Source organism: Ranitomeya imitator, chromosome 5 (assembly GCF_032444005.1).
Source record: "Ranitomeya imitator isolate aRanImi1 chromosome 5, aRanImi1.pri, whole genome shotgun sequence".
Lineage (NCBI taxonomy): Eukaryota > Metazoa > Chordata > Amphibia > Anura > Dendrobatidae > Ranitomeya > Ranitomeya imitator.
In genome coordinates this window covers 136,705,672-136,849,850 of record NC_091286.1, presented here as the reverse complement: position 1 = coordinate 136,849,850, position 144,179 = coordinate 136,705,672, and the positions used below count along the sequence as shown (strand labels likewise).

At 45.2% G+C, this 144,179-nt stretch overlaps 1 protein-coding gene across 1 annotated transcript; it reads right to left on the bottom strand.

Annotated features, from left to right (window-relative positions):
• Positions 1–24,421: 24,421 nt before the first annotated feature.
• Positions 24,422–135,020, bottom strand: MYCT1 (MYC target 1). The gene is made up of 2 exons (XM_069769178.1): positions 134,816–135,020; positions 24,422–26,426 (listed from the first exon to the last, which is right to left on the bottom strand). The coding sequence occupies exons 1-2, from the start codon at positions 134,904–134,906 to the stop codon at positions 25,897–25,899; spliced, it is 621 nt and encodes a 206-aa protein (XP_069625279.1). The 5' UTR covers positions 134,907–135,020; the 3' UTR covers positions 24,422–25,896.
• Between the last annotated feature and the right edge of the window lie 9,159 nt (positions 135,021–144,179).

Genomic DNA, 144,179 nt, shown 5'->3' with positions numbered 1-144,179 from the left:
TAAAAGAGGTCTGGATACACATGATGAGAGCATTATACTGCCTCTGTACAAATCCCTAGTTAGACCGCACATGGAGTACTGTGTCCAGTTTTGGGCACCGGTGCTCAGGAAGGATATAATGGAACTAGAGAGAGTACAAAGGAGGGCAACAAAATTAATAAAGGGGATGGGAGAACTACAATACCCAGATAGATTAGCGAAATTAGGATTATTTAGTCTAGAAAAAAGACGACTGAGGGGCGATCTAATAACCATGTATAAGTATATAAGGGGACAATACAAATATCTCGCTGAGGATCTGTTTATACCAAGGAAGGTGACGGGCACAAGGGGGCATTCTTTGCGTCTGGAGGAGAGAAGGTTTTTCCACCAACATAGAAGAGGATTCTTTACTGTTAGGGCAGTGAGAATCTGGAATTGCTTGCCTGAGGAGGTGGTGATGGCGAACTCAGTCGAGGGGTTCAAGAGAGGCCTGGATGTCTTCCTGGAGCAGAACAATATTGTATCATACAATTATTAGGTTCTGTAGAAGGACGTAGATCTGGGTATTTATTATGATGGAATATAGGCTGAACTGGATGGACAAATGTCTTTTTTCGGCCTTACTAACTATGTTACTATGTTACTATGTTACTATGTGGTCTGGTCATGGTGTGGTGGTATTAAGTCACAGGTTTGGCATGTGGGGGTGACACCATTAGGCCCAGTTTAAGTTCTACAAAACAGGAAAACCATTTTTGGTAACCTTTGTGTGTATTGGTATTGAGCCGGGGGGGGGGTGGATTCTGGCGCCACTCACAGGAAGGATTTGGATTGGTTATGAGGACCGCTGATATGACCTTTTCATTGGAACTTTGTATCCATGGTTATGAGTATTCCGGAACCTAATTGGTTGGACGGAATATAAACATTGCAGTATTGTTATATGATTTATGTTTTGTGTTTTGTTTTTCTTTGTTTATATACTGCGGACATTGTTTACATCCATTTTAACGTATTTGGTGTGGTCTGATTGATGTTATTTGTTATGTTCGTATATGTAATTAGTGGCTGGTTGGTGATTGGTGCCCTGCGTGGTATCCACACCATTTGAGCCGGCACATTGCACTCATTTGTATGCTTGACAAAGACCAGGATACTGGTCGAAACGTTGCTTCTACATGGATCAATAAAGATTTCGTTTTGATACTACAACACCCGATTGGAGCGCTGTTCATCTTTTCTCGGTGGACATTACAAAGTCTCACCCTTCCGCTGACTAGTCGGGATAATGGCAGCTGTTACTTCAGAGCTACCAGGGTTGACTACCACACCTGTGGCATGCACACAGAGACGAGGTAATGATAAGCATAGGAAGATGATAGTCCATTCAGGTACAAGGCCAGTTGACCGGAAGGTAACAACCTGGCTTCATCTTCCAGGATCGATTACCCCACCTGTGGCACACACACAGAGAGGAGATAACAACAAGCTTAGGAAGAAGACAGTCCATTGAGGTACAAGGCCAGTTGACCCAAGGGTCACAACCTGGCTTCTCTGAATATCTTCATGGAGCTATGCGACTGGGGGATCCCAATCCTAGCTTTCTCCATATGTATCCATGGTTCAGAGATGGTCAATGGAGCAGATCTGTATTCTTCCAACAGGGGACAAGGTCACCTAGGTTGATTTCTGTAGAATGATAGATCCATGTCCCTCGTGATGAAGCCATGATGTATTGGCCGCAGTCCTGTAGGGTCCCCTGGTTGTTTGGATGTCTTGGCAGAATCTCTGGTTGTCTCTCTATCTGTCTCTCTATACAGAGGCATGTAACCTATTTTTATACTTAAAAAGTGTCCTTCATTAAGTATTCACATGAAGGGTAAAAATAGAGATGAGATCAAGTGGCATTACTTGATTATTTAATCTATTTGCAGTTTTTCCTCCTCTGTTTTTGAAGTCACCAAACTATTTGACCTACACAATGCATAATTAGCATATCAGTAAATATTACTAATCATCAAGGATAAGAGCACAATATGTTATATGAAATGTCAATATTACAGGCTTACACAAGCAAAAGTCTGTTTTCTTGACCAACAAATACATTCAAAAGTCAACATACAAATAATGGTCTATTCTTTCTGGCTTGCTAATAATAGTTGTCTGGTTAATTAAGATACAATGCAGCATCTTCACATTCGGCCTCAAATAGTATTAGGGAAACAACATAATTGAGCCATGCCGGGCAACCTGTAAACCCAGCGTGAAGCACAACAGAGGGCAATGGACCTAGGTGAGGGAAGCAGAGCATGCACTGCCTTCGTAGCTCTGGTCTTTCAGTCTTGTGGCATAATATGGCACCTGCACACACAACGTTGTCATCATAGTGGTGGAGCACTTGCATTCTATGGTCCATAGACAGATTCACCATGTTCTATTAGGGAATGACGTAAGCGATGCACATGCAGTACAAATAAGATACTATAGCCAATCAGCATGACCACCTGACTGTCACACCCTCCTTCTATTCATTCTATTCATACTATCGGTTCAGTGATGATCGCTAAACTGAAATTTTACCCCTCTCTAACACGCCCCCTGACAAAGAAGGTCAAAATCTGCTTTGGGGTGGCAGGGACACATGGAAGCCATTATATTGCATAAGAAAAAATATAGAAAAAAAGTCAGCTCACCCATCTATCGGTCCCAGTATCCAAGCACGGAAGCTGATGTGTAGCAGGAACAAGTGAATCATGAAGATATAATCCAGCTCAGAAAGGTACGTTAAAAAAAATTGTATTTTTTTTAAATCTTTATTAGAAAAATATCTTTCGTAAAACTGGTTACATATCTTAAAAATCACAACCTCCGCGTGGTAATGTAATGTTGGCAGACGCGTTTCGAACAACAGTTCTTAGTCTTTGCATGCATGCAAAGACTAAGAACTGTTGTTAGAAAGGAGTCTGCCCACATTACATTCCCATATGGAGGTTACGATTTTTTAAGATATGTAACTTTTTCTGAAAAATATTTTTCTAATAAAAAAATTTCCAAAATGCTATTTTTTTTAAAAGGGAACCTGTCACCACTTTTTTACTATCAGCTAAAAATATCATTGAATTGCTTGTCAGGTATGCATTCCACATCTACATTTGAAACCCCCCGACACCCCATGCATCACCCATAAAAACCTTTTTTTTTTTTTTTTTTTAAACATAAATTTTTATTTATTTACAAATTGTGTCGAGCATTACATCTTATTGACATTAAATTCTTAATAATTAACACAACGTTATGGGGATTTTTGAAGGGAAGAGGATAGGGGAAATGGTGAAATTACAATAACTATCCAATCACATTCTCTATATGCGAATCTGCAAAGTTATTTAAGAACGGTATTTAAACGGAAAGATAACCAATTGTTCCATTTTTTATGAAATTGTGCTACATTATTATTAGATGTAGCGATTATTTTTTCCGATAGGCAATTTTCATTGTAAAAACCTTTTTAATCTGTCCCGCGCTGTATGTTAATCTGTTCAGTCCGGTCCGATGGGTGTTGCCTCTGTTCCCTCACTCCACCCCTCCTTGGCTTGCTGTATGTATTCTTGGCAGAGCGTGCACAGACTTTGAGCATGCGCATTGCAATGTGACCGTGCGAATGCGCAGTATGCTTGCCCAAAGGCGGGCAAAGCCGAAAAGCAGTACGGCGCAGTACTGGCGCATGCGCCATGCTGCTTTTCGGCTTTGCCTGCAATTAGGCAACCATGCTGCATACGCGCAAGGTCCCATTGCAATGTTCACGCGCAAAGTTTGTACGCGCTCTGCGAGATTCACGGCGAAGAATGCGTACAGCATACAATCGTATGTTGGACTAGTGATATACTCTTATTGTACTATATTAAGCACCATCTTTTTTCCTAGGTTGTTGCAATTACTTTGCATGTCCTGGACTAACCTTTGCATTATGTGCAGCTGTAACATCTGTGTCTGTTTCTGCTTCAGCTTCTAGGCTGCACCACATCATTGTTGCGGGTGATGCTTGATAGCCTCAATCCTATTTTATTCCTGGGACTGGTTCTGAACAGTTCTGAAGCTATGGGGTTAATCTTGTTGATTTGGTTTCTGTCTGCTGTCAGCCAGGGCTGGTTTTAGACAAAGTGGGGACCCTGGGCAAAAGTTTAAAGTGGACCCCAAATGCTAATATATTGCACCATCACACAGAAACATTTCGGTTGTATTTTCAAGCGCTGAGTTCCGGCTGTTAAAAAAGCAGGACAATATTGCAGTCGTTCATTGTTTCCGGGCCTCTTTATGCCGACTGAGGAACAATAATGGGGACAGAACAATCACTAATAGATCAATCTGTCCACATACAGTATCATGTTATCAGCAGCATATCTGCAATTTTCACCAGGCGATGTGCTTCTGATAATGATTTTTGTTCAAGCATAAACAACCCAATTGCTTGATGAATGGGCAGCATTTTGCTTGTTTAGTATCATACACCCCATAATTCTCCACATAGTAAAATGCACCCCATAGTCCCCCATATTGTATGATGCACACCCCATAGTCCTCCATATAGTATAATGCACACTGCATAGTCCTCCATATAGTATAATACAATACCAATAGTCCTCCATATAGTATAATACACTCCCCATAGTCCTCCTTATAGTATAATAAACTTCCCATAGTCCTCCATATAGTATAATACACTCACCATAGTTCTCTATATAGTATAATACACTCCCTATAGTTCTCCATAAAGTATAATACAGTCTCCATAGTCCTCCATATAGTATAATAAGCTTCCCATAGTCCTCCATATAGTCTAATATACTCCCCATAGTTCTCTATATAGTATAATACACTCCCCATAGTCCTCCATAAAGTATCATACACTCCCATAATTTCCATACAGTATAGTGCACTCCCCATAGTCCTCCATATAGTATAATGCACAGTCCATATCCTCCCTATAGTATAATGCACTCCCTGTAGTCCTCAACATAGTATAATGCATCCCATAGTCCTCCAAATTGTATAATGCACCCCCATAGTCCTCCATATAGTACAATTCACTCTCCATCGTATAATACACCCCATAGTCCTTCATATGGTATAATGCATTCCTCATAGTCATTGACACAGCATAATGCAACCTTCATAAAGTATAATGCACCCCATAGTCATCGAGAGAGTAAAAGTCAGCACCCCATAGAATAAAATGCAGCTCCCTCATAGGGTATAATGCTGTCCTTCATAAAGCCTAATGAAGCCCCCACAGAGTACAATACAGCCTCCTCATAGAGTACAATGCAGCCCTCTCATAGAGTTTAATGCAGCCCCCTCATAGTGTATAATGCAGCCCCCATAGAGTATAATGCAGCTCTCCATAGAGTATAATGCTGCCCCCTCATAGAGTATAATGCAGCCCCCTCATAGTGTATAATGCCGCCCCCATAGAGTATAATGCAGCTCTCCATAGAGTATAATGCTGCCCCCTCAGAGTATAATGCAGCCCCAAATAGAGTATAATGCAGCCCCCTCATAGAGTATAATACAACCCCCTCATAGAGTATAAAGCAGTATCCCCATAAAATATAAAAAATATAATGTAGACCCCCTTATAGGGTATAATGCAGCCCCCCTCAAAGAGTATCATGCAGCCCCCCATAGAATATAATGCAGCCTCCCATAGAGTATCATGCAGCCCCCTCATAGAGTATAATGCATCCCCCTGCAGAAAATAATGCAGCCACCCCAGAAGAGTATATTGCAGCCATCCCATAGAGTATAATGCCGCACCCTCATAGAGTATAATGCAGCCCCCCATAGTGAATAATGCAGCCCCAAAGTCCTATATATATAGTCCTATATATATATATATATATATATATACGTACAGTTTTCAACTGTTAAGACATCTATGATACTGATGTAGTTGAATGCGGGGTTAAGAAGCCGGAACTGACACTATGAGAGGCATGATACTAGCCGACCCTGCTGTCAGCATTGGACAGGCTATACCATATAAACCCCTGAGAACCAGCTCCCACTGCCAGTCAATGGTTCAGACCTCTGTGCTGTACTTCTGTATTTATAGGGATTAAGAGGTAATGGGGCTCCTCTTGAATCTGCCAGAGTGGCTTGTGCCAAGTCTGTTTGAGGTAGCCTTTTTGAGTCGGTGGCCTTAGGCAAACATTACTGCAGAAGTTATTTATAATGTTAGTCAAATTTAAAGATTTTATATTTTTTGCAAGTATGAAGTAAAAAAATTGGGGGGTATTACATACTCTTTTTGTCTGAGCTTTTCCTTATGCCCTTTGATAGTAGGTGTTATTGACTCTTCTTAGTGACTCTAGTGCTCTTCAGATTATATGAATCACTCTATTCTACATGCGTGAGCTGGAAGCCTATTTTACCTTGTAAGTCTATGGAGCCACGTTGTGACACTTCCTAGGTTTACATGTAAAAGACACTTTCATATAAAAGGCAGTGTGAGCTTTAGAGTCTGACGAGTGGTGATTCAGAATAGGACCAGAACGGTGCTGCATACTGGAAAAGATGTGTGGTAGATGAAACATATTAACACAATGACACCATACTACATGCAATATACATAAACACAGATTTAAGGAAAAAGTTTATGGGAGTTCTTCTTTAAATAAAATATCACTATTCCACTTTACAACACAACTTTCTGCATAGATATAAGGAGCAAAGTTACTGCCCTATAGAGTTCTTATTGATTTGACTCCTTCAACCATGCTCTTTTTCAGCCCTCAATAACAAAGGATTGAAACTACAAGCCCGTCACAAGAAGATGTCACAACTTAGGCCTCTTGGGCTAGCAAAAACCTACTTAAATTGGTATGCTCCTTAGCTGAAATCTTTCACAGCTTCAGCAGTTTCCCAGAAATTACTGATCCTAGGCTGACAATACATTCAGCTCATACCATTTCAGTGGCCACCCACATACAAAACTTGCTCTTCAGAACCTGAACACACATTAATATATCATTATGTATTATTATTGTAAGATCAGGAGTGTTTGAAATGCACTGAACATAATGTCCCCAAATCATGTGTTCAATACATTTGTCGAAGTAAAGATAAAAAGGCAAACCCCTTTCAATATCAAATTGCTGAACATTTTAGACAACATCCAGGTTCTAGCAAACACACATATACACAGTACCTTAAACTCAAATAAATTATGTACATGCAGCGCCCCAGAGTCCTGGTCGTTGCAGTAATGTCGCTCTGCTGCTAAGGGGAGTGATGTTATGTCTGATTGCACTAAAGGAGTTCACCTGACCAGGTATCACAGTCACACATTACACTTCACACTCCGGCCACTAGGGGGAGCAAAAGGCACTATGTATTAGGCCACTCCTCACATTGGTAAAGCTAGGAAGTTAGCTCAGAACGCAGCCTGGGAGAGTTCCAGGGAGGACCTGTCAGGGGTAGGATCCTGGCAGGTACCTAGCAGAAAGGACAGAACGTTACGGAGCCGCGCCTGCACTATCTTGCGGCAGCATCCTAAGGAAGGACATGAAGCGAAGGATATTGTGGAGAAGTGAGAAAAAAAATCGCAGCACAAGGAGATATCCAGTAGGAGTCATGCCCCGAGATCGGCAACATCCTACTGAGGCGCGTAGCCGGTGGCCAGAACGCCGAGGAAGTGACAGACTCCAAGCATTACTTCGAACAGCGGCAGGGCAGTTGATTTTAGGTTGGCTGTCTACCTTACATCACCTAAGAAGACATAGGGGGCAAAGTTGGAGAGGGGCGTCTCTAGGGTCCCAGAATAGCTCCGAGCCTTCCCGTCAAACGGGTGCATCCTATCCACACAAAAACTTGGGGGACGGAGAGAAAGAGAAAGAACAGATACGACAGTTGCTGGGGCTATCCCGAATGCTCAGCAGGGAAGAACTACAATACACAGGCGCTAGTTGGTTGGCTCTGATTTCCACCTGCAAAGGGAACTCTGGATGTGCCTTCGGACCGGACGGACTCAGCCAGCCCAGTTAGCAGAGCTCTGGATTGCGGATCCCGAAGCCTTCAGTAAAAGGTAAAGAGACTGCAACCCTGTGTCCTCGTTATTAACTGCGCCCTGGGGATATCCTTTGGCTGTGGGAAGGTACACCATCTAGCTGCCATTCCATCACCTCAGTGGACCCCCTTAGCAGCGTCGGTCATCCTGACCGAATACCACAGGTGGCGTCACGAATCCTTGACAAACTACATCACCCTTTCATTGGACACCCCTTAGCAGGGTCACGGACCGGGTCCAGCCACCGTGACAACCCCAGCATCGAGACAGAGCGGACCGGTACAGAGTACACCGTGGCCCTGTGTCTGGGGGCGCTCCATACACAACTGCTAACAGTGCTGGAAAGTAGACATGCAGAGGGGTTTAAACGCACCTTTAAACACTGTGTTAGCAAAGATAATAAGCCGAGATGGGTGAACCTGAAGAGTAAAGTTTGGGATATGTACCGAACACCTAGTCTTCGTGCATGGACCCCAAACACGGACTTCTCCAGGAAGTCTGTGTTAGTGTTTGGGTTCGACACCCCAAACAACGGTTTCCCATGCTGTCATCTGCATCACACTACAAGAAACACAGGTGGCTCTGATCGGTGGTAAGATCATTACCGCTGGTAAGAGAGCTGTGATTCCCACACTAAAAAGGTTAACGCTGGTCACAGGGGTTGGCTGATAAAAGAGTACTACTATCATCAGCTGGCGCCTGTGTGCTATAAGTAAATTTTATTTTTCTAAACGATATAGGATCTCTTCTATTTTTGATAACCAGCACAGTCAAAACTGACCGCTGCAGGCTGTCCCCCTCAGCTGTCAGCTTTATCATGGCTGGTTATCAAGAATAGAGGAATCCAACGCAGCTTTTTTTTAAATTATTTAAATAAATAATTTTAAAAAATGGAGTGAAGTCTCCCCATTTTTGACAACCAGCCAAGCTGAAGCAAACACCTTGTGGTTGGTATTCTCAGATTGGTAAGGGGCCATCGATATTGCCTCCCCAGCCTAAAAATAGCAGCTTGCAGCTGACTCAGAAAAGTCACACCAATTATGGCATTTGTTCTGGCTCTTGCCATTTGCCCTGTTGGGGTTGCAAGTGGATTAATGGATGTTGATGTCAGCTGTAGAAATGGGCAGAACCCTGGATATTCGAGTCTTGCAGGTTCGACCAACAGTTAAAAAAAGTTTGGGCTCAGGTACCAGAAGAGTACCCGATCCCATTCCTCATACACTTGAATGGGGGGCCCAAACATTCAGTGTTTGCCACGATGTCATGTGCATGACAGCGTGGCAAACAATACCTTTGATCGACGTTAAAATCATTGCCGTCAGTCACAGAGGTCTGGTTCATACATTGTTATATGACAGTGTGAGCCAGCAGCTATGACCAGAAGTAAAAAGTTTACCTCCGGTCACTGGTGTTGGGTGATGGGACTACTAATCCCATAAGCTTATACCTGCTGCCGCTAATAACAGCAAGAGCAGGCGCAGCTAATGGGAGCATTCATCAGCCGGCACCTGAGCTCTAAATAAATAGTAAAAATAAAACAGAAATAATTAAAGAAAAGAAAACTGCTTGGGTTCCCTTGTATTTTTAATAACCAGTCAGGCAAAACCAACAGTTGTGTGCTACAACCCTCAGATGTCAGCATTAGCAAGACTGTTTATCAAGAATAGAGGGGACCCCACACCTTTTTTTATTTAAATAAACAATTTAAAAAATGGTATGGGGTCCTCCCGAATTTTTTATAACCAGCCAAGCTAAAAAGCTAAAGCAGACAGCTTGAGGCTGGTATTCCAAGGCCGATAAGAGGCCATAGAAATTGGTCCCCCTAGCCTAAAAATCGCAGCCTGCAGCTGCCCTAGAAAAGGCTATTAAATGCGCCAATTCTAGCGCTTTGCCCTACTCTTTCCACTTCCCCATGGCTATGGCAATTCATGTTCATGTTTGTGCAGCTGTTGTCACCTTTGTACTGTCCGGTGACTTTAAGCCCATGACTTAGTAATATAGAGATGTCTATAAGACACCTCTCCATTATTAGTCCTATAGTTATATTGTAAATAAATGCACAGCCAGAATAAGGTCCTGTATTTGAAATGAAAAACACCTTTACTTTTTATTTAAAAGTAACAAACACAGTTATACTCACCTAACCTCTATTCCACTGAAGCCCTCGTCTCCTGTAAAAAACATATAATAATAAACAGCAAAAATATTTACCTAACACCAATTCCACTGAAACCAACATCTCCTGTAAGAAAACAAAGATAAAAATACACCATATCCTCAACTCTCCGTTGTTCTGTCTCACACTGCAATTCATATTTGGGAATACATAGTTGCGACCATTCAAGCTAAGAACCACTGGGGAATGTGCTGCTGCAAACTCAGATCAGTTACTAGCGCTGGCATCATCAAGGTAACCACAGGTCACTGAGGCTGCATTCCAACCGGGCCAATGAACTGCGGCACCTCGGTGAGATCACTGCTCGCACAGCGACAAAAAGTCTCACATTGCAGCTGTGAGTTCTTCACAGTTCACCAGGATATATTTCTCATAGTGAACTCAGTGCTGCACCATGAGACTTTTTCTCACTGTGCCAGCAGTGATCTCACCATCACCGAGGTCACTGAATTTCATCGGCCCAGCTGGGAATGCAGCCTCAGTGACCTGTGGTAACTTCGATGACATCACCACTAGTCATAGAGGCTGAGCTTGCAGCAATTCATTCCCCAGTAGTTCTCAGCCGGGATTGTTGCATCTTGGTACCATCTAGGTTGAAAACTGTGCATCACAAGGCATGGATTATGGAATGGGAAGGAATGACAGACAGGTGAGGGATATGGTTGATTTTTACTTACATTTTTTAACAGGAGACCATGGTTATCCCCTTAATGACCGCCAATATGCCTTTTAATGGCAGCAGTTAAGAACCTTACTCCCCAGCACCGTTAAAAAGAAATAAGTGTATAGCATCCCCCAGAGTCAGAAAATCTCCAGGACCTTGGCTATTGGGTCACTTTGGGGTATTTTCGGTTATATTGAGCCCCCAAGTCACTTCAAATGTGAGGTAGTCTCTAAAAAAGTGGTTTTGTCAATTTTGTTGTAAAAAGGAGAAATTGCTGGTCAACTTTTAACTCTTATAACGTCATAACAAAAAAATTATGCTTCCAAAATTGTGCTGATGCAAAGAAGACAAGTGGTAAATTTTATTTATTATCTATTTTTTTGTGACATGACTCTTTTATTTAAGGGAACAAAAATTAAAAGTTTTAAAATTACAAAATATTAAAAAAAATTGTCAAATTTTTGTTTTTTTCATAAATATATGCAAGTCTTATCGAAAAATTTTTACCCATTACATGAAGTACCATATGTCATAAAAAACATCACAATCAGTTGAATCAGTTGAAGGGCTCTAGAGCTATAACCTCATAAAGTGACAGTTTTCAGAATTGTAAAAATTGGCTTAGTCACTAAGGGGTTAAATGGAACGGGCGTTAGATGAGTATGAGAAGAAAAAGGATGAATTGTTCCAGCTCCTTAAAATTGAAAAAACTTTATTGGTCTATTTAAAAATTCAATCACATTGCTGGTAATCCTTGTATAAATAAATACAAGCACATAAGAAAAAGAAATCAGCGACACGTTTCAATCTCCAAGAGATCTTTGTCACAGCTGTGAGAAATTTCTCACAGTGAACTGTGGTGAACTCTCTGAGCTCAGCGCTGCACCATGAGACTTTTTGTCACTGTACAAGTGGTGATCTCACTGAGATCAGCTTATTTCAGGGACCCAGCTGGGAATGCAGTCTCAGTGACCTGCGATAACCTCAATGACAACACCGCTAGTCACTGACACTGTGCTCACAGCAGCTCATTCCTCAGTGATTCTCAGCCTGGACAATCGCATCTTGGCACCATCCAGGTTGAAAACTACTTTTCACAAACATGGATTATGGCGTGGGACAGAACAACGGACAGATGAGAGATATGGTTGTTTTTTCTTTTGTTTTATTACAGGAGACAAGGCCTTCAGTGGAATGGGTGTTCGTTGAGTATAATAGTATATGTTATTTTTTTAAATAAAGTAAAAGTGTGTTTTTTTATTTCAATAAAAGACTTTATACTGGTTGTATTTTTATTTAAAATATACGTAACTATAGGATTAGTAATGTATAGGTGTCTTATAGACACCTTTCCATTACTAATCTGTGGGATTGATGTCACCTGAAAATTCAAAGGTGACATCAACCCCACAAACATGAACCCCATTTGCGACAGCAAGGGGGAAGAGCAGAGCAAAGCACCAGAATTGGCGCATCAAATAGATGCACCTTTTCTGGATGGCTGTGGGCTATTTTTAGGCTGGGAGCCAATATCCATAGCCACTTACCATCCTGAGAATGCCAGCTCCCAGCTGTCTGCTTCAGCTTTGCTGGTTGTTAAAAATGGGGGGCCCCACTCTGTTTTTTAATTAATTATTTAAATAATAAAAAAAATGGTGATCCCTCAATTCTTGACAACTAACCTTGCTAACGCTGACAGCTGAAGGTTGCAGCCCCCAATTGTCAGTTTTGCCTGGCTAGTTATCCAAAATACCGGAGAACCCAAGCCAATTCTTGTTTTAAATTATTCATTTAGAGCTCAGGCATCGGCTGATGAATACTCCCATCAGCCAAGCCTACTCTTGCAGTTATTAGCTTGAACAGGCATAGGCCGATGGGAGTAGTAGTCCCATCAGCCGACAACATGTCACCGGAGGCAAACTTTTTATCCCCGGTCACAGGTTCTGGCTTACGCTGTCATCTGACAGCAAGGGATGAGCAGCTTTCTCACCGAAGGTAATGATTTCCTGGTGAAGTTCGTGTTCGTGGTCCGTGCCCAAACAGTAGGTGTTCGGTACGGACCCCGAACGTTACTGTTCAGGTTCATCAATCTCTAGTCAGCTGTTTTACAGCCTCTGACATCAAGCCAAAGGTTAGGAATGGAGAGGCGTTTATAAGACACTTGCAAGGAAGGTAAGGATCCAGCTTCAGCCCATAAAACCCAAAAAGTTTTATTGTTTCTTTGTAAAACATAGCAAGCCTTATTGCATACACCTTAGCATAGGTGTCAATTGGGGATAAGGGGTGTGAGGAAAATGTGTCCGACACAGCCAGAGTAAAATGGTTTCTTTGAAAGAAAGACACTGACACCTTTATTTGAAATAAAAAGCACAGTTATGCTCGCCTTTACGCCTAATCCATTTAAGACCATATCACCTGTAAAAAAAATGAAAATAATAAACATCCATAATAGTCACCTTCATGCCTAATCCACCGATTCCCATGTCCCCTGGAAAAGAAGAAAAATAATAAACTACCGTATCCCTCATCTATCCTTTCTATACTGTCACAATAATCAGGATGATTTGGATAGCTGTCAAATGAGTGATACCATCGATCTCTGTGACAGCCAGCTCACACTGAGACAGGAGCACAATCTCTCCTGCAGTGTCTTGCACTAAAGGCCCCTTCACATTTAGCGACGCTGCAGCGATACCGACAACGATCCGAATCGCTGCAGCGTCGCTGTTTGGTCGCTGGAGAGCTGTCACACAGACCGCTCTCCAGCGACCAACGATGCCGGTAACCAGGGTAAACATCGGGTAACTAAGCGCAGGGCCGCGCTTAGTAACCCGATGTTTACCCTGGTTACCATGCTAAAAGTAAAAAAAAACAAACAGTACATACTTACCTTCCGCTGTCTGTCCTCCAGCGCTGCGCTCTGCTTCTCTGCTCTCCTCCTGTACTGTCTGGGAGCCGGAAAGCAGAGCGGTGACGTCACCGCTCTGCTTTCCGGCTCACAGCCAGTACAGGAGGAGAGCAGAGCGCAGCGCTGGAGGACAGACGGCTGTAGGTAAGTATGTACTGTTTGTTTTTTTTTACTTTTAGCATGGTAACCAGGGTAAACATCGGGTTACTAAGCGTGGCCCTGCGCTTAGTTACCCGATGTTTACCCTGGTTACCAGTGAAGACATCGCTGGATCGGTGTCACACACGCCGATCCAGCGATGTCTCCAGGGAGTCCAGCGACGAAATAAAGTTCTTGACTTTCTTCAGCGACCAACGATCTCCCAGCAGGGGCCTGATCGTTGGTCGCTGTCACACATAACGATTTCATTAACGATATCGTTGCTACGTCACAAATAGCAACGATATCGTTAACAATATCGTTATGTGTGAAGGTACCTTAAGCTTATGTGAGAAAGTTCTCCAGAGTTCAAAGCTGATGAACCCTGGTGACCTCACCTACAGCACCGCCGATCAGAGCCCTTGTTTCATGTGCTGTCAAGCAGCTGACAGCGTGGCAAACAACGGATGTTCGTGTCCCCCATTTGGTCCGGGTTCGGGTACTGTTCTAGCACCAGAATCAAACTTTTTTTAAGATGTTCGGCCAAACCCATTGGACCTCAACATCCATGGGTTCAAACATCACTAATTTACTAGTAATGAGCAAAAAAAGGCAATTTGTTTCTGGCATCCTTAAGTGTTCAAAGGGTGGTCCCTAATGCTGAAGTGCTCTCTCCTGCAAACACTCCACAACTCCACCCATTTGCTCATAGCAATTGACTGTAGAGTTCTCCTTTAGATACTTCAACTTTCACTTGAAGTGCAGGGGGTTTGTCGATTCCTAAAGAAAATAGAACTAAGGGCACTTTCATTTCAGGGACTGCCTTCCAGGCCCGTTCAAAAGTGGTGCACACCAGACTAAAACTTCATTTTCTCATTAATGCGGCTCCTAAAACATTACAACAAGATATGTTCAAACACATCCACATCTCTATAATGTAGCACTATAAGTAATTTTTCAGGGTAAAAACTGCCGACAGACTGCCCTTAAAACAGGTATTCTTCATCTAGTATAGACCCTTTAAAAAGAATTGAGGATGCACACAAATTTCTAATAAAAAAGTGTTAATGCTGTTCATAACATCTTAGACTTTAACATGTTTTCTGCTATTTTATTATATTTGTTGTAAAGGGTTCTCCCCCAAAAAATGATATGCAAATTTACTCCATTTCCATTGTCTACTGGATGATACATAATGTAACAATATGGACCTAGGTCTATTGTTATCAAAAGTGCAAATTTGTAACTTTGTCCATTTTTATTTACATTAGAGAAGTAATTAGTCTTTTGATCTTATAATAATATCTCCAAGATATTCCAAAGCTATTTAATAGATAGAGGCCAAACTGTAGAGACCAGTGCCAATCCAAAGAACATAAAAGTTAAGTCTATTTTGGCTTAAGTACTGTATATAGAGTGATCCTCTGAGAGGAAAAACATAGGAAAGCTGGGAGTTATCCTACCTCTGTGGTTGCATCAATATCTCATAGTGTTATAACATCACTTTTAATGGTGGTAAAATCTATTACATTTAATATTTTAAAAGTAACTAATTGTAAAAGGCATTTTATTTCATTTGATTAATTGAAGTTTTCTGCAATTTTATTACAAATTTGAAAAATAATTACAACACTGCATACAATATTTACACTGCTAGTCTGAAAATTGTAACTAGCATTTTGCAAGACATCATGAAAGACATATTTGAATGTTACAATTGCACATTGTACTTCATAAAAGTAAGAGAAATACATTGCATATAATTGCTATATAAGGGAAAAAATTAAAGAGTATACAAAAGGCTTGACAATTGACATGCATGATGTTTTTTATGAATGAAAAGTTAAATACAATGGTTAATATTGTACTTCAAAGTTTAAGATGCCAAATATATAATATCCACGCTAAGAGCTGTCTGTATACATAGCGTTAGTGTGCCATGCGGATAAGCACTGCAAGGCAAAACTGCCCAAGGTTTAACCATTAATTTTTGTGGTCTCGCAAAGTGTGTTTTGTGTGCAAGGTTTGTACTGGTGAAGCACAATGAAACCATCATTCATTTTATAGGGCATAGGTGTTGTACATCTTTTCCATTTTAAACTGTTGGAGATTACTGTATGCAAAGAAAATTTTAGACATGTCTATGGTGGATTAATCCTGTCATTCGACCAAATTCCAGTGGCTTTGCACGAACCTGTTCATGGTACCAATTGTTTTGGTAGTTATTAAATCACTTGGTGCAGGTTAACAAAAAGGTAGCATCATATTTTTGAGTCAGATGGCATAAGAAGGGAACTGTCATGCAGCTGCAGTGCAATACAGCACAACCCTCAGCAGGGGAAGTTTAATAGGGACGCGAGACTGCACACACTGAGCAGCTGGGCAGATGCCACCTAGTGGCAAGAGAGAAGTCAGAAAAAGCTGAGTCAGGGCACAAGATAACACGTCAGTACAAAAAGGATTAAAACAGAAAGGATAGTCAGGACGTAGCAAGATATCAATAAACCAGGGCGAGCAAAATACGGTACAATAGGGACAAATCAAGACCGAGTCAATAGCCAAGCCAGGAGATCAGAATCAGAGAATAAATGAGAACAGACAAACGCAGGGAAAGGGTAGACAGAGGGGGATAACAGACACAGGACAAGTCAGGGTTCACAGCAGGACAAACCAAGGGTTTCCAGAGTCAGGTTCACAAGCCGAAGACAGAACTATAACTGACACTGCCAGCAAGATTCATGGGAGCTAAATAGCAAACCCGAAGCCAGAATGAGGAAGAGCAAAGTTAACCCTTGATATGATCCGTCCAAAAAAGGGCAGACACTAATAAACCCTGCAACGGATCATGACAGGAACATTACGTTTTGAATTGATGAACTAATGTAACCCAATGAAGTTTAAATGAAAACATAACCTCTTAAATGGATGATCCAAAGTAATACAAAAGGTATTTTCAAATCTGTGATATGAAAACAAAAAGAATTTGGACATACAAACATTTCTAGGGAAAAAAATGGAAATATGGATATCTAAGGTATATTTAATAAGTAATATAATGGCTCCTAGACATGAGGAAAACAATGTAATACAATATTACAGATAAGGCATTTACTATGCAATAAAAATAGTAACAAGAAAAAAGCTCACACAGGCAGCTACAAGCAATATATTGGTGATTCAGTGTCCATGTACATAGTAGATATACACTGCACAATTTATAAAGTGACTCAAATATTGACCCAACATTTAAGTTTAAAGTGACCCATTTCTTGAATATCAGTATTTTGTTTATTTCGTTTTTTCTTTTCATTAAACTATCAGAGCCCAAGTCATCATTTGCATTTTTTGTCACTTTTCTTTTTTGACTAGTGGTATTTGTTGACATTTTTACGCCCATAAATGGTTTTTGTTAATTATGAATTTTGTGCAAAATAAAACATTCATTAATTTGGAGCAAAATAAAAATAAAAAAAAAAGCTCTAAACTTTTACTTTTAAATGTTTTTTGCTCTTTTCATCGAGTAAATATTTGCATGATTGGTTAAAATATCGCATGCATCTTTATCCTTTTCAAAAAATATTCCGATATTAAAAAAAACTTGCGCAAATGCATTAATCTGGTTCTTTGTGTAATGTACTGTGTGAGTTCTTGTTCTTTGTTTGAGCATATCTTTAAAGTATAAAGGTACCTTCACACATAACGAGATCGTTAACGATATCGTTGCAACATCACGCTTTTTGTGACGTAGCAGCGATCCTGCTAACGATCTCGTTATGTGTGACACCGACCAACGATCAGGCCCCTGCTGGGAGATCGTTGGTCGCTGGGGAATGATCAGGACCTTTTTTTGGTCGCTGATCACCCGCTGTCATCGCTGGATCGGCGTGTGTGACGCCGATCCAGCGATGTGTTCACTTGTAACCAGGGTAAATATTGGGTTACTAAGCGCAGGGCCGCGCTTCGTAACCCGATATTTACCCTGGTTACCATTGTAAAAGTAAAAAAAAAAAAACAGTACATACTCACATTCCGATGTCTGTCACGTCCCCAGCCGTCAGCTTCCCTGCACTGACTGTCAGCGCCGGCCGTAAAGCAGAGCACAGCGGTGACGTCACCGCTGTGCTCTGCTTTATGGCCGGCACTGACACAGTCAGTGCGGTAAACTGACGGTGGGAGACGTGACAGACATCGGAATTTGAGTATGTAGTTTTTTTTTTTTAACTTTTACAATGGTAACCAGGGTAAATATCGGGTTACTAAGCGCGGCCCTGCACTTAGTAACCCGATGTTTTCCCTGGTTACCCGGGGACTTCGGCATCGTTGAAGACAGTTTCAACTATGCCAAATTCGTTCCCCGGATCGTTGGTCGCTGGAGAGAGCTGTCTGTGTGACAGCTCCCCAGCGACCACACAACGACTTACCAACGATCACTGCCAGGTCGTATCGCTGGTCGTGATCGTTGGTAAGTCGTTTAGTGTAACGGTACCTTTAGCAAACCTTTAAAAGGATTAAGATACAATTAAGCCACTTACAGAGAACCTGTCAGAGGATTCATGCTGCCCAAATCTCAAGCACATGAATCACAGCCTGACTGCAGGTATGCTATTATCTAAAATGCTATAGCGTTCAGAGAAAATATACTTTGAAGATCTAGTTGGAGCACAGACTGGTCCAGCTCTTCCTATTCTGACTCATGGATATGTAGAACGTAGTGGTGCCTGGATAGACCCTTCTTTTTAGGCGCTTCCGTATTCACCTGTACTCACGTTCATACCGATTAATCAGACAGCTTAACTCAGCCACGATCTCATGTAAGAAGACTCCAGGAAAAGAGAGTTGCTTTAACTGAAATTCTTGTATTATGATGAAAGTAGCCGGTAAAAAGGAATATTCAACAGAGGACATGTAGTAGGATGCATACAGATGGAGGAATGATGACAAAATGGAGAATAAGGGCGTGAACAAACATACATCACAAGACTACAGTGAGAGAGTTGGGACAAAATACAGGGAAAGGCAAACTTCTGCCTAGAAAGAAGGAACGAACACAAGCAATGCAAATATTAAATGATTTCTTAAGTCGTGAGACATGACACTCCCCGTCTGAAGTCCTTGGATTTCACGATGTCCGTAATTCTTCGAAGTCGTTCGAAGCTGAAAAAGAAAAACAAGAAAAACATGCATGCAATAATAAACATCAAAGATTTTAAAGTCCAAACTCGTTGTGTCGACCCGTAGATCACACCGAAAGATAAGTCCAAATATATTAAACCCATCTTCAGATTGGGGAAGCCGCAAACATGCCAACTCTTCCACCAACCCAGAATCCAATGGGAATGTTAACAGTTCAATCCAATGGAAAATGTCAATATTCAATAAACTGGGAGACGAGGAGGAATGCTCCCCGCCGTGAGCAACGTCCAGGAGCATGTTCAGTTCATGTGATGTCCTCCTTTCGTAGAAGCAGCACGAGTTCAGTGACCGGGCGGAAGAAGGTTCGGGTAGAGCCCCCTTTTGTCACCTTAACTTCTACCTTACGAGTCTTTCCGTTCTCACTGGGTAGGACCTTGGCGATAAGTCCCATTGGCCAGTCATTACGATGAGCCTCTTTGTCCTTTAAGAGAACAAGGTCTCCTTCTTGGAGATTGGGACTGGGTGTCTGCCATTTGTGATGGTTTTGAAGCAAGTGCAAATATTCGGTCTTCCAGCGATGCCAAAACACGTTAGCCAGATGTTGTACTTGCCTCCACTGACGTTTGTAAATGTCCTTGTTATCGAAATTCCCAGGCGGAACTGTAGCAGCTCCAGTCTTCTGTGTAAGAAGTGTAGCCGGAGTAAGGATCGTTGGAGCATCGGGGTTGGATGATACTGGAACCAAAGGTCTAGCATTTATTATGGCCGACACTTCTGCGAGGAAAGTGACCAGAACTTCATGAGTAAGGGGAAGTTTATGGTCCAGCAACATGGAGTCGATGATCCTTCGTGCAACACCAATCATGCGTTCCCAAGATCCGCCCATGTGTGAAGAGTGTGGAGGGTTGAATACCCAAGTGCATCCATTGTCGGACAAGAATTTGTCAAACTGCAGTTCCTTGCAGGCTCCTACAAAGTTTGTGCCACAGTCGGACCGGAGTTGCTTGGCAGGTCCCCGGATGGAAAAGAATCTTCTTAGGGCATTGATGAAGCTGGAGGTATCCATAGATTCAATTACCTCGATGTGATCTGCCCGGATACTGAGACAGGTGAATAGGACAGCCCACCGCTTACTGTTCGCGGCTCCTCCACGGGTTTTCCTGGTAACAACCGACCATGGCCCGAAGACGTCTACACCAACATATGAGAACGGTTGATCCGTGCTCAGTCGATCTGCTGGGAGGTTCGCTATTTGTTGTTGTTGGTGTTTTCCTCGTAACCTTCGACACTTGACACATCTATGGAGAACCTTGGAGACGCACCTTTTCATTCCCATGATCCACAAGCCAGCAGACCTGATGGCACCTTCAGTAAGATGTCTGCCTTGGTGCTGTACTCGTTCGTGATAGTGCCGAATCAACAGAGTAGTGACGTGATGTCGACCTGGAATGATGATAGGGTTCTGCTCCTTATCGAATAGGTCTGATTTACTTAAACGTCCACCCACTCTTAGAAACTTGAGATGATCGACTACTGGGTTCAAGTCGAGTAGGGTGCTGTTTTTGGACACACTGACTCCCTTGGTAATACTGCCAATCTCATGTGAATATTCTTCTTGTTGCACACACCTGATGATGACTTGTTCAGCATGATCTCTGTCAAAGATGTTCTGCATAAAGTCAATGAAATGCTTCTCCATCTCTAGTTTCCTCTTTAGGGTACGCTTTAAGGATGAGAACCTTGCAGTTGCTTGCTGCAGGTTGTTCGGCAACCTCACTCTTGGGAAACGAAAGGGTAAAGGAGCTACCCAACTGTTGGAGTCATCTTGAGCAAATTCTTTATCCATAACCTTTATGAATTCTTTATCTTCCCTTGTGGGTGCCAACTTGTTGTCACTACTTGTAGAGTCGAACACTGATGACCCGAGGTTTTCATCCCAGGGCTGGTGCGTGTTCATGTTGTTGAAGGATTCCTGTTGCCACTTGGTGTTGCTCACTTTCTCTTTCACCCAGTAGTGATGTGGGCATGGTTGGAAATGGGTGCTGCGACCATTTGACAAGATGTGTGTTTTGTAAGAGGAGATGTTGTTAGGTCTCTTCATCTTATGTATGCAAACATTGCCTACGATTACCCAGCCTAGATCTAAGCATTGGGCAAATGGTGCATCGTGTGGTCCGTTAATTTGCTGACGTACCTTGTGCAGCCGGAGAATGTCTCTGCCCAGCAGAATCAGGATATCTGCTTTGTTGTTGAGGGCTGGTATCTTGTTTGCTATCCTCTTGAGATGTTGATGATGAAGAGCAGCCTCTGGCGTTGGGATCTCTTCTCGATTGGATGGAATCTGGTTGCACTCGACCAGTGTAGGTAACGGTATCTCGACGGTGTTCTCGAGAGATGTCGCTGTAAGGCCACTGGCCCTTCTCCCAGAAACCTCTGTAACACCACTGCAGGTACCTAAGGTGTAAGGGTAAGCATTTCCCTTTAAGTTAAACATATCAAAGAGTTCTGACCTTGCAAGTGATCGGTTGCTCTGATCATCCAGAAGGACATACACCTTCACGGCTTTCTCTGGGTGACCGTTGGGATACACGTTCACCAGGCAAATCTTCGCACAGGACTTGTCCCAGAGGTCTTCTCCGCAGACTTCTGTGCATGAAGAAGATATTGTGGTATGGCTTGCAGTTTGAGCTGCGTCCTCCCCGCCATGGCTCGTGGTGGGGGAAGGAGTAAGTGTAGAGTCAGGATGGAATGGGTGGAGTGCTTGTACGTGGTCCTCACTGTCACACTCCATGCACTTAATTGTAGTTTTACAGTCTTTAGCAAGATGTTCAGTAGAAGCACAACATCTGTAGCATACCCCGAACTTCTTTAGAAGCTCCTTGCGTTCTTGGAGCGGTTTCTTCCTGAAGCCGATGCACTTTTTTAAGATGTGGCTTCTTGTGGATGGGACATTCACGATTTGGGTTCTCTATCTTTTCACCCTTGTTGCTCTTGCCTGGGGCTGATGTTGGTGAGAGAAGAATATCCGTCTTCTTCACTGACACTGGACCCCTGCGGTTTCTGTCATTCGAGCGTGCGCTGACGTACTTAGAAGGAGGTGAAGCTGGGCCACTGGATTCTTCGTAGGAAAAGCTTGGGTCGTTCTTACGTTCTGCCACGTCTTTTATAAACTCACAGAAGTAGGAGAATGGAGGAAATGACACTTGATGGTCTTTCTTGTATTTTGACCCTAGTGTAGTCCACTTTTCTTGTACATTGTACGGTAGCTTGGAGATAATGGGATTTACTCCACGAGCAGTGTCCAGGTAGCTGAGGCCAGGTAGGTGGGTGTCTGCCTTGGCCAGCTGGAGCTCTAACAGCAAGTCACTGAGCTCTAGGAACTTTGAACTGTCTTTGCTTGATATCTTTGGAAAACTCTGTAATCGCTTGAACAGTGCATCCTCTATGGCTTCTGGACTGCCAAAGTTTTTCTCTAGTCTTTCCCATGCAGCCATGAGACCAGCCATTGGATTACTGATATGTACAGACCTGAGTCTCTTGACACGCTCTGTGGATTGTGGTCCTAGCCATCTGATTAGCAGGTCCAGCTCTTCGGTAGCAGTGATGCCGAGGTCACTAGTTACCGTTCTAAAGGCATTTTTCCAACCTCTGTAATTTTCAGGTTGGTCGTCAAACCTTGTGAGACTGGTTTTAGTAAGTTCGCGGCGAATCATGTACCTTGCGAAGTCGGACATGTCTGTTCTTTCTGACTTAGGATGCACAAATGTAGGCTGAGCAGTGTTGTACATAGGGGTGGAGACGTCCTGGCCTTGAAACGTGGGTAAGTATGGAGTGGCATATGCATTTAGTCCAGCAACCAGTTTGGTGGGTATAGTCTCTGCTACATGCGGAGCTGGCACTGCGCGGTTGTCGAGAGTATAATGACCTGCCGGCATATTGGGTTGCGTGTAGATAATAGCCTGTGGAGTTTGGTGAGATGCGGGGTCTTGGCGCATACTGGAATACGAAGGAAGTTCAAGTTTGGGAGCATTGTACTGACCTTGAATGCAGGGTTCTGTAAGTGGATCGGCATCCTGGTGCCCTAGAGAAGCATGAACGCCACCAGGAGTGTTAGTAATGATCTGCGGTTCGCCATTTTGGCTTAGCACGTAGTCTCTTGTGCGTTCAATAGGGTCTTCTGCCTCCACTTCACACAAACTGATGCTGTCTCTTTGACTCCCACTGATAGCTCGCTCCAGGATCCTTAACTCTGCCATGGCTGTCGCGTGCTCGCATTCCTTCTCCAGAGCTTCCTTGCGTGCTGCATCCGCATCCATTTCTGCTCTCTTTTGTGCTGCGGCTGCATCCATTTCTGCTCTCCTTTGTGCTGTGGCTGCATCCATTTCTGCTCTCTTTTGTGCTGTGGCTGCATCCATTTCTGCTCTCCTTTGCGCAAAGGCAGCTTGTATCTTAGACGTTTCAGCCTTAGCACGTGCTCTTATAAGCTGCTCGCTGAGAGTGGAATATTTTGATGAACTTGACCTAGATGAGCGTTTTGAGTGCTTGGACAATTTGGATGAGCGAGTTGATGCATCTGGTGTCCGTGCAATTTAAGCCTCTAACTTGGTTTTAATGTCACGTACGGTGCAGTCTCTTTCAGAATTAAGCTGCTGGAAACTTTGCAATTCGATTAAAGTCTCTGGCAGATTCAGTTTTTTCAGGAGAATAATGTATTGGTCGGTCTTCTCCATATACATTTGGTATGCTGTGCATAATTGTTCTAGGACTCCCTCAAGTGGTAACTCATGAGAAGCAGGCCTTGATACAGTGTCTATGTGATTCAGCACTTTCTCCCACAGTGAAGACACATCACTATATACGACACATTTTGCAGTCTCTAAATTCTCCATGACTTTCCATGTAGGTTTGACTGTACGTTTTCCCCTTTCACTAGCTGGTGGATGGGGATCTGGGTCTCTTTCCTGTGTTTGTAAGTCTGGTAGGGACATTGTATTCCTTGCTTCAGACATGATTTGATTGCAGGCAGGAAGAGTGGAGGATGAGGGTTATACTTCTCCCTGTTTATCTGCAGTGTGTGCTTCTATGCACGCTGGGGTCTGGCTGGGAACTGGGTTACTATCTATCTGGGAAATGTCCTTTTCCACTGAGGTTCAGCACAGACCTTGAGTTACTGTCTCCGAAGGCAGGCTATTCCTTTTTACTATTCTGACTCATGGATATGTAGAACGTAGTGGTGCCTGGATAGACCCTTCTTTTTAGGCGCTTCCGTATTCACCTGTACTCACGTTCATACCGATTAATCAGACAGCTTAACTCAGCCACGATCTCATGTAAGAAGACTCCAGGAAAAGAGAGTTGCTTTAACTGAAATTCTTGTATTATGATGAAAGTAGCAGGTAAAAAGGAATATTCAACAGAGGACATGTAGTAGGATGCATACAGATGGAGGAATGATAACAAAATGGAGAATAAGGGCGTGAACAAACATACATCACAAGACTACAGTGAGAGAGTTGGGACAAAATACAGGGAAAGGCAAACTTCTGCCTACAAAGAAGGAACGAACACAAGCAATGCAAATATTAAATGATTTCTCAAGTCGTGAGACATGACACTTCCTAGCGCTGCTGCAGGTGATTACCAGATCTCTTCCTTATGTGTACATAAGGAGAGACCTGTCAATCATCTCTAGTAGTGCTGGGAAAAGCCATCACGGGATGGAGCTGGAGTAGTATGGTCTTTGCCTATGGTCCCAGCCAGATCAACTAAGTAAATTTTCCCTGAAACGCTGGATCATTTCCGAAAATTCCATACCTAGCTACAATTGTGTGGCTAAGCTGAGATTCATGCTGTAGTCATTAAATCAAAATCACCAGCATTACAAATTAAATTTAAAATAGATATATTTTTATGTGTAAGTGGTTGAATTTAAATACCACACACCCAGTGAGTGTAAAATGGATCACAATTACGCCGCAATTATTTTTTAATTCATCACATGACTCTGATCAAGCAAAGTCCCATTGTGCAGTACACAGGGTTTTTTATATGTTATCTAATAAAACAATAGTCAAGTTCCCTTATTAAATTCAAATGACTACAATGTGGGGCTCTTATAATGAATGTCAGCCATTATTATACCATAATAAGTGGATGTTAAGAGCTGGATAATATAAGTATAATCAATGCCCTCACAAATAAAGGTTGTATTGTGGTCAGACAACCCATTGTGTTCTCTTTTTTGAAATAGGCAAACAGTTGCAGTAGAATTTCAATAATGGGTGGATGCTATATACTCCATAGAGCTCAATAAAAGGACATACATAGGATTTGTTACAGGAGTATTGTGTCTACACTCTGTATGTTCTAGCATGCACTGGATGCTGCATAAGCAGCGTTGTTAATTTTCTAATTCATGGATATGATGCTGTCAGCATTCCACATGTGAACTCTCGGCTCTCCGTGCATCCGTGCACTGCATTTGTGTTCTGAGTGCAGAGGTCCTCACTTAAACACCAAGACTGCCATCAAGATTACTGACTGCCCCTCATTTATTCTATCCCTGGACTGTACAAAGGGACTCTCGGCCCTGACATACGTTTCGATGGGTTCTTGGCTTTATCTAAGATCCAAGAAATTCGTGCTGCCTGTGGATTGGGACGAATGATTTGCCTGACAATAGAGATGACCAGATCATTTAAAATTCAAATTGCTGGATCACCCATCCTTCTACAAAATATTTTAGAGGCCACAGTATATAAACAAATCTTTTAAAGTTTTAGTGACACCTTAAGGGATTAATTTACTGTTATTGTTTAAGCCAACAATTTTCAAGGGTCCGGAAATGCTTTAATGATGCTTTCATAGGCTGGAGGTGGTGTGTGAGTTGACTGACCAAGACGTAAGCTGTTACTAGACCAATGGAAGTCAGGACGGCTAAAGTTGTTAGTAGTGTTAATTGTTGGTGATGTGCTGTTGGCACGAGGTAGAGTAACAAGTTGACTATCAGCTTCAACAGCAAGAGGAGGAGATTGTAAAAATGGATGAAAGGTGGATGCTCTGAAGCTAGGTTTTCTTGCAAATGGATCCGGCTGTTCTTGTGAAGTTTGCCGTTGAAAAGTTAGGCTGGCTAGGCTGAGATTGCTCCGACGTTCACAGCTACTGTTGCGATAAAATCCAGATCTATTCAGCGCATGATTTTGAGAGGAAGTTCTAGGACGCCGACTTGATAAGCTGGTCATTCTTGGGGAAATAGCTGCACTGGCACGACGGCGGGACAAGCAAGTGAGTAGAATCCATATTATACCTCCAATTATCAATCCAATCGCAATGGAGACTGTAAAGGATAGTATTACTCCACCTGCAAAATATAAAATAATATTATTCCCAACTAAATGCAAGTAATATAAAGGAAAATAAGTTATTATCCTATTTCCTTGTTTAGTTATTTAGACGATTTGAAGATATTGTCAGGTGACCTGTCGGCAGAATATGATCAAGAGGAAAATGCAGAGTTCAGTTATATAAACAATTTAATGATTTGACCTAAATAAATATATAATCATTTTAAATGTTGACATATAGAAAAAAAAATGGATCCAGTTGGATGAACATGTAGGTGGGCTGGACTGCTGGAGTAAATTAATTCTTCAGAAATGATGATGAGTAGGGTTGAGCGACCTTTACTTTTATAGGATCGGGTTGGGTTTCACGAAACCCGACTTTTTCAAAAGTCGGGTCGAGTGAAATCGGCCGATCCTATAAAAAAGTCGGGGTCGGGGTCGGCCGAAACTCGAAACCCAATGCAGTGCATTGGGTTTCCAATGGTTCCCAGGGTCTGAAGGAGCATAAACTCTCCTTCAGGCCCTGGGATCCATATTTAAGTGTAAAATAGAGAATTAAAATAAAAAATATCGCTATACTTACCCTCTGACGCGCCCTGCTACTAACCGGGAACCTTCCTTCCTTCGAATCAGCCCTTCCAGGACCTTGCGGTGACGTCGCGGTGACGTCGCGGCTTGTGATTGGTCGCACGGCCGCCCATGTGACCGCTCGCGCGACCAATCACAAGCCGCGACGTCACCGAAGGTCCTGGAAGGGCTGATTCGAAGGAAGGAAGGCTGCCGGAAAGAAGCAGGGCGCGTCCGAGGGTGAGTATATACCTAATATATGCTTTTTTTTAGTTGATAGATCGGGCGATTCTGAACGCGGCGATACCAAATATGTGTATGTTTGATTTTTTTTTATTGTTTTATTTAGGATGGGGCGAAAGGGGGGTGATTTAAACTTTTATATTTTTTATATTTTTTTCATATTTTTAATAACATTTTTTTTACTTGTGCCATGCTTCAATAGCCTCCATGGGAGGCTAGAAGCTGGCACCACTTGATCGGCTCAGCTACATAACAGCGATCATCAGATCGCTGCTATGTAGCTGAAATGCAGGTGTGCTGTGAGCGCCGACCACAGCAGGCCTGCATCAGTAACGATAGAGGTCTCAAGGACCTCTATGGTTACCTTCCTGATGCATCGCCGACCCCCGATCATGTGACGGGGGTCGGCGATGACGTCATTTCCGGCCGCCCGGCCGGATGCGGTAGTTAAAGGGACACTGTCACCTGAATTTGGAGGGAACAATCTTCAGCCATGGAGGCGGGGTTTTTGGGTGTTTGATTCACCCTTTCCTTACCCGCTGGCTGCATGCTGGCTACAATATTGGATTGAAGTTCATTCTCTGTCCTCCGTAGTACATGCCTGCACAGTGCAAACTTGCCTTGCGCAGGCGTGTACTATGGAGGACAGAGAATGAACTTCAATCCAATATTGCAGCCAGCATGCAGCCAGCGGATAAGGAAAGGGTGAATGAAACACCCAAAAACCCCGCCTCCATGGCTGAAGATTGTTCCCTCCAAATTCAGGTGACAGTGTCCCTTTAAATGCCGCTGTCTGTGTTTGACAGCGGCATTAAACAGGTTAATAGCGGCGGGTGAATAGCGATTTCACCCGCCGCTATTGCGCGCACATGTCAGCTGTACAAAACAGCTGACATGTCGCGACTTTGATGCGAGCTCACCGCCGGAGCCCACATCAAAGGGGGATTCACGGCATGCGCATGTCGTGAAAGGGTTAATTTTAACCCCTTCCCGACCTGTGACACAGCGTATGCGTCATGAAAGCCGGTGCCAATCCGACCTGTGACGCATATGCTGTGTCACAGAAAGATCGCGTCCCTGCAGATTGGGTGAAAGGGTTACTCCCATTTCACCCGATCTGCAGGGACAGGGGGAGTGGTAGTTTAGCCCAGGGGGGGTGGCTTCACCCCCCCCACCCGTGGCTACGATCGCTTTGATTGGCTGTTGAAAGTGAAACTGCCAATCAGAGCGATTTGTAATATTTCACCTAAAAAAACTGGTGAAATATTACAATCCAGCCATGGCCGATGCTGAAATATCATCGGCCATGGCTGGAAACACTGACACTGATGTGCCCCCACCGATCGCCCCCCCAGCCCTCCGATCTGTGGTCCGCTCCCCTCCGTCCTGTGCTCCGCTCCCCCGTCCTCCTGTCCGCTCCCCCCGTGCTCCAATCCCACCCCCCGTGCTCCAATCCAACCCCCCGCACTCCGATCCACGCCCCTGCACTCCGATCCACCCCTCCGCACTCCGATCCACCCCCCGCACTGCGATCCACCCCCCGTGCTCCAATCCACCCCCCCCGTGCTCCAATCCACCCCCCCGTGTTCCGATCCACCTCCCCATGCTCCGATCCACCCCCCCTGTGTTCCCCCCCACCCCATCATACTTACCGAGCCTCCGGGGGTCCGTCCGTCTTCTTTCCTGGGACCCGCCATCTTCCAATATGGCGGGCGCATGCGCAGTGCACCAGCCGAATCTGCCGGCCGGATTCGTTCCAATGTGAATTTTGATCACTGTGATAAAACCTCACAGTGATCAAAATAAAAAAAATACTAAATGACCCCCCCCCCCTTTGTCACCCCCATAGGTAGGGACAATAATAAAATAAATATTTTTTTTTTTTCCACTAAGGTTGGGATTAGAACTAGGGTTAGGGTTAGGGTTAGGGTATGTGCACACGTATTCTGGTCCTCTGCGGATTTCTCCGCAGCGGATTTGATAAATCCGCAGTGCTAAACCGCTGCGGATTTATCGCGGATTTACCACGGTTTTTCTGCGCATTTCACGGCGGTTTTATAACTGCGGTTTTCTATTGGAGCAGTTGTAAAACCGCTGCGGAATCCACAGAAAGAAGTGACATGCTGCGGAATGTAAACCCCTGCGTTTCCGTGCAGTTTTTCTGCAGCATGTGTAAAGTGATTTTTGTTTCCCATAGGTTTACATTGAACTGTAAACTCATGGGAAACTGCTGCGGATCCGCAGCATTTTCCGCAGTGTGTGCACATACCTTTAGAATTAGGCTATGTGCACACGGTGCGGATTTGGCTGCGGATCCACAGCGGATTGGCTGCTGTGGATTCGCAGCAGAGTTCCATCAGGTTTACAGTACCAAGTAAACCTATGGAAAACCAAATCCGCTGTGCTCATGGTGCGGAAAATACAGCGCGGAAACGCTGCGTTGTATTTTCCGCAGCATGTCAATTCTTTGTGCGGATTCCACAGCGTTTTACACCTCTTCCTCAATAAGAATCCGCAGGTGAAATCCGCACAAAAAACACTGGAAATCCGCGGTAAATCCACAGGTAAAACGCAGTGCCTTTTACCCACGGATTTTTCAAAAATGGTGCGGAAAAATCTCACACGAATCCGCAACGTGGGCACATAGCCTTAGGGTTAGGGTTGGAATTAGGGTTGTGGTTAGGGTTGTGATTAGGGTTATGGCTACAGTTGGGATTAGGGTTAGGGGTGTGTTGGGGTTAGTGTTGGAGGTAGAATTGACTGGTTTCCACTGTTTAGGCACATCAGAGGTCTCCAAACGCAACATGGCGCCACCATTGATTCCAGCCAATCTTGTATTCAAAAAGTGAAATGTTGCTCCCTCACTTCCGAGCCCCGACGTGTGCCCAAACAGTGGTTTACCCCCACATATGGGGTATCAGTGTACTCAGGACAAACTGCGCAACAATTATTGGGGTCCAATTTCTCCTGTTACCCTTGTGAAAATAAAAAATTGCTTGCTAAAACATCATTTTTGAGGAAAGAAAAATGATTTTTTATTTTCACGGCTCTGCGTTGTAAATGTCTGTGAAGCACTTGGGGGTTCAAAGTACTCACCACATATCTAGATAAGTTCCTTGGGGGGTCTAGTTTCCAAAATGGGGTCACTTGTGGGGGGTTTCTACTGTTTAGGCACACCAGGGGCTCTGCAAACGCAACGTGACGCCCGCAGACCATTCCATCAAAGTCTGCATTTCAAAAGTCACTACATCCCTTCTGAGCCCCGACGTGTGCCCAAACAGTGGTTTACCCCCACACATGGGGTATCAGTGTACTCAGGAGAAACTGGACAAGAACTTTTGGGGTCCAATTTCTCCTGTAACCCTTGGGAAAATAAAAAATTCTGGGCTAAAATATTATTTTTGAGGAAAGAAAACGTATTCATTATTTTCACGGCTCTGCGTTATAAACTTCTGTGAAGCACTTGGGGGTTCAAAGTGCTCACCACACATCTACATAAGTTCCTTTCGGGGTCCAGTTTCTAAAATGGGGTCACTTGTGGGGGGTTTCTACTGTTTAGCCACATAAGGGTCTCTGCAAACACAACATGACGCCCACAGAGCATTCCATCAAAGTCTGCATTTCAAAACGTCACTACTTCACTTCCAAGCCCCGGCATGTGCCCAAACAGTGGCTTACCCCCACATATGGGGTATAACCGTACTCAGAAGAAACTGGACAACAAATATTGGGGTCAAATTTCTCCTGTTACCCTTGGGAAAATTAAAAAATTCTGGGATAAAAAATTATTTTTGAGGAAAGAAAACGTATTTATTATTTTCACTGCTCTGCGTTATAAACTTCTGTGAAGCACTTGGGGGTTCAAAGTGCTCACCACACATCTAGATAAGTTCCTTTGGGGGTCTAGTTTCCAAAATGGGGTCACTTGTGGGGAGTTTCTACTGTTTAGGCACATCAGGGGCTCTGCAAACGCAATGATGCCCGCAGAGCATTCCATGAAAGTCTGCATTTCAAAACATCACTACTTCCCTTCCAAACCCCGACGTGTGCCCAAACAGTGGTTTACCCCCACATATGGGGTATCAGCTTACTCAGGAGAAACTGGACAACAACTTTTGGGGTCAAATTTCTCCTGTTACCCGTGGGAAAATAAAAAATTGCGGGCTAAAAAAATCATTTTTGAGAAAAGAATTTTTTTTTTTTTCATGGTTCTGCGTTATAAACTTCTGTGAAGCACTTGGGGGTTCAAAGTGATAACCACACATCTAGATTAGTTCCTTTGGGGTCTAGTTTCCAAAATGGGGTCACTTGTGGGGGATCTGCAATGTTTAGGCACACAGGGGCTCTCCAAACGCGACATGGTGTCCGCTAATGATTGGAGCTAATTTTCCATTTAAAAAGCCAAATGGCGTGCCTTCCCTTCCGAGCCCTGCCGTGCGCACAAACAGTGGTTTACCCCCACATATGGGGTATCACCATACTCAGGACAAACTGGACAACAACATTTGGGGTACAATTTCTCCTAATACCCTTGGCAAAATAGGAAATTCCAGGCTAAATAATTTTTGAGGAAAGAAAAATTATTTTTTATTTTCATGGCTCTGCGTTATAAACTTCTGTGAAGCACCTTGGGGTTTAAAGTGCTCAATATGCATCTAGATAAGTTCCTTGGGGGGTCTAGTTTCTAAAATGGGGTCACTTGTGGGGGAGCTCCAATGTTTAGGCACACAGGGGCTCTCCAAACGCGACATGGTATCCGCAAACAATTGGAGCTAATTTTCCATTCAAAAAGTCAAATGGCGCGCCTTCCCTTCCGAGCCCTGCCGTGTGCCCATTAATGTGCATAATGCATAACACAGTGCGGGGATTCCAAAGGTGGCTGGCCGCAATGCCCGCGCACCGATTTTGAAATGTAACTAAAAGAGCCACCATGTTAGAATGCAGCATTACTGATGCGCAAGGAGTTTTTTTTAGTTTATAACGGCTGGAGGGGGTGACAGTGGCCCTTTAAGCATTTGAATAATTTTAAAAGGTATAAAGTATGTGAAATTCATAAGAATGGCAGACTTCAAGCTGCAGAATGCCATGACGTGGAAAGGAAAATAAGGGAAGTTAGCTGATGTTAAATTGCTGAACACTAATACATGGTATAAAGTAGCAGCAGAGCTTACATCGTGTAGGTGGTACAGAAGGATATGTGAGCAAACCAGGAAATGATTTTTATGTGTATAAGACAGGAGATATTAGACATGTGCAGCCTGCTCTCAACAGAATCCATGGTATAGGGAGTTTTTTGTGCAGTATGTGGCACACCCCATCCCTCCCTAAAGGGAGAGGGCATCATTGTTCCAACCATGCCCTCTCAGACTGCACAGGGGGAGGAATTCTCTTCTCTATCCTCCTCTTTCTCTATCACTCCTTCTCTCTCACTCTCCTTTCCTCTCCTCTTTCTCCACACTTTTTTCTTCTCTCTCTCTCTCTCTCTCTCTATCTCTCCTCCACACCTCCTTTCTCCACACCTCTTTCCTCCTTCTTCACTCTCTCTCCTTTCCTCTCCTCCTTCTCCACATCTCTTTCCTCCTCCTCCTTCTTCTTCTCCACACCTTTTTCCTCCTTCTTCACTCACCCTTTTTCTTGCCTCCTTCTCTCTTCCTTCTTTACTCCCCCACCACACCTATCTCCTCCTGCTCTTCCTTCTCCACATCCATCTCCACACCTCTCTTCTCCTCCTCTTCTGCCTCCTCCACACCTCCCATCTTCTCCTCCTTCTGTTCCTTTTTCTCATTCCTCACCTCCTCCTATACACCTTTCATCAACTCCTCCTTCTTCTTCTTCTTCATCTCCTCCTTCTCCTGCCTACTGCGCACCTTACACCTCTCTTCCTCCTTCCCTGACCAATATTTCTCCTCCTGTTTCACACTCTTCTTCTTCTTCTTTGTTGCCGGCTGGGCCAACGCCCAATTCAAACAATGTGGTGTCTCTGTATCCAGTGCTTACAGCACAAGGCACCCCTTCTATGTCCCTGGCACAGTCCAGCCATTGCCAGTTATGATATCGGGGGAAGAAGGTGAAAATCCCCCTACACACAATGCAGTAGGCAACTGTTGTGAATTCTGTGGCCAAGCTCCCTCCTGTGGTCGTGAGTGGTACTTCGGCTGGTTCTGTCTATGAGCTTCCTTTGGTGGATGAGAGTGGTACTGCGGCTTCTGAGTTTCCTTCCTCAGGTGATGAGGTTAAGTCGTTAGGTGCTGCTCTATTTAACTCCACCTAGTGCTTTGATCCTGGCCTCCAGTCAATGTTCTAGTATTGGTCTTGCTTCCTCCTGGATCGTTCCTGTGGCCTGTCTATCCTGCATAAGCTAAGTTTTGCTTGTGTTATTTTTGTTTGCTATTTTTTTCTGTCCAGCTTGCTATATTGGTTTTTCTTGCTTGCTGGAAGCTCTGGGACGCAGAGGGAGCACCTCCGTACCGTTAGTCGGTGCGGAGGGTCTTTTTGCCCCCTCTGCGTGGTTGTTTGTAGGGTTTTGTGTTGACCGCAAAGCAATCTTTCCTATCTTCGGTCTGTTCAGTAAGTTGGGCCTCACTTTGCTAAATCTATTTCATCTCTGCGTTTGTATTTTCATCTCAACTCACAGTCATTATATGTGGGGGGCTGCCTTTTCCTTTGGGGTATTTCTCTGAGGCAAGGTAGGCTTATTTTTCTTTCTTAGGGCTAGCTAGTTTCTGAGGCTGTGCTCGAGGCGCATAGGTCTGGTCAGGAGCGCTCCACGGCTACCTTTAGTGTGGTTGGATAGGATTAGGGATTGCAGTCAGCAGAGTTCCCACGTCTCAGAGCTCGTCCTATGTTTTTGGTAATTGTCAGGTCACTTTGTGTGCTCTGAACTTCAAGGTCCATTGTGGTTCTGAATTACCTGTTCATAACAGTACTGGAGGCCCAAAGTACTAATGCTTCTCAATAGAGGGAAAAGAGAAGTTCTGAGACCATTTTTTTTTCTTTGCACTGTGTTCTGTCTTTCTTTTCCCCTTTACATCAGGGTGGTTCAAAACACAGGTGTGGACATGGACATTCAGGGTATGTTCTCTTTGATGGATAATCTCGCTATAAATGTACAGAATATTCAAGATTTAGTGGTTCAGAATCCTATGTTAGAACCTAAAATTCCTATTCCTGAGTTATTTTCTGGAGTTTTTGAATTTTAAAAATAATTGTAAACTATTTCTGGCTTTGAAACCCCGCTCCTCTGGTGACCCAGTTCAACAAGTTAAGATCATTATTTCTTTATTACGTGGCGACCCTCAAGACTGGGCATTTTCCCTTGCGCCAGGAGATCCTGCATTATGTAATATTGATGCATTTTTTCTGGCGCTCGGATTGCTGTACGATGAACCTAATTCAGTGGATCAGGCAGAGAAAAATTTGCTGGCTCTGTGTCAGGGTCAGGATGAGATAGAGATTTATTGTCAGAAGTTTAGAAAGTGGTCCGTGCTCACTCAATGGAATGAATGTGCGCTGGCAGCTATTTTCAGAAAGGGTCTCTCTGAAGCCCTTAAGGATGTCATGGTGGGATTTCCTATGCCTGCTGGTCTGAATGAGTCTATGTCTTTGGCCATTCAGATCGGTCGACGCTTGCGTGAGCGTAAATCTGTGCACCATTTGGTGGTATTATCTGAGCATAAACCTGAGCCTATGCAGTGTGATAGGACTTTGACCAGAGCTGAAAGGCAAGAACACAGACGTCAGAATGGGCTGTGTTTCTACTGTGGGGATTCCACTCATGCTATCTCCGATTGTCCTAAGCGCACTAAGCGGTTCGCTAGGTCTGCCACCATTGGTACGGTACAGTCGAAATTTTTTTTGTCCGTTACTTTGATCTGCTCTTTGTCTTCCTATTCTGTCATGGCATTTGTGGATTCAGGGGCTGCCCTGAATTTGATGGACTTGGAGTTTGCTAGGCGCTGTGGGTTTGTCTTGGAGCCCTTGCAGTGTCCTATTCCATTGAGAGGAATTGATGCTACGCCTTTGGCCAAGAATAAGCCTCAGTATTGGACCCAGCTGACCATGTGCATGGCTCCTGCGCACCAGGAGGATATTCGCTTTCTGGTGTTGCATAATCTGCATGATGTGGTCGTGTTGGGGTTGCCATGGCTACAAGTCCATAACCCAGTATTAGATTGGAAATCAATGTCTGTGTCCAGCTGGGGTTGTCAGGGGGTACATGGTGATGTTCCATTTCTGTCTATCTCATCATCCACCCCTTCTGAGGTCCCAGAGTTCTTGTCTGATTACCGGGATGTATTCGATGAGCCCAAGTCCAATGCCCTACCTCCGCATAGGGATTGTGATTGTGCTATCGATTTGATTCCTGGTAGTAAGTTACCTAAGGGTCGACTGTTTAATTTATCTGTACCTGAGCACGCCGCTATGCGGAGTTACGTGAAGGAGTCTTTGGAGAAGGGTCATATTCGCCCGTCATCGACGCCATTGGGAGCGGGGTTCTTTTTTGTGGCCAAGAAGGATGGTTCGCTGAGACCTTGTATTGATTACCACCTTCTAAATAAAATTACGGTCAAATTTCAGTACCCCTTGCCGCTGCTGTCTGATTTGTTTGCTCGGATTAAGGGGGCTAGTTGGTTGACCAAGATAGATCTTCGTGGTGCATATAATCTTGTGCGTATTAAACGGGGCGATGAATGGAAAACAGCATTTAATACGCCTGAAGGCTATTTTGAGTACCTGGTTATGCCATTCAGGCTTTCTAATGCTCCATTAGTGTTTCAGTCCTTTATGCATGACATCTTCCGAGAGTACCTGGATAAATTCCTGATTGTATACTTGGATGATATTTTGGTCTTCTTGGATGATTGGGAGTCTCATGTGAAGCAGGTCAGAATGGTGTTCCAGGTCCTGCGTGCTAATTCTTTGTTTGTGAAGGGGTCAAAGTGTCTCTTTGGTGTTCAGAAGGTTTCATTTTTGGGGTTCATTTTTTCTCCTTCTACTATCGAGATGGACCCTGTTAAAGTTCAGGCCATTTATGATTGGACTCAGCCAACATCTCTGAAGAGTCTGCAGAAGTTCCTGGGCTTTGCTAATTTTTATCGTCGCTTCATCAATAATTTTTCTAGTATTGCTAAACCATTGACTGATTTAACCAAGAAGGGTGCTAATGTGGTCAATTGGTCTTCTGCTGCTGTGGAAGCTTTTCAGGAGTTGAAGCGTCGTTTTTCTTCTGCCCCTGTGTTGTGCCAACCAGATGTTTCGCTTCCGTTCCAGGTCGAGGTTGATGCTTCTGAAATTGGAGCAGGGGCTGTTTTGTCGGAGAGAAGTTCTGATTGCTCGGTGATGAAACCGTGCGCCTTCTTTTCCAGGAAGTTTTCGCCTGCTGAGCGAAATTATGATGTTGGCAATCGAGAGTTGCTAGCCATGAAGTGGGCATTCGAGGAGTGGCGTCATTGGCTTGAAGGAGCTAAGCATCGCGTGGTGGTCTTGACTGATCACAAGAACTTGACTTATCTCGAGTCTGCCAAACGGTTGAATCCTAGACAGGCTCGTTGGTCGCTGTTTTTCTCCCGTTTTGACTTTGTGGTTTCGTACCTTCCGGGCTCAAAAAATGTGAAGGCGGATGCCCTGTCTAGGAGTTTTGTGCCCGATTCTCCGGGTTTGCCTGAGCCGGCGGGTATTCTCAAAGAGGGGGTGGTTTTGTCTGCCATCTCCCCTGATTTGCGGCGGGTGCTGCAAAAATTTCAGGCTAATAGACCTGACCGTTGCCCAGCGGAGAAACTGTTTGTCCCTGATAGGTGGACGAATAAAGTTATCTCTGAGGTTCATTGTTCGGTGTTGGCTGGTCATCCTGGAATCTTTGGTACCAGAGATTTGGTGGCTAGATCCTTTTGGTGGCCGTCTCTGTCGCGGGATGTGCGTTCTTTTGTGCAGTCCTGTGGGATTTGTGCTCGGGCTAAGCCCTGCTGTTCTCGTGCCAGTGGGTTGCTTTTGCCCTTGCCAGTCCCGAAGAGGCCTTGGACACATATCTCTATGGATTTTATTTCTGATCTCCCCGTCTCTCAAAGAATGTCGGTCATTTGGGTGGTTTGTGATCGCTTCTCTAAGATGGTCCATTTGGTGTCCTTGTCTAAATTGCCTTCCTCCTCTGATTTGGTGCCATTGTTTTTCCAACATGTGGTTCGTTTACATGGCATTCCAGAGAACATCGTTTCTGACAGAGGTTCCCAGTTTGTTTCGAGGTTTTGGCGAGCCTTTTGTGCTAGGATGGGCATTGATTTGTCTTTTTCCTCGGCTTTCCATCCTCAGACAAATGGCCAGACTGAACGAACCAATCAGACCTTGGAAACATATCTGAGATGTTTTGTTTCTGCTGATCAGGATGATTGGGTGTCCTTTTTGCTTTTGGCTGAGTTCGCCCTTAATAATCGGGCCAGCTCGGCTACTTTGGTTTCGCCGTTTTTCTGCAATTCTGGGTTCCACCCTCGTTTCTCTTCAGGGCAGGTTGAGTCTTCGGACTGTCCTGGTGTGGATACTGTGGTGGGTAGGTTGCAGCAGATTTGGACTCATGTAGTGGACAATTTGACTTTGTCCCAGGAGAAGGCTCAACGTTTCGCTAACCGCAGGCGCTGTGTGGGTCCCCGACTTCGTGTTGGGGATTTGGTTTGGTTGTCATCTCGTTATATTCCTATGAAGGTTTCCTCTCCTAAGTTTAAGCCTCGTTACATTGGTCCATATAGGATTTCTGAGGTTCTTAATCCTGTGTCTTTTCGTTTGACTCTTCCAGCTTCTTTTTCCATCCATAACGTGTTCCATAGGTCATTGTTGCGGAGATACGTGGCACCTGTGGTTCCATCTATTGATCCTCCTGCTCCGGTTTTGGTTGAAGGGGAGTTGGAGTATATAGTGGAGAAGATTTTGGATTCTCGTGTTTCGAGACGGAAACTCCAGTATCTGGTTAAGTGGAAAGGTTATGGTCAGGAAGATAATTCCTGGGTCTTTGCCTCTGATGTCCATGCTGCCGATCTGGTTCGTGCCTTTCATGTGGCTCATCTTGGTCGGCCTGGGGGCTCTGGTGAGGGTTCGGTGACCCCTCCTCAAGGGGGGGTACTGTTGTGAATTCTGTGGCCAAGCTCCCTCCTGTGGTCGTGAGTGGTACTTCGGCTGGTTCTGTCTATGAGCTTCCTTTGGTGGATGAGAGTGGTACTGCGGCTTCTGAGTTTCCTTCCTCAGGTGATGAGGTTAAGTCGTTAGGTGCTGCTCTATTTAACTCCACCTAGTGCTTTGATCCTGGCCTCCAGTCAATGTTCTAGTATTGGTCTTGCTTCCTCCTGGATCGTTCCTGTGGCCTGTCTGTCCTGCATAAGCTAAGTTTTGCTTGTGTTATTTTTGTTTGCTATTTTTTTCTGTCCAGCTTGCTATATTGGTTTTTCTTGCTTGCTGGAAGCTCTGGGACGCAGAGGGAGCACCTCCGTACCGTTAGTCGGTGCGGAGGGTCTTTTTGCCCCCTCTGTGTGGTTGTTTGTAGGGTTTTGTGTTGACCGCAAAGCAATCTTTCCTATCTTCGGTCTGTTCAGTAAGTTGGGCCTCACTTTGCTAAATCTATTTCATCTCTGCGTTTGTATTTTCATCTCAACTCACAGTCATTATATGTGGGGGGCTGCCTTTTCCTTTGGGGTATTTCTCTGAGGCAATGTAGGCTTATTTTTCTTTCTTAGGGCTAGCTAGTTTCTCAGGCTGTGCTCGAGGCGCATAGGTCTGGTCAGGAGCGCTCCACGGCTACCTTTAGTGTGGTTGGATAGGATTAGGGATTGCGGTCAGCAGAGTTCCCACGTCTCAGAGCTCGTCCTATGTTTTTGGTAATTGTCAGGTCACTTTGTGTGCTCTGAACTTCAAGGTCCATTGTGGTTCTGAATTACCTGTTCATAACAGGCAACCCCCAGACACATCAGGCAGCAGACAGCTCAGCCCTAGGTGCAGAGGGGGAAGGACTGACATCACCATCTGCTGATAATGTACAACTTCAGCACCAGTCAGAGCTGCCTACATTCACACCAACATAGAACTATAAGCCTATGCTTCAGCAAGGGGGAGACATCCTCACACAAAAAGGCAATTTCTAAGTCCCAAATCAGCCAGTGTATGACCCCAGCACACGCTACCAAAGGTATTCCTCTGATGAAGATGAGAAGGGAACATCATACATGCTGCCCAGTACTAGGAAAATAAACCCACAGGCACCAAGAATGCAGGGGCAGATAGAGGCACTACCATTACACTATGTGCACTTCACCCCAAGTCAGGTGACTAGTAGTGTTGAGCATTCCAGTACCGCAAGTATCGGGTATCGGCCGATATTTGCGGTATCGGAATTCCGATACCGAATTCCGATATTTCCCGCGTATCGGATACCGGAATCGGAAGTTCCCAGAATTCAAAACTGCACGCAGCAGCCAATGAGGAATGAATGGAAGTGTGGGCACATCCTGTTTAGCATGGTGGGCATGTAACTACTGGCAAGGCTGTGATTGGCTGCTGAAATGATGTCACGATGCACTATAAAAAACGCTGCCACCATTTTGCGCTCACTCTGCTGTGATTTCAGTTAGGGACAGGACGCTGTGTTCTAACTGAGGGCCAGTTGAGATAGCGAATTGCTTCATTGCGCTTTTCCCAGGCTAATTTAGCAAACGCTGTGTGTACACCTTGCTCTTGCCTTGCAGCGCTGTTTTAACAGCGTTCTGCAAGGTCTCTCTGTGTGTGTGTGTGTGCAGCTCACTCTGTAGTCTGTGTGCAGCCACAGCCGGTTGTATTCAGCTCAGGGTGCGTCACTGCCTCATACCGTTAAATAACTTTTCCTTTTTTGCAAATAGTGCAGCCTGCTGCAAATTTTTTCTAAAATTTCCTATTAGTGTCTTTCCACCCGTCTCCAGCTAAATTGTGGAAAAACACTACATAGGATAACCTAGAGGAGGGTTTTTGGGCCTTGCAGCGCCGTTTATGGCTGTCTGCACGGTCTCCGTGTGAGCGCAGCTCGCCCTGTAGTCTGTGTGCAGCCACAGCCGGTTGTATTCAGCTCAGGGTGCGTCACTGCCTCATACCGTAAAATAACTTGTCCTTTTTTGCAAATAGTGCAGCCTGCTGCAAATTTTTTCTAAAATTTCCTATTAGTGTCTTTCCACCCGTCTCCAGCTAAATTGTGGAAAAACACTACATAGGATAACCTAGACGAGTGTTTTTGGCCTTGCAGCGCCGTTTACGGCTGTCTGCACGGTCCCCGTGTGAGTTAAACTCGCTCTGTAGCCCGATCTGCAGAAAAAAAAAGTAAAGTTCACCAAACACCACTTAACACTTGTGTAGGCCACATTTTATCAATAATAAAGTCTAGTCCACACTTTACAAAATTAGTGTTTCTTACACCTGTTAGGAGGAGCATTTCAGGAATAAGCACACTAAGGCCTTAGTACTTTTCTGCTTATCTTTATCTGTCAACCAAGATGAAGAGGGCAGGGAGTAAGGCACGTGGGCGCGGAGCAGGGAGAGGACGTGGTGATTCTGTGCCTGCTGCGGGCACCGGTGACTCATCATCACTCAGTTTCAGCAGGGAACAGTCCTTCATGCGCAGCTTTGTCGGAGAGCGCCGTGCACCGCTGCTGCGTGAAGATCAAATTGAAGCCGTTGTTGGATGGATGGCAGCTAACGCATCGGCATTGACTTCAATTAGTGCCACATCCTCTCAGGCACAGACCACTGAAGAGCAGCCATCTGTCTCTTCACCACTTGCCAAATTGGCCAGGCAGTCAGAGAGCCCAGGACAGGAGCCGTCTCTACTTCTGTTTTCTGAATCTCTTGGCTTGGAAACAGGGGGCCAGCCAAGCAGCATTGGAGAAATGGAAGAAGAGGCAGTGTGCAGTTATGCCCAACAGCTTTGTCTCTCTGACTCTGAAGAGGCGGGTGGGCCAGTGCCTCTGGTGACCACAGCACAGTACGCATCTGATGATGAAACTCAGGTGCCGCTTTCTGGTGCGTACTGTGCTGCCGAGACTACCCAGGAGGAGCAGTTGGTGGCAGAGGGTAGTGGAGATGATGAGGTCCTTGACCCATCGTGGCGTGAGGAACAGGAAGGTAGTGGGAGCAGCTCTGAGGAAGAGATTCCCCTAGCGGGCTAAATCGGTAGTACAGGCATGGGAGAAAAGGTGGGCATTCTCGGCCAACCACCCCCAAGCACAGGCTCTGAATGCAGGCATTGCCAAACTTCTGTCACTGGAAATGCTCTCATTCAGGCTGGTGGAGACTGACAGCTTCCGTTACTTGATGGCATTGGCAGTCCCACAGTACAAGGTGCCCAGCCGCTTTTACTTCAGCAGGCAAGCTGTCCCTGCCCTGCACAAGCATGTGAAGGGACACATAAAACACGCGCTACTGAACGCCGTCAGTAGCAAGGTCCACCTCACCACCGATGCGTGGACCAGTAAACATGGACAGGGGCGATACCTTTCCCTCACTGCCCATTGGGTTAATGTTGTTGAGCCAGGTACAGATCGTGCGAGTGGCGCAGGACGTGTCCTGCCCACTCCAAGGATTGCAGGAATCCAGTCTGTACGCATTGACTCCTCCTCATACGCAAGTTCCTCAGAATCATCGCTGCAGGAGCCATCACAGTCCATCTCCACATGGACCCGTGAACGTTTACCTGTTACGACCGACATGAGCACAGCCATGGCCAAACGTCAACAGGCCGTCTTGAAACTAGTTTCTTTGGAGAATCGAAGCCACACAGCGCAGGAGCTCTGGAATGCCATCAAGCAGGAGAGCGATGTGTGGTTTGTGCCAGCGAATCTCCAGCCAGGCATGGTAGTGTGTGACAATGGCCGAAATCTGGTGGCAGCTTTGGCCATTGGCAGCCTCACTCACATCCCATGTCTGGCACATGTGCTCAATTTGGTTGTGCAGAGTTTTCTGAGGGACTATCAGGATCTTGATGCACTGCTGCACAAGGTCCGCCTAGAGTGTGCTCACTTGCAGCGTTCCAGCTTGGCAAGATCCCGCATTGCTGCTCTGCAGCGCCGATTCCGCCTTCCGGAACACCGCATCATATGTGACCTACCTACCAGGTGGAATTCCACGATACATATGTTGGAGCGGTTATGTGAGCAGCAGCAAGCAGTAATGGAGTACCAGCTGCATCAGGCACAAAGAAGTCGCAGTCAGCGCCGATCAGACTTCACAACCACAGAGTGGGCCACTATGACATTACAGCGCGGGCTCCGTGACAGAATCAAACAACGTTGAGAAGGTGGCGCACGGCACCAAGGGGGTTGGAATGACGGCTGTGCTGTGTCACATTGCAAAGGAAAGTCCCACCTCCGGGACGGTTTAACGGTGTGAGGGGACACATTATATGAGTGTGTACTTCAGCGTTTGCAAGGAGCATAATTTAAAGAGCCACCATTTTCCATGTGCAGTATTACTGCTGTACAAGATGGCTCTTTCAGCAACAAATGCCTGGGGGGGGGTTAAAGGTTCCCATTCAACTTGCTCCACTGCAGGCTTCGGCTTACACTCTGCTCCTACTGCAGAACCTGGGCTCTAACACCGCCAGTTTTTGCCCGGAAGTGCTAGCTGCACAGAGAAAAACACCCGCCAATGTGTCAGTGGGGTTCAGCAACGCCAGCTGTTCCTCTGCTGTGTAGCCGGCAATGTGTCCAGCACAAGCCACGCTGGCACAATAACAGACATTTTCCTGCCTCCAGTGCAGGCTTCGGCCTACACTTTGCTCCTCTTTGATTCCCTGGGTTTCAACACTGTCAGTTGTCACCTGGAAGTGTTGTCTACACAGAAAAAACACTCGCTGATGTGTCAGTGGGGTTCCGCAACGCCAGCTGTTCCCCTGCTGTGTAGCCAGCAACGTGTCCTGCAAACGCCACGCAGACACAACAGACCTAAAGCTGCCACCAGTGCAGGCTTCGGCCTACACTCTGCTCCTCTCCTCCTCCTGCTGACACTGGGCTCTAACACCACCAGTTTTTGCCCAGAAGTGCTAGCTGCACAGAGAAAAACACCCGCCAATGTGTCAGTGGGGTTCAGCAACGCCAGCTGTTCCCCTGCTGTGTAGCGGGCAACGTGTCCTGCAAACGCCATGCAGGCACCTGAACTGAAATTAAAGGGAACCTGCCCCTCCCCCCCAGGTGTTTCTATGTATAACAGCCACCTTGTACAGCAGTAATGCTGCATTTGTACAAGGTGGCTAACTTTTTCTCCTTGCCCACGTGGAACGCAACACTTACAAAATGTGTCTCATTACAGACCATTACATTGTCCCTGAGGTGTGACTTTCCTTTTTAATGACACGCAGCACCCCCCTTGGTAGCGCTGCCCGTCTTCTGACATCATTGGTTGGCTGGCTGTGCCTGTGCGTCCGCCCTGCCCGACACAACGACCCTCGTTGTCTGATATATTTTGACTGCGATGGTGTGATTGATGGGCATGTGCAGTGCATATGTTCGCCTGACTTGACTCATCTCCTTCCGACTTCTTCAGACTGTGCGGCCTCATGGCCGCGGCATGCGATAAGGGATCAGCGGAGGCCGCCCAGTCTGAAGCAGGTGTAAAGACATGTGTGAGCGGCGAACATATTTACTGCATAAGGCCATGAATCCCAGCCCCGCAGTGTGAGTTTTTTAAAAGACACTGTGGGTCTGGGATTCCTGGGCATCACTATCCGCAACGGTCAACATGAAATGAGGTCAGAAGATGGGCAGCGCTAACAGGGCATTGCCAAGGGATAACACAAGAGCGCAGACTCCTGTACAGCAAATAACGACGCTTATGAGTCTGTGCCCACCACCTAGGTGTAAACTTTGACACCTCTGCTGCGTCTCCTTAAAAAGGCAAGTCAGTCACGCCTCCAATACAGTTTGACTGTATAATGGGCAAAATTGTGTACGTGTTTCATTCAGCGTGTGCAAATAGAAAAATTCATAGAGCAACCTTTGACTTGTGCAGCATTAATGCTGCACAAAGTGTGGCTCTTGTACTTTGCAACACCTGAGGGGGAGTTAAAGGTTACCTTTGAAATTGGTTCTACTAGGCTTAGGCCTACACTCTGCTCCTCCTGCAGACCATGGGCTCTAACTACGCCAGTTGGGGCCCGGAAGTGCTGGCTACACAGAGAAAAACACCCGCCATTGTGTCAGTGGGGTTTAGCAACGCCAGCTGTTCCCCTGCTGTGTAGCCGGCATTGTGTCCAGCACAAGCCACGCTGGCACAACAGACCAAAAGCTGCCACCAGTGCAGGCTTCAGCCTACACTCTGGTCCTCTTTGATGCCCTGGGTTTCAACACTGTCAGTTGTCACCTGGAAGTGTTGTCTACACAGAAAAAACACTCGCTGATGTGTCAGTGGGGTGCTGCAACGCCAGCTGTTCCCCTGCTGTGTAGTCGGCAACGTGTCCAGCACAAGCCACGCTGGCACAACAGAACAAAAGCTGCCACCAGTGTAGGCTTCGGCCTACACTCTGCTCCTCTCCCCCTCCTGCTGACCCTGGGCTCTAACACCACCAGTTTTTGCCCGGAAGTGCTATCTGCACAGAGAAAAACACCCGCCAATGTGTCAGTGGGGTTCAGCAACGCCAGCTGTTCCCCTGCTGTGTAGCCGGCAACGTGTCCTGCAAATGCCATGCAGGCACCTGAACTGAAATTAAAGGGAACCTGCCCCCCCCAGGTGTTTCTATGTATAACAGCCACCTTGTACAGCAGTAATGCTGCATTTGTACAAGGTGGCTAACTTTTTCTCCTTGCCCACGTGGAACGCAACGCTTACAAAATGTGTCTCATTACAGACCATTACATTGTCCCTGAGGTGTGACTTTCCTTTTTAATGACACGCAGCACCCCCCTTGGTAGCGCTGCCCGTCTTCTGACATCATTGGTTGGCTGGCTGTGCCTGTGCGTCCGCCCTGCCCGACACAACATCCCTCGTTGTCTGATATATTTTGACTGCGATGGTGTGATTGATGGGCATGTGCAGTGCATATGTTCGCCTGTCTTCACTCATCTCCTTCCGCCTTCTTCAGACTGTGCGGCCTCATGGCCGCGGCATGCGATAAGGGATCAGCGGAGGCCGCCCAGTCTGAAGCAGGTGTAAGGACATGAGTGAGCGGCAAACATATTTACTGCGCAAGGCCATGAATCCCAGCTCTGCAGTGTGACTTTATGAAAAGACACTGCGGGTCTGGGATTCATGGCCATCGCTAACCGCACTGGCCAACATGAAATGAGGTGAGAAGACAGGCAGCGCTCACAGCGCATGGCCAAGGGATAACAAGAGCGCAGACTCCTGTACAGCAAATAACAACGCTCAGGAGGCTGCGCCCAGCACCAAGGCATTATTTTGGACACCTGTGCTGCGTCTCCTTAAAAAGACAAGTCACGCCTCCAATACAGTTTTACTGTATAATGGGCAAAATTGTGTACGTCTTTCATTCAGCGTGTGCAATGAGCAAAATTTAAAGAGCAACCTTTCACTTGTGGTGCATTACTGCTGCACAAGGTGTGGCTCTTCTACATTGTAACACCTGAGGGTGGGTTAAAGGTTACCTTTGAAATTGGTTCAATTAGGCTTCGGCCTACACTCTGCTCCTCTCCTCCTCCTGCTGACCCTGGGCTCTAACACCGCCAGTTTTTGCCCGGAAGTGCTAGCTGCACAGAGAAAAACACCAGCCAATGTGTTAGTGGGGTTCAGCAACGCCAGCTGTTCCCCTGCTGTGTAGTCGGCAACGTGTCCAGCACAAGCCACGCTGGCACAACAGAACAAAAGCTGCCACCAGTGCAGGCTTCGGCCTACACTCTGCTCCTCTCCTCCTCCTGCTGACCCTGGGCTCTAACACCGCCAGTTTTTGCCCGGAAGTGCTAGTTGCACAGAGAAAAACACCAGCCAATGTGTTAGTGGGGTTCAGCACCGCCAGCTGTTCCCCTGCTCTGTAGTCGGCAACGTGTCCAGCACAAGCCACGCTGACACAACAGAACAAAAGCTGCCACCAGTGCAGGCTTCGGCCTACACTCTGCTCCTCTCCTCCTCCTGCTGACCCTGGGCTCTAACACCGCCAGTTTTTGCCCGGACGTGATAGCTCCACAGAGAAAAACACCAGCCAATATGTTAGTGGGGTTCAGCACCGCCAGCTGTTCCCCTGCTGTGTAGCAGGCAACGTGTCCTGCAAACGCCACGCAGGCACCTGAACTGAAATTAAAGGGACCCTGCCCCCCCCCCAGGTGTTTCTATGTATAACAGCCACCTTGTACAGCAGTAATGCTGCATTTGTACAAGGTGGCTGACTTTTTCTCCTTGCCCACGTCGAACTCAACAAACACGAGACCATTACAGTGTCCCTGAGGTGTGATTTTCCTTTTTAATGACACGCAGCACCCCCATTGGTAACGCTGGCCGTCTTCTGACATCGTTGGTTGGCTGCCTGTGCCTGTGCGTCCGCCCTGCCCGACACAACGCCCCTCGTTGTCTTACTTATTTTGACTGCGAGGGTGTGATTGATGGGCACGAGCAGTGCATATCTTCACCTGTCTGCACTCCCCTCCTTCCGCCTTCTTCAGACTGTGCGGCCTCATGGCCGTGGCATGCGATAATGGATCAGCTGAGGCCGCCCAGTCTGAAGCACGTGTAAGGACATGAGTGTGCGGCAAACATATTTACTTCGCAAGGCCATGAATCCCAGCCCTGCAGTGTGACTTTATGAAAAGACACTGTGGGTCTGGGATTCCTGGCCATCGTTAACCGCACCGGCCGACATGAAATGAGGTGAGAAGACAGGCAGCGCTCACAGCGCATGGCCAATGGATAAAAAGAGTGCAGACTCCTGTACAGCACATAACAACGCTCAGGAGGCTGCGCCCAGCATGAAGTCGTCATTTTGGACACCTGTGCTGCGTCTCCTTAAGAAGACAAGTCACGCCTCCAATACAGTTTTACTGTATAATGGACAAAATTGTGTACATCTTTCATTCAGCGTGTGTAATGAGCAAAATTTAAAGAGCAACCTTTCACTTGTGGAGCATTACTGCTGCACAAGGTGTGGCTCTTTTACATTTTAACACCTGAGGGAGGGTTAAAGGTTACCTTTGAAATTGGTTCTACTAGGCTTTAGCTTACACTCTGCTCCTCCTGCAGACCCTGGGCTCTAACACCGCCAGTTGGTGCCTGGAAGTGCAGGCTGCACAGAGAAAAACACCCGCCATTGTGTCAGTAGGGTTCAGCAACGCCAGCTATTCCCCCGCTGTGTAGCCGGCAACGTGTCCTGCAAACGCAACGCAGACACAAAGCTGCCTCCAGTGCTGGCTTCAGCCTACACTCTGCTCCCCCTGCTTACCCTTTGCTCCAACACTGCTAGTTGGGGCTCTAGGAAGACAATCTTGAATAGGCAACGCATCCGGGTTCCAGCACCGTCAGCTGGTTCTCGGCAGTGTCTTTGTCACGGGTACTCCCTCGTGCCCAAACTGGGTCCAGCACCGTTAGCTGGTTCCGGGTAGTGTCAAGGTCACTTAGACGCCTATACGTTGCCCCGTCATGTTGCGATCGTGTTAGCCAACTCCATGGTGCCTCCAGTTTAGGAGCTTCCTATGTGGGCTGCGGGAATTGGCAATCAAGGCTGGTTCTGTAGTGCCAGTAGGCCAAGCTCCCTCTGTAGGACTGTTGGTGTTCGGTAACTGCGGCAGCCTCGCGGCCTAGCTGTACTCTCCTCTTCTGTGGACCTTCTGGTCCACATCCTGGTTCCAGCACCGTCAGCTAGTTCCGGGCCGAGCCTTTGGCTTAGGTGCCTCCTTCTGGGTATCCGAGTTCCGCCAACGCCAGGCGGTCCTTGGTAGTGCTTTTAAGCGCGGGTACCTACAGCTTTGTAACCGGGTTCCAGCACCGTCAGCTGGTCCTCGGTCATGTCATTGGCTCTTGCACACTTGGGCAACGCATCCGGGTTCCAGTACCGTCAGCTGGTTCTCGGCAGTGTCTTTGTCACAGGTACTCCCTCGTGCCCAGCCTGGGTCCAGCACCGTCAGCTGGTTCCGGGTAGTGTCAAGATCACTTAGACGCCTATACGTTGCCCCGTCGTGTTGCAGTCGGGATAGCCAACTCCATGGTGCCTCCAGTTTAGGAGCTTCCTATGTGGGCTGCGGGAATTGGCAATCAAGGCTGGTTCTGTAGTGCCAGTAGGTCAAGCTCCCCCTGTAGGACTGTTGGTGTTCGGTAACTGCGGCAGCCTCGCGGCCTAGCTGTTCTCTCCTCTCCTGTGGACCTTCTGGTCCACATCCTGGTTCCAGCACCGTCAGCTGGTTCCGGGCAGAGCTTTTGGCTTAGGTGCCTCCTTCTGGGTATCCGAGTTCCGTCAATGCCAGGCGGTCCTTGGTAGTGCTTTTAAGCGCGGATACCTACAGCTTTGTAACCGGATTCCAGCACCGTCAGCTGGTCCTCGGTGCCATTGGCTCTTGCACACTTGGCAACGCATCCGGGTTCCAGTACCGTCAGCTGGTTCTCGGCAGTGTCTTTGTCACGGGTACTCCCTCGTGCCCAGCCTGGGTCCAGCACCGTCAGCTGGTTCCGGGTAGTGTCAAGGTCACTTAGACGCCTATACGTTGCCCCGTCGTGTTGCGGTCGGGTTAGCCAACTCCATGGTGCCTCCATTTTAGGAGCTTCCTATGTGGGCTGTGGGAATTGGCAATTAAGGCTGGTTCTGTAGTGCCAGTAGGCCAAGCTCCCCCTGTAGGACTGTTGGTGTTCGGTAACTGCGGCACCCTCGCGGCCTAGCTGTTCTCTCCTCTCCTGTGGACCTTCTGGTCCACATCCTGGTTCCAGCACCGTCAGCTGGTTCCGGGCAGAGCCTTTGGCTTAGGTGCCTCCTTCAAGGTATCTGAGTTCCGCCAACGCCAGGCGGTCCTTGGTAGTGCTTTTAAGCGCGGGTACCCACAGCTTTGTAACCGGGTTCCAGCTCCGTCAGCTGGTCCTCGGTCGTGCCATTGGCTCTTGCACACTTGGGCAACGCTTCCGGGTTCCAGCACCGTCAGCTGGTTCTCTGCAGTGTTTTTATCACGGGTACTCCCTCGTGCCCAGCCTAGGTCCAGCACCGTCAGCTGGTTCCGGGTAGTGTCAAGGTCACTTAGACGCCTATGCGTTGCCCCGTCGTGTTGCGGTCGGGTTAGCCAACTCCATGGTGCCTCCAGTTTAGGAGCTTCCTATGTGGGCTGCGGGAATTGGCAATCAAGGCTGGTTCTGTAGTGCCAGTAGGCCAAGCTCCCCCTGTAGGACTGTTGGTGTTCGGTAATTGCGGCAGCCTCGCGGCCTAGCTGTTCTCTCTTCTCCTGTGGACCTTCTGGTCCACATCCTGGATCCAGCACCGTCAGCTGGTTCCGGGAAGAGCCTTTGGCTTAGGTGCCTCCTTCTGGGTATCCGAGTTCCGCCAACGCCAGGCGGTCCTTGGTAGTGCTTTTAAGCGCGGGTACCTACAGCTTTGTAACCGGGTTCCAGCACAGTCAGCTGGTCCTCGGTCGTGCCATTGGCTCTTGCACACCTGGGCAACGCATCCGGGTTCCAGCACCGTCAGCTGGTTCTCGGTGGTGTCTTTGTCACGGGAACTCCCTCGTGCCCAGCCTGGGTCCAGCACAGTCAGCTGGTTCTGCGTAGTGTCAAGGTCACTTAGACGCCTATGCGTTGCCCCGTCGTGTTGCGGTCGGGTTAGCCAACTCCATGGTGCCTCCAGTTTAGGAGCTTCCTATGTGGGCTGCGGGAATTGGCAATCAAGGCTGGTTCTGTAGTGCCAGTAGGCCAAGCTCCCCCTGTAGGACTGTTGGTGTTCGGTAACTGCGGCAGCCTCGCGGCCTAGCTGTTCTCTCCTCTCCTGTGGACCTTCTGGTCCACATCCTGGTTCCAGCACCTTCAGCTGGATCCGGGCAGAGCCTTTGGCTTAGGTGCCTCCTTCTGGGTATCCGAGTTCCGCCAACGCCAGGTGGTCCTTGGTAGTGCTTTTAAGCGCGGGTACCTACAGCTTTGTAACCGGGTTCCAGCACCGTCAGCTGGTCCTCGGTCATGCCATTGGCTCTTGCACACTTGGGTAAGACATCCGGGTTCCAGCACCGTCAGCTGGTTCTCGGCAGTGTCTTTGTCACGGGTACTCCCTCATGCCCAGCCTGGGTCCAGCACCGTCAGCTGGTTCCAGGTAGTGTCAAGGTCACTTAGACACCTATGCGTTGCCCCGTCGTGTTGCGGTCGGGTTAGCCAACTCCATGGTGCCTTCAGTTTAGGAGCTTCCTATGTGGGCTGCGGGAATTGGCAATCAAGGCTGGTTCTGTAGTGCAAGTAGGCCAAGCTCCCCCTGTAGGACTGTTGGTGTTCGGTAACTGCGGCAGCCTCGCGGCCTAGCTATTCTCTCCTCTCCTGTGGACCTTCTGGTCCACATCCTGGTTCCAGCACCGTCAGCTGGTTCCGGGCAGAGCCTTTGGCTTAGGTGCCTCCTTCTGGGTATCCGAGTTCCGCCAACGCCAGGCGGTCCTTGGTAGTGCTTTTAAGCGCGGGTACCTACAGCTTTGTAACCGGGTTCCAGCACCGTCAGCTGGTCCTCGGTCATGTCATTGGCTCTTGCACACTTGGGCAACGCATCCGGGTTCCAGTACCGTCAGCTGGTTCTCGGCAGTGTCTTTGTCACGGGTACTCCCTCATGCCCAGCCTGGGTCCAGCAACGTCAGCTGGTTCCGGGTAGTGTCAAGGTCACTTAGACGCCTATGCGTTGCCCCGTCGTGTTGTGGTCGGGTTAGCCAACTCCATGGTGCCTCCAGTTTAGGAGCTTCCTATGTGGGCTGCGGGAATTGGCAATCAAGGCTGGTTCTGTAGTGCCAGTAGGCCAAGCTCCCCCTGTAGGACTGTTGGTGTTCGGTAACTGCGGAAGCCTCGCGGCCTAGCTGTTCTCTCCTCTCCTGTGGACCTTCTGGTCCACATCCTGGTTCCAGCACCGTCAGCTGGTTCCGGGCAGAGCCATTGGCTTAGGTGCCTCCTTCTGGGTATCCGAGTTCCGCCAACGCCAGGTGGTCCTTGGTAGTGCTTTTAAGCGCGGGTACCTACAGCTTTGTAACCGGGTTCCAGCACCGTCAGCTGGTTCTCGGTCGTGCCATTGGCTCTTGCACAGTTGGCCAACGCATCCGGGTTCCAGTACTGTCAGCTGGTTCTCGGCAGTGTCTTTTGCTCTTGTACCTTCTGGTCCCCATCCTGGTTCCAGTACCGTCAGCTGGTTCCGGGCAGAGCCTTTGGCTTAGGTGCCTCCTTCTGGGTATCCGAGTTCCACCAACGTCAGGTGATCCTTGGTAGTGCTTTCAGGCACAGGTACCTCCTGCTTAGTAACCGGGTTCAAATAACGTCAGCTGGTCCTCGGTAGTTCCATTGGCTCTTGGACTTTCGGCTACCCATCCGGGTTCCAGTACCGTCAGCTGGTTCTCGGCAGTGTCTTTTGCTCTTGCACCTTCTGCTCCCCATCCTGGTTCCAGTAACGTCAGCTGGTTCCAGGCAGAGCCTTTGGCTTAGGTGCCTCCTTCTGGGTATCCGAGTTCCGCCAACGTCAGGCGGTCCTTGGTAGTGCTTTTTAGCACGGGTACCTCCTGCTTAGTAACCGGGTTCCAGTAACGTCAGCTGGTCCTCGGTAGTTCCATTGGCTCTTTGACCTTCGGGTAGCCATCTGAGTTCCAGTTCCATCAGCTGGTTCTCGGCATTTTCTCAGCCTTCTTGTACCTTCTGCAACATTTCCAAGTTCAAGACCCTAAAGACGACCCGGAAGACCACCCCTAAGATGACAACGACACCAGAGACGACAACCACTTAGATGAAGACGACCCTGGAGATGACGACCCTGAAGACCACCCCGATGACGATGACGACGACGACGGCGGAGACGACGACGGCGGAGACAACGACGGCGGAGACGACGACCCTGGAGACGACGACCCTGGAGACGACGACATGGAAGACCGAGAAGCAGAAAAACAAGAGGCTGCAGAACAAAGAGCAGAAGATCATTAAGCATAACACTTAATATCAGAGCAAAAGATATTATCTAAATTATATGCAGAAGAAGACTAAGCAGTGTATGGGGGTGAGTCCCTTCCTCCTCGTGGTGCCCCTGGATAAAGCCTGATGCTGCAGGCCAAACTGAATGCGGACAAATGTAACTTTTGTGACAGGCAGAACGGAAGGTGTAATCTTCAAACTTTTATAGATAACAACTACGGGAATGCCTGTCACAAATGAGAATATGATGAAGAAGTAGAATAGGAAGAATAATAATAGTTGAAGAAAATGAATATGAACAATGTAATAAAAAAAAATGTAGAAGATGAAGAAGAAGATGAATAAGGTGAAGAAGAAGTTGATGTCAAAGATGCTGATGATGATGAAGATGAAAGTGTGGGAAAAGTAAAAAAAAAAAGGGGAAGGGTGTGGAATAGTGAAACATCAATATCTGACAAAATTAAAAAAAAATTTACATAGTCAATATCTTTGTAACTCCGAACGTCTTTAAAAAAAAAAAAATTCCTGCTATTCTATTTGATTGGGCTAAACCTCTATGCCTTTAATGTCTCCGCCACCTCCCCAAATACATCCTGCATTATTCTTAGTTGTTTTCCTTCATGTAGAATGAACCTACAAGGAAAGAAAGGGTTTATTTTAATTCCGATATTTTGGTCCCATTGACTTTTATTGGGATCGGGTATCGGTATCGGCGATATCCGATATTTTTTGAATATCGGCCGATCCAATCCGATACCGATACTTTCCGATATCGGAAGGTATCGCTCAACACTAGTAACTAGCATTCTCAACAATCTTCCAGACCCAGGGATGCATCCCATGCCATTTTACCGAAGAATGTAGCAGAACTAGCGAACATACGCAGCCACCTGGAATGATCTCTGGTCCATAAATGGAAATAAAAGCAGGTGATGCACTCTGGCCAATCATGAAGGAACAATTCAAACTTCCAGCAGAATTAGATGTACATGCTTGGGAGTCAGGGCCACAGCTAATTGAACAGCTCAGAGAGTAGGCCAAAGGCAGATTGGCAGGACAAGCCCTCAGCTTACATGACATGAGCCAAGACAAGACAGCGTCTGTAAAGAAGTTTAATGGCAGAGTAATGCAAGTATTCCAAGACTTGGGCTTCACCATTCATGACCAGATACACAGGCAAATGTTGGCACAGGCCTTTGTGCATGGACTGAGACAGTCAATCAGGAAACCACTGACAGTGGCTAGGCCCGAGAACAGGTTAATAGCAGTGGACTGGCCCAGCAAAGCGGGTCATGTGCGCTTAAGAGACTGTTTATTGCCAAATTGCCGCCAAAACTGCGTCCATTATAGCGTCACGAAGAGCGCGAGGGAAGAAAAGGTAGAGCCAGCTGGAAAGAGCGCAAAGAAGGAAACGGGTGCCGTGCTGCTGAGAATGCCAGAAGGGGAGCCAGAAGTGAAGACGCTGCAAAGTGCCAAGCGACACACCAAAAGAACCGCTGCAGACTCTGGAGAGGAGACACCGACCTCAATAAGGTTAGCAAAGGGGAGAAGCTATGTCAGACCAGGGGGAAGAAGTGATGGCAGATGCAACCGCAGCCCCTGTAATGCCCCAAGACCTCGGGTTGGATGCAGCTGCCGGTCTCATGGCACCCACAGGCCTCGCCACTGACGCACCTGCAGGCCCCATCTTACCACCAGGCCCCGCAGGACCCGCAGCTTTATTCAGCAGGCCGGACCTCACTACCACTACAGTGCCCATCATGCCGTTGTCCACAGTAGCCAAAGGGATTGAGTCCCAACCAGGAGTGCAGAAGACGGCCCCTCTCATGGTGACCACTGACCTGGAAGTGTAACCACTCTACAAAGACAGAAAAAGTGTCAAGTGTTACATCTGTGGTAAGTTTGGCCATTTCTGGAACAAATGCAGAGCACCAATGCAACCCAAGTGTTGGTCCAGAGACACAAGTCAAGGAAGAAGTACAGAAAGCGGTGAAGTACCCCATCCATGGGACAGGGGTAAGCAAGCCAGGTCCGCAAGACACTACGCTCCTGACATGTAAAACCCCATCTGCAGGACTAATACCTCAAATTACCCTGAACGTGGATGGCGTTGTCAGATCTTTTCTTCTGCACACTGGTGCAGCCAGAAGTGTGATGAGACATGTGGAACTCCCCAATCAAACCTGCCTATCAGAATCCTCTGTGTCTGGCATGGGCATTGATGGTCAAGTCAGATATTCCCAGCCTACAAAGCCTCTGAGCGTGTGCACTCAGCCAGGACACTCTATCGTGTCCCAGTTTGTGGTGTCAGGGACCTGCCACTCAACCTGCTGGGAGTGGACCTACTGCAGAAGCTGAAGGCAACCACAGTGTTCCAGGAAGATGGGATCGTGACACTTTCTTCATCCCTGACCCAAGAAGAATCATGCTGGCGGCCCTACAAGAACCTCAAACAACCGACAGAGGCCTACCCAAGGAGGTACTGGACGTAGTACCAGAAACTCCATGGTCTAAGGGACCCAAGGATGTGGGAATACCTCAAGTTGCCCCAGTACGGGTGTCACTCAAGCCAGGTACCCCGTACCCTCATAAGGCCCAGTATCCCCTGTCCATCGCCTAGAGTCAAGCTGCCTCTGACCAACTGAAGGTCTACCTGGAAATAGGAATCATTGTTCCTTGCACATCTCCTTGCAATACCCCGCTTTTCCCTGTCAAGAAAAAGACTGTAAAAGGAGAGCCAGCCAAGTTCAGAATGGTACATGACCTGAGAGCTGTGATGGACGCCACGGTGTTTGAAACTCCAATTGTGCCGAATCCACACACTCTGCTCTCAAATGTGCCTGCCACAGCAAAAGTGTTCACGGTGACCGACCTGGCTAATGTTTTCTTCAGTGTTCCCCTTCACCCAGATAACCAGTACCTGTTTGCCTTAACGCACCAGGGGGCACAGCACACATGGACAGTGATGTCACAGCGGGCCCAGAACAGCCCTTCACAGTTCACCAAAGCAATGTCCACAGTCCTCGCCAACTGGATCACAGAACATGCAGAAGTGACCCTGCTACAATATGTGGACGATCTACTCCTTTGTGCAGTTGACTTTGACATGTGTAAAGCACATTCCGTGTCTCTCCTACTCTGCCTGGCGGAACAGCGCTGCAAGGTCTCAAAGAACAAAGTCCAGTGGTGTCTGAAGCGAGGTACGTTCCTGGGGAACTGTATTGCTCACCAGATGAAACACCTGACAGATGACCGGAAGACCACAGTGGAGAAGATGGTTCCTCCAACAATGTCAAAGGCGCTACAGGCCTTCGTTGGTTTGGTTTCGTATTGCAGAGCCTGGATCCCTGATGCCTCAGTCCTAATGCAGCCTCTGTATGATTGCATCAAAGTAACCCCGTTCCTCCTGACAGATGCAGCCTTCAGCATAGTTCAAGAAGTTAAAAGGCTCTGTAGTCTCAGCGCCAGCACTAGGCTTACCTGACTATGAGAAGCCATTCCGTCTCTACCTGATGGAAAAAGAAGGCCTTGCTACTGGAGTCCTGACACAGCTTCAGGGGGGAAAGCAGAGACCGTTAGGCTACTTTTCAGCTCGCCTGGATCCAGATGCAAGGGGAACCCCCTCCTGCTTGAGAGCAGCATTTGCAGCACACGCCCTCCTGGACAAGACTGCTGACATTATTCTTGGATATCCATTGGAAATCCTGGCTCCACATCCTTAACCAAAGCCAGCCAAATCATCTCTCCATCACCAGGCATCTTCGCCTCCAGTGCTCTCTACTCCTGCCCGACAATGTCACCATCTCCAGATGCACAGTCCTCAACCCATCCACTCTACTCCCACTCCCAAGGGGGGATACAGATATGGACACTCAGATCAAAATTCTGATCAAAATCTGCATGATACCTTCCGCAGGGATCTGGATTTGCTCCGGATGGATGACCATTATTGCTTCAGCATCATGCAACAGAAAACAGCAGGACTACCCAAGGTGGCAGAAGAGCCACTGATCAACCCAGAGTTGATCATCTATGTGGTTGGCTCCAGAATTGCAGATGATGAAGGAAGATTCCACATGGGATGTGCAGTGACCAGCAATCAAGAGATTCTGTGGACCAGAAGTCTGCCGCCTAGTCTGTCAGCCCAGAAAGCAGAATTGATAGAGCTGACGAAGGCCTGCCAGATTGCAGAAGGCAGAACTGTGAACTTATACACCGATTCAAGGTACTCGCATGGCATAGCACACGACTTTGGACCCATCTGGGCTGCAAGGGACTTCAGCACAGCAAGCGGAAAAACCGTGAAGCATCATGGAGCCAATAAAGACCTGCTGGACACACTCCAACTTAAAAAAAATGGTGGCAGTACTAAAAGTCAAAGCACATGGAAAATTCAACACAGTATAGGAACGGGGTAATAACATGGCGGATATGGCAGCCAAAGAAGCAGCCAAAGGAAGACAATATGGAGAAGTAGGAGAGGTCAAAGAGCTGGACGGCTACTTCATGATGACTAAAGACAAAAAAACCTGATCGGATGACGTCCTGGGATCTGCTCAAAAAGCCGCAAGAGCAAGCCCTAAAAAGAACAAGAAGGAATGCTGGATGCAGAAGGGAGCAACACATGAAGAAGGAAGGGTATACGCAATGGACTACAAACCCTGTTTACCCTGAAGCATGTACCCTATGGTGGTCCAGTGGGCACATGGGCCCACACACAGATCAAAGACACAGATGAATGATCTGACTGGTGCTTACTGGTTCGCTCCAGGGATCTCCACCCTAACAGCCAAGTTCACTAGCAGCTGTTTGACCTGCGGCAAATGCAACCCTGGAAGAATGTAGAAAGTTCCCACACATCATCTTGCCAGACCACTGTACCCCTTCCAGAGGATCCAGATAGACCACATCCAAATGCCGCCAAGGGGAGTATTCGAATATGCCCTTGTGGTCATGGATGTATTCTCTGGATGGCCAGAAGCTTTCCCAGTCAACCAGGGAACCAGTCAACAAAGACTACTGCAAAGAAGCTACTCTCAGAGATGACATATGCAGATATGGGGTCCCAGAAGTGATAGAGAGTGACCAGGGACCCGCATTCACAGCAAATTTCACACAGGAGATCTGGTCAGCAGTAGGGTCAGACTTAGGCCTACACAGTTTGCACACATTATCATCACAGTCCCCGTTGGGGCTCACAATCTAAATTCCCTGTCAGTATGTCTTTGGAATGTGGGAGGAAACCGGAGTACCTGGAGGAAACCCACGCAAACACGGAGAGAACATACAAACTCTGGGCAGATGTTGTCCTTGGTGGGGTTTGAACCGAGGACTCCAGCGCTGCAAGGCTGCTAACCACTACGCCACCGTGCTGCCCCAACAGGATGTTGAAAGTTGCCCAAGAGACAAACAAACCATGGCAGGAGAAACTCCCAATCACACTATTTAGTGTTAGACACACTCCCAGAGGCCAAGAAAAGCTGTCACCATATGAAATTTTGTTTGGGTCTAGTCCCAGGTAGGGGTACTCTTTCCCTCAGCAGCTTGCTATGCAATATGATACTTTGTCTGCTTATGTAATTGAACTCACCAAGAAACTTGCTAACATCCATTCTCGAGTTTATTCTTCATTGCCAGATCCAGATTCAGTGTCCAGTAAGCACTCCTTGAAGCCAGGAGACTGGGTGTTGGTGACAAAAAAAGTTTGTAAGGAGAACACCACTCGATCCCAGATTTGATGGTCCTTTCCAAGTGCTGCTGATGACACCATCCTCTGTAAAACTGGAGGGAACACTCACTTGGATCCACTCATCACATTGCAAGAAAGCTCCCCTACCAGAGGATGGCACCCAAGCCAGCATGATGTTGTGGATGCCCTGCCTGACCGAATGGATGACCTACCTGATAAAGAATACCCACCGCTCACTACACATGCTGTTGACTAAGAGACTGATTGCAACGAACCCCCGTTAAGGACAGATCTCCTGACCGCCCATTTGCAAAAAGTCTGTATGGAGGGGGGCATATGCGCTAGGCACGCGTCAGCTCACCGGCAGTATAAAAGAGTTGCAGCGCTTTGGGAAAGGAGGCTAGGATTAGGGCAAGTGATATCTAAGGGGGATTGTGATGGAAATATAGTTTATCATGTAAATCTCACTTGCATGTATACTCCTTTATAATCATATATACTCATATAAACGCAAATATATCTATATACTCAGCTAGTTTATAATCAATTGCTCAACTTGACCACATGAGCTAGGCCAGATGGTTCCTCGGTACTTTCCAGACACCCAAAAACCAGAATTTAGGCCAGATGTCTTGATGTCTAAGAATCCTGCTGAATCGCAGGATAAATGTGAAAGCTACATTTTAGTTGCTTAATCAGCATTCATATGTGCATTAATCACAATATTCCATATAAATTTAGATAACCAATAACAGGGGAGCTAGACAATATGGTAACTAACTAACCACCCCTAACCACCTCCTTTCTATATGCAATTATAAATCCATGTATGTACAATAAATCATCAGTATTGGTGGAATATTATTGTCACAATGGTGTGCAGTCACATTCCTTGAGTGCTCAAAATACTCAGTCTAATTGGGAACGGCCGCAGCACACACAGGGATAGATTTATCCAAACCAAATTTCCATAACAGCATTCACAGGAAATGGTTTTCACTTCACAGGTGTGCCCTGTCAGGTTTAATAAGTGGGATTTCTTGCCTTATAAATAGGGTTGGGACAATCAGTTGTGTTGTGTAGAAGTCTGGTGGATACACAGCTGATAGTCCTACTGAATAGACTGTTATAATTTGTATTATGGCAAGAAAAAAGTAGCTACAGTCATGGCCAAAAGTGTTGACACCCCTGCAATTCTGTCAGATAACACTCATTTTCTTCCTGAAAATGATTGCAAACACAAATTCTTTGGTATTATTATCTTCATTCAATTTGTCTTAAATGAAAAAACACAAAAGAGAATAAAGCAAAAAGCAAAACATTGATCATTTCACACAAAACTCCAAAAATGGGCCAGACAAAAGTATTGGCACCCTCAGCCTAATACTTGGTTGCACAACCTTTAGCCAAAATAACTGTGACCAACCGCTTCTGGTAACCATCAATGAGTTTCTTACAAGGCTCTGCTGGAATTTTAGACCATTCTTCTTTGGCAAACTGCTCCAGGTCCCTGATATTTGAAGGGTGCCTTCTCCAAACTGCCATTTTTAGATCTCTCCACATGTGATCTATGAGATTCAGGTCTGGACTCATTGCTGGCCACCTTAGAAGTCTCCAGTGCTTTCTCTCAAACCATTTTCTAGTGCTTTTGAAGTGTGTTTTGGGTCATTGTCCTGCTGGAAGACCCATGACCTCTGAGGGAGACCCAGCTTTCTCACACTGGGCCCTACATTATGCTGCAAAATTTGTTGGTAGTCTTCAGACTTCATAATGCCATGCACACGGTCAAGCAGTCCAGTGCCAGACGCAGCAAGGCAACACCAAATCAGGGACTGTAGGGCCGTGTTAGGACCGCCATGTTTGACTGTAGGGACCGTGTTCTTTTCTTTGAATGCCTCTTTTTTTCTCCTGTAAACTCTATGTTGATGCCTTTGCCCAAAAAGCTCTCCTTTTGTCTCATCTGACCTGAGAACATTCTTCCAAAATGTTTTAGGCTTTTTCAGGTAAGTTTTGGCAAACTCCAGCCTGGCTTTTTTATGTCTTGGGGTAAGAAGTGGGGTCTTCCTGGGTCTCCTACCATACAGTCCCTTTTCATTCAGATGCCGGCGGATAGTACGGGTTGACACTGTTGTACCCTCGGACTGCAGGGCAGCTTGAACTTGTTTGGATGTTAGTCGAGGTTCTTTATCCAACATCCGCACAATCTTGCGTTGAAATCTCCTGTCAATTCTTCTTTTCCATCCACATCTAGGGAGGTTAGCCACAGTGCCATGGGCTTTAAACTTCTTGATGACACTGCGCACGGTAGACACAGGAACATTCAGGTCTTTGGAGATGGACTTGTAGCCTTGAGTTTGCTCCTGCTTCCTCACAATTTGGCTCTCAAGTCCTCAGACAGTTCTTTGGTCTTCTTTCTTTTCTCCATGCTCAATGTGGTACACACAAGGACACAGGACAGAGGTTGAGTCAACTTTAATCCATGTCAACTGGCTGCAAGTGTGATTTAGTTATTGCCCACACCTGTTAGGTGCCACAAGTAAGTTACAGGTGCTTTTAATTACACAAACTAGAGAAGCATCACATGATTTTTCGAACAGTGCCAATACTTTTGTCCACCCCCTTTTTTATGTTAGGTGTGGAATTATATCCAATTTGGCTTTAGGACAATTCTTTTTGTGTTTTTTCATTTAAGACAAATTAAATGAAGATAATAATAACAAATAATTTGTGTTTGCAATCATTTTCAGGAAGAAAATGAGTATTATCTGACAGAATTGCAGGGGTGTCAATACTTTTGGCCATGACTGTAAGTAAAGAAAAATGAGTGGCCATCATGACTTTAAGAAATGAAGGTCAGTCAGTCCAAAAAATTGGGAAAACTTTGAAAGTGTCCCCAGCGCAGTTGCAAAAACCATCAAGAGCTACAAAGAAACTGGCTCACATGAGGACCGCCCCAGGAAACGAAGACCAAGGGTCACCTCTGCTTCTGAGGATAAGTTTATCCGAGTCACCAGCCCCAGAAATCACAGGTTAACAGCAGCTCAGATAAGAGACCAGGTCAAAGCCACACAGAGTTCTAGCAGCAGACACATCTCTATAACTGTTAAGAGGAGACTTTGTGCAGCAGGCCTTCATGGTAAAATAGCTGATAGGAAACCACTGCTAAGGACATGCAAAAAGCAGAAGACACTTGTTTGGGCTAAAGAACACAAGGAATGGACATTAGACCAGTGGAAATCTGTGCTTTGGTCTGATGAGTCCAAATTTCAGATCTTTGGTTCCAACCACTCTGTCTTTGTGTGATGCAGAAAAGGTGAATGGATGGACTCTACATGCCTGATTCCCACCGTGAAGCATGGAGGAGGAGGTGTGATGTTGTGGGGGTGCTTTGCTGGTGACACTGTTGGGGATTTATTCAAAATTGAAGGCATACTGAACCAGCATGGCTACCACAGCATCTTGCAGCGTCATGCTATTCCAGCCGGTTTGCGTTTAGTTGGACCATCATTTATTTTTCAACAGGACAATGACCCCAAGCACACCTCCAGGCTGTGTAAGGGCTATTTAACCAAGAAGGAGAGTGATGGAATGCTACGCTAGATGACCTGGCGTCATGCTATTCCATCCGGTTTGCGTTTAGTTGGACCATCATTTATTTTTCAACAGGACAATGACCCCAAGCACACCTCCAGGCTGTGTAAGGGCTATTTAACCAAGAAGGAGAGTGATGGAATGCTACGCTAGATGGCCTGAACACAATTAAAATGGTTTGGGGTGAGCTGGACCGCAGAGTGAAGGCAAAAGGGCCAACAAGTGCTAAGCATCTCTGGGAACTCCTTCAAGATTTTTGGAAGACCATTTCCGGTGACTACCTCTTGAAGCTCATCGAGAGAATGCTAAGAGTGTGCAAAGCAGTCATCAAAGCGAAAGGTGGCTACTTTGAAGAACTTAGAATATAAGACATAATGTCAGTTGTTTCACACTTTTTGGTTAAGTATATAATTCCACATGTGTTAATTCATAGTTTTGATGCCTTCAGTGCGAATTTACAATTTTCATAGTCATAAAAATCCTGAAAAATCTGTGAATGAGAAGGTGTGTCCAAACTTTTGGTCTGTACTGTGTATATATATATATATATATATATATATATATATATATATATATATACATATACCACTGAATTAAATATTCCAGTTGTAAATCTTTATTCATTACATAGTGGAATGTGTTGAGAACAATAAAACCTAAAAATTATCAATGTAAATCACAACAAATATCCCACGGAGGTCTGCATTTGGAATAATGATCAAAGTGGAAAATTAAGTTACAGGGTGATCCAACTTCAGTGGAAATGCCTCAAGACAAGGAAATGATGCTCAGTAGTGTGTGTGGCCTCCACGTGCCTGTATGACCTCCCTACAATGCCTGGTCATACTCCTGATGAGGCGGCGGATGGTCTCCTGAGGGATCTCCTCCCAGACCTGCACAAAAGCTTCTACCAACTACTGGACAGTCTGTGGTGTAAAGTGACGTTTGTGGATGGTGCGAGACATGATGTCCCAGATGTGTTCAATCGGATTCAGGTCTAGGGAACGGGCAGGCCAGTCCATAGCTTCAATGCCTCCATCTTGCAGGAACTGCTGACACACTCCATCCACATGAGTTCTGGTATTGTCCTGCATTAGGAGGAACCCAGGGCCAACCACACCAGCATATGGTCTCACAAGGGGTCTGAGGATCTCATCTCGGTACCTAATGGCACTCAGGTTACCTCTGGCGAGCACATGGAGGGCTGTGCAGCCCTCCAAAGAAATGCCACCTTACACCATTACTGACCCACTGCCAAACCGGTCATGCTGAAGGATGTTGCAGGCAGCAGATCGCACTCCACGGCGTATCCAGACTATGTCACGTCTGTCACATGTGCTCAGTATGAACCTGCTTTCATATGTGAAGACCATAGTGCGCCAGTGGTGAATTTGCCAATTCTGGTGTTCTGTGGCAAATGCCAAGCATCCTGCATGGTGTTGGGCTGTGAGCACAACCCCTATCTGTGGACATCGGACACTCAGACCATCCTCATGTAGTCAGCAGTTTCTAACCATTTGTGCAGACACATGCACATTTGTTTCCTGCTGGAGGTCATTTTGCAGGCCTCTGGCAGTGCTCCTCCTGTTCCTCCCTGCACAAAGGCTGAGGTAGAGGTCCTGCTGCTGGGCTGTTGCCTGTCTCCTGGTAGTGCCTCCAGACTCAGGACACTACGCTGACAGACACAGTAAACCTTCTTGCCACAGCTCGCATTGATGTGCCATCCTGGATGAGCTGCACTACCTGAGCCACTTGTGTGGGTTGTATAGTCCGTCTCATGCTACCAAAAGTGTGAAAGCTCAACCAACATTCAAAAGAGACCAAAACATCACTCCTTTATTGAGTGTGTCTTGATAATTGCCAATAATTTCTATCTGTTGTCTATTCCAATTGCACAGCAGGATGTGAAATTGATTGTCAGTGTTGCTTCCTAAGTGGACAGTTTGATTTAGCAGAAGTTTGATTTACTTGGAGTTATATTCTGTTGTTTAAGTGTTCCCTTTATTTTTTGAGCAGTGTATATATATATATATATATATATATATATATATATATATATACACACGTATTGGTACAACACAAAAAAATGAACAAAGGAAAATTGGACATAATTTCACACAAAACCACAAAAATGAAGGAAGGATAAATGGACAAATGAACTGAGGCATTCTTCAAAAGCCTGCTGCCATCTACCAGGATGATGAGGTTGAAATGAGTGTGGACATTTCAGCAAGACAATAATTACAACACACAGCCAAGGAAACTCTCAGTTAGCTTCTGAAATGAACCTGCACTTCGCCAACCCGCCTGACGTCACTATTACGTCAGAAGTCAGAAGGATCACGTAATGCGATCTCCCCACTATTACCAACGTGACGTTCCGCATCCCCTGGAAACATGTAAGGTCAGCTTGCTCCAGTTTTACATAGACACACCCTGTCCACACGGGCCCAGTGAGGCACGGGCAGTGAGAGGATATGGTCCACGCAGTCACTGACGTGGCACCGCACTCACTTGCAACCCTGACAGGCTGAGAAGCTCCTTTCACTAGCACCAGTTAAATAGAGCCTGGTCAGCCCAGTACAACTGCCACCAGTTCCTCGTTAGATACAAGCCCAGTGCATTAATCTACTATATAATTGTCTAAGGGTCCCTTCCGTCTGTCTGTCTGTCATTCTATCACGGATATTCATTGGTCGCGGCCTCTGTCTGTCATGGAAATCCAAGTCGCTGATTGGTCGCGGCAAAACAGCCACAACCAATCAGTGACCGGCACAGTCCGGCGGAAAAATGGCCGCTCCTTCCTCCCCGCAGTCAGTGCCCGCTCCGTACTCCCCTCCAGTCAGCCCTCACACAGGGTTAACGCCAGCGTTAATTGACCGCGATGTAACGCACTCCATTAACGCAGCTATTAACCCTGTGTGACCAACTTTTTACTATTGATGATGCAAATGCGGCATCAATAGTAAAAAGATCTAATGTTACAAATAATAATAATAATAATTTAAAAAAAAAGGTTATTCTCACCCTCCGCTGTCGCGTCCTCTCCTCGGCAGTGCAAGCGGCAGGTTCCGGGACCAAGGATGGTATGCGAGAAGGACCTTCCATGACGTCACAGACATGTGACCGTGACATCATCACAGGTCCTGCGCTCACACCAACCCTGGGACCGGAAGCTGCCGCGTGCACCACACACAGGCGACAGGACTACAAGGGCTCCCTCGGAAGGTGAGTATATGTTTATTTTTTATTTTAACTCTTCTTTAACCTGCTACATATGTGTCTGGGCAATATACTACGTGGCTGGCCAATATACTACGTGACTGGGCAGTATACTTTGTGGCTGGGCAATATACTACGTGGCTCTGTGCTGCATACTACGTCGCTGGGCAATATACTACGTAGCAGGGCAATACACTACGTGACTGGGCAATATACTACGTGGCTGGGCAATGTATTATGTGGCTGGGCAATATACTACGTGGCTGGGCAATATACTATGTGGCTGGGCAATATACTACATGGTTGGGCAATATACTACGTGGCTGGGCAATATACTACGTGGGCTTTGCAATATACTAATTGGACATGCATATTCTAGAATACCCAATGCATTAGAATCGGGCCACCATCTAGTGGGATTATATTGGGCTAAGAACCAGCCCCGGAAGCATGATAACTTAAGCCAAGAATCAAATGTGTGGATTGAGGTAAAAGAACAGCCCAAGGTTAAATTATATATTTAATCACCTTAAGGCAACACTAGACAATACACTATATACACAATGGTTCTACATATACTGCGTTCAGATATGCAAATATAAATAGTGATAGCACAAAAGATTTAAGCAGATGGACCATATCAAATACCAGGTTGATGTTTGTGTTCAACTGTGTGTGCTGGGCTGCAGGGGACATGGGCTGCCAGCTGGTTCCTAGGTCTTTCACAGCACGTAAATCGTAGTGAACTGCAAGCATAACAGAGCGAGAGAGACCACATGGTCTTACACCAGCATTTATCCCTTTTGGATCAGTGCCTTCTGGGCTGAACCTAAATCCCATCCCCTTCTCTCTAGCAGCTGAAAACTCCAAACCCTAAGATGAGTCATAACTCCTTGATGGACGGTCCTAGCAAGGTGGTTTTGGCACCATTGGATCTGGCCAGACCCCTGTTGCGCCTTGAGACTCCTACTAGCCATTCTATGTATCTCCCCTAGAACAGATCCAGACCCTTGCAAGGCATTTGGTCAGTTACAGAAATCTTGAAAATGTAATCTGTGTGTATCTATAACATATGATAACTCCATATTTTCCTTCTGAAATCATAGCTGTCTGATCAAAAGCAGTTAGATCGCATGGCATTGAAATTGCAAGCAAGCCTTTTGTTCTGAGCATAGCTGGCTTATGCTGTGAGATCTGTCACTCACAGCCTTTTAAGGCTTGACTCCTTGATGAGGTCCTATAATAGCTGCACAATGGATGGGGGGTTTATAATCCCATGCCAAATAGGATATAAATGATTGACATGAAATTATATCTCCAATATTCTTTTCTCTTTCAGAGGAAGAAAATAAAGCTGCTAGAATGGCTCAGACAATCATCTAACATGAATCCAATAGAAATGTATGGAATCAATTAAAGCTTAGAGTTAATAGAAGGAGTCCACAGAACCTTCAGTATTTGAAGAGTGTTTGTGCAGAAGAATACGTTTGCTTTATGTGCCCGTGTGGATTGGATGGCTTGTTATTGCCATCTGGTATGAATTTCATGGCAATAGAATCTTTAGAAATATATCTACTTAGGTATTGAACACATCACCAACTTTCCATTTTAACCACTATATATATACACACAGAGTATATATGCCATTCATGATATTTTTAGACTAAGATCTATTGTTGCTTTAAGCTGTCTGCAGACATAAGAACACAGCAGCATTCAGGTTTCTGTCTTATTATATGTTCTACTGCCAGATGCTTCCCTTCTACACTAGCTGATTCATATCTCCTTCTTAGTATATATTAAATTGTCACTAGAACGATGAAAATATCTCCAGATTAGTAAAGATTTATTGTCCTTCACTGGTAAAATAATACACAAAATTAACTTTCGACTCTGCGGTCAGCAGTGATCTCGTTATATGAATGTCCAAGATTGCCCTGATTAATGAGTTATTGTTTCCGATTTGACCTTATGTGATTGATATTTCAGGTTACAGACAGGAAAGATATATATATATCGTTGTACCGTGTTAGCCAGTAGATAGAATAAATATTTAGAATTGAGACTCCTCAGTGTTATGATCCGGTGGTTTGGACAAATAATGGACCTGATAGTTACTGATAATAAGGACGAGCTCTGGGACGTGGGAACTCTGCTGACCGCAATCCCTAAACCTATCAAAACACACTAGAAATAGCCGTGGATTGCGCCTAACGCTCCCTATGCAACTCGGCACAGCCTAAGAAACTAGCTAGCCCTGAAGATAGAAAAATAAAACCAACCTTGCCTCAGAGAAATTCCCCAAAGGAAAAGGCAGCCCCCCACATATAATGACTGTGAGTAAGACGAAAATACAAACACAGGGATGAAATAGATTTAGCAAAGTGAGGCCTGACTTACTGAACAGACCGAGGATAGAAAAGGTTACTTTGCGGTCAGCACAAAAACCTACAAAAAACCCACGCAGAGAGTGCAGGGAAAAATACCTTCCGCACCGACTCACGGTGCGGGAGGCGCCCCTCTGCGTCCCAGAGCTTCCAGCAAGCAAGGCAATATTGACAAAAGCAAGCTGGCAGAAAAAATAGCAAACAAGCAAAATAGCACAGAGGAACTTAGCTTCTGCTGGAGCAACAGGAACTCAGAACGATCCAGGAGCGAAATAGAGCCATAGTACAACATTGACAGCTGGCATGGGGCAAATATCTAAGTGGAGTTAAATAGAGCAGCCCACTAACGAATTAGCCCCGTCACCTGTGGAAGGAAACTCAGAAACACCCACAGGCACCAGAGAAAGTCCATGGACAGAACCAGCCGAAGTACCATTCATGACCACAGGAGGGAGCCTGACAACAGAATTCACAACAGTACCCCCCCTTCCTTGAGGAGGGGTCACCGAACCCTCACGAGAGCCCACAGGATGAGACAAATGAAAGGCACGAACCAGATCGGCCGCATGAACATCAGAGGCAAAAACCCAGGAATTATCCTCCTGACCATAACCCTTCCACTTGACCAAGTACTGGAGTTTCCGTCTCGAAATACGAGAATCCAAAATCTTCTCCACCACATACTCCAACTCCCCCTCAACCAACACCGGAGCAGGAGGGTCAACGGATGGAACCACAGGCGCCACGTATCTCCGCAATAACGACCTATGGAACACATTATGGATGGCAAAAGAATCTGGAAGGGCCAAACGAAATGACACAGGATTGATAACCTCAGAAATTTCATATGGACCAATGAAACGAGGCTTAAACTTAGGAGAGGAAACCTTCATAGGAACATAACGAGACGACAACCAAACTAAATCCCCAACACGAAGTCGGGGACCCACACAGCGCCGGCGGTTAACGAAACGTTGAGCCTTCTCCTGGGACAATGTCAAATTGTCCACCACATGAGTCCAAATCTGCTGCAACCTATCCACCACAGTATCTACACCAGGACAGTCCAAAGACTCAACCTGCCCTGAAGAGAAACGAGGATGGAAACCAGAATTGCAGAAAAACGGCGAAACCAAAGTAGCCAAGCTGGCCCGATTATTAAGGGCAAACTCAGCCAATGGCAAAAAGGACACCCAATCATCCTGATCAGCAGAAACAAAGCATCTCAGATATGTTTCCAACGTCTGATTAGTTCGTTCGGTTTGGCCATTTGTCTGAGGATGGAAAGCCGAGGAAAAAGACAAATCAATGCCCATCCCAGCACAAAAGGATCGCCAAAACCTCGAAACAAACTGGGAACCTCTGTCCGAAACGATGTTCTCCGGGATGCCATGTAAACGAACCACATGCTGGAAAAACAATGGCACCAAATCAGAGGAGGAAGGCAATTTAGACAAGGGTACCAAATGGACCATCTTAGAAAAGCGATCACAAACCACCCAAATGACTGACATCTTTTGAGAGACGGGGAGATCCGAAATAAAATCCATATAAATATGTGTCCAGTGCCTCTTCGGGACCGGCAAGGGCAAAAGCAACCCACTAGCACGAGAACAGCAGGGCTTAGCCCGAGCACAAGTCCCACAGGACTGCACAAAAGAATGCACATCCCGTGACAAAGACGGCCACCAAAAGAATCTAGCCACCAAATCTCTGGTACCAAAGATTCCAGGATACCCAGCCAACACCGAACAATGAAGCTCAGAGATAACTCTACTAGTCCATTTATCAGGGACAAACAGTTTCTCTGCTGGGCAACGGTCAGGTCTATCAGCCTGAAATTTTTGCACCACCCGCCGCAAATCAGGGGAGATGGCAGACAAAATTATCCCCTTTTTGAGAATACCTGTCGGCTCAGAAACACCCGGAGAGTCAGGCACAAAACTCCTTGACAGGGCATCAGCCTTCACATTCTTAGAGCCCGGAAGGTACGAAACCACAAAATCAAAACGGGAGAAAAACAACGCCCATCGAGCCTGTCTCGGATTCAACCGTTTGGCAGACTCAAGATAAGTCAAATTTTTGTGATCTGTCAAGACCACCACGCGATGCTTGGCTCCTTCAAGCCAATGACGCCACTCCTCGAATGCCCACTTCATGGCCAACAATTCTCGATTACCAACATCATAATTGCGCTCAGCAGGCGAAAACTTTCTAGAAAAGAAAGCACATGGCTTCATTCCCGTGCCATCAGAACCTTTTTGCGACAAAACAGCCCCTGCCCCAATCTCAGAGGCATCAACCTCAACCTGAAACGGGAGCGAAGCATCTGGCTGATACAACACAGGGGCAGAAGAAAAACGACGCTTCAATTCCTGAAAAGCATCCACGGCCGCAGAAGACCAATTGACCACATCAGCACCCTTCTTGGTCAAATCAGTCAACGGTTTAGCAACACTAGAAAAATTAGCGATGAAGCGACGATAAAAATTAGCAAAGCCCAGGAACTTTTGCAGGCTCTTCACAGATGTCGGCTGAGTCCAATCATGAATGGCCTGGACTTTAACAGGGTTCATCTCGACAGTAGAAGGGGAAAAAATGAACCCCAAAAATGAAACCTTCTGAACTCCAAAGAGACACTTTGACCCCTTCACAAACAAGGAATTAGCACGAAGGACCTGGAACACCATTCTGACCTGCTTCACATGAGACTCCCAATCATCCGAAAAGACCAAAATATCATCCAAATACACAATCAGGAATTTATCCAGGTACTCTCGGAAGATGTCATGCATAAAAGACTGAAATACTGATGGAGCAATGGAAAGCCCGAATGGCATCACCAGGTACTCAAAAAGGCCCTCGGGCGTATTAAATGCTGTTTTCCATTCATCGCCCCGTTTAATACGCACAAGATTATACGCCCCTCGAAGGTCTATCTTGGTAAACCAACTAGCCCCCTTAATACGAGCAAACAAGTCGGACAGCAACGGCAAAGGATACTGAAATTTGACTGTAATTTTATTAAGAAGGCGGTAATCAATACAAGGTCTCAAAGAACCATCCTTCTTGGCCACAAAAAAGAACCCTGCTCCCAACGGTGATGACGATGGGCGAATATGGCCTTTCTCCAAGGATTCCTTTATATAACTCCGCATAGCGGCGTGTTCTGGCACAGATAAATTGAACAATCGGCCCTTAGGAAATTTACTACCAGGAATCAAATTAATTGCACAATCGCAATCCCTATGAGGAGGTAGGGCACTGGCTTTGGACTCATCAAATACATCCTGATAATCCGACAAAAACTCCGGAACTTCAGAAGGAGTAGAAAACGAAATTGACAAAAATGGAACATCACCATGTACCCCCTGGCAACTCCAGCTGGACACAGACATAGATTTCCAGTCCAATACTGGATTATGGACCTGTAGCCATGGTAACCCTAAAACGACCACATCATGCAGATTATGTAACACCAAAAAACGGATATCCTCCTGATGTGCAGGAGCCATGCACATGGTCAATTGGGTCCAGTACTGAGGCTTATTATTGGCCAAAGGCATAGCATCAATTCCTCTCAATGGAATAGGATGCTGCAAGGGCTCCAAGAAAAAACCACAGCGCCTAGCATACTCCAAGTCCATCAAATTCAGGGCAGCGCCTGAATCCACAAATGCCATAACAGAATAGGACGACAAAGAGCAAATTAGAGTAACGGACAAAAGAAATTTAGACTGTACCGTACCAATGGTGGCAGACTTAGCGAACCGCTTAGTGCGCTTAGGACAATCGGAGATAGCATGAGTGGAGTCACCACAGTAAAAAAACAGCCCATTCTGACGTCTGTGTTCCTGCCGTTCAGCTCTGGTCAAAGTCCTATCACACTGCATAGGCTCAGGCCCATGCTCCGATAGTACCGCCAAATGGTGCACAGTTTTACGCTCACGCAAGCGCCGATCGATCTGAATAGCCAAAGACATAGACTCATTCAGACCAGCAGGCATGGGAAATCCCACCATGACATCTTTAAGGGCTTCAGAGAGACCCTTTCTGAAGATTGCTGCCAGGGCACATTCATTCCACTGAGTGAGCACAGACCACTTTCTAAACTTCTGACAATATATCTCTGCTTCATCCTGACCCTGACATAGAGCCAGCAAGATTTTCTCTGCCTGATCCACTGAATTAGGTTCGTCATAAAGCAATCCGAGCGCCAGGAAAAACGCATCTACATCACGCAATGCCGGGTCTCCTGGCGCAAGGGAAAATGCCCAGTCTTGAGGGTCGCCACGTAATAAGGAAATAATGATCCTTACCTGTTGAACAGGATCACCTGAGGAGCGAGGTTTCAAAGCTAGAAACAATTTACAATTATTTTTGAAATTCAAGAACTTAGATCTATCACCAAAAAATAAATCAGGAATTGGAATCCTAGGCTCTGACATCGGATTCTGAACCACAAAATCTTGAATGTTTTGTACCCTTGTAGTGAGATTATCCATCCAAGAGGACAGACCTTGAATGTCCATGTCTACACCTGTGTTCTGAACCACCCAGAGGTAAAGGGGAAAAGTGAGACAGAACACGCTGCAAAGAAAAAAAAATGGTCTCAGAGCTTCACTTATCCCTCTATTGAGATGCATCAATACTTTTGGCCAGCTGTACTGTTATGATCCGGTGGTTTGGACAAATAAAGGACCTGATAGTTACTGATAATAAGGACGAGCTCTGGGACGTGGAACTCTGCTGACCGCAATCCCTAAACCTATCAAAACACACTAGAAATAGCCGTGGATTGCGCCTAACGCTCCCTATGCAACTCGGCACAGCCTAAGAAACTAGCTAGCCCTGAAGATAGAAAAATAAAGCCTACCTTGCCTCAGAGAAATTCCCCAAAGGAAAAGGCAGCCCGCCACATATAATGACTGTGAGTAAGACGAAAATACAAACACAGGGATGAAATAGATTTAGCAAAGTGAAGCCCGACTTACTGAACAGACCGAGGATAGAAAAGGTTACTTTGCGGTCAGCACAAAAACCTACAAAAAACCACGCAGAGAGTGCAGGGAAAAATACCTTCCGCACCGACTCACGGTGCGGGAGGCGCCCCTCTGCGTCCCAGAGCTTCTAGCAAGCAAGGCAATATTGACAAAAGCAAGCTGGACAGAAAAAATAGCAAACAAGCAAAATAGCACAGAGGAACTTAGCTTCTGCTGGAGCAACAGGAACTCAGAACAATCCAGGAGCGAACTAGAGCCATAGTACAACATTGACAGCTGGCATGGGGCAAAGATCTAAGTGGAGTTAAATAGAGCAGCCCACTAACGAATTAGCCCCGTCACCTGTGGAAGGAAACTCAGAAACTCCCACAGGCACCAGAGAAAGTCCATGGACAGAACCAGCCGAAGTACCATTCATGACCACAGGAGGGAGACTGACAACAGAATTCACAACACCTCAGTGGTTGATACCTTTTAATGGCCAACTGAAAAGATGGTAAGAAATTGCAAGCTTTCGAGACTACGCAGGTCTTTTCTGTTATGACCTGGTGGTCAGGACAATAATGGACCTGGTGGTTAAGAGCACATGGAATGACCTGATAGTTATTGATAATAAGGACGAGCTCTGGGACGTGGGAACTCTGCTGACCGCAATCCCTAATCCTATCACACACACTAGAAATAGCCGTGGATTGCGCCTAACGCTCCCTATGCAACTCGGCACAGCCTAAGGAACTAGCTAGCCCTGAAGATAGAAAAATAAAGCCTACCTTGCCTCAGAGAAATTCCCCAAAGAAATAGGCAGCCCCCCACATATAATGACTGTGAGTAAAGATGAAAATACAAACACAGAGATGAAATAGATTTAGCAAAGTGAGGCCCGACTTACTGAACAGACCGAGGATAGGAAAGGTTGCTTTGCGGTCAGCACAAAACCTACAAAAAGACCACGCAGAGGGTGCAAAAAGACCCTCCGCACCGACTCACGGTGCGGAGGCGCTCCCTCTGCGTCCCAGAGCTTCCAGCAAGCAAGACAGCAATAAAAATAGCAAGCTGGACAGAAAAATAGCAAACCAAAGAAAAACAAACAGGAACTTAGCTTCTGCTGGGAGGACAGGTCACAAGAACGATCCAGGAGTGAACTAGACCAATACTGGAACATTGACAGGTGGCATGGAGCAAAGATCTAAGTGGAGTTAAATAGAGCAGGCAGCTAACGAATTAACCTCGTCACCTGTGGAAGGAAACTCAGAAACACCCACCAGAGGAAGTCCATGAACAGAACCAGCCGAAGTACCATTCATGACCACAGGAGGGAGCCCGACAACAGAATTCACAACACTTTTCATCAGGAAGAGAATAATTCATTATTATTCAGATTTTGCATTATTCTATGCCTGATGCAGAGACCTGCATAGTCTCGAAAGCTTGCAATTTGTTACCATCTTTTCAGTTAGCCATTAAAAGGTATCAACCACTGAGGACTCTCAATTCTAAATAGGTTACAGACATTCACTAGTATCTAAAAATGGATCAGCCATCACAGAGACCTTATTCATATTTGAGGGACAGTTCTCTTTTCCTACATCTTTTAAATAGGGTACAAGCCCGTATCGGCGTAAACCTTCCTTTTGCCAAAACAAATATTCAGTCAACTTATTGAGCACAGCAGGCAATCTTGAAAGCGAAAAACCTAAGGGTATGCATACATGAAGTCTTTTAGACACCGACGTAACAGCATAGTTTTTGAAGTAGAATATGTTTCAGGAAAACACAGCTGTCTTTTCTGATGTCCTCCTTGCTCTTCTTTGCTTCAGCTTTGCCACTGGAGTTTGTTCTTAATTCTATGTATAACATAATGGCAGGTTCCAAGTGGAAGCCGCCAGAAGAATGGACAGGTCACTTCTTTTAGCAGATGAAGCATTGGATCACACGTGGACCATTGTTAGCCTATGGTGCTGCGCACATGTCCGATTTTTTTTCTTGGACAGAAACTGCATGCCGGGGTTTGATCCAATATTCAGATCACACTCAACCATGCAAGTCAATGAGTCCGTGGGAACTATGTGATTGCACTTGGATTTTTTTCTCCATCTTCTCATTCAAGAGAATCGGAGCACACTATGATCACACACTAATCAAACTCTGAACCGTTTGATCAGAAAGTGATTAGCATAGTTGGTCAGATTCTATCGGATGAGAGTATCTTTGACCATCTGAAACTGCCATAGGAGGGGAAAAAATCTTTCTTTCTGACTCCATATATGGCAACCAGACTAGTCCCCTAAATCAATGTCCCTTCACAGAATCTAGCATTTAGAGCGCCCGCTAGGGCCATGGGGTACTCGGGCCAGGTCCGATGGTTCTTAAGGGGGTGGTCACGGCAGTATTGACCCGGTCCATGGTCCTGGGCATCCAATAAAAGTAAAAAAATTAAAGGGGAATAAAGTTTATGGGGAGATTGTTCATGATGCCACCCATGGTGTTCAGCAATGGATGGCCGACACTGCAATTCAGGTCCACTGGGGCAGTTGGTGACAAAGCAGAGTTGGCACAGCTCTCCAAGAGAAGAGCTAGGCCCCAGGATAGTTATGGTGTTAAATATGATGGTGGTGGTCGTAGTGCGGGGCAGGGGGAGCAGCAATAATTCAGATGACACAGCAGGGTGCAGTTTCCACACTTTACTCACAGTTCTTTATCTAATCCCCAGCCAGGTGTTGTGTCCTCTGGGTCTGTGGTCCAGTCAGCTGTCAAGTAATTCGGGGCACACTTTGCCAGGACCCCTTCTTATGTTTCTTTCCTGGCCGTCTCACTGCGCTGGCTCCCGCCTCTCCTGCCCTGCGCCTTCACACACATTGTCCCAAGCAAGCAGCCTCTGACCTTGTCAGGCGACGTCCTCCTAGTCCCCTTGATCCTATGTGGCCGCCTTTTGGCGAATGTGTGTGGCTGTGGCACGTACAGTTACCACAACCTCCGGCTTGCTAGCTGAGCCTTGTAGTTCTCCACTAGTCTGGAGGCCAGTTCCCCACTGTGACCTGGTCCCTCCACCCAACTACGGTCGGCGTGGATTCAGGCAACACAGGTGGATTCCTCACTACCCATGCCCCTAGGACCCCTTCTTCCTCTCTCACTCTCTGGAACTTCTCTCTCTGTGCTCTGGTGCTGGGATGAGCTCCTTACTCCTCAAATCCCCAGCTCCAAATGTCTAACTCTTCAACTACTCCTCCCTCCTGTTTCCATGACAACTCCACTCTCTCTACCCACACCCTCTACCTAGTTCCCTCCAGGCCTATAAAGGTCTAGTGTTGGATGCTAGTGTGTGGGTACTGGGCAGTATCCCTTCCTTACCCGAGAGCAGAGTACCACACCTCTGGCTGAGGTGCAGTACCTCTGTGGCGACTGGACCCTCAGGGCCGCCACACATTCATCTTTAATACTAAATCTTTTTTAAGAACTGTTTATCCAGTTCAAAACAGGGTCATTTTCGCCTTTTCATGGCCAAGCACGTTTTTTATTTTTAAGTGCTCTAAAAAATGTTTCTTCTTTAGATATTCAAATCATTTTTCCTTTCCATTTTTTTTTGTTATTTTTATCATTTTTTTCCCATATTGATGAAATATATAAAGAAGGAAAGGAAATACATGTTTGCTTTTCAAAATGTTTTAATGACTTTAAAAGACCACTGAACTATATTTTAAATTTTGTTCCTCCTTACATAACAATTATTTTTGTATATCGGACACGCATTTGAATGAGGACAGCGTTGGAAACCGAAGCATTTTATTTATTAATTTCCCATTTCTTTCACACATTCTGTCCCTCCTCTCATCTGGTAGTAAAATATTGGGGAACATCTCAACACGTACATTTTTTGTATATATATATATATATATATACAGTGGGGCAAAAAAGTATTTAGTCAGTCAGCAATAGTGCAAGTTCCACCACTTAAAAAGATGAGAGGCGTCTGTAATTTACATCATAGGTAGACCTCAACTATGGGAGACAAACTGAGAAAAAAAAATCCAGAAAATCACATTGTCTGTTTTTTTTATCATTTTATTTGCATATTATGGTGGAAAATAATTATTTGGTCAGAAACAAACAATCAAGATTTCTGGCTCTCACAGACCTGTAACTTCTTCTTTAAGAGTCTCCTCTTTCCTCCACTCATTACTTGTAGTAATGGCACCTGTTTAAACTTGTTATCAGTATAAAAAGACACCTGTGCACACCCTCAAAAAAGTCTGACTCCAAACTCCACTATGGTGAAGACCAAAGAGCTGTCAAAGGACATCAGAAACAAAATTGTAGCCCTGCACCAGGCTGGGAAGACTGAATCTGCAATAGCCAACCAGCTTGGAGTGAAGAAATCAACAGTGGGAGCAATAATTAGAAAATGGAAGACATACAAGACCACTGATAATCTCCCTCGATCTGGGGCTCCACGCAAAATCCCACCCTGTAGGGTCAGAATGATCACAAGAACGGTGAGCAAAAATCCCAGAACCACGCGGGGGGACCTAGTGAATGAACTGCAGAGAGCTGGGACCAATGTAACAAGGCCTACCATAAGTAACACACTACGCCACCATGGACTCAGATCCTGCAGTGCCAGACGTGTCCCACTGCTTAAGCCAGTACATGTCCGGGCCCGTCTGAAGTTTGCTAGAGAGCATTTGGATGATCCAGAGGAGTTTTGGGAGAATGTCCTATGGTCTGATGAAACCAAACTGGAACTGTTTGGTAGAAACACAACTTGTCGTGTTTGGAGGAAAAAGAATACTGAGTTGCATCCATCAAACACCATACCTACTGTAAAGCATGGTGGTGGAAACATCATGCTTTGGGGCTGTTTCTCTGCAAAGGGGCCAGGACGACTGATCCGAGTACATGAAAGAATGAATGGGGCCATGTATCGTGAGATTTTGAGTGCAAACCTCCTTCCATCAGCAAGGGCATTGAAGATGAAACGTGGCTGGGTCTTTCAACATGACAATGATCCAAAGCACACCGCCAGGGCAACAAAGGAGTGGCTTCGTAAGAAGCATTTCAAGGTCCTGGAGTGGCCTAGCCAGTCTCCAGATCTCAACCCTATAGAAAACCTTTGGAGGGAGTTGAAAGTCCGTGTTGCCAAGCGAAAAGCCAAAAACATCACTGCTCTAGAGGAGATCTGCATGGAGGAATGGGCCAACATACCAACAACAGTATGTGGCAACCTTGTGTAGACTTACAGAAAACGTTTGACCTCTGTCATTGCCAACAAAGGATATATTACAAAGTATTGAGATGAAATTTTGTTTCTGACCAAATACTTATTTTCCACCATAATATGCAAATAAAATGATAAAAAAACAGACATTGTGATTTTCTGGATTTTTTTTTCTCAGTTTGTCTCCCATAGTTGAGGTCTACCTATGATGTAAATTACAGACGCCTCTCATCTTTTTAAGTGGTGGAACTTGCACTATTGCTGACTGACTAAATACTTTTTTGCCCCACTGTATACACAGTATATATATATATATATATATACATACAGTGGGGGAAATAAGTATTTGATCCCTTGCTGATTTTGTAAGTTTGCCCCCTGACAAAGACATGAACAATCTATGATTTTAAGGGCAGGTTAATTTTAACCCCTTAATCCCACATGACGTACTATCTCGTCGAGGTGACCTGGAACTTAATTCCCAGTGACAAGATAGTACGTGATATGCAATCAGCCGCGCTCACGGGGGGAGCTCCGCCGATCGCAGCCAGGTGTCAGCTGACTATTGCTATCGACATTAACCCACAGAACACTACGATCAAACATGATCACAACGTTTCGGGGGCATAGGGAAGCATCGCGCAGGGAGGGGGCTCCCTGTGGGCTTCCTTGAGACCTTCGGTACAAGGCGATGTGCTCACCTTGTACCGAGCGTCTCCTCCCTGCAGGCCCCGGATCTAAAATGGCTGCGGGGCTACTTCCAGGTCCTGCAGGGAGGTGGCTTACAAGTGCCTGCTTAGAGCTGAGCAGGCGCCTGTAAGCCTGGAGCAGTGCACGTCAGTGCTCTGCAAAATGTCAGATCAGCGATCTGTCACTATATTGTGATGTGCCCCCTGGGACAATGTTATAATGTAAAAAAAAGATAGATAGATGTGTAAAAAAAAAAATAATAATAATAATTCCAAAATAAATTTAAAAAAATATATTGTTCCCATAAATACATTTCTTTATCTAAATAATTAAAAACACAATAAAAGTACACATATTTAGTATCGCCACGTCCGTAACGACGTGTCCCACTAGTTAACCCCTTCAGTGAACACCATAGAAGAAGAAAAAAGAGGCAAAAAACAACGCTTTATTATCATACCACAGAACAAAAAGTGAAATAACACACAATCAAAAAGACGGATATAAATAACCATGGTACCGCTGAAAACGTCATCTTGTCCCGCAAAAAACGAGCCACCATACAGCATCATCAGCAAAAAAATAAAAAAGTTATAGTACTCAGAATAAAGCGATGCAAAAATAATTATTTTTTTCTATGAAATAGTTTTTACCGTATAAAACATAAAAAAATTATATAAATGAGGCATCGCTATAATCGTACTGACCCAAAGAATAAAACTACTTTATTAATTTTACCAAACATGGAACGGTATAAATGCCCCCTACAAAAGAAATTCATGAATAGCTGGTTTTGCTCATTCTGCCTCACAAAAATCAGAATAAAAAGCGATCAAAAAATGTCACGTGCCCGAAAATGTTACCAATAAAAACATCAACTTGTCCCTCAAAAAACAAGACCTCACATGACTCCGTGGACCGAAATATGGAAAAATTATAGCTCTCAAAATGTGAAGACGCAAAAACTGTTTTGTGCAATAAAAAGCATCTTTTAGTGTGTGACAGCTGCCAATCATAAAAACCCACTATAAAAGTAAATCAAACCCCCCTTTATGACCCCCTTAGTTAGGGAAAAATAATAAAATTAAAAAATGTGTTTATTTCCATTTTCCCATTAGGGTTAGGGCTAGGGTTAGGGCTAGGGTTAGGGTTAGGGCTAGGGCTAGAGTTAGGGCTAGGGTTAGAGTAAGGACTAGGGTTAGGGCTAGGGTTAGGGCTAGGGTTACGGCTAGGGCTAGGGTTAGGGCTAGGGTTAGGGCTAGGGTTAGGGCTAGGGTTGAGGTTATGGTTGGAGCTAGGGTTAAGGTTGGGGCAAAAGTTAGGGTTCGGACCAAAGTTAGGGTTAGGGTTGGGGCTAAAGTTAGGGTTAGGGTTGGGGCTAAAGTTAGGGTTAGGGTTGGGGCTAAAGTTAGGGTTAGGGCTACCGTTAAGGTTGGGGCAAAAGTTAGGGTTAGGGTTTGGATTACATTTACGGTTGGAATTAAGGTTAGGGAAGCTTCAGGGTTAGGCGTGTGGTAAGGGTTATGGTTGGGATTAGGGTTAGTGGTGTGTTGGAGTTAGGGGTGTGATTAGGACTGGGATAAGGGTTAGGGGTGTGTTGGGGTTATGGGTGTGGTTTGGGTTAGGGGTGTGGTTGGGGTTAGGGGTGGGGGTTTCCACTGTTTAGGCACATCAGGGCTTTCCAAACGCGACATGGTGTCCGATCTCAATTCCAGCCAATTCTGCGTTGAAAAAGGAAAACAGTGCTCCTTCCCTTACGAGCTCTCCCTTGCCCCCAAACAGGAGTTTACCCCAACATATGGGGTATCAGCGTACTCAGGACAATTTGGACAACAACTTTTGGGGTCCAATTTCTCTTGTTACCCTTGGGAAAATAAAAATTTGGGGGGCTAAAAAACCATTCTACTGTTTAGGTACATCAGGGGCTCTGCAAATGCAGCGTGACGCCTGCAGACCAATCCATCTAAGTCTGCATTCCAAATGGCACTCTTTCCCTTCCGAGCTCTGCCATACGCCCAAACAGTGGTTCTCCCCCACATATAGGGTATCAGTGTACTCAGGACAAATTGGACAACAACTTTTGTGGTCCAATTTCTACTGTTACCCTTGGGAAAATACAAAACTCGGGGCTTAAAAAAATAATTTTTGTGGAAATAAAAATAATTTTTATTTTCACGGCTGTGCGTTATAAACTGTAGTGAAACACTTGGGATTCAAAGCTCTCACAATACATCTAGATAAGTTCCTTAGGGGGTCTACTTTCCAAAATGGTGACACTTGTGGAGAGTTTCAATGTTTAGTTACATAGGTGGCTCTCCAAACGCAAAGCATGGCGTCCCATCTCAATTCCTGTCAATTTTGCATTGAAAAGTCAAACGGCGCTCCTTCCCTTCCAAGCTCTGCCATGCACCCAAACAGTGGTTTACTCCCACATATTGGGTATCAGCGTACTCATGACAAATTGCACAACAATGTTCAGGGTCCAATTTCTTCTCATACCCTTGGGAAAATAAAATATTGGGGGAGAAAAGATCATTTTTGTGAAAAAATATTTTTTATTTTATGGCTCTGCATTATAAACTTCTGTGAAGCACTTGGTTGGTCAAAGTGCTCATCACACATCTAGATTAGTTCCTTTGGGGTCTACTTTCCAAAATGGTATCACTTGTGGGGGGTTTTATTGTTTAGGCACATCAGGGACTCTCCAAACACAACATGGCCTCCCATCTCAATTACAGTCAATTTTGCATTGAAAACTCAAATGGCGCTCCTTCCCTTCCGAGCTCTGCCATGAGCCCAAACAGTGGTTTACCCCCACATATGGGGTACTGGCGTACTCAGGACAAATTGTACAACAACGTTGGGGTCCATTTTCTCCTGTTACCCTTGGTAAAATAAAACAAATTGGAGCTGAAGTTAATTTTTTGTGAAAAAAGTTAAATGTTCATTTTTTTTAAAAACATTCCAAAAATTCCTGTGAAACACCTGAAGGGTTAATAAGCTCCTTGAATGTGGTTTTGAGCACCGTGAGGGGTGAAGTTTTTAGAATGGTGTCACACTGGGTTATTTTCTATCATGTAGACCCCTCAAAATGACTTCAAATGTGATGTGGTCCCTAAAAAAAATGGTGTTGTAAAAATGAGAAATTGCTGGTCAACTTTTAACCCTTATAACTCCCTAAGAAAAAAAAATTTGGTTACAAAATTGTGCTTATGTAAAGTAGACATGTGAGAAATGTTACTTATGAAGTACTTTGTGTGACATATCTCTGTGTTTTAAGGGCATACAAATTCAAAGTTGGAAAATTGCGAAATTTTCAAACTTTTTGCCAAATTTCTATTTTTTTCACAAATAAACGCAGGTAATAACAAATAAATGTTAACACTATCATGAAGCCCAATATGTCACGAGAAAACAATGTCAGAATCACCAGGATCTGTTGAAACTTTCCAGAGTTATAACCTCATAAAGGGACAGTGGTCAGAATTGTAAAAATTGGGCTGGTCATTAACGTGCAAACCACCCTTGGGGCTTAAGGGGTTAACATTGAGAGCTAGAATATCAAAAATAAAATCCAGAAAATCACATTGTGTACATTATATACATTTATTTGCATTTTGCAGTGAGAAATAAGTATTTGATCCCTCTGGCAAACAAGACTTAATACTTGGTGGCAAAATCCTTCTTGGCAAGCACTGAAGTCAGACCTTTTTTGTAGTTGATGATGAGATTTGCGTACATTTCAGGAAGAATTTTGGTCCACTCCTCTTTGCAGATCATCTCTAAATCATTAAGATTTTGAGGCTGTCACTCGGAGCTTCAACTCCCTCCATAAGTTTTAGAAGGGATTAAGGTCTGGAGACTGGTTAGGCCACTCCATGACCTTAATGTGCTTCTTTTTGAGCCACTCCTTTGTGGCCTTGGCTGTATGTTTTGGATCATTGTCTTGCTGGAAGACCCAGCCATGACCCATTGTTAATTTCCTGGTGGAGGGAAGGAGGTTGTCACTCAAGATTGTATGGTGCATGGCTCCATCCATTCTCCCATTGATGCTGTGAACTAGTCCTGTGCCCTTAGCAGAGAAACGCCACCAAAACATATTTTCATTTTTTGGTGGGGACAGTGTTCTTTGGGTCATAGGCAGCATTTCTCTTCCTCCAAACACTGCTAGTTGAGTTAATGCCAAAGACCTCAATTTTTGTCTCATCTGACCACAGCACCTTCTCCCAATCACTCACAGAATCATCCAGGTATTCATTGGCAATCTTCAGACAGGCCTGCACATGTGCCTTTCTTGAGCAGGGGGACCTTACGGGCACTGCAGGATTTTAAACCTAAAATAATAATAGTAATGTGTTACCAATGGTTTTCTTGGCGACTGTGGTCCCAGCTGCCTTGAGATCATTAACAAGATCCCCTGTGTATTTTTAGGTTGATCTCTCACCTTCCTCATGATCAAGGATACCCCGCGAGGTGAGATTTTGCATGGTGCCCCAGATCGATGCTGATTGACAGTCATTTTGTATTTATTCCATTTTCTTACTATTGCACCAACAGTTGTCTCCTTCTCACTCAGAATCTTACTTATGGTTTTGTAGCCCATTCCAGCTTTGTGCAGGTCTGTGATCTTGTCCCTGACTTTTTTTATAAAGTTCTTTGGTCTTGCCCATGTTGTAGGAGGTTAGAGTATGACTGATTAATTGAATTTGTGGACTGGAGTCTTTTATAAAGGTGACTATGTAAGGGTACCGTCACACTATACGATTTACCTACGATCACGACCAGCGATATGACCTGGCCGTGATCGTAGGTAAATCGTAGTGTGGTCGCTGGGGAGCTGTCACACAGACAGCTCTCCAGCGACCAACGATGCCGAGGTCCCTGGGTAACCAGGGTAAACATCGGGTAACTAAGCGCAGGACCGCGCTTAGTTACCCGATGTTTACCCTGGTTACAAGCGTTAAACTAAAAAAAAACAAACAGCACATACTTACATTCTGGTGTCCGTCAGGTCCCTTGCAGTCTGGTTCCCGCACTCAGTGACTGCCGGCCGTAAAGTGAAAGTGAAAGCACAGCCGCTGTGCTCTGCTTTCACTTTATGGCCGGCAGTCACAGTGCGGGAAGCAGACGGCAAGGGACCTGACGGACACCAGAATGTAAGTATGTGCTGTTTGTTTTTTTTTAGTTTAACGCTTGTAACCAGGGTAAACATCGGGTAACTAAGCGCGGTCCTGCGCTTAGTTACCCGATATTTACCCTGGTTACAAGCGAACGCATCGCTGGATCGCATCGCTAGATCGCTAGATCGGTGTCACACACACCGATCCAGCGATGACAGCGGGAGATCCAGCGATGAAAGAAAGTTCTAAACGATCTGCTACGACGTACGATTCTCAGCAGGATCCCTGATCGCTGCTGCGTGTCAGACACAGCGATATTGTAACGATATCGCTGGAACGTCACGAATCGTACCGTCGTAGCGATCGAAATGTTATAGTGTGACGGTACCCTAAGACAGCTTTCTTTAATGCAGGTAATGAGTTGATTAGGAGCGTCTAACTGGTCTGTAGGAGCGAGAACTCTTAATGGCTGGTAAGGGATCAAATACTTATTTTCTCATTGTAAAATGCAAATAAATGTATACAATTTATACAATGTGATTTTCTGGATTTTATTTTTGATATTCTATCTCTCAATGTTAAAACTAACCTACCTTTAAAATTATACACTGTTCATGTCTTTGTCAGTGGGCAAACTTACAAAATTGGCAAGGAATCATATATATATATATATGTGCAGAGGCTGTGTTCAACAGTGGTAGCTCAGAGAATTAGAGGCAGGCGCAGGTCTATGCTGCTGGTGTATAATGTAGCATAACTGTAGAAAAAAGACAAGGAGTATACATCCAAAACTTATGTATTGATCTATTGCGGCTAAGCAAAAATTTTAAAAATGAAACATGAGGTTTTTCGATAACATTCTAGTTAAACTATATGAAGCCATATATGAAACCTATTGCCACTTTACGGCAAATCACTTAGGGGATACCAAACCTTATAGGAGTGGCAACGTGTGCTAACCTGCACCATACCAATATCGCACCAGAAAAGGGAATGACTCAAGTGCCCCACTGCACCCATAATTTAAGGCACAGACCCATGGCTCCAGGAAACACTTCACACCACAGATTAAGCACCAGAGTAAGGGCGCAGTCAGATGGCTGCATAAATCAGACCAATATAATAATGCAACACATGGACTGGCCAGCGACTCTCCATGCATACAAATAGATGAAGCTGTCAGGCTCGGTTGGGAGATCCGCCGCCAGCCAGCCCATGCATTGTGGTCTGATTTATATGACAGTCAGACTGCGCCCTAATGCCATTGTTAGGCTACTACTTTGCATCAACATCAAGTGAAAGGATGTAAAAAATAACAAAACTCACCTTTCACATAATCTCAGACAAAGAGTTGAGAGCAAAATTCCTTCTTCCTTTCTTCTGCTAAATTAATATTGTATAAAAGAGCTGCTGATTGTCCTTATATATTTGTAGTACTGGTGATCATAAATCTGCACACAAAGATCTAATCTACCAACATGCCTGCTACATTCCCAGGCCTGAGGTTTTAAGGGCTTGTAAATCAAAGCAGATTCCAGCTGTCAACCCAACTGACAGTGGGAGGTTGTGAGATATAGCGAGCAGGACTAAAATACACCCAAGAAAGAAAAATATAAACCAGGATAAAAGAGGAATTTCGATGATAAGGAAGATCTACCCCCTGCACAGGATTCAAGCAGCAGAGCATATGAAAGCTGGAAGACCCCAGAGCTAAACACCAAGAGGTAAGGCCATCTCTCTGCATCTCAAACCCTTTAGCATTGAACTCTATAGAATCAAAACCTATAGAATTCTCCCCAGAAAACAAGCACAATATAAAATAAGCAACATGGAAAGAAATAACATTTTGGACAATGAAAATCCCAGCACTATAGCTAAGCCCCCTATAGAGGTCAGTGCCTCAGCCCCAGCAGATGGCAGGGTCTCAGGCGTCAAGGAGATAACATATCCCAGAGATCACAGGAGCATGAAAGAGAACAAGGCCATAAAACACTCCATCATCAAAGAGGAACCAGAAACTCTCTTTGCAGACTTTACTAAGAAAGAGAATAGAAAGACAAATTATCTCTTCTATAGTGAGCAGCCTGAGGCATGGCACACAGCCTTGTGCAAATACTATAAAAACATTCTAAAAAATGGCATCAGCAGGGGCCGACAAATCAGAGTAAAAGACCCAAAAAACGAGGATATCTCACTCACCATCAATCTATACCACTCTGGCATAATAGTCATACAGGGCAATGAGGACAACCTCGAGGCATTTGAGGAAATCTTCCCTCATATCAAACTCAAGGCTCAAAAATATAAAATAGTAAAGCCAGCACGTAGAAAGAGTGATGGGCCCACACGTACAAAAAAGACCACCAGGGACCCCCCTGCAGCCCAAAGCCCTAATAATGCACTCCCCTCATTGGACACCCTTAGAGAATGCCTGTCCCAGCTGGAGAGGGACTTCACACTGCTTAAGGAACAGATCCAAAGACAGACAAATGACCCAACAGATGCAGAGATAACCAGACTGAGGTGTGTACTGGACTCAGCGGTGCAGGAAATCAAACATGAACTATATGAACTACGGAAAGAAAATGCTAAATTAAAAAGAGAAATAGAAAACCTAAAGAGCCAGACACCTCCCCTAACAAAGGAGGGGGATCCAGGGAAGGAGACAGGTGAAGACACAATGAGAGCTAACAGCCAAACCACCACTAACTTAAAGAACTGCCTAAATATTGAGGGCAAAAGAGAAAATAACCAAGAACCACAGGATGGGCCAGACCTGAGCACCAAACAAACCCCAAGTCTAGAACAAAAGCAGACCACAACAACAGGACACAGCAACAAGAAGAACGTAAACAGAATCTCCCATAGGAGCAGCCAACCAACATGTCCTGATATAGTCCTGATTATAGACTCCAATGGAAAATACCTCAATACAAGGCGACTCTTCCCAGGAAAAAAGGTCTCCAAAATCCGCTGCTCAACTATAGAACAAGCAAAGGCCGTAATTGACAATCCATATTTCACCAACCCAAACCACATCATCATACATACTGGCACCAACAATCTCCAGGACCAACACCAGCAGGTAGCAGGACAATTGTGTCAGCTGGCAGAGACCACACAACAGAAGTTCCCCAGCAGCAAGATCATCCTGTCATCTCTGCTGCCAAGAAAAGATTCCTTCCAATACATCACCCAAGACGTCAACAGAGAACTAATAGCCAAGATCAATACAATGCTAGACATCACCCTGGCACAACATCCCATCATAAACCTCCACCACCTGTATGATGACAAACATCTTAACAACCAAGGAGTCAGCCTTCTTGCCAAAGAACTTAAAGACATTGTACTCAACAGAGTCCCTGGACCAAGAACCCATACAAACCGAAAACCTATAGGAAGAGCACCAACTAACAGACCTAAAACGGAATATGCTCAACGAACTGAAAACTGCAACCTGTATGGAAAACCAGTCTATGAGAGACACAAACCATGGAAGATACCACCCTCCCCACACAGAGTGAAACAGAGCAGTGAGCTGGCAGAAATAAAGACCATGATCAGCTCCATATGCAAGAAACTCACGCGACTGGACCAATTGCCTACAACAAGTTCACCAGTCAGCAACCCAAGATGTCCTATGCAGGACAGCCCATTACAAGGTATACAGCTACACAATGTCAACTCTAACCATTAGTAGCTGGAACATCCAGGGCCTGAACACCTCAGCCTTTGGAAACAAGACAAATGACCCAGACTTTAACCAAAGACTGAAAGACATTGATATACAGATCCTCCTTGAAACATGGACTAAGGCCAATAATGAATCCTATGTCCCCATCGGATACAGGGAATTCTCTGTATCCGCACAGAAAAACAAAAACGTCAAACAGGGCCGGAGCTCAGGAGGAATATTAGTATGGTACAAAGAAGAGCTCCATGAACATATCAGAGCAGTGAAGAGAGGAGACAGCCACATCTGGATAAGAATAGGCCGCTCCATCCTCACATCCGTGGCCGACATCTACCTCTGTGCAGTGTACGTAGCTCCTCCAGAGTCTCCATACTTCAACCCAGACAGCTTTGAGACCCTAAAGACTGAAGCTGCCCATTTCCAGACTCTTGGGAACGTTCTCATCTACGGAGACCTCAACGCAAGAACGGGAAGAGAAAGAGACTACCTGACCACTGATGGAAACATCTATATACTTGGAGCAGATACCGACTGTGACAACCCAGTACACACCGACAGGAACAGCTATGATTGCACAGTTAATAAAAGTGGCAGAACGCTGTTGAACCTATGCCGAAGCCTTGGACTTCGAATCCTCAATGGCCGCACCAAGGGAGACTCACTGGGAAGACATACCCTAAACTCCCATGTGGGCAGCAGTGTGATAGACTATGCCATCACAGATATGGACCCTACAAATATTGGCGCCCTTATAGTCACCCCACAAACACATCTGTCAGACCATAACCAACTGCTCCTATACATCAAATCCACAAAGAAATCACCCTCACAAACCCCGCAAAAGACCGGCCTCTTTAGCCTGCCACCATCCTTCAAATGGTCCAAGATGTCGGCCCCAAAATACAAAGATGCCATCAACAGACCAGAGATCAAGGAGAAGCTCCAATGTTTCCATAATAACGTGTATGAACTCAACCCAGAAGGAGTACACCTAGCGGTAAGAGACCTTAACAACATTCTATATGCCATGGCAGAAATGTCTGACCTGAAAAGAAGCATCAACAAGAGACCGAGTAAACAAAATCCCAACAACTGGTTTGACAAAGAATGCAAGACCATACGGAAGGCCCTAAGAATGGCCTCAAATAAAAAACACAGAGACCCCAATAACCCCACTCTGAGAGAAGCCTACCACACTGTACAACGAAATTACAAAGCCATGCTCAGAAAGAAAAAGCAAAACGACATCTCTACCAAACTCCTCCAACTCCAAGATGCCCTTGAAGACAACAAATTTTGGGAACTATGGAATCACCTTGGATCCCACCAGAAAAGCAACAGCCTCCACATCCAGAGCGGCAACATCTGGCTCCAGTACTTCAAGGACCTCTACAATGACATCCCAAGTGAAGACCTGAACCTGGCACAAAAAGAGCTTGTGAAAAAACTGAAAGATATGGAGGAAAAGTTCAAAGATTTCCAAAATCCTCTGGATACACCAATCACACTGACAGAAATAACAGAAAGGATCACACAGATAAAAGGTAAAAAAGCCAGTGGTCCAGATAGGATCCTCCCAGAAATGCTGAAATACAGCCCTCCAGACATCCAGGCTGCGATAACAAAATTATTTAATATTGTACTGCAGGCCGGCTGCTTCCCCAAAAACTGGAACCAAGGCCTCATAACCCCTATACACAAAAATGGGGACAAGTACGACCCAGCAAACTACCGAGGGATATGTGTCAGCAGCAACCTGGGTAAACTCTTCAACTGCATCCTGAACAAGAGGATCCTCACCTTCCTCACGGAGCACAACGTCCTCAGCAAGAGCCAAGCAGGGTTCATGCCCAACCACCGCACCACTGACCACATCTACACTCTGCACAGCCTCATCAAGAGCCACGTCCACAAAACGGGAAGATATACGCTTGTTTTGTGGACTTCAAGAAGGCCTTCGACTCAGTGTGGCACCCAGCACTATTCCTAAAATTGCTGGGGAGCGGAATAGGAGGCAAAACATATGATGTCATCCGAAGCTCCTACACAGAGAACAGTTGCAGTGTGAAGGTCAACGGAAGGAGGACGGCCTATTTCCAACAGAGTCGAGGAGTGAGACAGGGCTGCAGCCTCAGTCCAACGCTCTTTAACATCTACATCAATGAGCTGGCAGTGGCCCTAGAGTCCTCCTCAGCACCAGGACTCACCCTCCATGACACCCAGGTGAAATTTCTGCTGTATGCAGATGACCTCGTGCTGTTATCACCAACTGAGAAAGGCCTCCAAGATCATCTGAAAATCCTAGAGACCTTCAGCAGCACATGGGCACTGCCAATCAACGAGAAAAAAACTAATATCATGGTGTTCCAGAAAAGAAAGCAGAAACCCACTGGCAATCCTACCTTTATGATAGACAACCGTCCACTTACTGAAACCAACAGGTACACCTACCTGGGCCTAGAACTCAGCCAGTCAGGGAGCTTCAAGCAAGCCATAGAGTTACTAAAAGACAAGGCATCCAAAGCCTTCTATGCCATCAGAAGGCGTCTGTACCACCTCAAGGCACCAGTAACCGTATGGCTAAAAATTTTTGACTCCATCATTGCCCCAATTCTTCTATACGGTAGTGAGGTCTGGGGCCCAGTCTCATACCCAAACTGGTAAAAGTGGGACGCTGGGCCTACAGAAATATTCCACCTAGAGTTCTGCAAGCATCTTCTCCAAGTCTATCGGAGCACATCAAATAGCGCCTGCCGAGCAGAGCTGGGCAGATTCCCACTACACATCGCAATAAAGATGAAGGCACTGTCATTCAAGGCTCATCTACAAAGTAGCAGTCCCAGCTCCTACCATCACAAAGCCCTCCTACACCAGGAAACCTCAGGAAGCCTCCCAAGAAAAAGTACCCAAAGCCAGTCTGACCAAGCCATCAACCTACATGGACTGACAAAAGGTGAAATCCAGAAAATGGTCCACAAAGTCAAAGAGGAATATCTCAGCATCTGGAGGAACGACATAAACAAATCCCAGAAACTGACAATATTCCGGAATCTACAGAGGGAGTACAAACTGGCCCCATATCTAGAGAAACTAGAAAACCCTAAAGATCGACAGATCCTGAGCTGGTACAGACTGAGCGCCCACAGCCTACTCATCGAATCCGGGCGGCACCGACAGAACTACAAGCCCCAAGAGAGCAGACTCTGCCAGCAGTGCCCCCAGGAGGCCGTGGAGGATGAGGCCCACTTCCTGCTGAGGTGCCCCAAATACTCCGCAGTGAGGGACACTCACTTCAAGAGACTGTCTGATCTCCTCCCAAACTTCACCTCCAAGGAGGAGGAAGAGAAACTGCCGATAATACTGGGGGAAGAGGAAAGTGCAGTGGCCGTAGCAGCGGAATATGTCAGTGCCTGCCACAGACTAAGAGGAGCCTGATATGTCATGGACTCCCGTACCCCAACACTGGACAAATCCCTATCCCCCGACTAAAGAGCCTGATATGTCATGGACTCCTATACCCCACCCTGGAAACATCCCCTATCCTCTAAAAGGAATTTGATATTCCCTGGACCTCTATATGCCCCCCTCCCCCACCCCCGCATCTCTACCATATGCTTTGGCAATGCTAACATGTACTTAGTCCTGCCAATAAAGCTCATTTGAATTGAATTGATATAGTGCCCCCGCAGTTACCTATGACCCAATTAGATTGTCTTCCATTAATAACCAACTTTTATTTCCTATTACTGAGTTAGTTGTTAACACAATAACAAATATTTTCCCCTAAGCTCATTGTTCTCATTTTCTGTACCAACCTATTACTGTATGTGTCTCTGTAAGAATGTCAGCTGTAGATAACCCCTTTGCGAGGAAGATATATATTTTTTCACATATCACACCCATAGGGGTGGAGCCGCATATTCATCACTGTAATGAGCGGTACCACGTGACCGCTCATACAAGAGAAGCTGCGGTGCGGAGAGGAAGCAGCGAGGGAGCCGGGTAATTATTTTATTAACAGCTGAGAGGTGCACAGGGGGTGGGAGGGGGTTGGGGACAGGGATCTTTTTTTTAAACACCAAAAAAAAAAAAAAAGATTTTTCATATCTTCTTTCCAGTGAACGCTGCTGGAGAGAAGAAATGAATGGCGGCTTCAGCACCAGATGCAGGGGACAGCGCTTAACTGTAGCACTGTCTCCTGCACGGTGCATATGGTACCCAGTCGGCACACGGGCGGCACATGGATGCCAAACGTGTGCCACACTGATGTGCCACGTGAGTACACGGACACATGGACACGGATAATTCCGGTACCGATTTTTCCGGTACCGGAATTATCTGGACGTGTGGAACAGGCCTAATGTGGAGTTTTTCTGGAAACGTTGCGTGTGAAACTATCCTTAGGCAAGATGGGACATGTATCCCTAATACGTTTTCTGAACATGAGCTAAAACTTCTAAGCAGTGACATGAGTAATATATTTAGATAGGATTACACCAATTAATAAACCAATATTGATTGGAAATAACCTCTGCGGCTTTTATTGCTTTGAACATTTTTCCCTGGTTCAGATGGAAATTTCCAATCACGATAACAAATGGCAGCAATTAGCTAAAAGTGTGGTGGAGGTAAAGTTCTACCCACCAGGGCGAAGGTTAAAATGAAAACAAGTAAAAAGATAAGTGGATGGAAACTATTAGGATGCATGAATAATCTCTCTAAAAAAAAGCGACTAGATTTAATAGAGAAAGATTATCAACACCAAAGCAATGTTTATTTTCCAAACAGGAAATTGATTAATGCTTGTATCTATAATGTGAAGAACTTCAGACGCCATATCACTGGTCACCAAATATAGGACTATTTACCAGCCTTGCCCTTTCCTGCAGCTGAACAAGATAGGAGGCAAATTGTTTCTCTATAATTAGCGCACAATAGACGTGACTATGGAGCACTCGGAATCCATCTCTATACAGTGGTCTCTAAATGAAATTAATGGAGAACAAAACAAGTCTATACTGCAAACGTGGTGTAGGAAAAGTCAAAACAAAAATAGGATATTAATTAATATCCGCAAAATACATTCTAAGGACTCATTCCCACTCGCGATGAAATTGTACGAATGCAATCCGATGAAAAATCAAACTGAATTCAGCCCAATGTTATTCTATGATTGTGTGTTCATCTGTGTTTTTTTTCCAGCTCGGATCGGATCACAATCAGACTGGAAAAAAGTCACAGCATGCTGCGATTGTAATCGGAAATCAGATCGCATCTCGCAATATAAGTCAATGGGTGCGAGAAAAAAAACACACAGCACTGGGATCATGCAAGCGCTGTCAGATTTTTACACACCGATCGCATTTGAAAAGCCAGGAATTCATATGCGGCATTCAGTATAACCACACTGACAGGTTAGAATAGAATAGATAGGATAGATATATCAGTGATCACATAGAATATACAGTTAGGTCCATATATATTTGGACAGAGACAACATTTTTTAAATTTTGGTTATAGACATTACCACAATGAATTTTAAACAAAACAATTTAGATGCAGTTGAAGTTGAGACTTTTAGCTTTCATTTAAGGGTATCCACATTAAAATTGGATGAAGGGTTTAGGAGTTTCAGCTCCTTAACATGTGCCACCCTGTTTTTAAAGGGACCAAAAGTAATTGGACAATTGACTCCAAGGCTATTTCATGGACAGGTGTGGGCCATCCCTTCGTTATGTAATTCTCAATTAAGCAGATAAAAGGCCTGGAGTTGATTTGAGGTGCGCTGCTTGCCTTTGGAAGGTTTTGCTGTGAAGTAAACATGCGGTCAAAGGAGCTCTCCATGCAGGTGAAACAAGCCATCCTTAAGCTGCGAAAACAGAAAAAACCCATTCGAGAAATTGCTACAATATTAGGAGTGGCAAAATCTACAATTTGGTACATCCTGAGAAAGAAAGAAAGCACTGGTGAACTCATCAATGCAAAAAGACCTGGGCGCCCACAGAAGACAACAGTGGTGGATGATCGCAGAATAATCTCCAGGATGAAGAGAAACTCCTTCACCACAGCCAACCAAGTGAACAACACTCTCCAGGAGGTCGGCGTATCAATATCCAAATCTACCATAAAGAGAAGACTGCATGAAAGTAAATACAGAGGGTTCACTGCACGGTGCAAGTCAGTCATAAGCATCAAGAATAAAAACTCTAGACTGGACTTTGCTAAAAAACATCTAAAAAAGCCTGCGCAGTTCTGGAATAACATTTTTTAGCCAGATGAACCCAAGATCAACCTCTACCAGAATGATGGAAAGAGAAAAGTATGGCGAAGGTGTGGTACAGCTCATGATCCATAGCATACCCCATCATCTGTAAAACACGGCAGAGGCAGTGTGATGGCTTGGGCATGCATGGCTGCCAGTGGCACTGGGTCACTAGTGTTTATTGATGATGTAACACAGGACAGGAGCAGCCGAATTAATTCTGAGGTATTCAGAGCCATACTGAGTGCTCAGATCCAGCCAAATGCAGCAAAACTGATTGGTCGTCATTTCATACTACAGATGGACAATGATGACCCAAAACATAAAGCCAAAGCAACTCAGGAGTTTATTAAAGCAAAGAAGTGGAATATTCTTGAATGGCCAAGTCAGTCACTTGATCTCAACCCAATTGAGCATGCATTTCACTTGTTAAAGACTAAACTTCAGACAGAAAGGCCCACAAACAAACAGCAACTGAAAACCACTGTAGTGTAGGCCGGGCAGAACATCAAAAAGGAGGAAACACAGAGTCTGGTGATGTCCATGAGTTCAAGACTTCAGGCAGTCATTGCCAACAAAGGGTTTTTAACCAAGTACTAAAAATGAACATTTTATTTAAAATTATTGAATCTGTCCAATTACTTTAGGTCCCTTTAAAAACAGGGGTGGCACATGTTAAGGAGCTGAAACTCCTAAACCCGTCATCCAATTTTAATGTGGATACCCTCAAATGAAAGCTGAAAGTCTGTACTTCAACTGCATCTGAATGGTTTTGTTTAAAATTCATTGTGGTAATGTCTATAACCAAAATTAGAAAAATGTTGTCTCTGTCCAAATATATATGGACCTAACTGTATACTGTATACAGTATATATATATACTGTATACTATATATATATATATATATATATATATATATATATATATATATATATATATACACATACACTGCTCAAAAAAATGAAGGGAACACTTAAACAGCAGAATATAGTTCGAAGTAAATCAAAATTCTGTGAAATCAAACTGTCGACTTAGGAAGCAACACTGTTTGACAATCAGTTTCACATGCTGTTGTGCAAATGGAATAGACAACAGATGGAAATTACTGGCAGTTATCAAGATACCCTCAATAAAGGGGTGGTTCTGCAGGTGGGGACCACAGACTACATCTCAGTACCAATGCTTTCTGGCTGATGTTTTGGTCACTTTTGAATGTTGGTTGTGCTTTCACACTCGTGGTGGTATGAGACGGACTCTACTACACACACAAGTGGCTCAGTTAGTGCAGCTCATCCAGGATGGCACATCAATGCGAGCTGTGGCAAGTAGGTTTGCTGTGTCTGTCAGCATAGTGTCCAGAGGCTGGAGGTGTTACCAGGAGACAGGCTAGTACACCAGGAGACATGGATGTGGCCGTAGGAGGGCAACAACCCAGCAGCAGGACTGCTAACTCAGCCTTTGTGCAAGGAAGAAAAGGAGGAACACTGCCAGAGCCCTGCAAAATGACTTCCAGCAGGCCACAAATGTGCATGTGTCTGCACAAACAGTTAGACACCGACTCCATGAGGATGGTCTGAATGTGCGACGTCCACAGATGGGGGTTGTGCTCACAGCCCAACACCATGCAGGACGTTTGGCATTTGCCACAAAACACCAGGAATGGCAAATTCGCCACTGGCGCACTGTGCTTCTTCACAGATGAAAGCAGATTCACACTGAGCACATATGACAGACGTGACAGAGTCTGGAGACGCCGTGGAGAGCGATCTGCTGCCTGTGTCAGGAGGTTGCTTTCCCTGCTCCTTACTTGGAACCACTTAGTCAGACTGCTGGGTTGTTGGGGGGAAGACTTTCTGCCCTGGACAGAAGGGACCATGTGACTGCTGGGGGCAGAGAGGAAGAGAGAGGGGTGTGGTCAGAAAAGAGCGTGAGGGCAGAGCGTGTGAGACAGAGGGGACAGTGCGCCAGAGAGAGAGAGCAGGCTGCAATGACGCGCTCCCCGAAAGAGAGTGCTCTCCGTGAGGGCACTGAGGCTGAGATACCAGCCGTAGTGGAGGCTGGATGTGAGAGTGTGGACTTGGAAGCCTCCATAATCAGAGAAGACGTATCCCCTGACAGTGACCTGAGCGTGCAGCCCCAGTGACCGCACTGACAAGCCAGGACCCCTGAGTGTGACAAAGTAAACTGCTCAGTGTGTGTGTAAGGGTACCATCACACAGTGGCATTTTGATCGCTACAACGGCACGATTCGTGACATCGTAACAATATCGCTCCAGCGTCGTAGACTGCTGTCACACTTTGCAATGTACGACGCTGGAGCGATAATTTCATGACGTATGTGCGATGTAGAAGCCGTTGGTTACTATGCGCACATCGTATACAATATCGTGCACACCTTTGTTACACCATGCGATCATGCCGCCACAGCGGGACACTAGACGACAAAAGAAAGTTTCAAACAATCTGCTACGACGTACAATTCTCAGCGGGGTCCCTGATCGCAGGAGCGTGTCAGACACAGCGAGATCGCTGGAACGTCACGGATATATCGCTCGAACGTCACGAATCGTGCCGTCGTAGCGATCAAAATGCCACTGTGTGACGGTACCCTCAGTGCCCTCACGGGGAGCACTCTCTTTCGGGGAGCGCGTCATTGCAGCCTGCTCTCTCTCTCTGGCGCACTGTCCCCTCTGTCACACACTGCAAAGACTTAACCCTGGAGTCTCCAGTTCCCAGGAGACAGAGGAGAGACTTCAGGATCTTAAAGCGCTGCTGGTGGAATAAGGACCCCCCAGTCAGGACCACCCTGGACTGATAAGTTACAAGAACATTCATTAACCGTTTCGATTCCACTTAACTGTTTACTGTTTGTTTTATCTCTATTAACCCCGTTTACTCCCTGTGAGGAAAATCTTACTCCTGTTAATAAATTCCCCTCAACAGTTGGTCTGTCTGTTCCGCGGTGACATACTCTACCATGCACTCTATTACACTTGCAACATCCTTCAGCATGACCGGTTTGGCAGTGGGTCAGTAATGGAGTGGAGTGGCATTTCTGTGGAGGGCCACACAGCCCTCCACGTGCCTTCCAGAGGTAGCCTGACTGCCATTAGGTACCGAGATGAGATCCTCAGACCCCTTGTGAGACCATATGCTGGTGCGGTTGGCCCTGAGTTCCTCCTAATGCAGGACAATGCCCGACCTCATGTGGCTGGAGTATGTCAGCAGTTCCTGCAAGATGAAGGCAATGAAGCTATGGACTGGCCAGCCCATTCCCTAGACCTGAATCCGATTGAAGACATCTAGGACATCATGTCTCGCACCATCCACCAACGTCACGTTGCACCACAGACTATCCAGGAGTTGGGGGATGCTTTAGTCCAGGTCTGGGTGGAGATCCCTCAGGAGACCATCGGCCGCCTCAGCAGGAGCATGCCCAGGTGTTGAACTCAGGAAGAGTTCAGAAATCAATATTTCGTGGAATAACTGTGATTTTTAATCACAGCTTTCATGCATTTTGGCATTCTTTCCACCAGTCTTTCACACTGTTCCTGGTGCAAAAAAGTAAGCAGTTCTTTGTTTGATGGCTTGTGACTATCCATCATCCTCTTGATTACATTCCAGAGGTTTTCAATGGAGTTCAGGTCTGGAGATTGGGCTGCCCATGACAGGGTTGTGATGTGGTGGTCTCTTAATTTTTGCCAGAGCTGTATATGTTTTGATGATTATTTCATTTGAAAACGATGTGTAAAATCGCATTGCAGCCGGATGCCAGGTGTGAAAAATCGGATTTTACTTACACAAAAAACGCATGACACTTGCATTACCCTCGTCCGACTCTCCTGCTTCAAAATCGGACCAATTTTTAAATTGCTAGTGTGACTCCAGCCTAAGGGTGCCTTGACACATGGCAATTTTTTTTCATCCAGAAAAAATGGGCGATTGTCATCTGTATTGTCATACATACATAATCTTCTATTTTCATACATCAACAGTTATTAGAATTTAAAATAACAAATAGTTTTCTATATTAAAGGATTGAAATGTATCCATACAAATCAGATGCTATGCAGTATTTGACCTGTTTAGGATACACATTTTTAATTATGGATCTGCACTGCTCTGTTGAATAACAGTGGTGCAAGTTCGGTCAGTTTTTTCCACTGGCAGCATTTGGACTTAAAGTACGGTAATTTTAACATAGCCTTTATTAAATTTTTGTTATGTTTCTTTGTGGCCTGAGAAAATATTGGATCGCATTAGGACCAATGTTATTCTATGGGGCCATGCACATGTCCAATCACTGCATACTGCAAAAATCGCTACATGCCTGAGATTGATATGATATTCAGATTGCACTCAGCTATGCAAGTCAGTGAATGTGTGGGAAATATCAGACTGCACTCGGATGACATCTGACTGCAGACTGATTTCCGCAAAGTGACACAATAGAAAAGATGCCATTTTTCTTTTCCTTTTTCTCCACACTATGATCACACTCTGATCAATATCTGGTAACAGTTTGATCAGAGTGTGATTTGCATAATTGACCTGATATTCTCGGATGACGAAAAATACGCATCTAACTTTATTTGCGCTTTTTTTTCAGCTTGTTGCTTTTTCTCTAAATTGCCTCATACTCTGTATATTATATTTTTTTCAGTCAGTTTGTGGGCTTTTTTTTTTTTTTTACTTCAGACATTTTTTTTCCTCTTCATGTTTTCCAATGTGTTGCTTTTTGGTGACCTTTTTTGTTGCATTTCTGAATGAGCCTTTGAGGAACCTTGAAATCACATGATCTGTAATTCACATGACTTGTGATGGTTAAAAAAAGACAAAAAAAAACATGTAGTAAAACAATTAATAAAAGCAACAAAAACTGCTGAAAAGACTAGAAAAAGAAATAATAAAGTACCTTGACAATCTTATTTTCTTATTATTGACATGGCCTTTATGAATTTCCTAGATTACTCTGCCATTGAGATTGTTTTTATCTTCAATACATTCCATAACCTAATATTGTATGTGGATAACTAACTACCGCATACTGCAGTCAATTTCAATTTTGAAAGATTTTATATACAGTAAATACAAATAAAAACATTTATGGCAAAGATCATTAGGATATCTTATTTATTAGTTATCATTACCTAAAAAACATTGCTTTTAAAGAAAAACAGTGTGTTTGTTTGATGAATACATTTAAAACTGATTAAGCTGATACTGCCAGGAATAACAACATTGATGATGCTGCTACATTTACCTTGTTTCATTGTGCCTAAAGAAAGGACTGTTTATGTTATTCATTTGTACTGGAGAAAAGCTGTTTTTCTTTTGCAGCTGTAAATTTTATGATGGGCAATACACTTTGTGCTGTTTTGATATAAACACCCTTTGTATATCTAAGCAGCTAGCAGAGAGCTGAAACCCTATAATACACTGTATGGTCAAAAGTACAGTGGGACAGCAGTACATTACACCCACCTGCAATTTTATGACTTTCCATTCTCAATCTGTAGAGATTAACATGGTATTGGTTCCTTTTTGCAACTAATATTGTTTCCATTCCTCTGAGAACTGAAGTGCCTAGGATAAGGGTACCGTCACACTAAGCGACGCTGCAGCGATACCGACAACGATGTCGATCGCTGCAGCGTCGCTGTTTGGTCGCTGGAGAGCTGTCACACAGACAGCTCTCCAGCAACCAACGATCCCGAGGTCCCCGGTAACCAGGGTAAACATCGGGTTACTAAGCGCAGGGCCGCGCTTAGTAACCCGATGTTTACCATGGTTACCAGCATAAACAAACACTACATACTTACCTCCAGCTGTCTGTCCTCCGGCGCTGTGCTTTCCTCTGCACTGTCAGCGCCGGCCAGCCGGAAAGCAGAGCGGTGACGTCACCGCTCTGCTTTCCGGCTGGCCGGCGCTGACACAGGATGCAGGAGGAGTGCAGAGAAGCAGAGCGCCGGGGACAGAGAGCTGAAGGTAAGTATGTAGTGTTTGTTTTTTTAATGTTTACGCTGGTAACCAGGGTAAACATCGGGTTACTAAGCGCGGCCCTGCGGTTAGTAACCCGATGTTTACCCTGGTTACCATTGAAGACATCGTTGGATCGGCGCCACACACGCCGATCCAGCGATGTCAGCGGGAGATCCAGCGACGAAATAAAGTGCTGGACTTTCCTCAGCGACCAACGATCTCCCAGCAGGGGCCTGATCGTTGGTCGCTGTCACACATAACGATTTCCTTAACGATATCGTTGCTACGTCACAAAAAGCAACGATATCATTAACGATATCGTTATGTGTGATGGTACCTTAACCCCATGCAACGTTCTCCTGTCATCCGCCACACCCAGACTCATCCATCTGCTAGACTGCCAGAGAGAGATGTTTGATTTGGCAGAGTGGTGGCATTCATTACTCCACTACATCCGACATTTGGCAATGTGCTTAGTGATATAAGACTTTGCTCAGTGGACGATTTCACAAACTCTCCTCTCCCGCTCTCTGAACATAACCTTCTTTCATTCTCTATCAAGAACTGCCATCCCGCTCAGGTCACCCCCGCTTTCCACAATTCTAGAAACATACAGGCCATTAACACTCAAAAACTTATGAAGAACTTGCAGTCCTTATTAGCCCCTATCTCCTCCATCTCATGTCCTGATTCTGCACTGAAGCATTAGAGTGAAACCCTGCAAAGTGCCTTGGATGAAGCTGCACCTCCTATACATAGAACAACTCGGCACAGAAGGCAACAACCGTGGCACACTCTGCAAACACGTTTCTTGCAGCGGTGCTCCAGGTGTGCCGAACGTCTGTGGAGAAAATCTAATCTACGCGAAGATTTCATCCATTATAAGTTCATGGTTAAAACATACAACTCTGCCCTTCACCTCTCCAAACAAACATATTTCAACACCCTCATCATCTCACTGTCCAATAACCCTAAACGTCTCTTTGACACTTTTCATTCCCTACTCAACCCAAGAGTGCAGGCACCATGCATCTCCATGCTGACGATCTGGCCAATTACTTCAAAGAAAAATTTGACCACATCCGATAGGAAATTATCTCCCAATCCCTTCATACCATGCACTGTCCTCCCTCCCTTACTGCATCTAGTTCACTCTCTGACTTTGAACCAGTTACCGAAGAAGAAGTAATCAGGCTCCTTGCATCTTCGCGCCTGACCACTTGCATCATTGATCCCATTTCGTCATATCTCCTCCAATCCCTTTCCCTGCTGTCACCTCTCACCTAACAAAAATATTCAACCTCTCTCTCTCTTCCCGTATCTTTCCCTCTTCATTTAAGCATGCCATCATACATCCATTACTTAAAAAAAACTGTGCCGCTATTTATGGACCTGGTCCACTCCCGTCTTATCAGCAATCTCTCAGATAGCTATCTTCTCGCCCCTCTTCAATCTGGTTTTTGCTCTTTACACTGTACTGAAAACGCCCTCACTAAAGTCTCTAATGACCTACTAACAGCTAAATCTAATGGTCACTACTCCATGCTAATTCTCTTGGATCTCTCCGCAGCATTCGATACTGTGGATCATCAGATCCTACTCACTATGCACCGCTCCATCGGCCTCAAGGACACCGTTCTCTTCTGGTTCTCCTCCTATCTCTCTGACTGCTCCTTCACTGTATCTTTTGCTGGTTCCTCCTCCTCTCATCTTCCCCTTACTGTTGGGGTTTCTCAAGGATCAGTCCTAGACCCCCTCCTCTTCTCTTTGTATACTGCCCCTATTGGACAAACAATCAGTAGATTCGTTTCCAGTAACATCTCTATGCTGCTGACACCCAATTATACACTTCTACTCCTGATATCACACCTGCCTTTCTAAAAAACACCAGTAGTTGTCTTACTGCTGTCTCTAACATCATGTCCTCCCTCTATCTAAAACTGAACCTGTCTAAAACTGAACTCCTCGTGTTTTCTCCCTCTATTAACCTACCTTTGCCCGACATTGCCATTTCCGTGTGTGGTTCCACCATTACTCCCAAGCAACATGCCCGCTGCCTTGGGGTCATACTTGATTCCGAGCTTTCATTCACCCCCCACATCCGATCACTGACTCGCTCTTGTTATCTGCATCTCAAAAACATTTCTAGAAATCGCCCTTTTCTTACTTTCGACTCTGCAAAAACTCTTACTATTTCACTTATTCATTCTCATCTGGACTATTTTAACTCTCTACGAATCGGCCTCCCTCTTACCAAACTCTCCCCTCTCCAATCTGTCCTGAATGCTGCTGCCAGGATCATATCCTTCACCAATCGTTTTACCGGTGCCTCTACCTTGTGCCAGTCATTACACTGGTTACCCATCCACTCCAGAATCCAGTACAAAACTATTACCCTCACCAACAAAGCACTCCATGGCTCAGCACCACCCTACATCTCGTCCCTGGTCTCAGCCTACCACCCTACCCGTGCTCTCCGTTCTGCTAATGACCTGAGGTTAACATCCTCAATAATCAGAACCTCCCACTCCCGTCTCCAAGACTTTTCACGTGCTGCGATAATTGTTTGGAATGCACTACCCAGGTTAATTTGATTAATCCCCAATCCCCACAGCTTTAAGCATGCCCTAAAAATGCATTTGTTCAGACTGGCCTACCACCTCAACGCATTAACTTAACTATCCCTGTGTGGCCCATTCAAAAAACTTAATCCATAATCAGGTTCCTCACATCATGTTCTCATACACTTTATGCATTTAATAGCCCTTGGTGTCTGCACTGTTACATACTTAGGCTGATAACTGGTTCATGCAGCTTTACATGAACACTCGATTCTTACACTATGGCTGGTCCGAACAACGAAAGCAATTGTTACCATCCACCTCTCGTGTCTCCCTTTTTCCTCATAGATTGTAAGCTTGGGAGCAGGGCCCTCATTCCTCTTGGTATCTGCTTTGATCTGTGTTTATTGCTATGTTGTAATGTCTATTGTCTGTACAAGTCCCCTCTATAATGTAAAGCTCTGCGGAATATGTTGGCGCTATATAAATAAAATTCTTATTATTATTATTATGGCAGCTGCTTACTCATATAAACCCATGATCCGAGGCTCCTACTGCTCAGATTTTCTTCAGATGTTAGCATCAGAGGAGGTGTTTGACTCTGCAGTTATTGAATTAGCCGAACATTAGAGACTTACCGTATATGCACCTCAGCACTCGGGGACACCATAGTATAACTTTAAGTGGTCTACCACTTTGTGGCTGTGTCGTTCTGGTTTCTAAACGCTTTTGCTTTTCAGTAATAATACAGTTGATAGTGTGAATAATATGAGGGAAAAAATCTCACAAACTCATTTACAAGGGTGGCATCTTACTACAGTACAGCTCTCAAATTCAGTGATCTCTACAATATGGCCGATATTTTTCACAAATGTTTGCTGAGGCAGGTTGCATTTGTTAAGAGTTGGATTTTTTTATACGTGTGGGCAATGTGAATGAATAAATAAAAAACCTTAGTGAAATGATTATGAGGCGAGTCCCAATACTTTTGAAAATATAGTCTGTGTTCAGATTTTTAGCTAAAAATTCAAAGAAATTCACAAGAACTTAAAGGGAACCTGTCAGGTTCAATAACATTATTTACCAACAGATATACAGTAGGAGCAATCTGCAGGTTAATATAGTTATGAAGATGCCATGCTGCAGTATTTAAAGTGCTGCACCCAGTAGAAAATTAACTTTAATTCTCCTAGGACCTCCAACTTTCAGTCATGCGGCCGTGCCAGTGTGGCTACAGTCACTGCTCACACTGGAGGCAGGAGTCGGCGGCTGTGGCTAAAGCCTGTGCCTGCTGCTAAAGAGAAATGAATATTCACTGCACTTTCAGTGAATATTCATTTCTCTCATAGTCTGCACAGTTACAGCCGCAGCCACTGGCTTCCAGCAGCTGCCGGGCTATCACAGGTGCCCACTCATTAATGTAATGAATATTCACCTCTTTCCACTCACATAGGCATGGAGAGAGGTGAATGTTCATTACCTTAATGAGCAGGGACACATGATCGCACTGCCAGAAGAGCTCCTGGCATCGGAACGAGATGTAGCGAGGGCGTGCAGGGAAGGTAAGTAGGGTGGTCTTTTGATTTTTTTTCATAGGGATGAGGAACCATGCATACAAGGATAGGGATAGGGAGCCATGCAGACAAGGACAGGGATGAGGAGCCATGCATACAAACACAGGGATGGGGAGCCATGCAGACAAGGAGAGTGTTGGCGAGCCATGCATACAAGGACAGGGATGGGGAGCCATGCATACAAGGACAGGGATGGGAAGCCATGCAGACAAGGATTGGGATGAGGAGCCGTGCATACAAGGATGGGGATGAGGAACCATGCATACCAGGATAGGGATGCGGAGACAAAGCATACCCAGCTTATACACGAGTCAATACGACAATACGCGGCAAAATTAAGTGCCTCAGCAAATACTCGGGTGGGCTTATACACGAGTATATATGGTATATACTTCCTTCACAAACACATATTCAAGTTTAGGGGGCAATCCTTCCATGTGACAGGTGTCAGATAAAGAGGCTGGCTCATATTAAATGGGTAAAACTGCAAAGTGCTTGTAAAAACAATCAACTTTGCAATTTACGTCTTCTTAAGAATGGAGGGATTTACTGCTCATTTTCTAGGTTGCAAGACACCACTGCAGTCGATAAGAGGTAAGAAGCTTAGCAAAGATTGCACCCAGAGTGCCTCTGTTCACCTCCGAAGTTGGTGACGTCCTTGGTAAGCAGGAAGTGGTGGAGTCATGTCCTCCTGAAGTCTGAAGATATGACTACATGGCATGGCTTGTCAAATGTGATCAAAACTCAACACACTCCCAGTGACCCAAAATTTTTCTTCATGATTTGGCCACCATGGATGGGCAGAGTTTTAGGTGTGTATGGTCTAAACCTTTAATTGACGTAAAGACATTAGATGGGACTCAAAAATAGAAAAAATATAGGATCTATGAAATGGAGCCACTTTAAGTTATGGGTCAGTATTGGGCCCTCTTCTTTTTAACATATTTATTTATGACCTTGTAGGGGGCATACAGAGTAGAATTTCAATATTTGCAGATGACACTAAACTCTGCAGGGTAATCAATACAGAGGAGGACAATTTTATATTACAGGATGATTTATGTAAACTAGAAGCTTGGACTGATAAATGGCAAATGAGCTTTAATGAGAATAAATGTAAGGTCATGCACTTGGGCAGAAGAAATAAGATGTATAATTATGTGCTTAAATGTCCCCGGCGCCTGCGCTGTAAGTTTTTTTTCGGGCATGCGTAGTTTGCGCTGCCCTTCGACTCCCATCACATGATGGGAACTTACAGCACAGGCGCTGGGGACATTAATGACTGCAGAGGAGGCGGCGCCCGGCGCACGGAGGGGTTAATGGATGGCTGGGAGGCGTTTGTGTCCAGGGGGAAAAGACATGCCCCCCGGACAGACTACAGGTATTAGGGGCAAATTATAAAAACTAATATTTCAGCGTTGGAAGGGACCAAAACTAAAATAGCCACCTTGACAGAATGCAGCATTAGTGCTGCACAAGGTGGCTCTTTTAGTTAAAAACGCCTGGGGGTGACAGGTTCCCTTTAATTGTAAAACAGTGGGAAAAACTATCACTGAAAAAGACCTGGGTGTATGTGTGGATGACAAATTCACATTTAGTGGCCAGTGTCAGGCAACTGCTACAAAGGCAAATAAAATAATGGGATGCATCAAAAGAGGCATACAGTAGATGCTCATGAGAAGAACATGATTTTACCTTTATACAAGTCACTTGTGTGACCACACTTAGAATACTGTGCACAGTTCTGGTCTCCGGTGTATAAGAAAGACATAGTTTGGAAAAACGAAGGCTTAAGGGTGATCTTATTCCAATGTATAAATATATGAGGGGACAGTACAGAGACCTTTCTAATGATCTTTTTACTCGTAGACCTGAGACAGTGACAAGGGGGCATCCTCTACGTCTGGAGGAAAGAAGGTTTAATCATAATCACAGACTCGGATTCTTTACTGTAAGAGCAGTGAGACAATGGAACTCTCTGCCATATGATGTTGTAATGAGTGATTCATTACTAAAATTTAAGATGGGACTTGATGTTACAGGTTATATATATATTAGATTCCTTGATAGGGCATTGATCCAGGGAACTAGTCTGATTGCTGTATGTGGAGTCGGGAAGGAATTTTTTCCCCAATGTGGAGCTTACTCTTTGCCACATGTAATTTTTTGCCTTCCTCTGGATCAACATGCTAGGGCATGTTAGGTTAGGCTATGGGTTTAACTAGAAGGACTTAATGGGAACCTGTCACCCCCAAAATCGATGGTGAGGTAAGCTCACCATCATCAGGAGCTTATCTACAGCATTCTGTAATGCTGTAGATAAGCTGCCGATGTTACCTGAAAGAGGAGAAAAAGAGGTTAGATTATACTCACCCAGGGGCGGTCCTGCTCCGATGGGTGTCTCAGGTCCGGAACAGCGCCTCCCATCTTCATTCCATGACGTCCTCTTCTAGTCTTCACACCACGGCTCCCGCGCAGGCGTACTTTGTCTGCCCTGTTTAGGGCAGAGCAAAGTACTGCAGTGCGCAGGCGCCAGAAAGGTCAGAGAGGCCTGGCGCCTGTGCACTGCAGTACTTTGCTGTGCCCTCAACAGGGCAGACAAAGTACGCCTATGCCGGAGCCGCGACATGAAGACCAGAAGAGGACGTCATGGAATGAAGATAGGAGGCGCCGGAGCGGACCTGAGACACCCATTAGACCGGACCGCAGCAGGACCGCCCCTTGGGTGAGTATAATCTAACCTCTTTTTCTCATCTTTAAGGTTACATCGGGGGCTTACCTACAGCATTACAGAATGCTGTAGATAAGCCCCTGATGACGGTGAGATTACCTCACCATCGATTTTGGGGGTGACAGGTTCCCTTTAAAGTCTTCCTTCCACCTTAAAACTATGTTACTACGTACTGTAAGTTACTGTAAATGAATTTTTACAGTAGAAGCCAAATGGGTAAAATGGTCCCAAAGTGGAAACTAGTGTATATTTATTTAAACAGAAAGAATTAATGATTATATTAAGGGGTGAAGTAAACGGCAAATTAATCATAAAGCATGAGTAGCTATGATTAATTTGGCGCATTTTCAATGCATCTAAGTTTTTCCTGTCTAAGTAAATGTAATGATTAGAAAATCAGACTCAAAGTTTTAAAGGGTTATTACCAACATCCCAAGTTATAGATAGGGGATATGTTTCTGCTGGATACACAACCGCCCCGAGATTGGGGCTTTAGGGCCCTCAGAACAGGGAGCTACAGCCCCATCTTTAATGAAGTGTTTGCTGTGCCTCTGATTTACTGTTAATGGAACCTGTGGAAGTAGCTGTACATGTTCTGTGGTTTTCTCATTTAGAACACTTTGTTGTTTATGGAGATATTCACATGTTCTTGTTTTTTTTAAGGCTTCTCAAAAAAATCACAGAGACATATCAGTTTTTGATCAGAATCATGGATCAAAAAATTACCTATGAATATCTATGAATCCATGAAAATCACAGACAGGCATCTGTGCACAATCCGTGTGCTCTCTGCGATTGACATGGAATGTATAGGAGAATATTTATAATTTAACTAAATTGTGGCCCGATTCTAAAGCATCAGGTATTCTAGAATATGCATGTCCCCGTAGTATATGGACAATGATGATTCCAGAATTCGCGGCAGACTGTGCCCGTCGCTGATTGGTCGAGGCAACCATTATGACATCATCGTCGCCATCGCAACCATTATGACATCTACGTCGATACTGTGCCCGTCGCTGAATCAGAAAAGTGGGATGTCTACGTCCTTTATGACATCATCGTCGCTGTGCCCGTTGCTGATTGGTCGAGGCCTGGTGGCTTTCCAGGACAGACAGACAGACGGAAAAACCCTTAGACAATTATATATATAGATTTTTTTTCCATACATGAAAATAAGAGCTAAAACACTGATTGTAACAAAAAATACCAAACCCTGAAGAACTAATGAAAATTTGTTCAAAAACACTGATGAGACTTTGGACTTGCACGTGAAAAATCGCGAATGTGTGAATGAGTCCTTAAATCGAAGAAAAAAAAAGTTAATGGCCCAATGTATTAAGCCATTTACTCCAGGTTTCATCATAAACCAAAACAAACAGTGGTAAAACCTGCAACTCTTCAAAACTCAATGTGATCTCCAAAGGAGAAGTAGATGCAGTCAAATTTATTATGGGAAATAAGAGGAAATGGCATAAATGTTGGCACAAACTACTACCTGCTCATAGCAGATATACTGTAAATTTCATTTACATTCTGTCATGCTTATAAACAACTATAATCCTAGTAAATGTGAGACAATGTATGTTCTACGCACACACAACACTTTTATTTTTGGATAAAATATTATTCACGTACAAGTTCACAGATATGTCAGTACATAGCAACTAATTAATGACACAACTTATTTAAGGGAAATCTGTCACCAGGACTTTGCTATGCAATCTGAGAGCAGCATGATACAGGGACTGAGTCCCTAATTCTAGCAAAGTATCACTTGCTGGTCTGTATGCTGCCATTTTGATGCAACCACAGTTTGTGGAGGGCTATGTAGTTTGCCATTGCACTGTTTGGAGGGAATTTTGGGCCATTATTACACTGTTTGGAGGGCTATGTGGAGGCCATTATACTTTTGTAGGCTATGTGGGGGCCATTATACTATTTAACAGGCTTTGTGGGGGCAAGTATGCTATTTGTAGGGCTATGTTCAGGCCATTATACTATTTGAAGGGAATTATACAGTTTGTAGGGCTATATGGGGGCCATTATACTGTTTGAAAGGCTATGTGAGTCCATTATACTGTTTAGAAGGCTATGTGAGCGCCATTAAACTGTTTGGAGGGCTAGTGAGGGCCATTATATTGTGTGCTTGCCATTTTACAGTGAAAAGGGTTATATGGGGTATACCATACTGTGTAGGGCCCATTATACTGCATGGAGGGCTATTTGGGGGCCATCATATTAGTTGGTGTGGCAGGACTGTCAGGGCTGTCCTACTTTTTGTGGAAGACTATGGGGCCATCAAACTGTGTGTGGGAAGCTGTAGGTGTCATCATACTGTGTTGGGGCCACTGTGTGGGCATCATGCTTTTTTGGAGTCACTGTAGAAGTATCATACATTTCAAAGGAGTACTGTAGGGTCCATGGACTGTGGCTGAGGAGGGTACTGTGGAGGAATTCACTGTGGAGGTGTCATTCTGTGTTTGGGGGTACATTATAGGGGCAATGAAAGGGTTTCCTTAGTGCCTGAAAGCACTAAGGGGCTTCAATAAGAGCAAAATTACTTTGTAAGGACAACAAAGTTGTGAAATATGCTCTCCTGTTAACCATCAGAATATTATAATTTATTTTTTTTTTTTTATTCTTTGGGGAACTGCTGGGTGTCCCATTTAGGACTTCTACTATGGGGCCCCGTGACATCTACTTACACCCCTGATGCTGCAGATATAGCAGGGCCCAGAATACTGATCCCTGTATAATCCTGCCCACCCCACTGATTGGCAGCTTTATATGCACACTGTAAATTGACAGAAAGCTGCTAATAAATCTGCCCCTTTATCTTTGTTTAAACATATTTGTGCAAACTGTAGACCATATATTCCAGGGTCAATGGAAAAGTTGTAAAACTACAGAGCAGAATACTGTGTCACTGCTAGGCAAATAATAGGTGCAATCCTTTATAACCTCCATCCTCCTGATTGGAAATGACACAGCTCTGGGATCAGGATTCCGTAATACTGACCTCAATGCTAGCTGTAAGTTTTAAAAGATATACAACTTCCCATATTTTGTACAAAACACAGGATGTTTTTCATGACGATAATCCACATACTGCACCTGGTAGCACAAGGCCTACAGTACATACAGTCACTGATTGAACTTCGAGAAGTCCAGGATTTACTGGTAATTTGGTACTTAATTCCTCCCCAAATCTGCTGGTATTCTGCAGGCGATGCAAATTAATTACAAATTTTCAAATTCCATTCACATGCAATAAAAAAACATACAAAATAGTTTCAGCAAAGAAGATGTTAAAATGTGCAGCATGCTTCTTATACAGTATGTACAGAAAAGCGATGGAGAGGCAGCATTAATTTATAATGGGGCGAAATCGCAAGCAGATTCACTTGATAATAACATGTTGAATTTCCTATAAGAAAATCCTGAATGCAGGGCATATAGCAAAATCATAGAACCCCATAGCAAAACTCTTAATCAACCTTTCCCCAAAGAAAAAAAATGGTGGGGTCATGACACATTGACACAGTCATAGAAGGGAGTGCCTCCCAACTTTTAAAGCCAGGGACAGGGATTTGGTTGTGCCAGTGTTTTCACTCACTATGATATTCTTTCATGGACCCCATGGAGTTTGATCCCCCCCTCTCAGAATTCACCCCACAAACTGTATGGTACCCCCACATAGTGAATTCCTGAAAAGTTCCCCTCACAGACAGCATAGTAAATGTACTGTGCACCAACCACATCATGAAGCCTCTACAGTGTCCCTCAAACAATATGATGTTCCTACAATTCCCCTATACATATTATGAGGCCCCCTCAGTGAATCTACACACAGTATAATGTCCCCATAGTTTCCCCACGCACATAAGGCTTCAACAGTGACCCCAGCACAGTAGGATTACCCTCAAAGTATGATTACCTCCACAGTGACATACTCCCAACATTATACTGCCAGCACCTCATAGTATTGTGCCTAAAGTGACCCCAAGCGATCATAGTGTGTCACCTCAGTTCCTCCCCCACTGTATTATGCTTCAACACAGTACAATTCCCCCACATTATAATGTCCCCTCAGCATTATGTCACTACACAGTATGCTTCTCCCAAATGTATGATGCCCCCCACAGTCCCAGTTGCCCTATACACAGTAGGATGGCCCTGCACAGCACACTGCCCCTTTTCTTGCCCTATAGAATCGATCTGGTTATGTCATCACATCTGCTCTCCTGAGATTCAGATGCACAGGCCGAATGGTGGAAGCGGGAGCCAATGGCTGTGCAGTTCGCCATTGCATTCAACAGTATATGCATCCTAACTGTACCATTGAAGTCAAATTGCTGAACCTGCAGGCATCATTCACCGAACTCACTGGCCCCATTGCAATTGAGTGCCGCTATTAGCAGTAGGCCACTGCCTGAATGTGCGAACACAAAAAAATGAACAATTCAGTTAGTCTAATCGCTTATGCCTAAAATTGTGAGTCCTCATTATTCATTATGACACAGTTTGGTGCTTCCATTGAATGCAAGCAAAGAGTAGCGCTCTCTCTTCCAAATAAAGCTCATTCTACAGGTGACTACCCCCAAAAATACGCAATGGCTAACCTGTGCGTAACTCTGAATAAAAAATAGGCCATCAGGAGACTATGGGTCCGGTAACAAAGCTCTGTGTAGTAGAGATCCATGATACAATCATGAGGAATATCTATCAAAAAACAAAACGTATAAGTGCCATAAAAATTGTATTTTTATTAAGTATAGATTCTTAAAAACAAATTAAAATGTCAGAGGCTGCAATGCCAAATAGAAATCTCCTCCCTCATTTCTGTTTATCGGCCTAACCACTCGTTATGCTCTGCAAGCGACTTTTGACTAACCTCTGCACTAATCCGTACCTCCCACTCCCGGCTCCAAGACTTCTCTCGCATTGCACCAATCCTCTGGAATGCTCTATCCCAAGAAATTAGGACTATCCACAATTTGCAAAGTTTTAGGCACTGCTTCAAAACGCATCTTTTCAGAGCATCCTATCACGTTCGCTAATCAAAGTCTTTTCGTGTGTGTGTGTGTCCCATTCACTATCTACAGTTAGGTCCATATATATTTGGACAGAGACAACATTTTTCTAATTTTGGTTATAGACATTACCACAATGAATTTTAAACAAAACAGTTCATTTGCAGTTGAAGTTTAGACTTTGAGCCTTCATTTGAGGGTATCCACATTAAAATTCGATGAAGGGTTTAGGAGTTTTAGCTTCTTAACATGTGCCACCCTGTTTTTAAGGGACCAAAAGTAATTGGACAGATTCAATAATTTTAAATAAAATGTTCATTTCTAGTACTTAGTTGAAAACCCTTTGTTGGCAATGACTGCCTGAACTCTTGAACTCATGGACATCACCAGACGCTGTGTTTTCTCCTTTTTGATACTCTGCCAGGCCTTCACTGCGGCAGTTTTAAGTTGCTGTTTGTTTGTGGGCCTTTCTGTCTGAAGTTTAATCTTTAACAAGTGAAATGCATGCTCAATTGGGTTGAGATCAGGTGACTGACTTGGCCATTCAAGAATATTCCACTTCTTTGCTTTAATAAACTCCTGGGTTGCTTTGGCTTTATGTTTTGGGTCATTGTCCATCTGTAGTATGAAACGACGACCAATCAGTTTGGCTGCATTTGGCTGGATCTGAGCACACAGTATGGCTCTGAATAGCTCAGAATCCATTCGGCTGCTTCTCTCCTGTGTCACATCATCCATAAACACTAGTGACCCAGTGCCACTGGTAGCCATGCATGCCCAAGCCATCACACTGCCTCCGCCGTGTTTTACAGATGATGTGGTATGCTTTGGATCATGAGCTGTACCACGCCTTTGCCATACTTTTCTCTTTCCATCATTCTGGTAGAGGTTGATCTTGGTTTCATCTGTCCAAAGAATGTTCTTCCAGAACTGTGCTGGCTTTCTTAGATGTTTTTTAGCAAAGTCCAGTCTAGCCTTTTTATTCTTGATGCTTATGAGTGGCTTGCACCGTGCAGTGAACCCTCTGTATTTACTTTTATGCAGTCTTCTCTTTATGGTAGATTTGGATATTGATACGCCGACCTCCTGGAGAGTGTTGGTCACTTAGTTGGCTGTTGTGAAGGGGTTTCTCTTCACCATGGAGATTATTCTGCGATCATCCAACACTGTTGTCTTCCGTGGGTGCCCAGGTCTTTTTGCATTGATGAGTTCACCAGTGCTTTCTTTCTTTCTCAGGATGTACCAAACTGTAGATTTTGCCACTCCTAATATTGTAGCAATTTCCCAGATGGGTTTTTTCTGTTTTTGCAGCTTAAGGATGGCTTGTTTCACCTGCAAGGAGAGCTCCTTTGACCGCATGTTTACTTCACAGCAAAACCTTCCAAATGCAAGCACCACACCTCAAATCAACTCCAGGCCTTTTATCTGCTTAATTGGGAATGACATAACGAAGGGATTGCCCACACCTGTCCATGAAATAGCCTTGGAGTCAATTGTCCAATTACTTTTGGTCCCTATAAAAACAGGGTGGCACATGTTAAGAAGCTGAAACTCCTAAACCCTTCATCCAATTTTAATGTGGATATCCTCAAATGAAAGCTGAAAAGTCTGAACTTCAACTGCATCTGAATTGTTTTGTTTAAAATTCATTGTGGTAATGTCTATAACCAAAATTAGAAAAATGTTGTCTCTGTCCAAATATATATGGACCTAACTGTATTTGAGAATAATCCTCCATTAAACTCCACCACTCCCAACAGCACCACTAATACTGGCTGGTGACTACCTCTTTTATCTATCCCCCCACTCCCTCAAGATGGCTGGACCATCATTGTAAATAACACCTGTACTTTGTGTCTCCCCCACCTCATTGTAGATTGTAAGCTCTCACAAGCAGGGTCGTCTTATTTTACTTTAATTATTGTATTATTTTAAACGTAGTTATTTATCACTTGTGTATGAACTGCTAAACTGTAAAGCACTGTGGAATATGTTGGTGCTATATAAATAAAGATTATTATTAGTAGTAGTAGTATTATTAAAGTGCAAGAGATCCTAATTAGTATTAGACCACAGTAGAGTTACAGGCAAGTCTGTATAGATATATACAGTTGTGCTTAAAAGTTTACATACCCCAGCAGAATTTTTGCTTTCTTGATCTTTTTTCAGAGAATATTAAAGATAACAACAAAACTTTTTCCCCACTCATGGTTAGTGGTTGGGTGAAGCCATTTATTGTCAAACTACTGTGTTTTCTCCTTTTAAATCATAGTGAGAACCCAAAATATCCAAATGATCCTGATCAAAAGTTCACATACCCTGGTAATTTTGGCCTGATAACATGCACAGAAGTTGACACAAATGGATTTGAATGGCTACTAAAGGTAACATCCTCACCTGTGACCTGTTTGCGTGTAATCAGTGTGTGTGTATAAAAGCAGAGAGAGTTTCTGGGATCCCAACAGACTCTTGCATTTTTCAACCAGCCATTGACGTTTCTGGATTGTGAGTCATGGGAAAACAAAAGAATTGTCAACGGATCTACAAGAAAAGGTAGTTGAATTGTATAAAACAGGAAAGGGATACAAAAAGATCCAAGGAATTGATAATGCCTGTCAGCAGCGTTCAAACTGTGATTAACAAATGGAAAATCAGGGGCTCTGTACAAACAAAACCACGGTCATGTAGACCAACAAAAATGTCGTCCACAACCTTCAGGAAAATTGTTTGAGATGCAAAGAAAAACCCACAAATAGCAGCAGCTGAAATACAGGACTCTCTAAAAACTTGCGGCGCGGCTGTTTCAAGATGCACAATAAGGAGGCACTTGAAGAAAAATGGGCTACCTGGTCGAGTCGCCAGAAGAAAGCCATTACTGTGGAAATGCCACAAAGTATCTTGCCTACATTATGCAAAACAGCACAGAGACAAGCCTCAAAACTTCTGGAGCAAAATTTAACTTTTTGGGCACAACCATAAACGTTACATTTGGAGAGAGGTCAACAAGGCCTATGATGAAAGGAACACCATTCCTACTGTACAGCACAGAAGTGGATTGCTGATATTTTGGGGATGTGTGAGCTACAAAGGCACAGGACACTTGGTGAAAGTTGAAGGAAAGATGAATGCAGCATGTTATCAGCAAATACTGGAGGCAAATTTACACTCATGAGCCTGGAAGCTGCACATGGGATGTGCTTGGACGTTCCAACATGACAATGATCCAAAACACAATGCCAAGTCGACCTGTCATTGGCTACAGCATAACAAAGTAAATAATCGGCAGTGGCCATCTCAGTCTCCTGAGCTCAATATCATTGAGCCACTCTGGGCAGATCTCAAGCACACAGTTCATGCTAGACAGCCCAGGAATTTACAGGAACAAGAGGCTTTTTGCCAAAAAGAGTGGACAGCTGTACTATCTAAATAAATAAAGAACCTCATCCACAACTACCACAAAAGACTTCAAACTGTCATTGATGGTAGAGGGGTCAATATACGGTATTAAGAAATGGGGTATGTGAACTTTTGATCAGGGTCATTTGGATGTTTTGTGTTGTCATTATGATTTAAAAAGAAAACACAGTAGTTTGATTATTGTGAAACTACTGTGTTTTCACCAAACCACTAAACCATGAGCGGAGAAAAAGTTTTGGTGTTATAGTATTATTCATATTCTCTGAAAAAGGACCAAGAAAGCAAAAATTCTTCTGGGGTATGTAAACTTTTCAGCACAACTGTATGTGCAGCGCCCCAGAGACCTGGTTGTTGCAGTATGGCGCTCTGCCGCTAAGGGGAGCAGCGGTACGTCTGATGGCACTAAGGAGTTCTCCTGACCAGGTATCACCAGAACACATTACACTTCACACTCCGGCCACTAGGGGGAGAAAAAGGCTTTATTTATTGGGCCACTCCTCACACTGGTAAAACTAGGGGCTGGGGAGGAAGTTAGTTAGAAGCTGACTGGATTGGAACCAGGCAACATCCCGTGGCAGGGGGTGTTGCAGGGAGAAGGCACAGGGGGGTCCCTGTCGGGCGTGGGAACCTGGCAGGTGCCTAGCAAACAGAACAGAACGTAACGGAACCGCGCCTGCACACCCTGCGGCGGTATCCAGGAGAGAGACACGAAGGGAAGGATATTGTGGAACAGTGTAAACGAGATCAGCACAAAGGAGAGCCAGTAAAAGTCGTGCCGAGAGAGACAGGCAACATCTTACTGAGGCGCGTAGTCGGTGGCCGGATCACCGTAGGAGTAACTGACTTCAGGCCTTACTTCAAATTCCACTGGACAGTTAATCATAGGTTGGCTGTCTACCTTCTACACCTACGAAGACATAGGGGGCAACTGTTGTGAATTCTGTGGCTGAATTCACTCCTGTGGTCACAAGTGGTACTGCAGCTTCTGAGCTTCCTCCCTCAGGTGTTCTGGTGAGCTCGTTAACTGCTTCATTACTTAACTCCGCCTGATGCTGCTATCCTTGCTCCTTGTCAATGTTTCAGTGTTGGATCTGAGCTTCTCCTGATTGTTCCTGTGACCTGCTGCTCTGTATAGCTAAGTGCTTTTTGCTTTTTTTTGTTGCTTTTTTTCTGTCCAGCTTGTCTTTTGTTTTGCTGGAAGCTCTGAGACGCAAAGGGTGTACCGCCGTGCCGTTAGTTCGGCACGGTGGGTTTTTTTTTTGCCCCCTTTGCGTGGTTTTGCTTTAGGGTTTTTTGTAGACTGCAAAGTTCGCTTTACTGTCCTCGCTCTGTCCTAGAATATCGGGCCCCACTTTGCTGAATCTATTTCATCCCTACGTTTTCTCTTTTCATCTTACTCACAGTCATTATATGTGGGGGGCTGCCTTTTCCTTTGGGGAATTTCTCTGGGGCAAGTCAGGCCTATTTTTCTATCTTCAGGCTAGCTAGTTTCTTAGGCTGTGCCGAGTTGCCTAAGTAGTTGTTAGGCGCAATCCACAGCCGCTTTTAGTTGTGTTTAGGATAGGATCAGGTGTGCAGTCTACAGAGTTTCCACGTCTCAGAGCTCGTTCTTGTATTTTTGGGTATTTGTCAGATCACTGTGTGCGCTCTGATCGCTAAGCACACTGTGTTTCTGGATTGCCTTCATAACACCTGTCATTAGCAAACATAACAGGCAACATTGGGAGAGGGGCGTCTCTAGGGTCCCGGAAGACCTCCAAGCCTTCCCGTCAAACGGGTGGCGTCCTAGCCATATCATATCTGGGGGACGTTAGAAACTAGTAACATCTGGAACCAAAGAACGAGAGAGAGAGAGAGCTGTAGAGAACGAACGAAGGAGAACAGCAGTTGTGAGGACTATTCCGAATGCTCAGCAGGGTAGGACTACAACACACAGGCGCTATTGGTAGGCAACGATTTCCATCTGCGAGGGAAACTATGGATGTGCCCATCGGACCGGCCGGTCTCTGATAGCCCGGTTGAACGTGCTCTGGACTGAGGATATTGAAGCCTTCAGTAAAGAGGTAAAGAGACTGCAACCTTGTGTCCTCGTTATTGCCTGCACCTCACACCATCACCATCTACCTTACTGGGAAGCCCTGGGGACATACTTCACCTGTGGGAAGGTATACCATCCAGCTGCCATTCCATCACCCCAGCGGACCCCACAGCAGCGTCGGTCACCCTGACCGAACACCACAGGTGGCGTCACGAATCCCTGACAGACTGTACTATCACCTTTATTGGACGCCCCTTAGCAGGGTCACGACCGGGTCCAGCCACCGTGACAACCGCATAGCTGAGTAGAAAGGACCGGTACGGAGTGACTTGTGGCCCTGTGTCTGGGGGCGATCCATATGTATAGGAGCTCATTTGTTTTAACAGGCCCAAAGCAGTTGTTATGGCTGTTTTCTCCAACACCATTGGGTAACTATCTATTTTGCATTGTGTATGGAAACTTGCTCTCCTAATAAGAATTCTAGGTTCTACGCATAAGTATTTGTTTTAATTCCCTGGTTTCCTGCAATACAAACCAGACTCATATTAAGCATCCTGTTTAAGCAAAATCATAAAAAATTATGCTAAAGGTTAACAAATAGATTATAGAACAATACAGAATCACACACTACTACAATGCCTGCATTCCACGGCCAACTGGTACCATATCCCTAATACATAAATATTCTTTGAATTATTGCAGTAAATTCTTTTCAAAATACACTTTCTAGAGCACTGGAGAATATAAATTCTGGGCCGATGACCTGCCATTAGCAGTCTAAATTTTTGCCTATATGGCACTGGCTATTAATAAATTTGCAGGGTTAGGGTTCACTCACACTGGCGTGTGTTCTGTCATGTGAGAGAGGCCTGGATGTCTTCCTGGAGCAGAACAATATTGTATCATACAATTAGGTTCTGTAGAAGGACGTAGATCTGGGGATTTATTATGATGGAATATAGGCTGAACTGGATGGACAAATGTCTTTTTTCGGCCTTACTAACTATGTTACTATGTTACTATGTTACTATGTGAGGGAATCTGGACGATTATTCTAATTACACTCGGCTAAAACTCTGTTAGAGTTTGATACAAATGTAATCTGAATGTGATCCTATTCTTTCACAGCACCTTCTCCATGGTCTCTGTGCTCGTACATCAGATTGCACTCAGATGACCGTATCCAACAAATGTGTTAGACCGCACCCAATACTGACACCGTCTCCATGGACATCAGGGCACTCGTCCACACCAGGGGGTCCGTCCCAGCAAGAGAGTCCACAATCGAAGTATAAAAAGGACAGCGCCACACCAGGAAGTGACAGACAGTAACTTTCTTTATTCTGCCTCCTGCGGCGATGTTTCGGTCCGTGGACCTTTTTCAAGCACAGTACAATCCCAATTCAACCACCATTCAACCACCATTTTATACCATTAGACACACCCACATGGTTAACGCACAACCAATGGGAGTGCCCTGACATCATGGAAAAACAACAATATTACAAACATTATACAAAACAATAAAAACAGTATACAATGCGAAACAACCCGTAACCAACCTCCCCATACACAGGAAAATCCCCCTTGATCACCAACTGACTAATTCTTCCCAACTGCCTAGCAACTGCATAGCAACTAACTCCTCCTCCCGACCAGAGAGAGCAGCTCCCCTTAAATCGGTGTAGAGCTCCCCCTTCTGGCCTTGAGTCAGAACGGTGTGGTATGTGCTGATTACCTGTCAAAAAGGAATCCTCCATCACTTCCAAGAGTGACATCACTCTCCCCGTGAGGAAAGCAATGCCACTGTGACAACCAGGACCCTGGGGTCAACATAGATGTATATTCGGATCATGTGAATCCATACAAGTCTATGAGTGTGTGTGAAACATCAGACTGCACTCAGATGTCATCTGAGTGCACAATCGAAGTATAAAAAGGACAGCGCCACACCAGGAAGTGACAGACAGTAACTTTCTTTATTCTGCCTCCTGCGGCGACGTTTCGGTCCGTGGACCTTTTTCAAGCACAGTACAATCCCAATTCAACCACCATTTTATACCATTAGACACACCCACATGGTTAACCCACAACCAATGGGAGTGCCCTGACATCATGGAAAAACAACAATATTACAAACATTATGCAAAACAATAAAAACAGTATACAATGCGAAACAACCCGTAACCAACCTCCCCATACACAGGAAAATCCCCCTTGATCGCTCTCCATATCATTAACCCCTTAGTGACAGAGCCAATTTGGTACTTAATGACCAGGCCAATTTTTGCAATTCTGACCACTGTCACTTTATGAGGTTATAACTCTGGAATGCTTCAACGGATCCCGCTGATTCTGAGACTGTTTTTTCGTGACATATTGTACTTCATGTTAGTGGTAACATTTCTTCGATATTACTTGCGATTATTTATGAAAAAAACGGAAATATGGCGAAAATTTTTAAAATTTAGCAATTTTCAAACTTTGTATTTTTATGCCCTTAAATCAGAGAGATATGTCACGAAAAATAGTTAACAAATAACATTTCCCACATGTCTACTTTACATCAGCACAATTTTGGAAACAAAATTTTTTTTTGTTAGGGAGTTATAAGGGTTAAAAGTTGACCAGCAATTTCTCATTTTTACAACACCATTTTTTTTTAGGGACCACATCACATTTGAAGTCATTTTGAGGGGTCTATATGATAGAAAATAATGAAGTGTGACACCATTCTAAAAACTACACCCCTCAAGGTTTTCAAAACCACATTCAAGAAGTTTATTAACCCTTTACGTGCTTCACAGGAACTGAAACAATGTGGAAGAAAAAATTAACATTTAACTTTTTTTTGCAAACATCTTAATTCAGAACCATTTTTTTTATTTTCACAAGTGTAAAAACAGAAATGTAACCATAAATTTTGTTATGCAATTTCTCCTGAATACGCCAATACCCCATATGTGGGGGTAAACCACTATTTGGGCGCACCGCAGAACTTAGAAGTGAAGGAGCGCCGTTTGACTTTTTCAATGCAGAATTGGCTGGAATTGAGATCGGACGCCATGTCGCGTTTGGAGAGCCCCTGATGTACCTAAACAGTGGAAACCCCCCCACAAGGGACACCATTTTGGAAACTAGACCGCTTAAGGAACTTATCTAGATGTGTGGTGAGCACTTTGAACCCCCAAGTGCTTCACAGAAGTTTATAATGTAGAGCTGTGAAAATAAAAAATCGCTTTTGTTTACACAAAAATGATCTTTTCGCCCACAAATTTTTATTTTCACAAGGGTAACAGGAGAAATTAGACCACAAAAGTTGTTGTGCAATTTCTCCTGAGTACGCTGATACCCAATATGTGGGGGTAAACCACTGTTAGGGCGCACCGCAGAGCTTGGAAGAGAAGGAGTGCCGTTTTACTTTTTCAATGTAGAATTGGCTGGAATTGAGATTGGACGCCATGTCGCGTTTGGAGAGCCCCTGATGTGCCTAAACAGTGGAAACCCCCCACAAGTGACACCATTTTGGAAACTAGACCCCTTAAGGAACTTATCTAGATGTGTGGCGAGCACTTTGAACCCCCATGTGCTTCACAGAAGTTTATAACGTAGAGCCGTGAAAAAAAAAAAATTGCATTTTTTCTACAAAAATGATCTTTTGCCCACAAATTTTTATTTTCACAAGGGTAACAGGAGAAATTAGACCACTAAAGTTGTTGTGCAATTTCTCCTGAGTACGTCGATACCCAATATGTGGGGGTAAACCACTGTTTGGGCGCACCGCAGAGCTTGGAAGAGAAAGAGTGCCGTTTTACTTTTTCAATGTAGAATTGGCTGGAATTGAGATCGGACGCCATGTCGCGTTTGGAGAGCCCCTGATGTGCCTAAACAGTAGAAATCCCCCACAAGTGACACCATTTTGGAAACTAGACCCCCCATGGAACTTATCTAGATGTGTGGTGAGAACCTTGAATGCCCAAGTGCTTCACAGAAGTTTATAATGCAGAGCCGTGAAAATAAAAAATATATTTTTTTTCCACAAAAAAGATTTTTTAGCCCCCAAGTTTTTATTTTCACAAGGGTAACAAGAGAAATTGGACCCCAAAAGTTGTTGTCCAATTTGTCCTGAGTATGCTGGTACCCCATATGTGGGGGTAAACCACTGTTTGGGCACACGGCAGAGCTCGGAAGGGAAGGAGCGCCTTTTTGGAATGCAGACTTTGATAGAATGGTCTGTGGGCATTATGTTGCGATTGCAGAGCCCCTGATGTACTTAAACTGTAGTAACCCCCCACAAGTGACCCCATTTTGGAAACTAGACCCCCCAAGGAACTTGTCTAGATGTGTGGTGAGAACTTTGAATGCCCAAGTGCTTCACAGAAGTTTAGAATGCAGAGTCGTGAAAATAAAAAATATTTTTTTTTTCCACAAAAAAGATATTGTAGCCCCCAAGTTTTTATTTTCACAAGGGTAACAGGAGAAATTGGACTGCAATAGTTGTTGTCCAATTTATCCCGAGTACGCTGATGCGCCATATGTGGGGGTAAACCACTGTTTGGGCGCACGGGAGAGCTCGGAAGGGAAGGAGCGCCTTTTTGGAATGCAGACTTTGATAGAATGGTCTGTGGGCATTATGTTGCGATTGCAGAGCCCCTGATATACCTAAACTGTAGTAACCCCCCACAAGTGACCCCATTTTGGAAACTAGATTCCCCAAGGAACTTATCTAGATGTGTGGTGAGAACTTTGAATGCCCAAGTGCTTCACAGAAGTTTAGAATGCAGAGTCGTGAAAATAAAAAATATATTTTTTTTTCACAAAAAAGATTTTGTAGCCCCCAAGTTTTTATTTTCACAAGGGTAACAAGAGAAATTGGACCCCAGAAGTTGTTGTCCAATTTATCCAGAGTACGCTGATGCCCCATATGTGGGGGTAACCCACTGTTTGGGCGCACGCCAGAGCTCAGAAGGGAGGAAGCACCATTTGACTTTTTGAGCGCAATATTGGCTGTCGTGTTTGGAGACCCCCTGATGTACCTAAACAGTGGAAACCCCCCAATTCTAGCTCCAACCCTAACCCCAACACACCCCTAACCCTAATCCCAACCTGATCCATAATCCTAATCACTAACCCTAACCATAATCACAACCCTTACCCCAAAACAACCCTAATGTCAACCCTAACCATAACCCTAATCAAAACCCTAAATCCAACACATCCCTAATCCTAATCTCAACCCTAACCCTAATCCCAATACACCCCTAATCACAACCCTAACCTTAACCCTAATCCCAAACCTAACCCTAATCCCAAGCGTAACCCTAATGCCAACCCTAACCCTAATACCAACCCTAATCCAAACCCTAACCCTAATCCCAGCTCTAACCCTAACTTTAGCCCCAACCCTAGCCCTAACTTTAGCCCCAACCCTAACCCTAGCCCTAAGGCTACTTTCACACTTGCGTCGTTTGGCATTCCGTCGCAATCCGTCGTTTTGGACAAGAAACGGATCCTTGTTATGTTTGCTAATGACAGGTGTTATGAAGGCAATCCAGAAACACAGTGTGCTTAGCGATCAGAGCGCACACAGTGATCTGACAAATACCCAAAAATACAAGAACGAGCTCTGAGACGTGGAAACTCTGTAGACTGCACACCTGATCCTATCCTAAACACAACTAAAAGCGGCTGTGGATTGCGCCTAACAACTACCTAGGCAACTCGGCACAGCCTAAGAAACTAGCTAGCCTGAAGATAGAAAAATAGGCCTGACTTGCCCCAGAGAAATTCCCCAAAGGAAAAGGCAGCCCCCCACATATAATGACTGTGAGTAAGATGAAAAGACAAAACGTAGGGATGAAATAGATTCAGCAAAGTGAGGCCCGATATTCTAGGACAGAGCGAGGACAGTAAAGCGAACTTTGCAGTCTACAAAAAACCCTAAAGCAAAACCACGCAAGGGGGGCAAAAAAAAAACCCACCGTGCCGAACTAACGGCACGGCGGTACACCCTTTGCGTCTCAGAGCTTCCAGCAAAAACAAAGACAAGCTGGACAGAAAAAAAGCAACAAAAAAGCAAAAAGCACTTAGCTATACAGAGCAGCAGGTCACAGGAACAATCAGGAGAAGCTCAGATCCAACACTGAAACATTGACAAGGAGCAAGGATAGCACCATCAGGCGGAGTTAAGTAATGAAGCAGTTAACGAGCTCACCAGAACACCTGAGGGAGGAAGCTCAGAAGCTGCAGTACCACTTGTGACCACAGGAGTGAATTCAGCCACAGAATTCACAACAGTACCCCCCCTTTAGGAGGGGTCACCGAACCCTCACCAGAGCCCCCAGGCCGACCAGGATGAGCCGCATGAAAGGCACGAACAAGATCGGAAGCATGAACATCAGAGGCAAAAACCCAGGAATTATCTTCCTGAGCATAACCCTTCCATTTAACCAGATACTGGAGTTTCCGTCTAGAAACACGAGAATCCAAAATCTTCTCCACAATATACTCCAATTCCCCCTCCACCAAAACCGGGGCAGGAGGCTCAACAGATGGAACCATAGGTGCCACGTATTTCCGCAACAACGACCTATGGAATACATTATGTATGGAAAAGGAGTCTGGGAGGGTCAAACGAAAAGACACAGGATTGAGAACCTCAGAAATCCTATACGGACCAATAAAACGAGGTTTAAATTTAGGAGAGGAAACCTTCATAGGAATATGACGAGAAGATAACCAAACCAGATCCCCAACACGAAGTCGGGGACCCACACGGCGTCTGCGATTAGCGAAAAGTTGAGCTTTCTCCTGGGACAAGATCAAATTGTCCACTACCTGAGTCCAGATCTGCTGCAACCTGTCCACCACAGAATCCACACCAGGACAGTCCGAAGACTCAACCTGTCCTGAAGAGAAACGAGGATGGAACCCAGAATTGCAAAAAAATGGAGAAACCAAGGTAGCCGAGCTGGCCCGATTATTAAGGGCGAACTCAGCCAACGGCAAAAAGGACACCCAATTATCCTGGTCTGCAGAAACAAAACATCTCAGATATGTTTCCAAGGTCTGATTGGTTCGTTCGGTCTGGCCATTAGTCTGAGGATGGAAAGCCGAGGAAAAGGATAGGTCAATGCCCATCCTACCACAAAAGGCTCGCCAAAACCTTGAAACAAACTGGGAACCTCTGTCAGAAACAATATTCTCAGGAATGCCATGCAACCGAACCACATGCTGAAAGAACAAAGGTACCAAATCAGAGGAGGAAGGCAATTTAGCCAAGGGCACCAGATGGACCATTTTAGAAAAGCGATCACAGACCACCCAAATGACTGACATCTTTTGAGAAACGGGAAGGTCAGAAATGAAATCCATCGAAATATGTGTCCAAGGCCTCTTTGGGACCAGCAAGGGCAAAAGCAACCCACTGGCACGAGAACAGCAGGGCTTAGCCCTAGCACAAATCCCACAGGACTGCACAAAAGTATGTACATCCCGTGACAGAGATGGCCACCAGAAGGATCTAGCCACTAACTCTCTGGTACCAAAGATTCCAGGATGACCAGCCAACACCGAACAATGAAGTTCAGAGATAAGTTTATTAGTCCACCTATCAGGGACGAACAGTTTCTCTGCTGGACAACGATCAGGTTTATTCGCCTGAAATTTTTGCAGCACCCGCCGCAAATCAGGGGAGATGGCAGACACAATGACTCCTTCCTTGAGGATACCCGCTGGCTCAGATAAACCCGGAGAGTCGGGCACAAAACTCCTAGACAGAGCATCCGCCTTCACATTTTTAGAGCCCGGAAGGTACGAAATCACAAAGTCGAAGCGGGCAAAAAATAACGACCCACGGGCCTGTCTAGGATTCAAGCGCTTGGCAGACTCGAGATAAGTCAAGTTCTTATGATCAGTCAATACCACCACGCGATGCTTAGCTCCTTCAAGCCAATGACGCCACTCCTCGAATGCCCACTTCATGGCCAGCAACTCTCGATTGCCCACATCATAATTACGCTCAGCGGGCGAAAACTTCCTGGAAAAGAAAGCACATGGTTTCATCACTGAGCAATCAGAACCTCTCTGTGACAAAACCGCCCCTGCTCCAATCTCAGAAGCATCAACCTCGACCTGGAACGGAAGAGAAACATCTGGCTGACACAACACAGGGGCAGAACAAAAACGACGCTTCAACTCCTCAAAAGCTTCCACAGCAGCAGAAGACCAATTAACCAAATCAGCACCCTTCTTGGTCAAATCGGTCAATGGTTTGGCAATGCTAGAAAAATTACAGATGAAGCGACGATAAAAATTAGCAAAGCCCAGGAACTTTTGCAGACTTTTCAGAGATGTCGGCTGAATCCAATCCTGGATGGCTTGGACCTTAACTGGATCCATCTCGATAGTAGAAGGGGTAAAGATGAATCCCAAAAATGAAACTTTCTGCACACCGAAGAGACACTTTGATCCCTTCACAAACAAAGAGTTAGCACGCAGGACCTGAAAAACCATTCTGACCTGCTTCACATGAGACTCCCAATCATCTGAGAAGATCAAAATGTCATCCAAGTAAACAATCAGGAATTTATCCAGATACTCACGGAAGATGTCATGCATTAAAGACTGAAACACAGATGGAGCATTGGCAAGTCCGAACGGCATCACTAGATACTCAAAATGACCCTCGGGCGTATTGAATGCAGTTTTCCATTCATCTCCTTGCCTGATTCTCACCAGATTATACGCACTACGAAGATCTATCTTAGTGAACCAACTAGCCCCCTTAATCCGAGCAAACAAGTCAGATAACAATGGCAAGGGATACTGAAATTTAACAGTGATCTTATTAAGAAGGCGGTAATCAATACACGGTCTCAGCGAACCATCCTTCTTGGCTACAAAGAAGAACCCTGCTCCCAGTGGTGATGACGATGGGCGAATATGTCCCTTCTCCAGGGATTCCTTCACATAACTGCGCATAGCGGCGTGTTCGGGCACGGATAAATTAAATAATCGACCTTTAGGGAATTTACTACCAGGAATCAAATTGATAGCACAATCACAATCCCTATGCGGAGGTAGAGCATCGGACTTGGGCTCTTCAAATACATCCTGATAATCAGACAAGAACTCTGGGACCTCAGAAGGGGTGGATGACGAAATCGACAAAAATGGAACATCACCATGTACCCCCTGACAACCCCAGCTGGATACCGACATGGAATTCCAATCCAATACTGGATTATGGGTTTGTAGCCATGGCAACCCCAACACGACCACATCATGCAGATTATGCAACACCAGAAAGCGAATAACTTCCTGATGTGCAGGAGCCATGCACATGGTCAGCTGGGCCCAGTATTGAGGTTTATTCTTGGCCAAAGGTGTAGCATCAATTCCTCTCAATGGAATAGGACACCGCAAAGGCTCCAAGAAAAACCCACAACGTTTAGCATAATCCAAATCCATCAGATTCAGGGCAGCGCCCGAATCCACAAACGCCATGACAGAAAACGACGACAAAGAGCATATCAAGGTAATGGACAGAAGGAATTTGGACTGTACAGTACCAATGACGGCAGACCTAGCGGACCGCTTAGTGCGCTTAGGACAATCAGAAATAGCATGAGTGGAATCACCACAGTAGAAACACAGACCATTCAGACGTCTGTATTCCTGCCGTTCAACTCTAGTCATAGTCCTATCGCACTGCATAGGCTCAGGTTTAACCTCAGGCAGTACCGCCAAATGGTGCACAGATTTACGCTCGCGCAAGCGTCGACCGATCTGAATGGCCAAAGACAAAGACTCATTCAAACCAGCAGGCATAGGAAATCCCACCATGACATCCTTAAGAGCCTCAGAGAGACCCTTTCTGAACAAAGCTGCCAGCGCAGATTCATTCCACTGAGTGAGTACTGACCATTTCCTAAATTTCTGACAATATACTTCTATATCATCCTGACCCTGGCACAAAGCCAGCAAATTTTTCTCAGCCTGATCCACTGAATTAGGCTCATCGTACAGCAATCCGAGCGCCAGGAAAAACGCATCGACACTACTCAATGCAGGGTCTCCTGGCGCAAGAGAAAATGCCCAGTCTTGAGGGTCGCCGCGCAAAAAAGAAATAATAATCAAAACCTGTTGAATAGGATTACCAAAAGAATGAGGTTTCAAGGCCAGAAATAGCTTACAATTATTTTTGAAACTTAGAAACTTAGTTCTATCTCCAAAAAACAAATCAGGAATAGGAATTCTTGGTTCTAACATAGATTTCTGATCAATAGTATCTTGAATTTTTTGTACATTTATAACGAGATTATCCATTGAAGAGCACAGACCCTGAATATCCATGTCCACACCTGTGTCCAGAATCACCCAAATGTCTAGGGGAAAAAAAAAAAAAAGTGAACACAGAGCAGAAAAAAAAAAAAAATGATGTCAGAACTTTTTCTTTCCCTCTATTGAGAATCATTAGTTTGGCTCCTTGTACTGTTATGTTTGCTAATGACAGGTGTTATGAAGGCAATCCAGAAACACAGTGTGCTTAGCGATCAGAGCGCACACAGTGATCTGACAAATACCCAAAAATACAAGAACGAGCTCTGAGACGTGGAAACTCTGTAGACTGCACACCTGATCCTATCCTAAACACAACTAAAAGCGGCTGTGGATTGCGCCTAACAACTACCTAGGCAACTCGGCACAGCCTAAGAAACTAGCTAGCCTGAAGATAGAAAAATAGGCCTGACTTGCCCCAGAGAAATTCCCCAAAGGAAAAGGCAGCCCCCCACATATAATGACTGTGAGTAAGATGAAAAGACAAAACGTAGGGATGAAATAGATTCAGCAAAGTGGGGCCCGATATTCTAGGACAGAGCGAGGACAGTAAAGCGAACTTTGCAGTCTACAAAAAACCCTAAAGCAAAACCACGCAAGGGGGGCAAAAAAAAACCCACCGTGCCGAACTAACGGCACGGCGGTACACCCTTTGCGTCTCAGAGCTTCCAGCAAAAACAAAGACAAGCTGGACAGAAAAAAAGCAACAAAAAAGCAAAAAGCACTTAGCTATACAGAGCAGCAGGTCACAGGAACAATCAGGAGAAGCTCAGATCCAACACTGAAACATTGACAAGGAGCAAGGATAGCAGCATCAGGCGGAGTTAAGTAATGAAGCAGTTAACGAGCTCACCAGAACACCTGAGGGAGGAAGCTCAGAAGCTGCAGTACCACTTGTGACCACAGGAGTGAATTCAGCCACAGAATTCAAAACAGATCCTGCAAATGTGCCCGCAGGATGCCTTTTTTGCCCATAGACTTGTATTGCCGACGGATCGTGACGGATGGCCACACGTCGCGTCCGTCGTGCACTGGATCAGTTGTGTTTTGGCGGAGCGTCGGCACAAAAAAACGTTCAATGAAACATTTTTTTGTACGTCGCATCCGCCATTTCTGACCGCGCATGCGTGGCCGTAACTCTGCCCCCTCCTCCCCAGGACATAGATTGGGCAGCGGATGCGTTGAAAAACTACAGCTGCTGCCCACGTTGTGCACAATTTTCACAACGTGCGTCGGTATGTCGGGCCGACGCATTGCGACGGCCCCGTACCGACGTAAGTGTGAAAGAAGCCTAACCCTAAATTTAGCCCCAACCCTAACCCTAAATTTAGCCCCAACCCTAACCCTAAATTTAGCCCCAACCCTAACCCTAGCCCTAACCCTACCCCTAACCCTACCCCTAACCCTAACCCTAACCCTACCCCTAACCCTACCCCTAACCCTAACCCTACCCCTAACCCTACCCCTAACCCTACCCCTACCCCTAACCCTACCCCTAACCCTAACCCTACCCCTAACCCTACCCCTACCCCTAACCCTAGCCCTAACCCTACCCCTAACCCTACCCCTAACCCTAAGTTTAGCCCCAACTGCTGTTCTTCTGCCGGCCGGCAGATGGAGACAGATGGCGGGCGCACTGGGCATGAACCCGCCATTTTCTTCTGCCGGCGGCCAGGAGGAGCAGCAAGAGGATTCAGGGACCTAGGTGAGTATGCTAGGGTCCCCGAATCCCCCTATTTCTCTGTCCTCTGATGTGCGATCACATCAGAGGACAGAGAATTACACTTTACTTTTTTTTTTTTTTGCGGTCGCCGGTAAACAGTTAATTACCGGCGATCGCAAAACAGGGGTCGGTAATACCGACCCCGATCATGCTCTTTGGGGTCTCGGCTACCCCCGGCAGCCGAGACCCCAAAGATTCTCCCGGTGCCGGCCGGCGGGCGCACTGCGCATGCGCCCGCCATTTTGAAGATGGCGGCGCCCACCGGGAGACACGAGGAGCATCGGGGGAGCTAGGTGAGTATTGGGGGGCCACCTGGGACCCCTTTTCTCTGTCCTCCGATGTGCGATCACATCGGAGGACAGAGAAATTAAAAAGAGATCGCTTTTTTTTTTGCGATCGCCGGTAAACGGTTAATTACCGGCGATCGCAAATGCGGGGTGGGTTAAAAACCCCCCGAATCATGTTCTCTGGGGTCTCGGCTACCCTCGGCAGCCGAGACCCCGGAGAAAATCGGCCTCTGGGGGGCGCTATTGACTTTTTCCACAGCGCCGTTAATTAACGGCGCTGTGGTTTAAGTACCCTTAGCGGCCGCCGTTAAAAGGCGTATCGGCGGTCGCTAAGGGGTTAAACACTCCATAGATCACATATAAACACTCCCAGCTACATAGATGTAAACATACCACCCCATCCAATAGAAGACATGCATCGGTGGTTGCCATGGCTCCATAGGTGTGCCCAGGGTAAGCTCTGCTCAATCAGAAAACAGCGCCGGCCACATGTGACCGCACCGTACCTGACATGCAGCGCCCATCCCCGCACAGACTCACGGGCCCCCGCCACCATTGCGCATGTCCTAACGGCAGATCCGCCCACCAACATCCCACTCCAGGGCTTCTGTGTGCATCAACGGAGTCCACTTATGAGCGCTATATTCCCAACGCCCAGTACTGCGCAGGTCCGGGTAACCTCCCCTACTGCACATGACCGTACATGGCAGCCGCACAGCATAGTCTCCAACAGGCACTTCAGTGCGCATGTCCGCGGCATAACCGCTATAGTCCAGCTGTATATATATATAAAAAAAAAAATCCTCTCCATGTCTCTTCAGGATATAGTAGTGCACATATCATAGCGCGTCCATGTAAGGTCCATAATCCATGTGCAATTGCAGAGGAGTAACGCCACCAGGACCATATGTAAATGCCGACCATAAATGTCAAATGGATAGAGTAGGTATGTTGCCGGATATACTAATAAACAAGGTACTCAAAGGCATCCTCTTAATCCTTGGACCCTGTAATGATAGATTAGAAAAGAGAGACCTGTTCCGATCGCATAATGTGCATAGTCCTCACATATACAGCGCTACGGGTCACCATATGGATAGCGAAGCCTATTACAATTGACCATAGGTATAGTGCATACAAAATATTTAATTAAACTCCTATTCTAACAAAAAGCAATAACTCACCCCAAAGGGTCATGGAGAGTTTACATTTGAACAGGGGACAATTAGTACCAGGGATTCCCAGCCCGTCTCCCATACTGGTACTAGCCCAGCCTCAAGTTGCTTACAAGACCACAATGGAGGTCAGGGCTAGGATCAGCAAACATAAAAGCACTATAAGAACTCGACGTGTTGAACTCCCGGTACCTAGGCACTTCCATGATATGGGACACTCAGTCAATCAGCTTAGATATAGAGTTATAGATGATGTTCCTGTGCTCAGACGTGGTGGGGATCGGGTTTCTCTCTTGAATAAGAAAGAGTTAAAATGGATATTTGAACTCGATACGCTATCTCCGAGGGGCATGAATATTGAGTACCAGCAGAGTATTTTTCTCTAGCATCCTTTGGGTTAATTGTGGTTCCTCATTGGTGTATTGTTTTTAATCACTGTTTTTATTATTGTATGCGATATGTGATTCAATATTTCCCATAACTGCATTTCTCCATCTCCCCATACTATATGTGGTAGCCGGTATGCCCACACTTCTCTATGATAAGAGGTATGCTATTGTGAATATGTGCAAATGGCCAATTCTAGGCTGAATGTGCCTGCCCTCAGGAGATTGCAAATGTTAAGCAACTTGAGGCTGGGCTAGTACCAGTATGGGGGACGGGCTGGGAATCCCTGGTACTAATTGTCCCCTGTTCAAATGTAAACTCTCCATGACCCTTTGGGGTGAGTTATTGCTTTTTGTTAGAATAGGAGTTTAATTAAATATTTTGTATGCACTATACCTATGGTCAATTGTAATAGGCTGCGCCATCCATATGGTGACCCATAGCGCTGTATATGTGAGGACTATGCACATTATGCGATCGGAACAGGTCTCTCTTTTCTAATCTATCATTACAGGGTCCAAGGATTAAGAGGATGCCTTTGAGTACCTTGTTTATTAGTATATCCGGCAACATACCTACTCTATCCATTTGACATTTATGGTCGGCATTTACATATGGTCCTGGTGGCGTTACTCCTCTGCAATTTACACATGGATTATGGACCTTACATGGACGCGCTATGATATGTGCACTACTATATCCTGAAGAGACATGGAGAGGATTTTTTTTTTATACAGCTGGACTATAGCGGTTACGCCGCGGACATGCGCACTGAAGTGCCTATTGGAGACTATGCTGTGCGGCTGCCATGTACAGTCATGTGCAGTGGGGGAGGTTACCCGGACCTGCGCAGTACTGGGCGTTGGGAATATAGCGCTCATAAGTGGACTCCGTTGATGCACACAGAAGCCCTGGAGTGGGATGTTGGTGGGCGGATCTGCCGTTAGGACATGCGCAATGGTGGGGCGGGGGCCCGTGAGTCTGTGCGGGGATGGGCGCTGCATGTCAGGTACGGTGCGGTCACATGTGGCCGGCGCTGTTTTCTGATTGAGCAGAGCTTACCCTGGGCACACCTATGGAGCCATGGCAACCACCGATGCATGTCTTCTATTGGATGGGGTGGTATGTTTACATCTATGTAGCTGGGAGTGTTTATATGTGATCTATGGAGTGTTTAATGATATGGAGAGCGATCAAGGGGGATTTTCCTGTGTATGGGGAGGTTGGTTACGGGTTGTTTCGCATTGTATACTGTTTTTATTGTTTTGCATAATGTTTGTAATATTGTTGTTTTTCCATGATGTCAGGGCACTCCCATTGGTTGTGGGTTAACCATGTGGGTGTGTCTAATGGTATAAAATGGTGGTTGAATTGGGATTGTACTGTGCTTGAAAAAGGTCCACAGACCGAAACGTCGCCGCAGGAGGCAGAATAAAGAAAGTTACTGTCTGTCACTTCCTGGTGTGGCGCTGTCCTTTTTATACTTCGATTGTGCACTCAGATGACATCCGAGTGCAGTCTGATGTTTCACACACACTCATAGACTTGTATGGATTCACATGATCCGAATATACATCTATGTATGTTGACGTATAAAACTTCCCAAAAATATCATAAAGTTACATAACTGCTGTGACACCCCAGGGTCCTGGTTGTCACAGTGGCATTGCTTTCCTCACGGGGAGAGTGATGTCACTCTTGGAAGTGATGGAGGATTCCTTTTTGACAGGTAATCAGCACATACCACACCGTTCTGACTCAAGGCCAGAAGGGGGAGCTCTACACCGATTTAAGGGGAGCTGCTCTCTCTGGTCGGGAGGAGGAGTTAGTTGCTATGCAGTTGCTAGGCAGTTGGGAAGAATTAGTCAGTTGGTGACGGACAGCAGACTGGAGCAGTCTGAGGCAGAAGGATGGGTGTTGGGGGGCTGTACAGCCTGAGGTGCTGTAGCTCCTAGATAGCGAGATAAAGAGGGAAGAACAGCCTTTAGCTAACATGCCGGAGAGCGAAGCACAGGAGAGTGACAACAAGGGAGAATAGCTGAGACTGGGCTACCTCCCTGATAGCGCGCAGATACCGGTAACCAGAAGACCGAGGTTGTGTCATACTCTAAGAGGCACAGCAGAAACCGGTAGGACAGCTACATGTAATGTGTCCACCCTAATTCCCAGGAGACACAGTGATACATAGAGCCTGGGTCACGATAGAGACCCTGTGAAAAGGCTCGAGTCATCTGTCATATGGGTTTGTGTCCCACTTCATTAAAGGACAGAGATAACTGAGAGGACCTTGCTAAGAAGCCATAGGCAGTAAGGGACTACAACAAGCGCTAGAAGGAAGGCTTTTAACTTCACCTCATAAAGCTGGACTCTGAACTCGCTTCTAAGCCGGCCGGACCCTGCCTGTACCTGTGATCTGGTGCCCTGGACAGTGGCTGCCTGCTACCATCAGTAAACTGGGTAAAAAGACTGCACAACTGGGTCCTTCATTCTTTACTGCACCACTCACCATCTTCCATCTATTCACCGGGAGTCCTGGGGATCTACTTCACCTGTGGGAAGTTATACCATCTGGCTGCCATAACATCACCCCAGAGGACCCCTTTAAGCAGCGTTGGTCATCCCTGACCGAATACCACAGGTGGCATCACAAACTTTCTTTATTTCAAAAACCCTTTAAAGACATCCCTTTAACATGGACACCCAGGGCCACAGACTGGGTCGTCGCCACCGTGACATAACCCTTTAAGTAACGGACCCGGTGCCGAGTACCCCACTGCCCTGACGGGCGACTCTACTACTACATCTACCATTTCCTTATATGTACCATAATTTTTTTTTACCTAGTCTAAATACTTCTGATATCCTGAATCTGTTTGTTTTATTGTCCCTACACCTCTCTCTTCACAGTTCAGTATTTGCTTAGTATTTTACCTCAGTATTTTGGAGCCAAAACCAGGGGTGGAACAATCAGACGGAAAGTGGAATAGAAACTCATCACCACTTCTGTATTTATCACCCACTCCTGGTTCTGGCTTACATATACTGAGGTAACAAACTGACCAAATACTGAACTTGTGAACATGGTCTTAGTAAGATATGGGTTACTGTTTCTTGCATGTAAGTCTTATTAGCCAAGGAGTCTGTCCTTCTTTACAATCTTGTGAGTGTCCTGATCAGGGTCTTAAGCAGTCGCGGGTTATAATTGAAGCACAAGAAAGGAGCTGACAACATTCGGAAGAAATACCTGATAAGAAAATCAACTGCATTCATTTTTATCTTACATGACAAATGGAGGAAACTATTTTTTTTTCCAAGCTTCATCTTTAAAAGTCTGCCAAATTTAATTTTAACAGAATTTTACAAATCTATATTAATATAAGAATGAAAAGGAGAGTCAAAATGTTTAGCGTTAGATACAGTATTCAACCAATTGTATATTCTTTCCCAAAAAAATTATGGGGACCCTGTCCTTTTCTCATGCTAATAGCTGTAGCTCTTATGTTAAGAGGAACAATTTACGGTAATTTGTTACATGAACATTCATACATTGCATTGTTATTGTGCTGATTTTCCAGACATTTTAACATTTTTGAGAATTCTGGATTTTTTTTCTGTTTTGTTGTTTCCTGTTTTTATTACAGCTTGTTCTTTATGTGACATTTTTTTTAACATAACCCATAAGAGGAAAAAAACGGAATACAGAGATTTAGAAAATGCACATATATCTACTTTTGGTATGTTTGCACAAAGCAGAGGTGTACTGAAAATCCAATCCACACTAAGCAGGCTATTTCTTCAGCAAGCAACAAATTTACAAGGTGAGAATATACCAAGAGGAATATTTTTTAAGTTCAGAACTTTTAAAGGTACAATTGTTGCATTGATAGTTTGTACCCCCTATATGTATTCCAGTTATATATATATATATAAAAGTCAAGAAAATATTTTGTTTCCAAACTATAACTATTACAATAATCAAAGTTTCCAAATCATGGAAAATTACAAACGGCATATAAACTAAGAAGATACTGTAATAATAACATATATAAATATTGCACACAACTCCCCCAATCAGTGTTATATTAATATGATTATCAATGACTTAATATTTACTGACTTATTATTTCAATATAATCTTCTTATCCAATGAAAAGACATGTTGAAGTTCAATGATACAGACAATGTGGTTGAACTGGTAAAATGGGAAATTATGGATGCATATGAATATACGGTAGAATAAAGGTAAATCAGTCCGGTTTAATCAAAGTAGTTATATGAACTGGATCTCTTTCCTTTTCTGCTATAGTATAATTCATGCTTTATACAATAATAGTAATACCAGTCACTAAAAGACAAAATACATGTGAGGCCTGGATCTGATCATTAGACATTCTAGCAGCTACACGTACAACCCGCATCGATGCTCTTACCAACAAAGTTGTCTGGTAGGGTTGTAAAGCACGTCATGTTCTTTGGCTCAGCATAACACGTAAAGTTCTGATGAACTGTGATGTTACCCATATCCAACGTAGGAATCTACTGTATGACAAGTAGGTCCTAGTCAATCATGCAAGAACTGAGAAGGTGAGTAGGTTTCAGTGGCAGACTGAATGAGTTAGTCTACATCCCTAGTGCACGTTGGTTGTGTCAAAGGAAACATGAGTGTAGCACATTTCCTGCATTTATACTCAGAGCGAACAAGCCACTTCTTATCTCAGGACACCACACAGTTCCTGAGACATGGAACCATTTCCTTCTCGTCATTTCCCCAGTTGCACTGAATTTACTCTAAACAATGCATAATTCCATGGCATTCTCAACATGCTGGACGTACACTTACTGTACTTCTATAACCAGTGGACAACAGGCTGTGATCTCGAAGGTCCTCAGACACGACTCTAATTTACTGTCTTTTCTCTGGGTGTATGAAGTGGCCCTCAATAGTGTAATGAGGAGATTGAGTAAATGAGATGAAGGAGCTGCAGTGTGAACGTTTACAATGGATGACCTATAGCATTCCATTCCCGAAATAACCAGCTTCCTTTGTTTACTGTATAATCCAGTGTTCCCACATATCTCTTCCTTATCACGTCTCCTTACAAATGTTAACTTTCCCTTATCTCATATGTGACTAATTGTAAATTCAGAATCACCATTTATTACTATCAACATTTTCATATTATTACTAATATTTTGTATACAAACAGTCCTTCCATTTTTTTTTTTTTTTTTTTGATTGGCAAACAAATCCTGAAAAGGCTTGAGAAACCACTGACTATTCATTGATAAATTAAATGCATAAAATGTTAATTTTAAATTAAATGGATTTAATGGGGATTGCAATATCATTCAAAAGTTTGGAAACACCTGGTCATGCAGTGGTTTTCCTTTTTCTTTTCATAAAGGAAACAAGTGGTATAGAAACACAATTGAAACAAATCAGTATATGTGTACCAAATTAAGTGTTTATTCATAGGATCCTCAAAGAATCCCCCCTTTTACTTTGATAACAGAATTACATAACCTTGGCATTCTCTCAAGCAACTTCATCAGGTAGTCACTTGGAAATGCTTCGACTAAATAGGTATGACTAATTAGCAGTTAATTTGTAGAACCACCGACTTTCAAAAAGTGTTTGCGACCTTCACTGTTGAGCCTTATTTCACAATTGACATCTGCAATTTGTTACCATCTTTTCAGTTATCCATTAAAAGGTATCAACCACTGAGGACTCTCAATTCTAAATATTCACAATTGTAGTAAGACAAAATGTAGAAAAAACCCAACTAAGTAACGAGAAAGAACCTAAGATAAAAGCAAAACCAATTTGTATGGTACCCAACGTTTGTAGTTCACCTCATTATGTGTCAGCAGATGTCAAAATAAAAAAGGGGGCGTGGCCAGCAGCCAAGAGAGCAGGACGTGCCTTTCTGGGCTCCCTGGGCTGCGGTGGCAATCCGCCGTTTTATCGGCACTTTAGAGGCCCATCCAAGCTGCAAAAAGCAGCAGTTCATAGCCCCTGGGCCACAGAAGCAAAACCGGGCTGCGGTGGTGAGAGAGGTGGACCGGAGCCGCAGCGCTAGATTGAGGCCTACTGTCAGGCCTGAAGCCTGCGAGGCCTGAGAGACGCTGGCAGGGCCCATCCCCGGCAGGGAAGCTTGGGACGCCTCCCCGTCTTGTGGGAACTGCCCGGATTGTGCTTCCCTTAGAGACTCACCCCGGCCGACCGCATCGGAGGGACCCCCGCCGCCGAGGCCTGGTCGCTGCCGGAGACCGCCGCTCTGTGTGTGCCGCGGCGGCGCCACGAGACTGTGACCTGCTCGGCCTCTTCCCGCTCCCTGGAGGCGATGTTCCGGTCCCCCAGCCCGCGCTGCTGGAGCACAGGCGACGCTTACCTCCGGTCCCGGAGCCCTCGCTGGACTGAGCCGCTCGCTCCCCCACGTGCTCTCCACTGTGGTGTGGGCCCTGCGACGATCGCTGCTGCCGCTGGGAGGCTGGTGGCCCACGCTGGAGGCCGGATCCCCAGGAGGCACACAGCCATCAGCAACGGATCTGCTGATACAACACACCGGATCCCCGGGGCTGCTAAGCTGAACAACTCTGCCAAGGAAGACCCAGCACCCCCCGGTGGATGGCAGACCAATCAGCACCTGACAGTAAAGGTGAGAGACAGTGGCTATACCTCTCCCCCCTGCCTGAGCTACCTGTGAGGGGAGTGGGATCTGGAGATAAAAGAGCTGTCATCCCCCATGTCTAGGGGCACACAGCTCGTGAGAACCAGGAATCCATACAGCGGTCTGGCTCCCACGGTAAGCACCCCACGCCACCAACCTCACGACCTATTAACCCTTTACCATTGGCTCTAATGCAACACTTGCCTGCAAAACACTCCGTAATTGTTGCAATGCCCTAACCTCCCCCCCATACAACTGCTAGGGGATTAAGCGCAGTATGCCATGTCCTATACCTCACACAGAATATTCATCACGGGGATCTACCTCCATCTAAATTCTAAACGCCCTCATGCCTAAAGCGCGTAGAGCCAATTCAAAACAACCTAGTAACAGGTTTGCCACATTAACAGACTTGGACGCTGACATGTCTTGTGGTCCATTTTCCCAGTCGGAGTCCTCCAACTCCTCCATGCCTGACGGAGCAGACTCTGAGATGATTCCGGCCTCCACTACTAAAACCCCAAACACCCCTACCCCGGACCAAACGGCTCTACTGTCGCAATTCCAATCTATCTTGCATTCTGAATTGCTCAAGATGTCGGACAAGTTGACTAAGGACTTAACAAAAGAGATCAGGGAACTTGGTTCCCGCACCTCCGACCTTGAAGATAAGATGGACCAGACCCTTGTAAATATTGCAACCCATGAAAAGGATATCGAAATGTTGCAGGATGAGATCCTCAACTTAAACAGCAAGCTAGAAAACTCTGAAAACCGTGACCGAAGGAGCAATATTAGGATCAGGGGAATACCAGAAACGGTCACCGACCTCCAGTCCACAGCGACAGCTCTGTTTCAAGAACTACTACCGGGGATCTCCATCGAGCGCTTAGAAATGGACCGCATCCACAGAGCCTTGAGTAGACGTAAGGCAGATGGTCCGCCGCGAGACATCATCCTTAAAATGCACTTTTACAAAACTAAAGAGCAGCTCCTACAAGCGGCAAGAAAATCTTCGCCACTATCATTTCAAGGTCACCCATACGAGCTGTTCTCAGACCTGGCCCCTACCACTATCGCCAAGCGATGAGCTATGAAACCATATCTGGAGATTCTACGTTCTAATAATATTAAATACCGCTGGGGATTCCACTTTAAACTGATATTCTCCCACCTTGATATGACCCACATGGTTCTCTCCCCTGAAGGAGCGAGCCGTTGCTTGACCAAACTACAACTCATGGACCCCTCTTCACCCCCCCGCTTGCCTCCTCACAGCCTCGGCAAGAGAGTCGCCGATCTCGACCACGAGCTCCTCCTGATCCCCCATGATGTACACTGCAACCGCTGGCTCCGTACTGGGCCTTTGATGTCTTACAGGCAACTCTGCCTGACACTCCTACAGTTCCAGGACGACATGGTTATATATGTTTTTCAGTTTATTTTCGCAGACGTTCTTGAACTGCAGAACTCTAACACTCCCTCACTGGACACCACTGCGCCTTTCACGTCTAGTGAAACCCTGGACTGGAGTGATCCTGCCTTCCGACTTGATCTTCACTGCAAACACGTGAATATGTTCAACCCACAAGCTAATATAGTGTGTGTTTGTTGTTGTGTGTTTTTTTTTTTTTTTCTCTTTTTCGCCTATTGATTGTTAAACCCTAGTGACAGGTTACATACATTCTATTATATCACAATGTTTCAAACGCAACACATAGTTATATAACGGCTTCAGTTAGTTATTCTAGTGGGCGCAGTTGTTATCCTTTGTAACCCGTCCTAGGCCCTCTAGTTACCAGCCGCTACAATAGGTTGATAAGATACAACTTCGTTGAACATCCCACCTAAAGTTGAGTCAGACCCCCCAGTTCGACCCTATCACATACTTGACTACATTCCCGTATTCCGTTATGATAATATAAAGGTTTTTTTTACTGCGCTACCCCTAGCAGACCTTAATGACCCCACAGTGTCATCACACACTGCCGCTCAGCACATAGTGCTTAGCCAACACTACAGTCAACCCTCCCCCCTCAACAAGTTTTCTCACCCTACTCAAACTATAAACACCTTTCAATCTACCCTACTTCCCAACCCAATCACTCACCCGGGCCCACACTACTTGCTCAGTTCATTCTGTAATACCTCCGTTACTCCAACTGATAAATCACAATCAGTGAGTCCCATAAGCGAATTACACAACCTTCTAATATGCCACTCAAAATCATATCGCACAACGTGAGGGGACTTAACTCCCCACATAAACGCACCAAAGCCTTCCGCTACTATAGATTCCAACAGGCAGATGTGGTGTGCCTTCAAGAAACGCACTTCTCAACTAATTCTTGCCCTAGATTTTTGTCCGCTTCTTACCCACTTTTCTATACAGCAAATGCCCTAAACAAAACTAAAGGCGTAGCTATCTGCTTCAAAAAATCTGTCCCGTTTGTTTTTAAGTCCTTAGTGGCTGATAAAGAGGGTCGATATATCATGGTGACAGGCACAATAACTGACGAACTGGTGACCTTTGTTTCCTACTACGCCCCTAATACCCACCAAGCCGCCTTCTTTTCTCAGCTACTAGAATTGATTTCAGAGCACGCCCAAGGCGCCACAATTTTATGCGGAGATTCCAATTGTATACTTAAAGCGAGCCTAGACAAATCCCTAAGCCCACACTCATCTACTCCTCCACCACCATACCTGTCTGCGGACTGAACCGCCCTCAACAAACTCCTTTCCCAGTACCATTGGATAGACCTATGGAGAGAACTGCACCCCACAGAAAAAGACTTCACCTTTTTCTCTGCATGCCACTTAGTTTACACCAGAATTGATCATAATCTGGTCCATCCTTCCTTTATCCCAAACGTATCAAATATCTCAATCCAATCTACTCCCTGGTCGGATCATTCCCCAAATCTAATAACATGCTCAACACTCCACCCGCGGCCCCGCTCATTCAACTGGACCCTTAATGACTCACTGCTCTCCTAGCCTGAAATCGCCCAAAAACTGAAAATTCATATCGCCGAATATTTTTCTTTGAATGAACAATCAGCCTCTTCGCCGATTTCCTTGTGGGAGGCACACAAAGCAGTGCTTAGAGGTCTCTGCATCCAGGAAGCCTCTCGCAGGAAAAAAGATAGAAATGCAAAATAATCGATTTGGAGAGCAGGGTGTCAGCTTTGGAGTCTCAGATGAAAACCACACCTTCACCCACCACGTATCGAGACCTCCTCCACGCTCGGACAGATTTAGACCTACACCTCTCCGTGAACGCCGACCGCGCTATACGTTGGTCACAGCAACGCTTCTACGCCCTTAATAACAAAAATAACTCCAACCTCGCTCACCGCCTAAAATGCAATCCTCTACCTAGACCCCCAATACGTTTGCGCACCTCCACAGGTGTTACAACTAACCCGCAGCAAATTATTCATGTTTTCCAACAAAAACTAAAACAGTTATATAACGCCCCATCTACCACAAATATAGATGCCGTGGAGAACTTTTTAGACTCTGTCCCTCTTCCAGCACTTAGCTCAGATATGGTCGAACTTCTTGACCAAGTCATAACCCATAACGAAATAGAGACAGCTATTAAAAATTTGAAGATTAACAAAAAACCAGGCCCCGATGGGTTTACAGCCCTTTACTACAAAAAATATGCCCAGGCGCTGACTCCACACCTCACTAATTACTTCAATTCCCTGAGAGATGGTAATAAACCAGGCACAGCCTCATTAATGGCTGCAATATCTATGATCCCTAAGCCCAATTCAGACCACTCACTTTGGTCCAATTACAGACCAATATCTCTAGTTAATATAGACCTAAAAATTCTGGCTAAAATCCTAGCTCAAAGGTTGAATTTGGGCTTAGGTGCATTAATACACAAAGATCAAGTAGGCTTCGTTCCGCGCCGACAGGCCTCAGACAACATACGAAGGGTATCTCACTTGCTACATCTCTGTAAGCGCCGCGGCATATCAAGCATGTTGCTGTCGTTAGACATCAAAAAAGCCTTTGACTCTGTGTTTGACTCACTTGTTTGCGGTGCTGCAGAGATGGAAGTTTCCTGACCACTTCCTCTCCTGGATCCACGCTCTCTATAGCTCCCCTTCTGCCTACGTGCGTTACAGCGGCTTCTCCTCTACACTCTTCCCAATAAACAGAGGTACCCGGCAGGGTTGTCCCCTCTCGCCTCTATTGTTCCTCCTAGCGTTCGAACCACTGGCCATCCAGCTGCGCCTCAACTCCCAAATACAAGGCGTAGAGGTGGCAACAATTCCACACAAGCTATTTATGTTTGCTGATGATATTTTACTCCTTTTATCGTCCCCTCAGACGTCCTTACCGGCCCTTCTCCAAACCTTACAAGATTTCGAATTTATATCTGGTCTGCAAATAAACGCTGCCAAATCTTACGCAATGAACGTATCCCTCCCGCAATCAACTATAACACAGCTCCAAAAAGATTTTCCGTACCAGTGGGTTACTAAGCACTTGGATTATTTAGGAGTAAAACTGACGGCTAATCTAGACTCCCTCTACACAGCCAATTATCCACCTATGATCCGTAAACTTTGCCTTTTGCTCCAATCTTGGGAGAAGTTACACCTCTCATGGCTAGGCTGAGTGCGTGCCTTGAAAATGTCGATTCTCCCCAAGCTACTTTACCTTTTCCGCGTCCTGCCAATCCCTATCCCCTCGCACTTCCTTAAAATGGCCCAAAGATCAATAGACACTTTCGTTTGGAGAGGAGGTCTCCCCAGAGTAAATAAAGCCACCCTCTACCGCCATCGCTTGAAAGGGGGCTTGGGAGTTCCCAACCTTTCTAAGTATTACCGCGCCGCCCAGCTGGGCCAACTGACCCTATACCACGCCTACACTGAACCTCCATTATGGCTATCCTTAGAGGCATCCGAGCTACAACCCGACATCATAGATACAATTCTATGGATTCTCCCAACTCAACGCAAGCATATCTCGAACCCCATTATACGACGCTCTCTAGCAATCTGGGACTCGCATAAATATTCCTCAAAGCTAATTTCACCCTTTTTGCCCCTCGCACCACTATGGAATAACATCCTATTCCCCCCAGGCATGGGACCCCTTAGATACTTCCAAATGTGGGTTGAAGTGGGGATAACTAGAGTTCATCATCTCTTCAATGTCGACGGGATTATCCTGTTCCCGGCCCTTCAAGAAAAACACGGTTTCCCCCCTGGAGAGATATTTAGATACTTACAACTTAAAAACTTTGTCATCTCTTTATTAAAAAACTCAACCCCTCCATAACACCTTTACCTCATTCGAACAAAGGTGTCGTCAAAGCCCCCACGCCTCGGGAACTATATCCCTATATCCCTCCTTTACTCACTATTAAACTCACCCTCACATAAAAACTGCTTGAAATACACCTCTCGCTGGGAGTCCGATATTGGCTCCACCCTGTCCGACTCGGAGTGGTCCCAAATTTGGTCCTCCTCCACTGGAGGAATGCTAAACACCCTCAAGTTGGAAACCAATTATAAAGTGCTGACCCACTGGTATCTGACCCCAGCTAGAGTGGCCAAGGCAGTTGCCAACTACTCCCCAAATTGTTTTAGAGGTTGCAACTCTATTGGAGACATGTTCCATATCTGGTGGCTATGCCCCATTGTCAGGAGATTATGGATCAGAATCGATCACTTGGTGCTTTCTGTCACAAACATAAATCTTAGAAAAAACCCTTGGGAGACCCTACTCAATAAACGAATCCCCAACATTCCAAACACACTCAGGCTCTAATATCATTTATATTTTTAGCAACCAAGCAAATGATAGCTCTGGCCTGGAAAAAATCAACCATAGACTTTTCTGTAGTTAAATCACGCCTCTCCTGGTATATGGTTAATGAAAAGCTGTCTGCTATTCTAATGGACAAAGTGGGCAAGTTCGAGAAAGTATGGCTCCCCTGGGCGGAATATACTAGCCACACTCCCTTTGCCGTAACTGCATTTTATTTAACTAACGCTGAACCCTCGGACTCAGAATGACTTTCCGCAATTATCGCGTATATAGTGATTTTACCCCCGGGTCCCCCTTTTCCCCCTTCCTCCCCCAACCCCCTCCCCTACTTTTCTCTTTTCCCCCTGCCTTCCTTACTCCCTCCTTCCCCTACCCCCTACTGTTGTTAGTATATAGGAACGCATATTACTCATTTACAAGCATTTGTGCATATGTTATGTTCACAGCTTTGTAATGTTACTTACTAATGCACCGTATGTAAACGTAAAATTTCAATAAAAATTTATTGTTGAAAAAAAATAAATAAATAAAAAAGGGCAGAGCAGGACACGGTATTGAACATGTCACCAATTTTTTAAGCAAATATATTTCTAAAGGTTCTATTGGCATGAAATAAGATCAGCTGGTTCAACTGGGGTTAGAACAGTTAATAATTTAAGAAATAGAGGTACAGAGAGGAACATCAAGTTCATGTATACTAATGCCAGAAGCCTCGCCAACAAAATGGACGAATTAGAACTAATGTTGTTGGAGTATAATTATGACATGGTGGGGATATCTGAAACGTGGCTGGATGAGAGCCATGACTGGGCTGTTAACTTGCAGGGCTATAGCCTGTTCAGAAATGACCGTACAGATAAGCAAGGGGGAGGGGTGTGTCTATATGTAAAATCATCCTTAAAACCCATCCTGCGTGATAATATAGGTGAATTTAATGAAAATGTAGAATCCCTATGGGTGGAGATAAGGGGAGGGGGAAAAAATAATAAATTACTGATAGGGGTTTGTTATAAATCTCCAAAAATAATGGAAGCAATGGAGAATATCCTCATAAAGCAAATAGATGAAGCTGCAACTCAAGGGGAAGTCATTATAATGGGGAACTTCAACTACCCTGAAATAGATTGGGGAACAGAAACCTGCAGTTCCAGCAAAGGTAATCAGTTTTTGACAATTATGAGAGACAATTACCTTTCACAACTGGTTCAGGACCCAACAAGAAGGGGGGCACTGCTAGACCTAATATTAACCAACAGGCCAGACCGCATAGCTAATGTAAGGGTTGGGGGTCACTTGGGAAATAGCGATCACAAAATAA

What these genes read in the sequence shown, in the direction of transcription:
- MYCT1 (XM_069769178.1), bottom strand. Translation starts at nt 134,906, where the DNA reads ATGGGTAACATCACAGTTCATCAGAACTTTACGTGTTATGCTGAGCCA. An exon ending in CCTACCAGACAACTTTGTTG is followed by an intron (nt 26,427 to 134,815) that starts GTAAGAGCATCG and finishes TATATTTTGCAG; the next exon opens with GTGGAGTAATACTATCCTTT.